The sequence below is a fragment of the Nuphar pumila genome, chromosome 11 (assembly GCF_984573655.1).
Source record: "Nuphar pumila chromosome 11, dmNupPumi1.hap1.1, whole genome shotgun sequence".
Lineage (NCBI taxonomy): Eukaryota > Viridiplantae > Streptophyta > Magnoliopsida > Nymphaeales > Nymphaeaceae > Nuphar > Nuphar pumila.
Genome location: NC_143259.1, coordinates 105,731,907 through 105,876,085, shown reverse-complemented (window position 1 = coordinate 105,876,085; position 144,179 = coordinate 105,731,907). Strand labels below are relative to the sequence as shown.

General features: G+C 36.2%; 3 protein-coding genes across 3 annotated transcripts; 1 reads left to right on the top strand and 2 right to left on the bottom strand.

Moving 5' to 3' along the window:
• Nucleotides 1–24,599: 24,599 nt before the first annotated feature.
• LOC149822689 (nitrobindin heme-binding domain protein) lies at nt 24,600–88,093 on the bottom strand. The gene is made up of 4 exons (XM_089979990.1): nt 87,888–88,093; nt 80,191–80,331; nt 69,370–69,438; nt 24,600–24,822 (listed from the first exon to the last, which is right to left on the bottom strand). The coding sequence occupies exons 1-4, from the start codon at nt 88,032–88,034 to the stop codon at nt 24,703–24,705; spliced, it is 477 nt and encodes a 158-aa protein (XP_089836116.1). The 5' UTR covers nt 88,035–88,093; the 3' UTR covers nt 24,600–24,702.
• A 1,598-nt stretch (nt 88,094–89,691) lies between these two features.
• On the bottom strand, nt 89,692–92,050 carry CYTC6A (Cytochrome c). Its single transcript, XM_089981218.1, has 6 exons — nt 91,944–92,050; nt 91,674–91,800; nt 90,360–90,457; nt 90,216–90,247; nt 90,052–90,115; nt 89,692–89,965 (listed from the first exon to the last, which is right to left on the bottom strand). The coding sequence occupies exons 1-6, from the start codon at nt 92,004–92,006 to the stop codon at nt 89,825–89,827; spliced, it is 525 nt and encodes a 174-aa protein (XP_089837344.1). The 5' UTR covers nt 92,007–92,050; the 3' UTR covers nt 89,692–89,824.
• Nucleotides 92,051–112,630: 20,580 nt separating this feature from the next.
• LOC149822687 (putative protein phosphatase 2C 43) lies at nt 112,631–135,117 on the top strand. The gene is made up of 5 exons (XM_089980341.1): nt 112,631–112,924; nt 130,014–130,245; nt 132,486–132,853; nt 134,526–134,768; nt 134,857–135,117. The coding sequence occupies exons 1-5, from the start codon at nt 112,631–112,633 to the stop codon at nt 135,115–135,117; spliced, it is 1,398 nt and encodes a 465-aa protein (XP_089836467.1).
• The last annotated feature ends 9,062 nt before the right edge of the window (nt 135,118–144,179 follow it).

The window sequence follows — 144,179 nt, the reverse complement described above, 5'->3', positions numbered from 1 at the left end:
CGAACAGGAGCCATGTCCCCCACATCTCTTCATGATAGTTAAGGGTGCCATGCTCACACAGGCAACACGATTTGGACCCCATTTTTTAATATGATCTAGAGTATTGGCATGGCCAGGTAGAAAGGTCCAAGACAAAAATTGTGCTCAAGGTGAGGGACCCATTCCCCAAATTGATCACTTAGGCAGCCAATCCAAGCTTGGGTCTAAACATGAAGCAACCAAGAATTCACCACTAGAAAGAGAAACTCCTAGTCCATCACCCGAGGCAACTAAGAAAGAGGAGAAAGTTCGAAAGGATTTGGAGATTGCTTTCTAAATGGGGGAGCTTCTTTTCCAAGAATAATGCTCAATCCATTCTAGTGGGTTTTCACCCAATTTATATTTTTGCTTAAGAGGCTTGGGGATTTGTAAGGGGTGGGCTTCGGTTCTTGTCGACTTTTGTCAAGAGATTCAAGTGATTGTCAGGAATGGCTGAGCCAAACTCTTTTGGCAAGATAGGTGGTGGGGCAAGATTCACCTTTGAGATACTTTTCCTTGCCTCTACGACATGACTAGGGGAAAATTTTCAAAGGTTAACGACGTTTGGTCATCTTTCATAGGTGCTTGGGACAATGCTATATCCAAACTCATCGAATTTGGTTTTTCAACAATGGTCGGCTCTCATTAATCAACTCTCCCATTTTTCACTTTCACAACGCAAGGATTGGTCCGGGTGGAAGCTTCCTAGCGATGGCCCTTTTGTTGTTTCTTCTTGCTATAAAGCCTTGGGAGCCTCGCTTCAACAATGACTTTCCAAAAAAGGCATTGTGGGGGGGAGGGAAGAGGGACTTCTACTTAAAGGTTTCCTCATGGGTTGACAAATTCTTAATGGGAAACTCAATATAGAAATCAAATAGAAGAGGTTAAGGTTCTCTCTTGCTAGTTGCTGCAACTTATGCCATCACGCTGAGGAGTTAATTTTCCGCCTGTTTTGGGAGCGCGATTATATGAGACACCTGCTGGACCGTGCTTGGAGCAATCTTCATCTTGATTGGGAAGGTGTTTCCTTTCCTAAGGACATCCTCATTGTATCACATCTTGTTGAACGAGAGAGGAAAGCACTGAAAATGCATTTGGTGTGTCTGGTCAATCACGGCGTGGAAGCTTTTATAGACCGAGCACAATCACATCTTTAGAAACAACCACTTTGGATAAGATTGTGGGGGCTAATCCAACGATCTTATGATAGCTTTGAGGTTAGGGATGGCAGTGGACCGGGACGAGGAAGGGGGACAAGGTCTCCACCCCCACCCCATTTCAAAATCTGAACCTTCATCCTTGCCTCCATCCCTGCACGGGGATGGATTTTAACCTCCACCCCCGCCTCCATCCCCGTTTCATGTCCTCCATCCCCGGTCTAAACAGGGGTGAGGTGGGGTGGGGCCCCGTTTTCCCTCGGTGTATAGTCATTCCTTAAAGGATTGGGGATGGGGTGTGGTGGGGAAAGGTGGGGATTGAGACGGGGATTGGATGGGGTGGGGCGGGGGAAAGAGTAAGTCCATTCCTGCCTCCATCCTCGTTTCACGCCCTTTATCCCCAGTTCAAACGGGGCAAGGCGGGGCGGGGCCCGTTGTCCCCTGGTCACTGCCACCCTTATTTTCTGATTTTCTTGCTACCCGTTTTTACCCAATTTGTTTGGTCGTGGTTGCTTGGGTCTCTTTTGTTATTCTGGTTTTCAGTATTCATGCCAAGTTGGGTGCACACCTCATCGCACCCCGACCATGCACGTATTACGTATTGGCAACCATGGTTCAGAGAGGAAGAAAGAAAATGAATCTTGGTCTCACATCTTAGCGGGTCCCACGGGAGGTAACACGCTACAGGCGTGTGACCGACAATGCTCTCGTCAGTCGTTGGCGTCAGACCAATCCGCTTTCAGAAACGTGGGGACACACCTCCGCAAATAAATCTTTGATGTGCCGGTCCCTTTCTCTTGAAGACCTGCTGCTCGTGGGCCCCCACGCTAACTCTCTCCCCCCCCCCCCCCCCTTTTCTCTCTCATTCTTTCCTCCCGTCCGTACAGAAGAAGATGATGCCCTTGGACGTGCCCGCCTCGCCCCGTGTGCAAGAAAAGTCAGATCGGCGTCTCGCGCGCAGATGTAGTGGTACCCACCGACCTGAGCTTATCTCTCCTCACCCGGTGCCCACCAATCCATGCACAGAGAGAGAGGCAATGGGCCCCACCCCCGTGGGGCCCACATTATAATGGATGCTCAAAAAATCGATAGGTGGGTGAAAGCACGTCTCATCATCAGATCTTTCACAACATACCATCATCATCATCATCATGATTATATACTTAATCCATGATGATATTGATGATGAGCATGGCACGATCCACGTCATATATATATATATATATATATATATATATATATATATATATATATATATATATATATATATATATATATATATATAGTTTTAAGTGTTTTATGATAGATCTGAACGGTTAGATGTGTTTAACATGCTCAATTTAGTGAGAATTCGCTTTTGAATCATGCTTTTTTGACGAAATTACATGTTTTTATTAGCCCGAAAAAATTGAAAGCTTCATCGCTATTGATTTTAGATCACCCAAAAAAAATGTATACAGGTCAGATTCCCGTGACGGAAAAGCCAGTTCTCACTAAAAAAACCTTATATAGATCATATCTAAGGTGTTAGACCTGCAAAAAATAATTAAAGCTACGATTTATGAAAAAAACTAATGAGACCTAATGAAAAAAAAGACCTAAGGAATGCATTTCTCTCTCTCTCTATATATATATATATATATTTATTTATTTATTATGTATACATAAGAGATCAGTGTTAAATGAAACATGTTACTGAAATTTTTGGGGTTTTTTAAAATTTTAATCATACTTATGTGATCTATATGTATGTTTTCATAATAATCAGTTCTTTGAGTTTATAGGTTTTTACAAAGGTTTAAAAAATAACGGCCTGATTCAAGGGTGGGTTTTTAGTAAATCAATCATACTGAACACATCCTTATGTTCAATTTTTTTGAAAAAAATCATTGAAATCAAATAAAATGATTCATTTAGCATCACTCCTTATTTAGCAGGAATGTATTACTCTCTCCCAGCCCTTCTCTTTCTATACCTGGATCATGCATACTCAAGTTAATGCTTCATTTAGAAACTTGCATTCGAATGGAAGTTATGCATTTGAAAAAGTGCCGACTGTCTAAGAGGTGGCAGCTAGCAATTTCATTCTTTAATGTACCGGAAGTGCCCCCATAGATGAGAAGTGTGCAGAAAGTGCCACACGTGTAACTGTTGAAGAATCATACGGAAAACTAGCTTCTCATTTATATTGGAAATGTGCTTACTATTTGTTTTTCTCCAGCTTATCTTATGTGTTTTTCACTTCTCCCTCTTTTTTTTTTTTTTTCATGTCAATATTTTTTTGTTATTTTTTTCTCGCTTTTCTAATGATTTTCCCTCTCTTCTCTCTTATTTTTTGTATTTTTTTGGCTTTTCCTCGCTTCTCCATGCTTCCCACTTGTTTCTGTCATTATCTTTTTAGTTTTTTACATGCTTCAAAAATGAATTTTGCTTCTCGCTTCAATTTACTTTTTAACACTCGCTTCCCTGCTTCTCATATATATTTCACTTCCTGTTAACTATGGTAAATACAAAGAAGAAAAGCTTTACTTTCCATCCCAAATCTATATACACTTGCCCCCAGCTACAAGTCTTCAAATCTCTTTTTTTATGAGGAGAAACCTTCCTGGAAGCAAGAAAAAACTTAGGTGGGGCCTTACGACCACCCCATGTTATGTGGCTTACCTTTGAAAGCTACGAACACACTCATGTACTGTGAGGTTTGAACGGGCCCCTTCATCTCAACACTCTCACAACCGCGAGCAAGAAACAATCAAAGAAAACAATGAATAAGAATGATCAAACAAAATACAGAAAGAACACACAGATTTACATGAAAAAACTTCTTAAATCCGAGAGAGTAAAAAACCACAGCCGCTCAGAAAGAAATCTTATTGCTTTTTTTTTTACTGTTACAAGAGGAAAAAAAAGAGAGAATTTATACAAGGCAAGGACGACAACCCTAACCTTAACCAAATTGGGTTTGATCCATAAGAAACCAGATCTCAAACATAAGCCCAAGAAAAAAAAATTCTTCACGCGTCGAGGGGGAACCCCCTTCTGAAAGGGCAAAAACTATGAATCAGGCTCCACAACTCATCAACAAATGCATATTAAAAAGAACAAATAATTACTAATAAACTATACTCAATAGGGATGGCAGTGGACTGAGGGAAAACGACACCCCACCCAGCCTCGCCCCGTTTGAATTGGGGATGGAGGACATGAAACGGGGATGGAGGCTGGGATGAAGGTTAAAATCAAAACCCGTGCGGAGATGAACTTACTCTTTTCCCACCCCACCCCGTTCTTGATCCCGGTTAGTAAAATAAATAAAATATCTTTAGAGATGGCAGTGTACCGAGGAGAAATGGGGCTGGGCCTTGCCCCACCCGCCCCATTTGAACTGAAGATGGAGGACATGAAACGATCGAGGATAGAGGCGAGAATGGAGGTTAAAATCAAAACTCATGCGAGGATGGAGGGTAGTATTTTGAGACGGGGTAGGGGTGAAGACCATGTCCTTAGTAAAATCAAATGTCTAGATTGCAAAGACATTGAATGGTCAAGCTACCTCTATAAAAGTATATCTACATGAAAGACTAAAATAAATCACAAAAAAAAAAAAACTTAAAATCCTATTAGAAAACAACATGATTATTAATTGAAAAAGAAAATAGACAACCCTTAAAACCCTAATTAAACATTCATATCATTTGAACAACTTAAATCAAAAACCTAAATCCTAACAAAAATCTTATTGATAAAAAAATTGTTAATATTCTAAACAAAATCAAGCTTTTATTATTCATGAATGTCTCGTGTTAATTGAAAACACATAGAAAACCTCATATTTGTGATCAAGGATCAGTTCCGGCATGGGATCCATGTCAAATTCCCTCCTTTGCAAACAAAGGATATCAGACCCGAAGAGCTGAGACCCTTGAAATCTATGAAATGTATGGATCTCTGACCCGATGAAGGGTTGGCTGACCAGAGATCCATGCATATTAGAGAACAAAGAACCTCATATAGCCTCACATATGAGACCAAAAGCATTCAAAATAAGCTCGTGTTATGGATTAAATGCTGCAAGTGGGGTATTCAACGGCTGGGTATGACTATTATTCCGAACCAAACCATAGTGACAAACATTTTTATTGGCAGTTTTTTGTTTTTCAAAAACTTACGAGAAATTGTAAAATTTCATGAATCGTGCATTTTTTTCGAAAAAAATGTTGGCTATAAAAAAAATAAATTAAAAAATATAAAATTTATTTTTTATAAGAAAATATTAATAAAATTTATTTCAAAATTAAAATACATGTTTTTTTTTTGCAATAAATAGCCATTTAAAATGTAAATATCGCGTTTAAATCATGAATCCTAGCCCGTCCATAGAGTAACTTAGGTCTGATTATTTAACCATTTTGGACCCGGAGGATCTAAATACCATAAAGATCCTTGTCTGATTTCTTGCGTTTTTCTTATCTGACTAAGGTTAGGCCTCATACCCACATGAGAGAAAGAGAGAGAGAGAGAGAGAGAGAGAGAGAGAGAGAGAGAGAGAGAGGTTCTCGGTGGGGGCCATGATGGTTTCTTTCCGGTTCCCACGAAGCCAGATCATGTGGGGCCGACGAGGGCACGTGGACAGACCAATGGTAGGAAGACACGCAATCGCCTCCTCCTCCAGAGTCGGCGTCGATGACCCGTCCCCATCACTTTTCCCCGCAATATCCCCGCCCCGCCTCATCCCCGTTTGAATCGAGGACGGAGGACATGAAACGGGGATGAAGGCAGGGGTGGAGGTTAAAATCCATCCCCGCCGGGGATGGAGGTTCTAATCTTGAGGCGGGGGTGGAGACCTTGTCCCCCGCCCCGCCCCACTGCCATCCCTACTTCCAGGTTCACACTTGTGTCACAGCGGGGACATGACGAACGAGAGATGTGTGAAAAAGAGAATTTAATATTATTTTCATATTTTGCTAATGCTTAATTATATTATTTCAATAAAAAACTGTATTTTTAACATTAAAAAAAATCAAATATTAGTTTCTTAGTGATTGAAAGTTAGAAATTCCCGTGTCCTTGTGTCCTATTTCTAAAAAAAAAAAGAACATCTACTTCGTAAACCAAACCGCTATCACACGTCCTCGTGTCCGCGTCTTTGTGACATAAGTTCACACACATCTCTCTCCCTCCGTTGTCTTTGTAACATAGGTCCTTTCCATCCTGGTATCCACGTGTCTTCCTACATGTGTTTGAAAGGTTGACCACACACGTCATGAATGGAGGGGCAGTTGCACGTCCTATATTTTTCACATTTGCATTATTTTGAATCCACATAAGTACACGTTAGGTACGACTGTACAAATAGTTGGTCAGCTTAATTCGCATCTTCCAAGACCATTGAGATCCGGGTGCAACGTGATTGCACAGTTGCACCTGATCTCCCACCGTCTGCGGTTAGGCCCCCACAGCTGACAGCTTGTATCATCAAGATGGTGGGTGATTGGGTGCAGCAGCACACTAAAAGCGTGCAATGACATTGCACCTTATCCTCCCTCCTAAAGCCATTCATGTCTGTCCCAAACAAAGAAAGACCATATCATATATATGGAAAACCAGTCGCCTCTCTGCTTCTCACACGTGAACGGCAAAGTAAAAAATTAAAAACAGTAGCTGAAGCCATTCAAGAATATATATATATATATATATATATATATATATATATATATATATATATATATATATATATATATATATATATAAAGAGAGAGAGAGAGAACCGAAAGTAATTCGGCATTACCACTCATGAAGATCAACAAAATGTTGAACCCATGAACTGAACAAGAACAAAAGCCAAAACAAATAAAGAAAGCACAAGAGAAAAGAACATTAGACAGATAAAATGGGCTCACACTAGAGCCGCTTGCCGAGATTGCGACAAAGGATAGGTAGCATCAGCAGGAGGGAGTGGAAGATCACTAAGATGCATACACGAGAGAGAGAGAGAGAGAGAGAGAGAGAGAGAGAGAGAGAGAGAGAGAGAGAGAGAGAGAGAGAGATTTTACATTTTAAGGGCTTGGGTACCTTGCTAGGTACTGAGCCTGATCACTCCATCATGTCTCCATTTTACATGAAGCATGCCTGAGAATGTGGCCTCTTTATTTTTTTCGGAGAGGAAACCTTGGTTCAGGTGGTGGGGTATGGGAGAAATTGACGCTCTGTCATATGGCCCACCTCCTAGCAGTTAACAGGCTCAACTGCCTTGTTTGCCTACCAGAGAGCCTACTGCTTTTGGCCTTAAGGCAAGGAATGCGCACTCCGAATATCGAACTCTTGGAGTCCTTTTAACTAGACGAGCTTAAGCCAACCCACCTAGCCATGTGCCCCTTGTTGGCGCAATATCGACTGTTTTTTTAAGTACAAAAACAAAACAAAAATGTGATGTGGTCTTCTCCTTATATGCCATGCAACTGCATTTTCCCTATTTTGAGAGGAAATAGGATAATATCTTGATTAGTGAATCCCACATGGAAAGCAAACAAGCAATGGTGTCATTGTTTTTGGCGGTTACAAATTGAAGAATATGAGTTGGAATTCGGTGAAATTACTCTGGAAATTGTTGTTTTGGAGACAGGATTTGAAAAGGCAGTTGATGCATTTATTCCTTGGTATTTTCACCTCAAATAAGAATTGGCAAATGATATTTCTGAAGATAGCATTTGCTAATTCAAATAAATTAGGACTTTCATGTTTTCGATCCAAGAAGAGCATGCATGGGAAGGTGAAAAGATCAGGTGCAATATGATTGCACAAAAAATTGTGCATTAAGCACCTGAGCACCCTCCATCCTGGGGATAGGGCTTGTCAGGTGTGGGGCCCAAGACCTAATGGAGGGCGATCAGGTGCTTAATGCACAAATTTTGTGCAATCATATTGCACCCAATCCAGACTCCATGGGAAGTAGCAATCCTTAAGAAGCATGAGGGAATTATAATGGTTATGAAGAATTAAGGTTTCCAATTCTTACATTGAGTTGTTTGGGACAAAAAGAAAGAATTGGTAGAATTGTAAAAATAAGAAGGGAATTGGCATCTTTCGATCCTTTTCAGGAAAAGAATACCAATGTTAGCTGTAATGACCCCAACTCATACCCCTTAAAAATGCGAGATTTTTTTTTAAATCATTGTGAAAATATTTTCAGAGACCCAAGGCCTTTACAGTTTCACTCACCATTGGATAACTCAACCAACCACAAGTGATCTTACACTTATCATCCAAACCATAACAAACCAAATTTTATTAATTAAGAAATAATAGTCATCAGACAATTGCATTAGAAATCAGAGTGCATAAACAATTAAATATAAGAAAAAAGTAAAGAAAAGCAGAGTCACGCAACCCTTCTGTGAAGCTGTCTAAGAAATATATAACACTCGTAACTCTCTTAGAAGTGAGTTGTTTTACTGATCCCTTGTAGCTGCAAAAATCACAAAAGTAGGGGTGTCAAAAATTTGAAGAATTCAGTGTACGAATCTCTCTAATGAAATAAATGAGTATAAAGAATAAAGATAAAAATTCATGCAATAATTTAGAAGAAATGCATTTATGACTGATCCATAATTTAGGCAAACATATAATTAATATGAAGCAATTGCTAAACAAGAGAAAACATCTTATATTAACAAAGAACATTAACCAAGCATTAAAGACATGCTATTCTGCGAAAAAAACACATATCATGCATTCCTCCTTATATCATAAGTAAATATGCATGATCTAGTGCATAACAGAAATATGCATGACTTTCGTGTAATGCATGAGTAAATTATTATTTTTTATTAAAATTTTCTTTTCATATGCATGTCCCTATTAAATGCATACAATTTAAGTTTTTCTTTTTAATTATCGTTGCCCATGGATAAACCAAACTGTTAAAATTTTTGAAATCAAGTTAGGTTTCCAGGGTAGCTTAGCACATAATTGTACTTTATTATTGGGTTCCAAACTTAGCCCTCAACCAAAACAACCTTCAAAACATTAGACCACCCATCTAATGTCGGAGACACCAGATACCACCCATCCATAAGTGTCATTTTTCTTGGTATACCAAAACAACTGTTGTGTCTACACACACCCCAGGCAAAGTGACAGATTTTTTCTAAAACTTTGGCCAGGAGAAAGAACCTCAATCTCGTGTTCAGGGGTAAACAATAATGCACACAGTATTTTTGTATCATCGTAGTCCCCCAAAACCAAAACTCTAAGATTCTCATTCTAACCATGAGAGATCTCAGAACGTATATTACACTATTTTTTAATTTTTATTTGATTATTATTATCTTATTTTTTTAATTTATAATTCAGCATGCAAACAAAGGCAATAGCTCGTATATTTTCCTACAAGAACCATCACGGGACCACTGCTTGCAGAAAAGTATAGAACAATGCAATATATTGCAACAACATTAATGTGATTTTTGTTATGCATTTAAAATAAGTAAAAGAGAAGCAAGACCAAAGCTCAATGCTCACCAGGCTTACGATGATCCATTTTGATCATCGATGCATCATATGCAAAAATCATAACAATGTGTTATTTATAATGTCACACACTTTCCAATGCACATACATATATGTCAAATTAACCATGTGCATGTGCTGCAACATTCATGTGTATGTGGTCACCATTCATGTGCATGTGCTTTTATGTAACTATTCACATATATATTTTCATTCATGAGAGTCCAATTTAAAATTATGAACATTCATTCACTTGCAAAATATACATCATTTCAAGTATGCACATCTACTTAAAACAAGTTGCATTAGGCATAATCCTTAAGGATGTCATATCAATTTGAGCACATGAACATTTTCATGAATAACATGTACTAAAATCAACATACATGTACATACCCAAAATCTGGAAATTTAACATGCATGCTAAAAATTGAATTCCAGATTTACATAACACCAAGGGTTAAAAATACATATCATTTCTTTTTTTGAAGTTGGCTTATCAAGACTAGTCTACCCTGTCGACTAAGGTTCAGCCCCGACCCAGCTGAACCCAACAAACAGGCCACCTGTCTGTTCAAAACCAAGTATTTATTTTTAAACTTTTTGTTTCAAATATATATATATATATATATATATATATATATATATATATATATATATATATATATATATATATATATATATATATATATATATATATATATTTGAACAGTTGCCCCAACCGACCCTGTCGACTGGGGTTCAAGTCAAGCCCAACCTACAACTTTGTTCCCACTAAAACCCTAACCAGAAGACTAAGTTTAATCTTGTCCTTATTAGTTTAAGTTCAGATTATTTCAGTCAGATTTGAGGTACCAAGTATATGTGTAAGGTCATAGGTGGCTTTGTATGATCAATCTGACCCACCATGTATTTAGCATGGTTTGTTTAATATAAATTGTACTTTGGATGAAACACTTTCAAAATATAATAACATGTTTTGTTTTCAATTAAAATTTCAATGCATTTTTTACAGTGATCTTAAGATTCTTAAAAACCTGCATACACCATGATCTTATGCAAACAAAACAAAAACATGTAGATGATACATATACAGGCCCTAAAACGTATTTTAGTTTCAATTATAAAAAATTTTAGTAAAGTTGCTATCTCATACTTTAAACTCTTTAAAACCTGCATACACCATCATCAGTCAGTTAACATGATCTTATATAAAAAGAAAAAAACATGTAGATGATATATATATATATATATATATATATATATATATATATATATATATATATATATATATATATATATATATATATATATATATATATATATATATATATATTTGAAAGATACCAGTCCACTCGGTCGGCTGGGCTCGGCTCTAGCCCAACTGAGCTCAGTCGGCTGGGCCTGGCAGCCCACCACACAAGCCTAGTCCGAGCCCTTGCAGTCAGCCCAAAAAATTAAATTTTTTTAAAGAAACAAACATTTAGAAAATCTTTTTTTTAAGGGGGGTCCACACCCAGCCGACCTAGTCGCACTACAAGAAAAACTCTAATTAGCGACAGAATTTTTTCGTCGTAAATTTGTGATGGATTAGCTCGAGAAAACTATTTGTCGCTAACATTCGAATTATTTACAGAATTAGCAACGGAAAAAATTCTGTCAGTAATCCATCGCGACTTAGCGACGGATTCGCGAAGGAATAATTCAGTCTCAAACTCCGTCGTAACATCGCGACAAGTTAACAACAAAAATTTCCTGTTACTACTCTGTCGCACATTTGCGATGGCATTTGCGACAGAATATTGTCATCTCTAATCCATCGCTAAATTTCTCATAAATCTCTAATGTGAGCCCCTTTCCCTTTTTATTTCATCAGTTTCCCACCCGTCGCTCGCCCGCTGCCCAACGACCTCCCGACCGCCGCCTGTCTACCTTCCGTCGCCCGCCCTACGACCTCCTCTCTCTTTTCCCTCCCGTCCTCTCTCTTGTTGCTCCCCCTCTGTGTTTTTTGGTGAGCCCCCTTCCAGGTACACCCTCCATCTCCTGGGTCTTCTTCCTCTCTAAGACTAACAGACTCCCCAACGACCCCCCTTCCATCGTGTTCAGCAGCCCCTTCATCACCTTCCTTTTTCTTTTTCGGCAACCCCTATCGCTCGTGTTCCTCTTATAGAGGGTTGGTAGGGGAAAGACCCTACTGTCGGCTGGCTCGAGCGGGCCGACAGGGGCCAAGCCTCTGTCGCCCCCTCTCCTTTTCAGCAGGCGGCAGGGGCTGCTCGTGCCTCAGTCGGCAGGGTGGCTGGGCCCCCTACCTGCCTCTTGTTCAGGCAGGTTGGCAGGGGTTGAGCCCCTACCACCTCCGTTTTTCTCGGTAGGTTGGCAGGGGTCGAGCCCCTGCCACCTCCCTTTTTCTCAGTAGGTTGGCAGGGGTCGAGCCCCTGCCACCTCCTTGTGTTTGTGAGCAATGGCAGGGGTCAAGCCATGTGGCTGTTTCCCTCTATTTTTTCTCTTTTGGTGGGCAGGAATCGAACCCTTATACCTCCTTGGGTTTTCCCGGTGAGTCGGCAAGACGCAACCAAGCCATGTCGCCTCCCTGTTTGCCTAGGTAGGTTAGTAGGAGTCAAGCTCTGCCAACTTTGACCATTTTTTTTGGCAGGTTGGCTGGGGTAAGGCCCTTGCCGCCTATAGTTTTGGGTCTCATTTCCGACAGGGGGCATCACCCTCGTTGTCATCGGGTAATAAACTTTATTTTAATATAGTGTCTCTTGCAGATTTCTCAACGGATCCCGCTTTTGCCCCGCCACCCGTGGTAAGTAAGTGACAAAAGCAATGCAAATTGGGTAAATACCCGTGGTGAGTAAGTGATGCATGTGCATCATAGGTTATTTAATTTCTTGGATGCAACATTTTTCTGTTCACACACTCACTTACTTGTGGATATCTAGAACTGCTTTAATTGAGTTCAGAGATCATGTTGAGTATGATTTTAATGTATGAAAATAGAAGTGTTCTTATTTTTGGAGTTCGAATTTCATGCTAGTCATGGTAGTAGTTAGCAGGATATTGGAGTGTGTTTGTTGCAGGTACATGTTTGACATTATTTTGATATGAATGATCTGAATGTATTACAATGTTTGATGTGATTGTATCCATGCTTGCATGAAGTTACTTTCAATTTGATTATGACTTTCATGTAAAATTGTATCATGAAAGCATGCTTCAAATGAATGTATCGTGTTATAAATGAGTTTGCACTTGAAAATGAATGATAAGTTATCAGTGCTTCAAATTGAATGGTTTTGCACATGAAACTATTAAGTTATCAATACATGCATCATAGTTTTTGTGATTATATGACATTATATATATATATATATATATATATATATATATATATATATAAATGTGTGTGTGTGTATGTGTGTGTGTGTGATATATATATATCAAATCATTACATCTACCACGAATGCATGATAAATTTGATATTTTCTTCATCATAGCATTCTGATGATTCTCTTTTAATTGGTTAGGATAATATCCGTAACATCATACAACAAAATGACTGCAAATCATAAATGGATGTACCGTAGGATAGTTGACAATGAGATATCTCTTAAATATATGGATGATGTTGACAGTTTTATTAAATTTACAATGGCAAATGTCAGTACAGTGGATCCCATAGGTCGAATTAGGTGTCCTTGTAAGATTTGTAAGAACAATCGATTTGTAGAACCTCATGGTGTTAGACATCACCTATACATGAAGGGTTTTGTGAGTGATTATCAGAATTGGACGTTTCATGGTGAAGAATTTAGGAACAACAATTTTGACACACAGGTAGATATGGTGCACGATAATCCATATATGGATTTGATATTTGAAGCCGCAGGACCAGAACTGAGTTCTGCTATGGGTCCTAGTAATGTAACAACTGGGGGTAGAGGAAGAAACACCAAACGATGTAGCTAGTAGATTTTATGATTTACTTAGAGATGCTGATGAGCCACTTTGGAATGGTTGCAAGAGTCACACTATCTTGCTTACAGTTCTTCAACTACTGAATTTGAAGTCTGGGTTTAATTTGAGTCAATCATGTTTTGATCGTTTATGCTCTATTGTGAAGAGTATGTTGCCCAAAGATGAGAAATTGCCACAAAATTTCTATCGTGCGAAGGTTATGGTCAACGCTCTAGATATGGGGTATCAAAAGATAGATGCTTGTCCAAATCACTGCATATTGTATTTCAAAGATCAGAAAAATAGCACATCATGCCTGTCATGTGTGCATCCTCAGTTCAAGCCAAAGACAAGAGGCAATAGTAGCACGAGATCAAAAGAAGTGTCATACAAGTCGCTTCGCTACTTCCATCTCACCCCTAGATTACAACGACTGTATATCTTCGAGGACAACTAAACATATGAGATGGCATGCAAATAAAGTTCGACATGATGAAGACAAAATCACACATCCTATTGACGCGGAAGCTTGGAAGCACTTTGATTGTACTCATCAGACCTTCGCAATGGAAGTGAGAAATGTTAGGCTCGGTTTATGTACATATGAATTTAATCCATTTGGAGGTATATCAACTCTATACTCGTGTTGGCCAGTATTTGTAACCCCATACAACCTTCCTCCAAGCTTGTGTATGAAGCATCAAAATCTTTTCTTATCTCTATTGATCCTTGGTCCGACCTCCCTGGGCTAAAATCTTGATGTATATTTAAGGTCATTGATTGATGAACCGAAAGTACTGTGGGATGACGGTGTTCTCATGTACGATGCCCATAAAAAATAAAATTTCAATATGAAGGTTGTTGTTCTAGGGACAATCAGTGACTTCCCTGCATATGGTATGTTATCTGGTTAGAGCACACATGAGAGGTTGGCATGTCCGTATTGCATGGAGGATACAAAATATTTTAGATTAACACATGGAAGGAAGCCGTGATGGTTTGATTGTCACCGTCGATTTCTACACAATGAACATCCGTTCCAACGACAAAGGAATGTATTTCAAGTAGGCACAACTGAAGTGAAAGGTCCACCCATAAGATTGTCTGGCATAAAGATTTTAAGAAGATTGTGATACTTTTCATATGGACTGACATATGCCCGTAGTCTGACGCCCTTCCTTGAATTTGGAAAGGATCACAATTGGATAAAAAATCTATATTTTGGGAACTACCATATTGGCCGATCTTATTGATACGACATAATTTTGATGTGATGTATGTGAAGAAAAATGTGTTTGATAATGTGTTCAATACAGTAATGAATGTGAAAAAACAAATGAAGGATAATCTGAAGACCCGTATGGATTTAAAAGTAATATGTAAAAGACCAGATTTGGAACTCAAACAGTACAATGGCAAAGTATTGAAACCAAAAGCAAGGTACGTGCTTGGATCAGATCAAGTAAAACAGGTATGTCAATGGTTGAGACAGTTGAGATTTTCAGATGGATACGTCTCTAACATTGTTCAGGCTGTGAAGATAGACGAGAGACAATTATATGGGTTGAAGAGCCATGATTGCCATGTCTTTATGCAATGGTTGATACCCCTAGCATTCCATGATATGTTAGACAAACCTATATGGGGGTATTATCCGAGTTGAGTAGATTTTTTAGAACATTATGCGCATCGAAAGTCATAGTATCTGAGGTAAAGAATCTTGAGGATTCTGTTGTCACTACTATTTGTCAGCTAGAGAAGATATTTCTGTCAGCATTTTTAGATGTTATGAAACATTTGATTATACACTTGCCATATGAACTAAGGGTTGGTGGTCCTGTGCAATATCGATGGATGTACCCATTTGAAAGGTATATGTTTTCTTATATTTTTCTCTTCAATGTTATTAAGAAATTTATTGTAATCTGAGATGTATATTGTTGACAGATGCATGTTTGACCTCAAAAAAAAGGTTCGTAATAAAGCAAGAGTATAAGGCTCTATTTGTGAGTCATACACTTTAGAAGAGATTTCAAATTTCTCATCTATGTACTTTGAACCTCACATTACACATGCCCACCTAGTAATGATGATGGAGAACAATTTACTGTAGCTGACAAACTATCGATATTTCAACCACTTGGGCATGCCTTTGGCAGTTACCGGTCAAGACTCTTCGAAGATCGAGAGCAAGATGCAGCACAAATCTATATCCTTTTTAATTGCTCAGCGATCGACCCATACATCGAGTAAGTATATGTAGACGCAACACAAATCTATATCCTTTTATGTTCTATACGTGCATATATGGTTCAGTAATATAAGTATTTGTTAAGTGCAGACGATTTGATTTGAAGTTGTGAAGAGAACTTTCACATTTCACTAATGAAGAAGTATAAAAATAACATGAAAATAAGTTTATGGCATGGTTGAAAGAGTTGGTAAGGACGATGACACACATTGTCTCCGTGTAAATAACAATAAGTTACTTAATTGGTCGTGATCACAATCATTGTTTATGCTTGTAGGTCCGCCATGGTGATGTTAAAGATCAAGGAATATGTGATTTACAAAATGGTCTGACCAAAGTTATGCAATGTTACAACAGATACATCATAAATGGTTATCGATTCTATACAAAAGACTACAGTGTAAACAAATCAATGATGAATAGTGGCGTGTGTATCAAGGGTAGCAGCTACGATGAAAATGAACATGACTACTGCAATGTTATAGAAGAAATAATGGAGTTGACTTACTTAGGAATAAATAATAGGGTAACTTTATTCAAGTGTCATTGGTTTGATCCGACTGCAATAAGAGTCGACAAAGCCTCAGGCATTGTGGAGGTGAATCATAAATCAAGGTTTTGAACATATGAACCATTCATATTAGCCTCGCAAGCTCAACAAGTTTACTATACTTCATATCTGAGTATAAAGAAGTAAGATAGAAATTAATGGTGGCAGTTTGCAAGGTAGAGTCCAAACTATACCCCGAGTATGATCAGTTACAGAAAGACAAGTTAATTGAAGAGAGTGATTACTATCAATCAGATGATATGTATGGCTTCTCTTATGGTCATGATGTTATGCATGGTATGCATGTCATATCTCTATTTGTCGATGAAACATTCATGGAAGAATGGGATCTAAATGATATACCAAGTGGATGGGCGGCCAATAAAGAAGATGAAGAAGAGAAGGAGGAAGAAAAAGAATATGAAAGTCAAAAAAGTGATGAGGAAGAATTCTTGAGCTAGTTAAATAAATCGTGTAATACATACCTCTATTTGATTTGAATGTATTGAAATGTATTGCAATGACTTGAATGATTTGAATGCATTGCATGAAGTTATTTTTTATTTGATTTGAATATCTTATATTTTAATGTATTGCAATAATTGATGTGAATGATTTGAATTATTTGAATGTATTGCAATAATTGATGTGAATGATTTGAATTATTTGAATGTATTGCAATGGTTTGAATGATTTGAAGGTATTGCAATGTTTGAATGTATTGCATGATATTTTTTATTATTTGATTATGTATCTTCAATACGTATAGAGTTATGATTTGAATGTATTGTAACGTATTTGAATAATTTGAACGTATTACAATATTTGATGTGAATGATTTGAATTATTTGAATATATTGAAATGTATTGTAATGATTTGAATGATTTGAAGGTATTGCAATGTTTGAATGTATTGCATGGGTCTTTTTATTTGTTAGAATATGGTTTGTGAAGGTTATAGTGGTCGATCACCTAGTGGTAATAAGGCTCAACCTTCATCTTCACGGGTTGCTTCGATAGGTATATCATTTAACTAATTATATACTTGATTAGTTTAAATACGCATTTTATGAATTTCTAACTCATTTTTCTACGGATGATGTTTCGCCTGCACATGACCCACCTACACCAGATGTTCATACAAGTCACGAGACAATGCTGGATGCAGGGTCTTCTCAGTCTGACACAAGAAGACTCATTCAAATAGTGTATATCAATAATCAATCGTAAGTATTTCATTTTCACTTATCCTATACTTATCTTATAAATATTATATATTGATAGTTAATATGTACCAATTCATGTGCAGCACGATGTTCGAGCCACAAGAAGTAATATGAGAGATTAGGCATTCACTAGTTCAACATCTACCAGGATCGGTCGCTCAATGGAAAGAGTACCTGAAGAAGGTGTTGGACAGATTGTGGTCCTCGTTCATGATATATAATCGTTTCTCATAGTTAATGTGTTTAATATTTAATTTTTTGTTATAGTCATGTCTACTAACTTTATGAAAGTATTTGTAGGCTTTGAATCGCTTCGCGACTACGATGAAAAAGTAGGATGCGAGAAAGGTGTGACAGAAGGTGGCTGTCAGTCGATTTGCAGACATGTTGCACAATATAAAGACTACAACAAGAAAAGCATTTGAAGGGATAGATGATCTACTGTAGTGAAAGGGCCATAGACCTCTTACTATCAGGTCAGTGTTTGGGATGCAATGTGCAATAAGTGGGTAGAGCATGAATTTTGAAACCGCTCAGCGAAGACTGTACAAAATCGAGCGAAGATGCCCGATGCCCATCTACACACAGGTGGATCTAAGACTTTTGAGAGTCACCTGAAGAAAATGGTAACTCATCAATATATATATTATCAATTTTATAAGTATTGTTGCATACCTGTTAAATAATTTTTTTATCATTTAACTTCGCAGGAAGCAGAAAAATGAAGCATTATGTCATACAAGGATGTGTTTATTGAAACACATAAACGTAAGACCACGGGAGAGTTCGTATCAGAGAAGGCGAGAACGACAACGGTATGCATTTATTGTATTAATAAACATTATAATATACAAATTATCATAAACATTGTAATTCTTAATTATTAATTCATACTATAATCATTACTTTGTAGGAGTCATATGAGCATCAGATGACAGAGCGATATGACGATGACTCCACTCAGCATCCACCTTTTGATCCTACAGCATGGGTGACTGCAACAGGTGAACCCAAAAAGGGTCGTGTGTTCGAGTTTGGGAGTAATATGAACACCTCACCATTCGTTGTCTCCTCCAGTCATGGCTCACAGAGTTCTCCTGCGAGCATTAGTTTCAAGCATCCGACTGACCCTCCTAATTTTTGGGATGGTGTCTGCTAGCTTGTTAAGGACACAATGCATGACTATTTACATGAAGTAATTTCTGACATTGTCTGTAATGAGTTGTGCAACTTTTTTCGGGACAGGGGAACTTCGTCTGCAGGTGCCTCTCAGGTATGAAAGTTTTATGTCGTTAGATTTCAAGCTAGTATATGCATGATTAGAACACATATTTGCATGATTGAATCATTATGAATTTTTTATGTCAGCTTTAGAACACATCTGAATTCTATTAATATCCTTCACTTTATTGCTAGCTAGATTATGTATAATTCACTCATGTTACTTTGATTGCCTTAACTTAGGTGCATTGCATATAATTTATTTTATTATATTTTGTTTATCAATACTAATCTTTATTTTCTCTTGTAGGATGTTGGAGATAATCAACGTAGAGGAGCTGAAGGGGCAGATCGAGACAATGAAGAAGATGACACACAGAATCTTGACGATGATTAGATTCATGTGTTGAATTTGTTTTACCTTGTTGTTTCAAAAGAAAATCTTTGTAAATATTCACTTGTAAATAATTAAAACTTGGCGAGGATTATAGTGGATAGATAAATTGTTTTAGTTGCTTTTTATATGTATTTTTTATGTGTACTTTGTTTTTTATACACGGGAAATATAAATTGTAGAGGAAATATAAATTGTATCACGAGAATTTTTTCTCGATATTTATGTTTTAAATAATTTTTTTTTATTGTTTGCGACGGATTAGAGATGGATATTATCCGTCGTTATTTACTATCGACGTCCAATTTAGCAACGAATTAGGGACGAATATTAATTCGTCGCAAAAGTGAATCGGCCAACGTTTTTGTGATGAATTTTAATTCATCGCTAATTATGTCGCTATAATAGCGATGAATTTTAATCCGTCGTCGAACCAAATCTCTGCATATTAACGATGGCCTTGCAACAAATCATGGCATTCACTAATTCATCACAAATTAGCGACGAAACTTGCGATAGATAGTTTTCATCACTAATTAGCAACTAGAATTTTGCGATGGAAGTTATTCATCGCTAAGCCGATGCTAATCCGTCGCTAAACTGTTTAGCGATGGATTGAGGTCGTCACTAATCCATAGATTTCTTATAGTGTTGACTGGGGTCCAGATCAGGCCCAACCGACCCTGGTCGACTGGGTTTGATTTCGACAGACTCTGCCCAGACCTGGCAGCGGACTGTCAGGCATGGGCCAGTCCCGCCCATGGCTGGACTGGGCCTGGCAAGTCCCTGTCAGCCCTAGGCTAGCCGAGACTATCGGTTGGGTCTGACAGCATGCATAGGCCCAGCCCGGGTCTATATGTGCTATCGCGGCCTGGCAGACAACCCCAACCCTAAAAAAAAACCTTTTATTTTGTTTTAAATCGCTTACTGTTTTTTTTTTAAGGCCCACAAGGCTGCCCAACTGAGCCACTCGGCTGGGCTCCAAGAGCGTAACAGGTCAAGCCAGCTGAATGGTTTCAGCTGGGCCTACGACCTATCAAAGTGTGACCAGACCAGGCCATGCCTGCAGCCCCAAGTCACTAGCGGACTGCCCATTCGAGCCCACTCAGTTGGGCCCTACGACACAGTTCAAGCATGCTAAAAAAAGCATACCAACATAGGGTCCATAAAAAATTTATTTTTCATAAGTAAAAAAATGCATGCTATTAAACTTGTATTATGCATGCACATTCAGATCTAAGGAGTGCATACATGTCTTCAAGTGTATGCATTATGCATGATTAACACTAATATGCAAGTATAAGTATACAAACAACTTCAACAAATATTCAGATTCACCAATCTACGATTTTTTTCTTTTGATGAATGCGTGCATATGAATCATTTAATCACCATAGTACATGCACATGACAACCCACTATATCAGTCATGGGAACCAATATCTATCACAAGAAACATTGAAAAAAATACTTTTACCATTAATAAAAATTATGTTTTAGTATGTACAAAAATTTACTCTTTTGAAAATATGAAAAGAATAAAAAACATACATATGACAGAGAAACCATGGACCTTCATCCATGTATTCTAAAGTGAACATATGGATTCACTCTTTAATCATGGATTTAAACCAAATATTGCATGAAAAATCAAATCGGCATTCGATTTCTCACTTGATCCAAAAGAGAGAACCCATACTTTTGCAAAAATTGAAGAAAAAAAATAAGAAATAATGGTGAAAAAGGACTGGATTGACTGAAGAAGAAGGTCCTCCTTCCTCTTTTTTTCTGTCCTCCTTTCTCTCTTTCTCTTTTCTTTTCTCTTTTTTTTCTCTTAAATAGAGAGAGAAGGAGGTGACCCCCCCCCCTCCCAGCCCTCTCTAAATGGGCTGGAGATGGAGAGTTTTCAAATATTGGAACTCTCTTCTCAAGTTTCTAATTTTTTCAAAATTTCTCTTTGTTGACATTTTTTCAAAGTTTTTAAATTTTTCAAAATCCTTTCTTAAGTCTTCTTAGGTAAGTACGAGGACTCTTTTAAGAAGTCCTAATCAGCCCTAAATCAAAATTTTGAAATTAATAAAATTTAATTAAATAATTATTAAATATTAATTACTTAATAATTATCTAAAGGCTTCCAAAAATAGGCAAATTAATTTAGGAGACTTCTTAACCTTATTTAACTCTAATTTAAATCTAGAAAAATGTTGTGCATGGATTTTGATCTAGATTCAAGATCCAAATCCAACTTCAAAAACCCAAATAAATTTTGGACTGGACTAAATCCAGATTAATATGGGTCTTGGTTAGAGTCCAAATCCATATTAATTTGGATCAAATCTATTAGGTCCAATTCGATCCAAATCCAAATTCAGTTTGATAAACTGCTCTCTTTTTGAAAAAATATTATTTTCGGGCCAACCAGAACTCAAATTCTAAAAAGTAAAATATTGTTGTGCTCAGAATTCTGAGACGCATCCAACGACATATTACACAAATATCTAATTCCAAATTTTGCTTGAATTTAAAGGTAAAAAATAAAATTCTTTCTTACGCTTCGATTGGCTCGTCTCTACCTTGTCGATGAGACCTGAGTCAAGCCCATACTCAAAAGCATTGATAAAAAATCGAGGTTTAGACGATTTTTCTCCTAGACTTACACAATTTTTTGGTAAAAACAAAAAATGATTAAGTACAAAAATACGCGATATTACATTATCTTAGACAAGTGATCCAACTGGTTGCATTGTTGGTGATGCAAAAGGGGTTTGGATCAAAGTGGATCAAGTTTAACTTCATCTGCTCTATCCCAAACTCGTGAGTCAAAATTGACACTCGTTTCCCTAAATGAAAGATATTGTCTCAAAGCTGGAAATAATATTATTTGAACTGTAGACCTATTCAGTGGAGCTCGAGCAACTTTGTTTACAGAGAAAATACATTGTTCCAGAGCTGGAAGCAATAAGGTTTTAACTCTAAGCCTATTGCCTTGCAAACCAAACACTTCAGCTATTTACTGTACACTACATTATATGACTGTATTTTTTTTTTTTGAAAGGCAAGCTAGGGTTAGGCGGACCCCCTACCAGAACAACAGCCCCCCCATGTGACAGAGGGATTCGATCCTAGGCCTTCAGCTTGACACAGGGCCCCGCTTACCACATAGGATACCACCTATTTATTACTACTTAAAAAGCTTATACAAAATGAGCTGAGTTGAGAGCCTGTTTTTGTTGGGCATGTTGAACTTATGAGTTTGAACGAGCTCCTTATGATCCAAGCATGAGCAGTTCATCTTGTTTCCCAGCCCTTTTCTTAGCTGTCAATACTATGAATTGCAGCTGGGTAACAGCAAAAACCACTCCAAACTTTGTCCAGCACTTCTCTTTTCGTGCTGCATGTCCAAATTATAAGAAATGCCTGACAAGAAAGAAAGCTATCATATTGGAGGGAATATCTCACACACCAAACAGAAAAATCTGGAGTCTTCGTGAAAGAAAGCTACTGGCATTGTCTTTTGTTAAGATTGGTCTATGGAACTAAATGCAGCCATTTTTCAATGACTCTTTTGCTATTAACTGGAAGGACATTGATGAGAAGTCGTATCAATGCTAAGATGGTTCATTTTCTCGAAATTATAACTTCAGACTGCTTACAAATATAAGATTATTTCCGAGTAGGCAAAAGACTCGAGTCATGTCATACAGCCATAGATCACAAATTTCAATTCATTTGATAAACTTGAGTTCAGAATAGTGCCGCATATCAACCAAGGGTAGCCCAATAGACTCAGCTGCCAGCCTAGGATGGACTGGTCCAGGGTAAAATTTTCAGACTGAAAGACCCAAGTATATTAGTAGTGAAACTACAGCTATTTCTCCAGCTTTGAAGGGAACAGACCTCAGCCACATCTCAAGCAATGAAGTTAAAAATCCTAAACAGCCAATAGTCTTCCAATATTGGATGCAAAAGCTAGGACCAAAAAAATCTCATGGTTGAATCACAATAGCAGCAAATCTAAGGACAGAATGCCAAAACTTTAGTATATTTCCTCGGCTTGTGGGAATAGGATTTTCATTTACTCTATGTAACACAGACTCTTCTAACAGGGCGTCACACCCGCATCGCACCTGCATCCAGGCGGGTGCGATACTTGAACACAACTTTCTTTGTGTTAGGTGAAGTTGACCACATTGAAGTCCATTTCTATCCAAAAAGTAGATTCAGTTAACCCTAATCAAGTCTATTTTTATCTAATATTATATGTATAAATACATAAATGCACACACACACATACATGTATGTATACCCTCCCCACACCCTTGCACCCAAGTTTTTTAAAGTGCCGCATTGCCACACCCACACCTATGTGACATAGCATTTACTAAGGCCCCAAAAATTTTCATGGTTGAAACACAATAACAGTAAATCTATGGACATAAAACCAACAAAATTACTAATATGAACTTAACCTCTGCAAAAGGATTTCCATGACCAGAGAACATGGGAAGAATAAATGAGGGAGAGATGAGTAGGATCTAGAGGAATCCCAACTATCAAAGAACAAATTATAAAATGTTAAACATGAATTCCCATTACCAAGCTCCTACTCATCATCGATTAGATCTTATAGTAGTTCCAACCTTAAAATATATAAATGAATATAAACAAATAACATGACAAAGGAGTAATCATCCTTGCATCAACTGGGAGGTAGCAATACTAAACAGCTCTTTCTCAGTTTCGTGATGAGGGCTTTCCAGTAGTTATGGTTGTGTAAGTTCTGTCTTCATTGTGATGCCTCACTTCTGCTCATTGCTATATTTTAGCTATTTGTTGAACTTAATATCAATAACTTTAAAATGTTTTCTAAAATTTCCATGTTTCTGTTACTTCACAGTTCACAAAGAAAGAGCAGCAGATGATTTGGGAGCCTTGCATCATGGGTCTGTTTTGTTACGCACAAGGAGCTAGTATAGCTTTTTATTCATAGAATCCAAGAAAACAATATTTTAGAAATTTATGTGAAATCTAATTGGGACAAGATTGCAGTTTCAGACTCTAAGAGTTCTCACCTTTTCCCTCTTTAAATCAGTCTCAGCCTACAATGGAGTACAACACAGGTACATATCAAGAGGATATAATAAAAAACTTCTCAAGACGTTTTTAAAGCTATCATGCTTGTTAGATAGTTTCAATGAAACAACTGAAGCATCAAACCACATGAAAACAAGTGTTACATCTTTGCATAACCATGGAAGACAAATGCAAGTGCTAAAATTAAGTGCAAGCCAACTTCAGCGTTTCAGACTTTGCTCAGCTTTTGCTATTTAGAATGATGTGAAAATGATTAACTGATGAAAGGGTACAAAAGATGTTATTGTAGGAAATATAACAAGGAATAAGGTTTCTCCTCTTTTGGAATCAGATTTTCTTAAGCAAGGCCCGAAGATGTGGTTGAAGACTGTTCAAATTTGTAGCCATCTGGACGACATAAGACAGCTCACCATTGATCAGCTCAAAAACCCGTGCTATCTCTTTTACCTATAGACAATCATTTGTGACATTAATGTAATGCTACAGAACATCTAAAGGCAATATATATTGAAACATGATTAGTTTCTAAAGCTGGCGAGCATCATATGGCCACATATATGAAGTAAAATATGAAAATCTTTTATCATAATATACTAAAAATATTCATGTAGTGCAGAATAGTAGACTGGGGGATAGAAATGCACATGAACAGGTATTAACTCTGCAAGGAACCCGATAAAAGCATAAACATATCAAGCTTTCAATGAAAAATTAAGCACCTAAAGAATAGAACTCGTAATCACCACAGAGAGATTCCATCTGTTGATCTTGGATTTTTTTTTGGATAGCTATGAACCTTCCAAATTAGAATTTCTGGGATAAATTTCCAGGGCCTTTACCAGTCACCTAGTTTTCTAAGGCCTTTCAGAAATAACTCTACCAGGTAATGCCCTTGTAGATCTCAGCCATCCGTACAAGGACAGAAACCATGTGAATAGATACAAGAACTCAAAAGATTAACAAAAGCTTATTGATATGGTTCCAACTGTTGGAATAGCATTTACAGGTACAAGCAATACATAGATATCTAAAAGACAAAATGTTTCAACATGATGCCATTGGTTCTTCTGGTCTCTATTGTTGTTACACCCCATACAAGAGGAAAAAAGTGCTTAGATATGGCAATAAGACAAAATAACAAAAGGTTTCAGGTGATTCCACCGAACAGAACACCTATAACCCATAACAAAAAGAGGATAAGGATCTCAAGGAAGATCCATCAGTCAAAGGGAGATGCAAACAATATATATATATATATATGCTTGTAACAAGCAATACTCATTAGGGGTATTTTGATCTTTTTCCCCATGTAATAGGCAGTGCTCATTAGGGGCACATTTGTAAACAACATTTATTTTTCCTTTTTGTATTTTAGGATTTGGATTGAGGGTATTTTGTACAAATTCCACAGAGTCGTTGGGAGCTCCCCAATGGCTCTATTTCTAACCCAACAGATCTTTGAGCCTTCTAACCAGAGTTACCGGAAGCGCCTAGGTAAGTGGGGAAGCGCAAAACGTCACACTTCCGAAATGCGCAGGGAAGCGTGCTTCCCTTTTATGGGAAGCACGCTTCCCATCACGCTTCCCCGCGCTTCCCCCATTTTTTTCAATTTTTTTTATTTGTTTTCACTTCCCCCTCGCTTCCTAGGTCGCTTTCGAGACGATTCCTTATTCACTCCTAAGTGGTCCCACGCTTTCCGCTTCCTAAAATTTTGAAAGTGTCTCGCTTCCTGCTCCTGCTTTCCGTATCGCTCCCGCTTCCTCAACTGACAACCATGCTTCTAACCCCTATATAAAGGGGTTCTTTCCCTTTGTAATGCTTTCTCAAGCATTTTAGCTATAATAAATTCTTATATATTTTTACATTTTTTTAGCCCCCAAGTGGCGTATGTGCTCATATTTGTGTATTGTCCCTTAAGTGGTCTTGATTGTGCTCTTGTATGCCCATAAGAGGCACCTACTTGTATTCTTTTTCTATTTCATTACATGATATCAGAGCCTTGGTGCTCTCTTGTTGTAAAGTGTATTTGAAGATTGCGTGGTGGACCGTGAAGATCGGAGGAGCGTTGGTTCGTTGCTTCGGGAAATGTGTCATCAACATTGAACTTTTCTTCATTTTCTTATCTTCTCTCTCTTGTATTCTCTCTTTCTCTTTGCATCCATGGCTGACAAAGAAGTTGTAATTGTTGTTCCCATTAAATTTGATGAGACCAAATACAACATGTGGGCCACCGCAGTAAAGAGAATCCTATTTGAAAAAGAGCTATAGCACATGGTTGATAGTTCTACTCCAGAGTGTCAACCCATTCTTACCAAAGATGTGAGAGAAGTGAAAGAATGAAACCCTAATCTACGATGAGAGAAGAGAAGAGAGGGAGAGAGAAATTTCCAGCTGAAAGGAGGGTTCAGTCCATCGTGACTGCCCTCTCATTCTATTTAACATAAAGTGTAAACATTAGGGTACGAAAATACCCTTTTACAAAATAATAATTTACAATACATGAACTGGATCTGGACCTGATCCATTATACAAATGGATCGGGTCAGACATACAATGAAGATAATAATGTCTTCTTTTCAGCCTCCCTCAAGTTGTGCATGGTGTTGGACCATGAACAACTTGTTCTTCAAAAACCAAAATCTATCCTTTGTTAACCCTTTAGTGAGGATATCAGCAACTTGTTCTTTTGTTGACACATACATGGGCTCAATCTCTTTGTCTTCAACCTTTTTCCTGATAAAATGTTGATCTATTTCAATGTGCTTTGCTCGACTATGGTGAATGGGATTGAATGACATGTTGATGGCACTTTGATTGTCACATAGCAACAGTGATCGAACAATCGGCTCTCCCATTTCAGTCAGAAGATGTCTTATCCATGTACCCTCGGCCGTGGCAGTGGCCATTGATCTGTATTCGGCCTCAGTGCTCGATCTAGCAACCGCCTTTTGTTTTCTACTGCTCCAGGATACCAAGTTTGGCCCAATGAAGCTGCAATAACCAGATACTGATCGTCGTTCGTCTGGATCCCCCGCCCAATCAGCATCAGCATAAGTAATAATCTCATGGCCCCCACCTGGATCTAATTCTTCCTTGCCTTTGTATACCAGCCCATCACCCACTGTACCCTTTAGGTAGCGAAGTATACGTTTGACTGCCTCCATATGTGACACACGAGGTTCATGCATAAACTGGGATACCTGATTAACCGAATATACTATGTCAGGTCTAGTAAAAGTCAGGTATTGCAACATGCCAACTAAACTGCGATACTTAGTGGGATCTCCATATATATCCCCTTCTTGCGAACTCAATTTCTGATGAATGACACTTGGAGTTGTTAACGGCTTACAATCTGTCATGCCTGCTCTGCCAAGAATGTCCAGCGTATATTTGTGTTGAGTAAGGGTAAGTGTATCATTCTTGTTATCAACTTCTACCCCAAGAAAATATCGCAGCTCTCCCAAATCTTTCATCTTAAATCTCTGATTTAATAACTTCTTCACCTGCTCAATGTGGCTTTTACAATTCCCTGTGATGATGATATCATCTACATATATCAACAGAAGAGTAGTAACTCCTTGTTCATTGTGAATGAATAATGAGTGATCCAGAAGAGACCTAGAAAAGCCATGCCGTTGTATTTCTAGAGAAAAACTGTCGAACCAGGAACGAGAAGCTTGTTTCAAACCATAGAGTGCTCTCTTTAATTTGCATACATATTTTTTGGCGTCTCGTTCTGCATATCCAGTGGGTTGTTCCATGTAGACCTCTTCTTTTAAATCCCCGTGCAGAAAAGCATTTTTCACATCCAGCTGGCTCAATGTCCATCCATGTTTAATGGCTAGACTCAACACAATACGAATAGTCCCCATCTTGACAACAGGACTAAAAGTTTCATCAAAGTCTTGGCCTTCCTCTTGTGTGAATCCCTTGGCTACCAGTCGAGCCTTGTACCTTTCGATGCTCCCATCTGGTTTATATTTTATCTTGTACACCCATTTTGACCCAACTACATTTCTGTTCAGTGGTCTAGGCACAATCTCCCATGTGCCACATTCATGTAAGGCCTCCATTTCTTCATTCATTGCTTCTACCCATCTTCTAGAGCTCGCAGCTTGATAGAACATAAGAGGCTCATCCTCTTTACTTATGGATGTCAAGAATAACTGAAAATCCATTGAAAATTTTTTATAACTTACCCACCTGTCAAGTGGATGTCGAATCCGTGAAGATCTTCTGATATCCGTGTTCGAATAAGAAGTGAATGAGGGCTCTTTCTCTCGCCGAGTGTACACAATTCCCTTATACCTTGTTGGCTCCAAGTCATATGTGACAGTTTCCTCCGTTTGAGTCTCATTGGCTGAATCCTCATGTGGCTCATTCTGACTGCAATTTTCTGGACATTCTACTGTACCATTGGAGAAGAGTTCTGAATTTAACCATGGGTAGTATACCTCAATGCTGGAGCTTGAGTTATCAGTATCCACCATAGTTGAATTATTATCCTGATCAGCAAAGTTCATTTCATCGAAAATAACATTCCTTGATATTTTGACACGCTTACTCAGGGGATCATAACACCTGTACCCTTTGTAATCTTCGGCATATCCTATAAACCTGCATTTCAAAGCTTTATCTTGGAACTTGTGCCTGAGTGAGCTATCAATGTGCACATAACAAACAGACCCAAACACACGTAATTCATGATAATCAGGTTGTATGCCAAAAAGAGAGAAGTATGGTGACTTATTTTCTAAGATATTCATGGGCAAGCGATTTATCACATGAACTGTGGAGTGGAAGGCCTCAGTCCATAATGATGTAGGGAGATTGCTCCCGTGCATCATGCTCATTGCAGTCTCAACAATATGTCGATGCTTCCTCTCAGCAATCCCATTTTGTTGAGGTGTATGAGGGCAAGACACTCTTCTCTTTATCCCATTATGTTGAAGAAAATTAACAAAGTCACTCGAGGAGAATTCACCTCCTCCATCACACTGGAAATTAAGAATGTTGGTAGAGAAATGATTTTGAACGAAAGAGTGGAATTTCTGGAACAATCCAAAAACTTCTGATTTGTGCTTCATAAAGAATATCCAAGTATAACGTGAATAACTATCAACGAAAATAAGATAGTATTTACTACCAGAAAAAGAAGTAATTGGAGCAGGACCCCAGACATCTGAACAAATGACCTCAAATGGCCTTGAAGCTCTTTTATTAATGGAAGCAAAAGGTAAGACATGACTCTTACATAGATGACAGCTAGAACATTTTGTATCAACGACTTCTGAACTCAGACTGGACTTAGGAATAAGATTATTCATGACAAGTTTTTCAATAAAATGGCGACCACAATGGCCAAGACGACTATGCCAAAGTCTTGGCTTATTACTTTCAGAAACATTAAATAAAAAATCAGAATCAAAGACTTGGTGAGGCTTCAAGGATGAATAGTTGGGATGAATGAAGGAAGGATCTTCTTGGAAGATGTACATGTTGCCCCATCGTTTTCCTTCAGCGAATGTCCTCCTCGTGCGAAGATCCTTGACATAAACAGAAGAGGGAGTAAATTCAACTGAAGCATTTGCATCATCAACAAGCTTTGAGACAGAAACAATGTTCTTTTGAATATTAGGAGCATGGATGACACTTGGAAGTTTAAGAGAGGACTTTGACATGTGTATAATGGCATTTCCAGTATGTGAGATGGCATGATGTGATCCATCTCCTGTGACAATGCTATTCTTTCCAACATAAGGTGTAAGAGTCAAGAGTTTACCTACATCACCTGTAACATGAGTAGCTGCTCCAGAGTCGACATACCAAGTTCCTTTGTCATTTTGTTTCATATTCAATCCTGCCAAGGCTGCCAACAACAACTCTTTTACTTCTCCATCCTTTCTAGCCTCTGCTTGTGGAGCTTTCCCTTTGTTTTGAGGATTAAACCAACAGTTCGCTTTAATGTGCCCTTTCTTGTTGCATAGGAAACAGGTGGGAATGGGTCTTTGTCCCTGAACATTGGGTGTTGGAAGTATGCCACGACCTCCATAGTTATTTCTCCCTTGTCCTCCTTTTCCTCGAAAAGAACTTCCTCTACCTCGACCATAACTCATTCCCATAGCCAGCACATCTTGTGTTCCGGAATTCCCATGAAAGGCTTCAGAGGAACCTTTCAGATTCATCTCATATTGCAACAGTTTTGCACGAAGATCTTCAAACTTTGGAAGTTCTGGTAAGCATAGTAAGGTTGTCGTCATAACATGATAATCTGGCCCCAATCCACTCAAGGTTTGTTGTACTTTATCTTTTTCACTGACAAGACACCCAATAACCGCCAACTGATCTGTGATGCCTTTCATTTTATTCAGGTATTCCATAATAGACATGGAATCTTTCTTCAGCATTTGAAATTCTCGCTTAAGAAACATAATTCTTGCCTCAGAAATTTGTGAATATGTTTGAACTAACATATCCCACAGTTCTTTTGCCGAACAATCATCAGGAAGAGCAATAAGGACCTCCTGTGAAAGAGTTGAAGTGATATATGCCACTAGCGATTGATCTCTCTTCATCCAAGCAACATATTCTGGATTCCTGTGAAGAACAACAGATTGTTCGCCTTTATCGTCCACTTTTTCTTGCGAGAGAAATTCTGGAGGCGGTGGGACCGATCCATCCAGATGACCAGAAAGGTCCTGACTTTTTATAAACGGAATAATCTGTCTTTTCCAGGTCAAGAAATTACAGTTATTCAATTTTTCAGAGACTAGTTGACCAAGAAAACTTGAGGACAGGCATGATTGCCCGTGAGTAAATTCCATTTGATGAATATGCTTGAACTGACACTTAGGTATGAAGAACAAAGAACTCGGCTAACAGAAAAAGACAGATAAGATATGACAGATGGCTAACAATGATTAGCAGGAAAAACAGCAGAAAGGAAAAGGAAATCACAGATCAAGAGATTAACAATGGTTAGCAGGGATTAAACCACAGATCAAGAGATTAAATGTAGGAAAAACAGCAGGAAAACAGCAGGGATTAAACCTGATGAACCTGATTTCACAAAGAAGCAATCACGACTGAAAAGAAAACACAGATTGATGCTGTAACACACGGCTGAAAGAAATCACAGATTTTCTTCACAAAGATTTTCTTCACACAGATTCACGCTAGGTATTTGAGGGCCACAATACCACACAGATTCACAGAGATTTACCACACAGATTCAAATCACGGCACACAGATTCACGCTGGGATTCACGGCTGATAAGTTCACTCTGCTGACGCTGGTGGATTCACGCTGGGATTTGCTCACGCAAACTCAGGCTGGGTTTTCTTCATGCAGACGCAGATTCACGCAGATGGACTTTCTTCACGCAGGCTGGGCTTTCTTTCTTCACGCAGGCTGAAATCACGATGATTCACGACCAGACATTCTTCACTGGGTATTCTTCACGCTGATTCACGCAGATGGCTGATGCAGATCCACGTTGATGCAGACAGATTCACGCAGATGGACTTTCTTCACGCAGGCTGGGCTTTCTTTCTTCACGCAGGCTGAAATCACGATGATTCATGACCAGACATTCTTCACTGGGTATTCTTCACGCTGATTCACGCAGATGGCTGATGCAGATCCACGTTGATGCAGATCCACGCTGATGCACACGCTGTGCTTTCTTCACGCAGATTCACGCAGATCCACGCCTTGCTTTCTTCACGCAGATCCACGCCCTGCTCTGATACCATGAAAGAATGAAACCCTAATCTACGATGAGAGAAGAGAAGAGAGGGAGAGAGAAATTTCCAGCTGAAAGGAGGGTTCAGTCCATCGTGACTGCCCTCTCATTCTATTTAACATAAAGTGTAAACATTAGGGTACGAAAATACCCTTTTACAAAATAATAATTTACAATACATGAACTGGATCTGGACCTGATCCATTATACAAATGGATCGGGTCAGACATACAATGAAGATAATAATGTCTTCTTTTCAAGAAGATGGTGGAACTAAAAAGAAGACTCTTAAAGGGAAAGAGAGATAAAGTTCTCTTGGACAAGAAAAATGCCTATAAAGCATGGGAAGTAGGTCATACTAAAGTGCTTTCTCTTTTCATGAGAAACATGTGTGAGGAACCATGTAAGAATATTTTAGAGTTTGAGAGAGCGAATAAGGCTTGGACTTTTATCAAGCAAACATATACTCAAAGAGATACCGCTCACAAATGGGAGTTGCGTAATAAGATTCATAATTGTAAACAAGGTGATAAAAGTGTTAAGAGTATTATGGAACTCTCAAAAGACTTTGAAACTAAATGGCTAAATTGGAACCTATTTGAGACATACCAATGATATTCGTCTAAGAAAAAATTAAATCTTAAAAGAGCAATTTTATCAATTCATGAAGGGTCTTAGACCCAAATTTGAACAAGTACGGGTCACTATTTTCCATTGTAATAAAGATGAGTCTTTTTATATATATATAAACATTTTGTATTTATTTTATATTGTCTAATAGGGGCATTTCGATCTTTTTATTGTACTTAAAATTGTTTATTAGAAACAACTTTTTTCCTCTTTTTATTTTTTTATTCTCTTCTTTTTAGTGTCTTGGGGCCCCACCCTTGGAGTTGTTGGTGCCCCCAACGGCCATAAATATGACCGTTGGGAGCTCCCCAACGACTCTAAGAGTGGGGAGCTCCCAAGGGCCTCCACTCTCTCTTATTGTATATAAATAGGGGTGTTCCCCCTTCATTTTGTGACATTCCTTTCTTTCATATTCTCAATAATATTTACTTTTTATTTGCCTTTTGACATTATCCCTTTGTGGATTTGTGTATGCACTTAAAGTGCTTGTTTACTCTCTTTATTTTTGTCCATTATTGGACTTGTAAGTGATCTCTACTTTGTTATTTGTGATTCCGCTTACTTCATTACATGGTATACGAGCCATTTGGGTTCTCTTGATCTTAAAAACATTTATTGTGGTGTTTAAAGATCATGACAAAGGTGTTATTTCTTTTCTATCATCATGGAGCATGAATCAAGAGTGAAACTCTTCTTCAAGCTTAATGAATCAAACTACTTGATGTGGGCATTGGCCATGAAAAATCATCTTAGAGGAAAGAAACTTTGGGGTTTTATGATGGGAACCTCTCTTGAACTATCACTAAAGCTCACCAAAGTTGAAGGAGGTGTCAAAAAAGCTCTCATTACTGATGATCGTTTTAAAGCCATCAATGATCATCAAATAAAGGTAGAGGATTGTGAAAGTATCCATGCCAAAATTTTGGCATGGTTTATAAACAATGTTGACATAAAAATATGTGCCAACATTGCTAAATTTAGAAGAGCCAACAAAGCTTGGCTCTTTCTTAAGGGTATGTATACCCAAAATGATCTTGCTAGACAATTTTTGTCAAGATAAAATTAGATCCACCAAGCAAGGGGACATGTGTGTCCATGACTACTTTAGTATTTTGTCTCAACTTTGGAATAAATTAGCGCTTCCCGGCCCTAAATGGGTGGCTCCAGAAGATAGTGAATTAAGACGAGAGAAAATTGAGAAAGAACACTTTTTTTAATTTCTTCATGGTCTAAAACCGCAATTTGAACAAGGGCTTCTCTTCTTCATAGGACCAGAACTATGCCTATTGAAGATGCTTTTGCCGAGGTATGCCAAGAAGAAATCTATCTTAACATGACACTTAAGAATGATGATGTTTTGGTCGTTACTAGGTTGAGTTCTAATGTAAAAACTTATAAGCCACCCCACTTTATAAAACCTAATAACTATGGTAATAAGCCTAACTATAATAATGGATATAGGAAGGGTGTCACTTGTCATCATTATAATGAACCGGGATACATTAGACTTAAGAATGATGATGTTCCATTACTAGGCCGAGTTCCAATGTAAAAACTTATAAGACACCCCACTTTGTAAAACCTAATAACTATGGTAATGAACCTAACTATAATAATGGATATAGAAAGGGTGTCACTTGTCATCATTGTAATGAACCGGGTCACATTAGACCGGTATGCCCTAAGCTTAAAGGTAAAGTTGCTTCTGTTGGTGAAATCACACCTAAAAAAGAAGAAACAAGTAAAGATGGAGAAGATATTAAAAACATGCTCAATCAAATATCGAAGACACTTTAACTACTTTTCAAATCATCCTCCACTACGGGTGCCGCCATTGCATCATCCTCATCACCTCCAGGTATATAAATTCTTGATTCGGGTGCTTCCTTTCATATGACACTGCATAAGAATATTCTTTCCAAAGTTTATTCTAATCTTTTTCATCTTATGTTTCAACAACCGATGAAACTTCTTTAAAAATAGAAAGTATTGGAACACTTGATTTAAAACATTTTTAAAAAATTTTGGTTCAAAAAGTAAGGGTGGTTCCAAAATTAAGTTTAAATCTTTTTTCAATTTTTCAAAATTTCGATCATGATTGCAAATTTTCTCTCACCTAAAGATTGCACCGTGTAGGATCTTCAGTCAGGGAAGCTGATTGGCAAGGCCATAGGAGGGACGATTTTTATTTTATGGACTTTTTGTCTTTTCCACCAAGTCATTTTGTAATCTTGTAAATGTCAAAAGTATTGATATATGGCATAAAAGACTTGGTCACCCTAGCTTCTCAAAGATGTCTCTTTTGTTCTTTTTGGGAAATGCATGTAATGAAAAAGACTGCTTGTAAAGATTTCATTTTTGAAAAAATAAAAGCAATTATCTTTCCTCAAAGAAATTTTGTTTCTGCACGGCCCTTTGAATTAGTGTATTCAAATGTGTGGGGTCCCTCGTCAATCATATCAAAAGGAGGTTGGTTACTCATATTATATTATTTTTGTTTATGATTTTACTAGATACACATGAATTTATTTTCTAAATCATAAATCCGATGTGTTCTTTTTTAAAGAATTTTATATAATAATTAAAAATCAATTCCTAAGCAACCTTTTTATTCTTAGATCAGATTCGAGAGAAGAATACATGTCTAATGATTTTCAAAATTACTTGAAACAAAATGAAATTTGTCATCAAAGGTCTTGTCCTAGAACTCCGCAACAAAATGGATTAGCGGAAAGAAAATATAGATATATAATACAAACCACTAGGACTCTTTTAATTTCCAAGAATGTTCCAAAAAAATTTTGGGCCGAAGCCATTATAACCTCAACTTAATTAATAGAACTCCTTTGTCCTCATTAAACAATGTTTCTCCATTTGAAAAGCTTTTTAAAATGACTCAATTTAAAAAGATTAAGAATCTTTGGTTGTAGGTGTCATGTTCTTAATAAAAAATGATAAACTATCTCCAAAAGCTATTTAGTGTTTTTTTATGCTATAGAGAAAATAAAAAAAGATACCAATGTTTTGATCCAATAAATAACAAATTTTATATTTCAAAAGATGTTACTTTTCTTGAAAATGAAAATGGGTTTGATATTAAAGAACCAAGATAAAACATTGATTATTCATTTCTATTTGATTTATTACCACGAAATGATGAGTCTAACCAGAGTTGCCATACGGGAAGCGATACAGGAAGCGGAAGCGGGAAGCGAGGCACTTCTAAAATTTTAGGAAACGGGAAGCGCGGGACGACTTAGGAGCGAACTAGGAAGCGTCTCGAAAGCGACCTAAGAAGCGAAGAAGGAAGCGACATAGGATTCAAGTGAGAAGCGAAAGGGAAGCGAATAAGAATCGAAAGGGAAGTGAAAATGTAATTATATATTTTTATTTTATCAAAAACTAAGATTTATGTCATCATTGACAAAATAAAACATATATATAAACAATAAATAATATAAGTTGTAATTATCTAACAAATGCATCATATTGCAACTGTCAAGCATTTAAAAAATTATACATCAAGAGAAGATCATATATCACATTCTTGTTGCAACCATTTAACAAATGCATGCAAACACTAAATAATGCATTAAGAAAACAAATAAATTTGATTAAAAAGCGTACATTTTTCAACGAAAGAATCAAATGACTTGTTATTTGATGTTGTAAATCTTGTCATCTCTGCAACATAGAAAAGGAGAAATCAATAAACTCAAAGATTACATAGAGATATGATTAAATTTTTAAGCTATAAATTTCTAAATTGTAAATTATAAGCTACAAAGTTCTAAACTCTAAACTTAAAATTAACATAATCCACTACTTCACTTCATTATGCAAGATTCAAAATAAAAGTATACCAAAAAAAAATTACAAGACCATGACAAAAAAGTAACATAAAAGTTTTTATTTTGGACTACTCTAACTACATCATAAAAAAATAATAATAATTCAAGAGTTCATTAATCTGTCATCTTTCTCTTCCCCTTTAAGTCAGCAATAGATCGCGAATTTTCTGCATCATCACGTGCTTCTTGTCCTCCATGACCATGTCTTCTGCTCCTTCCTTTATTTCCTATAATGAATACGTTAAAAAATTAAAATGTTCAAAAATCATAATTTAAAATGTAAAAAACACAATATCAACATACCTTGCCTAGGTCTCCAGCTAAAGAAAGGATCAATCCAACTATGAGGAACTGATGGTCGCTCTTGTATATATGCAGTTCTACTAGCTCTGATGGATTGATTTGTATCATCTTCAACTTCATTTCTACGTATAATTATTGGAGGTAATGGAGCTCTTGGTTGCGCATCTTTATGTTTGGATTTGGAAATAGTGCTTGATTGTTGTGCACTATCATCCAAATCTCTCCATCACATATCCTCTAATCTCAACGTATTTTCTTCTACAATAGGAAGTTCTGGATTGATATCCCATTTTCGACTAGGCCCTTCTTTGTAGCGATTGTTGCACCTTTTATAACAAGAATATAAAATATGAATGCTAATAAACAATCAATGATAGAAAAAGAGAAAAAAAAATACCAAAACAAAAGTACAACACAGTTTAATTATACCTGTTAATCAATCGAATATTGAAATGAATATACACTAAGGTATCAGCACGATCTTCATTGAGCCTATTTCTTTTAACATTGTGAATATAACTATAGGTGCTCCACACTCTTTCTACAGAAGATGTGCTAATAGGTTGAGATAAAACCTTAATGGCTAATGCTCTCAACTCAGATGTATCACCACCATAAAAACGCCACCAATTAAGCACTGCATTGTAGGATTCAGTGCATCCATTCTTGCTGCATTTAGGCTAAATCTTCCACTTCTTGATGCAAAAGCCACAAATTGTGACCTATTAAGTGTAGATAACTCTTCATTTCCAGAAGATATGACTTCAAGCGCGAGCATTGCACTGTTTAAGATATCATTATCCTTTTTTGCAAAAAAAAAAAATGTTTAGTAACTATAACAAGAAAATGCAAATGAAATAATAAAATAATTAAATCATTAAACTTTAAACTTTATTAAATAGATAGAATAAAATTTTTACCAGGAGAAACTCGTTTGACCCCTCCTGCTGTTGGGATTTTGAGATACTCCGACTCGTAATATTTTGAAGTAAGCATGTGGGCTAGACTATAGAGAGGCACATTCATTCTATCCCATCTATTTGAGACAATCTTATGAATCTTTTCATATAAATCTGGTTGTCTTTTTAGATTGTCTTTGATTTCCCCCAACATGTTGTCCATGCCTTCATACACTTCACCAATTATAGGGCCTTCCTGATCACAAAATTTAATCATCTTATAGATGGGTTTTGTAATCAATAATGCTAAACGTACAGAATCCCAATATTCTTCATCAAGAACAGTTGTTTCTGTTGTAACAACCATTTTTTTCATAGTTTCATCCGTGTATGATTGCTTTCAATCGCTCCATCTATCTGAAGTTATTGTGAGCCTTAAGCTCTCCCTCACATCAAGCAAGCGTTTCAAAGTAGTATAATGTGAAGCAAACCTTGTTTTTGCAATCTTTATTAATTCTAATTTTTCATTGCTTCTAAAGATTGCTAGTGCTTTTGAATGATTTGTGACATACTTCACAATTTCTTTACTCTGCAAATATGTTTCTCCCAACCAATGAAACTCATGTGTCAAATCCTTGAAGATCAAATTAAGTGTGTGCACAACACAAGGTGATCAAAAAATATACTTGTACGTTTGTTTTATTTCTTCACCTGCTAACTTGCAATTTGCTGCATTGTCTGTAATCACTTGCACTACATTAGAAGGCCCCACAAGTTTAAATCTCGTCTTCAAAAACTCGGCAATGTTTGCAGCTGACTGTTGTACATTAGAAAAATCGCTTGCATATAAGAACATCGAGCCAAAACAGTTTGAGGCAAGTATATTTATCAAGTGTTTGTTCTTGATATTTGTCCAACCGTCTGAGACAATGAAAACTCCAAACTCCTCAAACTTTTCTCGAAATTCATTTAACTCCCCGTGAACACACTCTTTCTCACTGTCAAGCAACGTTGTTCGCGCTTTTTCATATGATGGGGTTTTATATCCGGGCACTTTACTAACTGCATATATCATCTCTTCCCAATATGGTGATCGAAGCACATTGAAAGGTATGTCATTTGCACACAAAAATCTGATAATTTTGTGATCTACATCATCTCTTTCTACCTTTTTAAAGGTATCACGAATATCAACTGTTTTTCGGCTTCCACTAGATGATGTAGTCATACTAATAGGCTTCTTCGGAGTATCAATTCTTGATCTCCTCAACTCAAATGCATTTGATGAAACCTCCACTCGACGAACTTGCCTCTTAATTTTTTTTGTCAATTCTGCATTTTTTGCAACTACAGGGCAAAAGGCAATCCCAACACTTTGTCCCTTTGGAGATCCCATGAGATGTGCAAAAACTCGAGTATATGACCCATGATAAATATTTTTGCAGTGCCTGCACATAAAAACTTGGGGATTAGGTGGTTCATCATCTTGATCATCTTCAAAATAGTAGTCATCCAAGTCATATTCTTCTTCATCTTCCTCATCAAAACAATTTTCGTTTTTGTCCTCAAACTGATATGGACAAGCAGAAGACCTCTTCTTGCCCTTCCCAACACCACTAGATGATTCATGCTCCAAATTGTACGAAGAATCGTCATCGTCATCAGAATTATCATGATCATAGCTCGAGATGGTCATTAATGAAGCAAAGAACATGCAAATATATATGCATCATAAAAGTATAAGAATCAACCTCAAACACTTTAAAAAAGCTATTATTAACAGTAAATGATGGAGAGTGAAGAACACAAATCATTATCCATAATTTATCAATTACTAAAACAAATAAATAAACATCATTTAAGGAGGTGAAAGATCTATGATTCTATAATATACTATGATAAAGCAGACAAAATTTTAAAAAAAAGGAAGTTCTTTCAAAAGTTTGCATTTATGAAAAAATGCTAAAGAAAGATAACATAATAACGAAGAAAAACAAAATTCATATTGGCCGACTGTTACTAGCAATAATGATATTTATTTAAAATTTTAAACAACTAGCTACAACATACTAGTTGCCCCACTCTTCTGATAGAGTAAATGAGTCGAGCCTGGGTGTGCCCAGGCTCGGTATATCAAAGAATCCATACTTAATAGGGATGATAAGCTCAATCATGCTTTGTATACATTTTATATAATATGTTTTTATAATATGAATTTAAGAATTTTCCTATAATATATTTTTTATATATTATAGGATACTTATAAGTATGTCTTTTGTTTTGTTTCTTTTATCATGCTTGGTTCACTTGATCAACATGTAAGTTCAGAATTCATATAAAACAAAGTCACTTCAAGAGATCAAGGAGAGAATAGAAGTCTGCAAGATCAAACACCATAATGAAACCATAAGACAACTTGTGGAGGCAGAACATGTTTTTCATTGACTTTGAAATTGAAAACAATAAATCAATAATCCATATATATCCAACAGTAAAAGAATAATAAAAGTGATCCAGTCAATCTGATCAGGAATCAGGATTCAAGCAATTGTCAAAATGACTTAAAGTTAAAACCTACAAGAATGATAAAAAAATACTACATTTAACCCTTATTCCTAAAAAAGACGACCAAATAAACTCAGTTAAACCACAAAATGTGAAATGTTTCTCAACCAATATATTGTTTATTCATGAGACTCAAATAAGAATATAAATAATCATCATATTGATAACACAAAAGATAAAGACCATCATGTTATTGTGAAGAATCCTTGCAAACAATCAAGTTTTCAAATAACTTGCTACTTCAAATACTCAATACACAAAATAAATGCACAGTGTTTATAAGTTTTACACCACAAAAGAAGTGCAATAAATGCACAGTGTTTATAAGCTTTACACCAAAGAAAGTGCAATAAATGCAGTGTGTTTACAAGCTTAAGGAGACAACTCCTTACTCTAATCATGCATACAATGGGCTCACGTAACCTTATTTATAAGCAAACTTAAGAGACGTTGGGCTATTCCCAACAGCTCTTATTAGAGACGTCGGGAATCAGCCCAACGTCTATATTTTTAAAACTGTGTACACAGTCAATGGCTGACGGTTGTACACTGTACACAGTCAGCTACAAAAACATTATATAAAAAAAAAAATAAGAAATGAAAAAAAAACTACAAAAATAAAAAAATAAAAAGAGGAATTACAATCATATTCAAAAACATGAATATGCGTAAAATGTAGAAATGACTAAAATACCCCTACAACCAATACAATAAAGAAATATATATTTTATATATACAAGTAGATGAATACATATACATATATGAAATATATATATGTATATGTATCTTCTTTTATATATATAAATTATATATAGAAAATACATTGTCTTATAAATTACAATTTAACACCCCCCCTCAAACTTAGGGCAAGATGACTGAAAGTTTGCCAAGGAGGAAATTGAACCGCGGAGCACACAAAGCTTTGGTGAAGAAATCTGTTAACTGATATTCTGAAGTTACATATGGAAGATCTATAACTCCTTTCAGATACGCTTCCCGAACATAGTGACAGTCCATCTCAATGTGTTTAGTCCGCTCATGAAAAGTATGATTTTTGGCAATGTATATTGCACTTTTGTTATCACAGCATAGCTTGGTGGACCCTGCTATTGAGATCCCCATGTCTTCTAATAGCTGATGAATCCATACAATTTCCATGGCAGTAGTCGTCATGGCACGATATTCAGCTTCTGTTGAGGATAGAGACACTTTTTGTTGCTTCTTACATCTCCATGAAATCAGCGAGTCTCCTAAAAACACACAAAAACCAGTGGTGGAGTGACAGTTATTTGGGTCACCTCCCCAGTCAGAGTCAGTATAAGCAATTAATTTTAATTCAAAATAAAATGATAAGAATACTCCCTTATTTAGTGTGCCTTTTATGTATCTTACGACTCGCAAGATGGCACTCATGTGAACTGATGTAGGCGCATGCTGAAACTGACTTGCAGTATGAACTGCATGGGATATATCTGATCTGGTAATACTCAGATACATCAATGATCCTACAAGTTGTCTGTAGGGTGTAGGATCCGAAAGGGAAATCCCATCATCAATTTTCATTTTTGCCCCTACTACTGCAGGAGTTTCACAAAGCTTCTCATCTGTAATACCTGACCTGTCAATGATCTCAGAAGCAAGCTTAGTTTGAGATAAAAAATATCCTCTAAGGAGTATGCTAGTTCAATCCCCAAAAAATAAGTTAGAAAACCCAAATCAGACATTTCAAATTTATCTTTCAAGGTAGATTTTATACTCTTAACCCCGTTAGAATCACTCCCGGTGATGAGCATGTCATCAACATATAATAATAAAATCACAATCCCTGCATTCGATTTTCTAACAAATAGAGCAGTGTCAGTAAAGCAAGAGGAAAATCCATTTTCAATCATTACAAAGTTAAACCTATCATACCAAGCCTTGGGGCTTGTTTTAGACCATAAAGTGTTTTTTGAAGACGAAGCACTTTTCCCTTAGGAGTCTCCATTCCAGGTGGAGCATCCATATAAACTTCTTCGTTTAAATCGTCATTTAAAAAAACATTTTTAACATCCATTTGATAGATGTTTCACTTGCTGATAGAAGCAACGGTTATAAGACATCGGACAGTGACTATACGAGCTACAGAAGCAAAAGTTTCTTCGTACTCAATACCATACTCTTGACTATATCCTTTTGCAACCAAACGAGTTTTATATCTTTCAAGGGATCCATCACTTTTAGTCTTTACCTTGAAAACCCATCTGCACCATATTGTTTTCTTACCTTTAGGAAGATTTTGAAACTCCCAAGTTTTGGCTTTTCTCAGAGCCTCAAGTTCATTGTCCATTGCACTAATCCATTCAGGGCACTTTCGTGCTTCTTCAAAATTTCTAGGTTCTATATAAGAGTGAATGGTACTAAGGCAGGCCCTATATTTAGGTGAAAAAGAGTCGTAGGAAATGAACCTAGAAGGAGTCTTTCTACTTCTTTCGGTTCTACGAGGGATCACTTCGCTCTGAGGAGTACTTGGACTAGCATCATCATATCTTTCAAGAGCACTTCTAAAGTTGTTTCGATCTCTATGAGTATAGGTGATAGAGTCTCTAGGTAATCCTTCATCAATATATTGATGTGATGAAGGGAGCAAGGGGATGTTTTCCTCAGTTTCAAATTCATTTGAGTTACTTTGATCTGACTCATCATCACTAGTATCATCGTCTTTATTCATTAAATCAAATAGAAAAGAATAATCCACGTTTTCATTATGAGATTCACAACGTCTGAATCCACTAAGATTTTCCAAAAAACTCACATTTCTGGAAACATACAGTTTATCACTTTTGACATCATAACAACGAAAACCCTTTTGGGTTTCAGAATAGCCAAGAAAGGCACAAGGAATGGCCTTAGGAGAAAGTTTGTCATTCTTATCATTACACCCAAAGACCCTTAACCTGTTATAATCAGGTTCTTTTTCGTATAATTTTTCAAAAGGAGAAATTTTGCTTAAATTTTTCGATGGAAGTCTGTTTATGAGATAGATAGAGGTAAGGGTTGCCTCAGCCCAGAGATTCTTTGGAATGTTTTGTGAAATGAGTAAAGTCCTAGTTGTTTCAATGATGTGCCTATGCTTTCGTTCAGCTAGCCCATTTTGTTGGGGGGTTTTCGGACAAGATTTTTGGTGAAGAATACCAAAATTTTCATGATAACTTTTGAATTCATTTGAGAGGTATTCTCTTCCAGAGTCGGACCTAAGGATTTTTAGGCATCCATTGAATTGATTTGAAATCATCATATGAAAACTTTTAAAAGTTGAAAAAACTTCATGTTTATGTTTAAGAAAATAAATCCAACAAAACCTAGTGTAGTCATCCACAAAAATCACATAGTATGAAAATCCTCCCTTTGACATCACAGGAGCCGGACCCCATACATCGGAATGGACAATTTCAAATGGTTTTGTCGTAAACATGAATCTTTGAGGAAAAGGCAAACATTTCATCTTCCCAAGAATACATTCATTACATAGAAAATCATTTTTCCAAAGATGTTTAATAAAAGGCAGATAGGAGATTTTAACATTGGGATGACCCAATCTCTTATGCCATACATGAATATTTTTGTTTTGAACAACAACAACTACGCCTTCATCCCAAAACAATTGGGGTCAGCGATATGAACCAAAAAAGAAATTCATTTTGGGTCTTCCACATGAATCCTTTTCCTCCAATCATTTCTATCCAATGCCATGTCCTCGGTGAGGTTCAAAGCATTCATATCCTTTCCTATCATCTCCATCCAAGTCTTCCTAGGCCTACCCCGACCTCTTTTAACTAATATATTTTCCCATTTCTCCAACCTTCTAACTGGAGCATCATTAGGCCTTCGCCGAATATGTCCAAACCACCGTAAACGATTCTCTCGCATCTTATTTTCAATGGGTGCAACACCTACCTTCTTACGTATCTCCTCGTTCCGAATCTTATCTTTTATTGTATTTCCGCACATCCATCTAAGCATCCGCATCTCAGCTACACTCATTTTTTGAATATGATGTCTCTTGGCAGCCCAACATTCCGTACCATATAGTAAAACGGGTCTAATAGTCGTCCTATAAAACTTTCCCTTCAACCGCAATGGCATTCTACGATCGCACAGCACTCCAGTTGCACTTTTCCATTTCATCCACCCAACCTTTATCCTATGATTTACATCTCCATCAATTTCTCCATACTTTTGAATGATGGATCCCAAATATTTGAAATAATCATTCACCGGTATTTCTTGCTCACCAAGCTTAACTACACTCCCATCACTACTTCGTTGCTTACTAAACCGACATTCCATATATTCAGTCTTACTCTTACTCAACTTAAAACCTCTAGCTTCCAATGTATGTCTCCATAATTCTAACTTAGCATTAACCCCAGCTCTAGACTCATCAATCAAAACAATATCATCAGGCACATTGTCTTGAATTGATCTCGTAAGCTGATCCATCACTATAGCAAATAGGAAAGGGCTTAAAGCAGATCCTTGATGTAACCCAACCGTTATCGGAAAATTGGTTGTCACCCCTCCACAAGTGCGGACATTGGTTACTACTCCTTCATACATATCTTTAATTATACTAATGTACTTGAGAGAAACACCTTTCTTCATCATTGTCCACCAGAGAACGTCCCTAGGTACTCTATCGTAAGCCTTCTCTAAATCAATAAAAACCATATGCAAATCTTTGTTCCTCTCTCTATATCTTTCAATAAGTTGTCTAAGAAGATGTATAGCTTCCATAGTTGATCTTCCAGGCATAAAACCAAACTGATTCTCCGATATCATGACAACCTTCCTCAATCTAGACTCAATCACCCTCTCCCAAAGTTTCATAGTATGACTCATGAGTTTTATACCACGATAGTTTGTGCAATCTTGTATATCACCCTTATTCTTATATAAAGGCACCAAAGTACTCTTCCTCCACTCATTAGGCATCTTATTTGTTCGCCAAATCAAGTTAAAAAGATTTGTCAACCATTCTAAACCTTTCTCTCCCAAGCATTTCCAAGCCTCGATAGGTATACCATTCTAAAAAGATTTGTTTTGAACAACATTACAAAATTGACTCTTGGGAACTTGAAGAAAATCAACGTAGTAGAGGTCTCCTCTTCTAGAGCCTTCCCCAATCAATCTCTCGGACTGGCGATCCTGTATCCAACATTTATTAGAAGAGAATTTTATATCGCAACCATGGTCCGAGAGTTGGGAGACGGAAAGAAGATTTAAATTAAGTTTTGAGATAAGACGAATTTTTGGAACAAAGAAGTCTTGTCTTTCAAAATTGCCTATTCCTTTAATCTCAAGAGGTGTTCCATCCGCGGTTGAGACAAAGGATGGAAAAGAATTTTTAGAAAAATTTGAAAAAGAGCAAGTACTAGGGGTCATGTGAAAGGATGCCCTGGAATCTAAAAGCCAAGATGTCTTACAGGGGGAAGAAGATGACATGGCGGCTCCGGAAATGCCTCCCTTGAGAAGAGGTTGCAATGCCTCTACGATTTGTTGAAGGGAAAGAGACTCACTTGATGATGAAGGTTGTTCTTCTGCTTGGGATGCCATAGCCGTTGCAATTAATTTCTTTCATTTAGGACACATAGGTTTGATATGTCCTGGTTCTTTACAAAAGTGGCAATTCAATTTGCTATAGTCTCTTTTGCCATACCGATCATTTCCTCCTTGACCTTGGTTCTTGAAATGAGGAGGTCTATAGGTCTTCACGTTATTCCTCGGTCTTGACACGGCATTAACCATTTCACTATCTTCTTGAGTAGAAGAGGTAACAAGAATGCTAGGATTATTCTTGCTAATCCCCATACGGGTTTCTTCACCACTTAGCTTGGTGATTACATCTTCAAGTGAGAGAGATGTGAAAGCGGAGAGAAGAGAGGACCGAACTTGTTCAAATTCGGGTCTAAGTCCATTTAGAAAATTGAAGAACCGGTCTTCCTCAAGTTGTTTGTGCCTTAATTCGATTGCTTCTCCACTCCATTTTGGTTCAAGGATGGCAAGCTCGTCCCAAATAGAGGATAATTCGGCAAAGTACTCCCGAATGGTCATTTCATTTTGTTGGAGGGTCGAAGCCCTCTTTTGGATAAAGTACTTGTGAGATAAGTCTCTTGAAGTGTACATTTTCTCAAGATACAACCAAGCTTCGAAAGCTTTTTTAAATTTGATGATATTGGCGTTTATCTTGGTCTCAACGGATGAAAAAATCCAAGATAAGATCTTGAAGTTCTTCATTTCCCAATCATCATGCTTTTTAGAATATTGCTCAAGAGCTTTTTGTCTTTCATCCCCTTCAAGGATCTTAATATCCCCTTCTTCAATGATGGTGATTTTGGGTTCCGGTTCCGCTATTGATCTCTGAATGTAACCCCAAAGCCCCTTTCCTTTAATATGGGCTTCCATATTACCGGCCCAAACATGATAGTTTGAGCCATTAAGCTTAAACCCAAGAGAGAAATGGGAGTCTTTTTCGCCCACTAGAGAGGAAAGAAGACAAGAAATAATACGTACCTCAAGTATTTTTCGCGTCTTTCTTGATAAAAGAGGCTTCTAAAATATTGCTCGAAGAAGATGATTCACTTCGATCTCGAAAAGCTTGAAGGCACACTTTTCGAGGTATTCAAATGGAGGAGAATCGCAATTCTTATTCTTCAACGAGGCTGTGATACCATGTGAAGAATCCTTGCAAACAATCAAGTTTTCAAATAACTTGCTACTTCAAATACTCAATACACAAAATAAATGCACAGTGTTTATAAGCTTTACACCACAAAAGAAGTGCAATAAATGCACAGTGTTTATAAGCTTTACACCAAAGAAAGTGCAATAAATGCACAGTGTTTACAAGCTTAAGAAGACAACTCCTTATTCTAATCATGCATACAATGGGCTCACGTAGCCTTATTTATAAGCAAACTTAAGAGACGTTGGGCTATTCCCAACAACTCTTATTAGAGATGTTGGGAATCAACCCAACGTCTATATTTTTAAAACTGTGTACACAGTCAATGGCTGACTGTTGTATGTAATGAAATATGCGGAAAAGAAAAGAGTGCACTAAGCACTTACAACATCCACTAATGAACAAACGAAAGAGGGCTAATACCCAAACCTACAAGAGACAACACAACATAAAAATATAAATGTCTCTTATTGAAAGAGAGAGAGCTCTCAAGAGTGAAGAATACAAGAGGGGTTCACCCCTATTTATACACAAAAGAAAGAGAGGGGGAATGGCCAAGAGGCCTTAAAAGGAGAGCCACCTAGGGGGCTCCCCATGTAGTCGTTGGGAGCCCCCAACAGTCACAAATGTGACCGTTGGGGGCCCCATCGACTACACGGTGGGGCCCCTTTTGTGTGAGCAAAAAAACAAAAAAGGAAAAAATATAGTTTACAAAAATAAAGAGAAAAATAAAATAAGAAAAACAAGTACCCCTATCGGGTACTTGTGAAATGACTAAAATACCCCTATTGGGTATTACATATATATATATGTATTTTAACACCCTCCCTCAAGCTTTACGAGGATATAACCGAAAGCTTGTTAAGGAGAAACAAAAAACGAGGAGCCGCAAGAGCCTTAGTGAAGAAGACCGCCAACTGGTATTCTGATGTGACGTAAGGTAGTGCTATGGTTCCTCTTAGGTATTCATCACGAACGTAATGGCAGTCCATCTCAATATGCTTAGTACGTTCATGGAAGGTGTGATTGCTTGCAATATAGATTGCGCTTTTGTTGTCGCAACACATCTTCGAAGGAGTAGAGATGACAATGCCCATATCACTGAGAAGGCTTCTTAGCCACACAAGTTTCATGGTTGTAGTGGCCATAGCACGATATTCTGCTTCCGTCGAGGACAAGGATACTTTGTGTTGCTTCTTGCATCTCCAAGAAATCATAGAATCACCTAAGAAAACACAAAATCCGGTAGTTGAGACTCGGTCATTGGGATTTCCTCCCCAGTCTGCATCAGTATACGCAATCAAATCAAGTGACGAGGCAGAGGAAAGAAAAACTCCCTTAGTTATGGTATTTTTGATATATCTGACGATCCTTAAGACTGCACTCATGTGCACGGTTGTAAGTGCATGTTGAAACTGACTGACAGAGTGGACGGCATGAGCAATGTCTGGCCGTGTGATGGATAAGTAGGTTAAAGACCCAACAAGTTGCCGGTAGGGAGTAGGATCCTCGAGAGGTGTTCCATCTTCCAACCTTAATTTTGCATTGATGACTTCTGGGGTTTATGTCTTCTTATCATCGGAGATACCAGATTTGGAACAGATGTCAGCAGCAAGTTTCATCTGAGAGAGAATATACCCTCGAGGAGAGTACGCCACTTCAATTCCTAAAAAATATCTTAAGAAACCAAGGTCAGACATATCAAAATTTTCTTTCAAAACCTTTTTAATATCATTAATGCCTTGCTCATCACTTCCTGTGATGATCATATCATCAACATAAAGTAGTAAAATAACTACTGAAGACCCTGCACTTTTCACAAACAAAGCAGTGTCAGTATAACATGAACGAAAATTCAAACTTGTCATTATATTACTAAATCTATCATGCCAAGCCTTTGGGGCTTGTTTTAAATAATATAATGCCTTTTTAAGTTTAAGAATCTTATTTTTACCAATAATACTCCTGGTGGGGGATCCATGTAAACTTCTTCATTTAATTCGCCATTTATAAATGCATTCTTAACATCGAGTTGATAGATAGGCCATTTTTTTCACTGACGCAATAGCAATAAGAGTCCTAACACTAGTCATTCTAGCAACAGGTGCGAAGGTTTCTTCATAATCTATACCATATTCCTGAGCATATCCTTTAGCTACTAACCGTGCTTTATAACGTTCTAATGAACCATCACTCTTGGTTTTAATTTTGAAGACCCATCTACATCCTATTGATTTCTTTCCAGTGGGTAACGAAGTTATTTCCCAAGTTTTTGCTTTTTCAAGGGCACTAAGCTCTAAGTTCATGGCTTCAACCCATTGGGGAATATCTCTAGCCTCATTATAGTGTGAAGATTCATGAAATGAATGCAACGCAATTAGACATGCTCTATATCTAGGTGTTAGGGACTCATAGGAAACAAACCTATTAGGAGGATTGGAGATCCGACTGGATCTCCTTAAAGAGGTTTCTTCTATGTTGGATCCTTGAGAGTATTTTTCTAAGGCGCTCATCTGAGTTTGTTGACCACGCCTAACATATGTTTGGATTGGTCTATTATTCTCATCTATAACATTATCAAGAGGAATTTCCTCTAGGTCATTCAAAGACTCATTAGAGATTTCCTCTTCTTGAGGAGTCTCATCTTCTTGAGATAGAAGATCAAATAAAAAAGTATATTCACTTTCGTCAATATCTTTAGTTTTCACAAAACCATTTTCATTTTCCAAAAAAGTAACATCTTTGGATACATAGAGTTTGTTATTTTTCACGTCAAAACATCTAAAACCCTTTTGATTTTCTCCATAACCCAAGAAAACACATTCAATAGCTTTAGGAGATAATTTGTCACGTTTATGAGTAAGGACAAAACATTTACATCCAAAAACTCTTAATCTATTGAAGTTGGGTGTTCTTTCAAATAGTTTTTCGTATGGAGATGTATTTTGTAAGGATGAAGATATCATTCTATTTGTTAAGTTGAGGTTAAGGCGGCTTCGGCCCAAAAATTCTTTGGAATTTCTTTGGAAATAAGGAGTGTCCTAGTAGTTTTCATGATGTGTCTATGCTTTCTTTCGGCCAAGCCGTTTTGTTGGGGAGTCCTAGGACACGATCTTTGATGACAAATTCCATTTACTTCTAAATAGTTTTGAAATTCATTTGATAAATATTCTCCACCCGAATCGGATCTAAGAGTAGAGATATTACTTGAAAATTGATTTTTAACTATCATATGAAATTTTTTGAAAAAATCAAAGACTTCGGATTTTAAATTGAGAAAGTAGATCCATACATACCTAGTGTAGTCATCAATAAAAGTGACGTAATAGGAGTACCCTCCTTTAGACATGACGGGGGAAGGACCCCAAACATCCGAATGGACTAACTCAAAAGGTCTTTTGGACACAAAAGTTCGGTTTGGAAAAGGGGTAGATTTCATTTTGCCAAAAATACAATTCTTGCAAACAAAATGTTTCTCATTACATAATTTCTTTCCAAATGGAAAGTACATTTTTGAGAAACTTGGATGTCCAAGTCTTTGATGCCAAATATCAATATTTTTATCTTGGACATGGTTACAAAAAGAGTTAGTGGGGAGTTTCAAGTTGCTCATGTAATAGAGATCTCCCCTTCTATGGCCTTGCACAATCAGCTTCCCGGACCGGAGATCCTGTATAGAGCAATCCTTAGTTGAGAAGGAGATTTTACATCCATGATCACATATTTGAGCAACAGAGAGGAGATTTAAATTAAGTTGAGGTACAACTCTCACGTTTGGCACAAAGAAATCTTTTGAAAAGTTTAAGGTTCCAAAACTTTTAACTTTTAACTTGTAAAGATGTACCATCGGCAGTTGAAACATAGGAGTTTTTATAATTATTACATAAATCAGAAAGCTCATTTTCAAGGGGGGTCATATGAAAGGAAGCTCCAGAGTCAAGGATCCAAGATGACATACCTGGAGGAGAGGAGGAGGCTACGGCGGCACCCGAAGTTGATGGAATCTTGAGTAGAGTTTGTAGTGCTTCCGATAGTTGAGCAAGAGAAAAAGAGTCCTTTCCTTTGTTTGCTTCCTCTTTCTTTTGAGTAGCTTCTTCAACGGAAGCAACCTTATTTCTTGGTGCTTCATTCAACTTAGGGCAATTAGGTCTTATATGACCCGGTTCTTGACAGTGATGGCAAATGGCTTTTCTATAGTTGCCATTATAGTTATTTTGCCTTCCAAAATGTGGAGGTTTGTAGGTTGTCATATGGTTGTCGAGTTTTGATACGGCCAAGACATCATCTCCTCCTTTAATCATGCCAAGACGGGTTTTTTCTTGGCATATTTCGGCTATGGCATCTTCCAAGGGAAGAGGCTTTGATCTATGTAGGAGGGAGGATCTAACTTGTTCATATTCGGGCTTAAGCCCATGTAAAAATTAGAAAAAGTGTTCTTTTTCCATTTGTTCTCTCCTTAATTCCACATCTATACTAGAAACCCATTTTGGTTCTAGTAAGGATAGCTCATCCCATAGAGGGCCAAGAGTGCTAAAGTAGTCTCTAACACTCATTTCTCCTTGCTTGATAGTCCGGATTTTTTCTTGAAGATAGAATTGACGAGCAAGGTCTTTTTGGGTAAACATACCTTTCATGAAGAACCATGCTTCATTTGCAATCCGGAATTTGGCAATGTTGGCGCAAATCTTGAGCTCCACATTGTTCATGAACCAAGCAAGAATCTTGGCATGCTTACTTTCCCAATCTTCTATTTTAGATTGGTGATCTTGAATGGCCTTCATGCGGGCATCTCCTTCAAGAGCTTTTTCTTGATCACCTTCCATCTTAGTTAGTTGGAGTTGTGGTTCCGGAATGGTGCCCATAACGTATACCCAAAGCTTTTTCCCTTTGAGGTTGTTTTTCATGGCGGCGGCCCACATCATGTAGTTGGAACCATTGAGCTTGAAGGAGAGATCAATCTTTTGTTCTCCTTCCATAATAATCACTCACAAGAGGATAAAAGAAGAGAGAAACAACAAGAAACAAATATAGCTATACAACTAGCTATATTAAGAAAAAGAGCATACACAAGGCTCTGATACCATGTAATGAAATATGCGGAAAAGAAAAGAGTGCACTAAGCACTTACAACATCCACTAATGAACAAACGAAAGAGGGCTAATACCCAAACCTACAAGAGACAACACAACATAAAAATATAAATGTCTCTTATTGAAAGAGAGAGAGCTCTCAAGAGTGAAGAATACAAGAGGGGTTCACCCCTATTTATACACAAAAGAAAGAGAGGGGGAATGGCCAAGAGGCCTTAAAAGGAGAGCCACCTAGGGGGCTCCCCATGTAGTCGTTGGGAGCCCCCAACGGTCACAAATGTGACCGTTGGGGGCCCCATCGACTACATGGTGGGGCCCCTTTTGTGTGAGCAAAAAATCAAAAAGGAAAAAAATATAGTTTACAAAAATAAAGAGAAAAATAAAATAAGAAAAACAAGTACCCCTATCGGGTACTTGTGAAATGACTAAAATACCCCTATCGGGTATTACATATATATATATAAATATATATATATATATGTATTACATGTATTTTAACATTGTACACTGTACTGTGTACAAAAACATTATATAAAAAAAACAAAAATAAGAAATGAAAAAAAAACTACAAAAATAAAAAAATAAAAAGGAGGAATTACAATCATATTCAAAAACATGAATATGCGTAAAATATAGAAATGACTAAAATACCCCTACAGCCAATACAATAAAGAAATATATATTTTATATATACAAGTAGATGAATACATATACATATATGAAATATATATGTATATGTATCTTCTTTTATATATATAAAATATATATAGAAAATACATTGTCTTATAAATTACAATTTAACAGTTATTGCAACAGGAAAATGAAACAAATAGTCTCTAACAATCCCTTGTTCCCTAAATGTACTTTCTAGAGAGAATGAAGGAATCAAACCTCTACTCACGAGCTGAACCTCACACCACACAGGTCAGACACCAGCCCTATATCACTCGAAAACTCTTCATCAAAATAAAATATGGGCCTCCCGGTCCAGTTAAAAAAAAAAATTAAAAGCTCAGTCCTAGCCCAGCTCCGATTCCATATAAAATAGATTTTTATCCATTTTTGTAGCCCAGCCCTGACTGCAGCAAATAGTTTGATTTGTCCATATGAAATAGATTTTTATTAATAATTGTAGCCATTTTTTATTTTATCTCAAAAAAAAAAATGGGGACGCTGCCCCCGAACCCCTATCACACCAATTTTTTTTTCTTGCTACACCCCTATTTGCCCCCCCCCCCCTCACATGAATCCTAGCTACGCCACCGTCGGTGGTGCTCCGTGTTGGAGCCTCCTCCCCCAACCTTCTCCCTCTTTGTGTGTCTCTATCGAGCCACCCCCCCCCCCCATGCCCAAGCCACTTGCCATGCACAGGTGGTCAGACAGAGGTCCTCCTCTCCCTAGGGCTCGCAGCTGGCAGAACCCAACCGCCATCAACTCCTCACGAGCCCTTTGCATCTTCGTGGCCGGAGGTCACCCTACGCTCAGTGTGCCCTTGCTTCGTGTTGGGACTGGTCGAGCCCTCCAACCCAAGTTACAAACCCTTGCTTCTTGTCGTCCCCTTTTCACCAAGGATCCGGTAGATCCAGATTCGAGATAGAGAGAGTGACAGAGCATGAGAGAGGGGTAAGAGAAGATAGCGTATCTGAAGGTCCTGAACATCTTCATCGTCGGAAGTTGGTGGAGGCCACCAAAATTTTTTGAGGTCGCCGGAACTCGGAGCTCGCCGAAAACTCAAGAGAGAGAGAGGGAGGAGTCGGAAGATACGCGTGAAAAAACAAAACCCTAAGCCCCTTTCGATTTTATTTTTTCACGAGTTTTGTAAAATACCCATTTTATCCTCAGTAAAAAATATATTCATGTGTAAAAAAAAATTAAGGGCAAATTCGACCTTTCCACAATAGCGTCCCCCTTTAAAGGGGTACGCGTACCCCTTTAAAGAGGTATGCGTCTCCCATTAAAGAGGTACACGTCTCCCTTTATCGGGGTACGTGTCCCCCTTTAAAGGGGTACGCATACCCCTTTAAAGAGGTACGCGCTTCCCTTTAAAGGGGGACGCGCTTCCTCAATTGAACCTATGCTTCCCCTCGCATTTCGGAAGCGTTGCATTTCGCGCTTCCAAAGCGCGTCCCGGGGAAGCGCGCTTCCCCTATTCTATAGGCGTTTCCGGTAACTCTGAGTCTAACTCTAATGAGGTATTTGAATATTTTGATAATGACTCTAATAATGAGCATTTTCTTAATGATAAGAATGTTGCTCAATATGAAAGTTTGAATGAACATATATCAAATAATACACATGTTTATACTAGACGGAGTGAAGGCAATCATTCATATGCTCTTGACAAGTTCTCCCAAAACATACCTTTAGAAGAATCCCAACCTACAAAATCAAATCGTATCTCTAGTGCACCAAGTAGATTTGCATCACATGACTCATTATTTCCAAACTTTAGAGCATGTTTAATAGCACTTCACATCTAATTATAGTGATGCCAAACAATACCCTCATTGGAATAAAGCTATAGAATTTAAACTTAATACTCTTAAGAAAGAACACTTGGAAAATAGTTGATCCTCCCCTAAGCAAGAAACCTATAAGATGTAGATGGGTGTTCAAAGTAAAAACCAAAAGTGATGGGTCGTTAGAAAGATATAAAGTCAGGTTAGTTGCCAAAGGGTATACTCAAGAATATGACATAGATTATGAGGAAACCTTGGCCCCTGTAGCACAAATGACAAGTGTTCAAGCTCTCATTGCCATTGCGTCTATTAAAAAATGGCCTATTTTCCAATTAGATGTCAAAAATGCTTTTTTGAATGGAGAACTTGGTGAGAAAGTTTACATGAAACCTCCTCCAGGGGTAAATTTAAATAAAAAGTTTTAAAAATAAAAAAGACCTTGTATAGTCTTAAACAAGCTCTTAATGATATGACAAATTCAGTAATGTTTTGATTAATTTGTGATTTATTTCTTGTTATACTGACACTGCTCACTTTGTCAAGAAAACATGTACTAGTATTGTGATTCTTCTATATGTTGATAATATGAACATCACAGGAAATGATAAAGGAGTTATTGAAATTAAATCAATCTTAAAGAAAACTTTTGATATGTTTGGCTTGGATTTCTTTAGATATTTTTAAGGCATTGAAGTGACCTACTCCCCTAGAGGATATATTCTCTCTCAAATGAAATTAGCTACTGACATATGTGCTAAATCGGGAATTAAGAAGGTGGAGACCCCAGAAGTCATAAATGTTAAATTAAGACTCGAAGATGGTATTCTTCTAAAAGATCCTACTCCATATCGTCAATTAATTGGATCTCTCAATTATCTCTCCATCACCCGACCTGATATTGCTCATGTTCATGCGGCTAACCAATTTCAGCATGCTCCTACTACAGTGCACATGACAGCAGTAATGAGCATTGTGCGATATATTAAAAGCACCATTTTAAAAAGGCGCTTTTTATCCTCTTTCTCATCTCTTGATTTAACTGCTTATACCGATGCTGATTAAGGAGGTAATCCAAATGATAGAATCACAACTACTGATTTTTGTATTTTTTTTATGAGATTCGTTGATTTCTTAGAGGTGCAAGAAACAACAAAAAGTATCTCTATCCTCAACTGAAGCTGAATGTCGAGTAATTACTATAACAATAATGGAGATTGTGTAGCTTACAAGTCTTCTCAGTGATATGGGTATCATCATTGAAGATGTGCTATGACAATAAAAGTGTAATTTATATTAAGAGCAATCATACCTTCCATGAGTGCACCAAGCATATTGAGATGGATTGTCATTATGTTCGTGATCAATATTTAAGAGAAACTATTACATTGCCATGTCACCTCGGAGTATCAGCTGACCGACTTCTTCACCAAAGCTCTTCTTACTCGTTTTCTCTTTCTCAGCAAACTTTTGATTCTTTCCCTGTAAAGTTTGAGGGAGAGTGTTAATATATATATATATATATATATATATATATAAATTTGTATTTCTTTTGTATTGCCCGATAGGGGCATTTTGGTCTTTTTATTGTACTTAAAGTTGTTTATTAGAAACAACTTTTTCCCTCTTTTTCCATTTTTCTTTTTTTATTCTCTTCTTTTTAGTGTCTTGGGGCCCCACTCTTGGAGTCATTGGGAGCTCCCCAACGACTCTAAGAGTGGGGAGCTCCCAAGGGCATCCACTCTCTCTTGTATATAATAGGGGTGTTCCCCCTTTATTTTGTAACATTCCTTTCACTAATATTCTCAATAATATTTACTTTTTATTTTCCTTTTGGCATTATCCTTTTGTGGATTTGTGTATGCACTTGAAGTGCTTGTTTACTCTCTTTGTTTTTGTCCATTATTGGAGGCTTGGACTTTTATCAGGCAAACATATACTCAAAGAGATACCGGTCACAAATGGGAGTTGTGTAATAAAATTCATAATTGTAAACAAGGATATAAAAGTGTTAGAGTATTATACAACCCTCAAAAGACTTTGAAACTAAATGGCCAAATGACACACCCAATGATGTTTGTTTAAGGAAAAATTAAATCCTAAAAGAGCAATTTTTTCAATTCATGAAGGGTCTTAGACCCAAATTTGAACAAGTATGGGTTACTAACTTTCATTGTAACAAAGATGAGTCTTCACCCCTACATGAGGTCATGGACGAAGTTTGTATGAAAGAAACAAGATTGAAGAACATGTTTAAACCTAAAAAATCCAAAGACAATGTGTTGGTCATTTTAAGACCCGATACCAACACTAACACTTACAAGCCTCCTCACTTCACCAAATTCAATTACGGGAGACAACATAATGATGATGGGAGGAAGAAAATTGTATGCCATAATTGTGGAAAACTAAGGCACATTAAGCCTTATTGCCCTGAATTTAAAAGAAGGGATGAGTGAAGAACGACGAATATAGATGCATTACATGAGAATAAGAGTGGAACCAATGGAGATTTCAAATCCATTGGAAGCATGTCGGTGTTCCAACTAGTGGAGGTGTTACAACCGCTTCTCAAAGGTTTATCTTCTTCCATCACCAGTGTCGCAGTTTCCTCTTCTTTTCCTCTAGGTAAAATTTTTTGGCTCTTGGACTCTGGTGCATCTTTCCATACTCTCATTAATTATTTATTTTCCGAATGTAGAAGTAATTCAAGTAGATCTAATGTTTTTACCATCGATGAAACCTCTTTTGACATAAAAGGGATTGGTGATTTTAAAAAATCTTCAAATTTTTCTATACCTAAAATTAGATTTGTTTTAAACTTAATCAAAATCTTCTTTTTGTTTCTCAAATAGTTGATCATGATCGTAGAATCTCCTTTTCATTAGACCAACGTTTGATGCAGGATCTCTAGTCCAAGGTGGATATTGCCATAGAGAAGGAGATCTCTACTAGATGGATTGATTAATTATTCCTAAAAATATTTTTGTTACAATATACAAGATTTGGATATTGTTTTGTGGCAACAAAGACTAGGTCATCCTAGCATATCGAAATTATCCAATGTACCTCATTTGAGAATTTTGTAATCAAAATTTTGATTGCACTGATTGTGTTCTTGAAAAAAATGAAGGTCATTCCCTATAAAGAGCGAACATTTTTTTTCTATTAAACCATTTGAATTAATACATTCAAATGTACGAAGACCAACACCAATCGTATCTAAGAGAGGTTTTGCTTATTGTGTGATCTTTGTTGATGACTATTCTTGGTACACAGATTTATTTTCTTAGGCACAAAAATGAAGTATTTGAAAATTTCAAATCTTTTTATAATTTAATAAAAAAATTATTTCAGTCTAATATAGCTATTTTTTGCTCTAATTCAGAAAAAGAATTTACGTCAAATGTTTTCAAAAAATATTTGAAACTAAATGGAATTTTTTATCAAAGATCTTGTTCTTATACTCTTCAAAAAAAATGGTTTGATAGAAAGAAAACATAGGTATATTATAGAAACTGCTAAAACTTATTTAAAAAAATGCTCCAAAGAAATTTTAGGCCGAAACTGCACTTACCATTGTTTAGCTCATAAATAGAATTCCTTCTATCAAACTTCAAAACATTACACCTCTTGAAAAACTTTATAAAATTTTCCCTGATTACTCTAGATTGAGAACCTTTAGATGCAAATGTTTTATTCTTACCAACAAAAAAGTTTAACTGTTTCATTGGACTATGCCGTGTGTTTTTCTTGGGTATAGAGAAACTCAAAAAGGTTTTAGATGTTATGATCTCAAAATTGATAAACTTTATATTTCTAGAAATGTAACCTTTTTTGGAAAAAGAAAGTTCATTTGATCAAAGTGTGCCTAAGAACCTGATGATTATTCCTTTTTATTTGAGTTGCTTTCTAAGGGAAACTCTTTGAGTATTGATATTATGAATAAAGAAATTGTTCCAAACACTTTTGGTGATAAGAACATTATATAGATGGAAGTGAACCCCCAATTCTTCAATATAGAAGAATTGGCAATGATAGTAAGTCTAGTGCCTTAAAAAAATATTTTAACCTTGAGTCACAAGAATCTAGTAGTCTTAGGAGATCCACTAGGGAACCTAGACCCTCATATAGGTTTCTATCCTCAATATAGAGCATATCTAGCAAAAAATTTCTTATTTCGAACCCAATACCTATAAACAAGTAAAAAGTGAAAAAGGTGCAGGATCCGACCCAATCCATGTCACCGTCCATGTATGTAAACCACGTATTTAGTTATCGGGTCTGGATATACCAGACCCGACCCATATTGTAATGTAACATTAAATACATGTTTAGGTCACGATTTCTTTAACAGAAATCGTGACAAGCCGCAGTCGATATCTTTCCTTCTCTCCCTCTCTCTTTCTCTTCTCTTTCTCAATACAGGAACAAAGAGAAAAACTTACATGGTATCAGAGCTAAGATCCAGCTAAGGGTTGAAGTGGATTCCGAAGGTGCGGCAAATCAAGATTTGAGGTCTATTCCTTCCTTCATTTCCTTCAGTTTTTTTTTCATGATTCCTTCATTCTCTTCAGTTTTTTTTTTCACGATTTCAATCTCCACCTTCCACGATTTCAATCTCCACCTTCTTTTTCTACCACGATTCCTTTACCGTTTTCCATTTTTTTTTCCCAAATCTTCCTTTAGTGGATTCACATCTCACGTGAATCCCTAATCTGCCCATTTTTCAAATCTTCTCTTAGTGGATTCACATCTCACGTGAATTCCTAATCTATTCACGCAGGATTCACGTCACGTGAATCCCTATTTTGTTCACGCAGGATTCACGTGAACGCTGTTCATCCAAGGTCGTGATTTCCACGTGAATCTACTTCACGTGCATATTCTTTCTCATTCAGATCTCTTTTCCTGCATAACCCCAGTTGACATATAATCTGGGATTCCAAAAAAAAAAAAAAATCTTTTACTGTCCAGGCTGCTGTGCGACAGTTCATTTCTTTGCTCTCTTTTGACTTTTCTCGTATCATTTGAGTTACGAGTGGTGAAAACACAGTTTTTCTTCTGACAGTTCTGACAGCTCCTGGTCGTTTATCTTTGAGTTACTCAGCGCAAAAAAAAAAAAAGGAAGAAGGCGATCAGCAAACCTCTCTGACTGCAGACTGAGCACTCTGTGAATACTCCAAAAAAAAAAAGGGGTTTCCTTTCTTATTACAACTCCTTTTTCATGGATCTTCATTCCTCTTCATCCAATCTTTCCTCAAGTTTTCTCACTCAACTCGTTTCTGAAAAGTTAACTACCTCAAACATCTTGATTTGGAAAATACAAATCATTCCCTTTATAAGGAGTCAAGGTCTCTTAGGTCACCTTGATGGAACCACTCCCGTCCCACTCGAATTTGTTACGAGAGAAGAAAAAGACGACAAAGGAGTAAGTTCAATTGTGTATGTCAAGAATGTTGAGTACCTCAACTGGGAAAGGAAAGACCAATCAGTGGTTGCATACATAACTTCCACCTTGTCCCAAGAGGTTCTTGTTGCCATTCCCGACAATTGTACTGCTCTACAACTTTGGGAAAAATTGGTTCAAACATATTCACAAGTTTCGCAGGCGAGAATGGTTTTTCTCAAAAGGGAATTCCAGATGTTGAGAAAAGATTCCATGACCATCATGGAATATCTGAACAAGATGAAGACTATCACAGACCAACTTACAGTTATAGGATGCGCGGTGAGTGACAGCGATATGGTACAACAGACTCTGAGTGGATTGGGATCTGACTACAACATGATCGTCACTTCCCTATTGTGTCTTCCTGCCCTTCTTACCTTTGATGAGTTGCGAGCAAAATTAATTCAGTATGAGATGACTTTGAAAGGGTTCTCTGAGGAATCTCACGTTCACACAAATTCTCAGGAAGTTTTCGCCACAGGGGTAACTTATGGCAGAGGACGCGGATGAGGAGGACAAGGGCGAAGTGGACACGGAGGGCGTGGTTTACTTCCTATTCCAAATATGTTAGCTCATGCGCACGGGTCAAGATCCATTCCTACCTGCTTCCTTTGTAACAAAAAGGGACATATCAAGGCGAATTGTTGGCATAATCCAGAGAATAAAGGAAAGGGTCCACAGACAAAAAACAAAAGGAAGTTCTCAAGCAGTGGAGAGATTAAATATTTGCTGATATCTGCCTTGTCAAAGTTGAAATTGAAGCAGAGCGATGAAGGCACCTGGTTTGTCGACTCAGGGGCAGCGACTCATGTAACAGGTGATGCAGGTAAGATTTTTAATCTCATTCCTTATTTTGGAAAAAGTAAGATTGTCACTGGAGATGGATCCCACCACCCTGTTTCTCATGTTGGAAAAACTGTCATTCCCATGTCAAATTCCACTCTTACTCTTTCTGACGTTCTTCATGCTCCTGACATTAAGAAAAATATTGTCTCTGTTTCCAAACTTATTGATGATAATAATGCTTCAGTTGAATTCACTCCCTTCTCTGTGCAGGTCAAGGACCTTCGCACGAGGGAAACATTTGCTGAAGGAAAGAGACGAGGCAATATGTATGTCTTTGAAGAAGCTCCTTGTCATGAAGTCCACTCTGTCCACCTGAATTCAGAGTCTTCATTAGAGTCGTGTTCATCCTCTTCTGCTAATGTTTTTAGTATTTCTGAATGTAATAAGCCATTCTTATGGCATAGTCGATTAGGACATTGTGGGGGTCATTTCATTGAGAAACTTGTATCTAATAATCTCATTCCAAAAGAAAGTCTAAATAGGGATGAGAACAGTCACAAATGTTCCAGTTGTCTTTCCTGCAAGAGTCATGTATTGCCTTTTCATTCCATTAATAAGAGAGCTTCAAGACCTTTTGAGATAATCTATTCTGATGTATGGGGACCCGCCCCAGTTGCCTCTGGATCTGGGAGCAAATACTATCTAATCTTTGTTGATAGCTATACTCGATACACTTGGATATATTTCATAAAAAATAAGTCGGAAGTCTTCTTTTTGTTTCAAAATTTTCTTTCCCTTGTCAAAAATCAATTTTCTGAGTCCATTCAATTTTTCCAATGTGATGGAGGTGGGGAATTCTCATCCCGTGAATTTATCTCTTTTCTTCAAAATAACGGAATAGGAAGAAGGGTGTCTTGTCCTCACACCCCTCAACAAAATGGAATTGCCGAACGAAAACATAGGCATATCGTTGAAAGTGCCATGAGTATGCTTCATGACAGCAATCTTCCCATCAACTTATGGACAGAAGCTTTCCATTTTGCCGTGCATGTGATAAACAGACTGCCTATGGTTATTCTGGAAAATAAGTCTCCTTATCACTGTCTTTTTGGAACTTATCCTAGTTATTATGATCTGTGTGTTTTTTGATGTGTTTGCTATGTGCATATCGATCAGTCCCTGAGAAACAAGTTTCAAGACAAAGCCCAAAAGTGCAGATTTGTGGGATATGCAGATGACTACAAAGGATATAGGTGTTATGATCCCACCAACAAACGTATCAGAACCTCAAGAAATGTTGTCTTTGATGAACAAAATTTTGATCACGGAGCTGACACAACAAATATGCCACCTGAAATTTACTATCCTTGGCTAAGCTCAGAACTTTTTGCTGGCTCCAATGAAACATGTTCCTCAGATTGCGTGCAACAAGAAGAAGAGGTCTTTGAGGACACTGGGACGTCGGGGTTACAGAATGTCGAGGAGGTACCGGGCAGATACAAAGGCATTGTCTATTCCAGACAGAAACCGACAACATCAAGCCTTTTAGATCATGTCTCAGTCGCCAATCTTACTCCTAATACCCTCGCAGTCAGAAAATCAAATCGCATACGGCATCCTATTGACAGGTGGGTTAGTTATAACAACTTCTCCTTGGATTTTCAACTGTTTTTAACTGCCATCAATAAGGATGAAGAGCCCATCATGTATTATCAGGCAGCAACTTCTATGAAATGGGTAGAAGCCATGAATGATGAAATGCAAGCCTTGCATGAATGTGGAACATGGGAAGTTGTTCCCAGACCACCTGACAAAAATGTTGTCGGATGCAAATGGGTCTACAAAATCAAGTACAAGCCAGATGGAACCATTGAACGATATAAAGCAAGGCTTGTAGCAAAAGGATTCACTCAAGAAGCAGAGCAAGACTATGATGAGACCTTTAGTCCGGTTGTAAGAATGGGAACGATTCGAATTATCATTTCCTTGGTTGTTGAACATGGATGGAAGTTGAGTCAGTTTGATGTAAAAAATGCATTCTTATATGGGGATTTGAAGGAGGAGGTATACATGGAACAACCCCCTGGATATCAAGAACAAAATTGTAAAACCCATGTATGCACGTTAAAAAGAGTCATCTACGGCCTGAAGCAAGCATCTCGCTCTTGGTTTGATAGCTTCTCATCAGAGATTCAGAAACATGGATTTTCACGTTCCATGCTGGACCACTCATTATTTATTTTTAAAAGTCAGTCTGTGACTACTCTATTATTAATTTATGTCGATGATATTATCATCACAGGAAACTCTGCGGACCACAACCAAAAAATAAAAGACTTATTAGGTCAAAGGTTCAAAATAAAAGACCTTGGAGTTCTACGCTATTTCCTTGATGTAGAAGTTGACAACCAGGCTCATGGATTGACACTCACTCAACACAAGTACACCGTAGATGTTCTCAGCAAGGCAGGCATGAAAGACTGCAAACCTCTAGGAACTCCGAGTGTACTTCATCAAAAACTTAGCACTCATGATGGAGATCTGTGTGATGACCCCACCAGGTATCGCAGCATAATAGGAATGTTACAATACCTCACATTCACTAGACCTGATATTGTCTATTCAGTCAATCAAGTGTCTCAATTTATGCATGCGCCACGTAATGGACATATGGAAGCGGTCAAGAGGATCATTAGATATCTGAAAGGGACTATTGGGGATGGATTGATATATTTACCACAGTCCCATGGCCAAAACAAGCACGAAATTACTGTATATTGTGATGCAGATTGGGCAGGAGATCCCGACGAAAGAAGATCTACATCAGGATATTGTGTCTTCATTGGAAGAAATTTAGTCTCTTGGAGCAGCAGAAAACAAAAAGCTATAGCTAGATCCAGCACTGAGGCTGAATATAGATCCATGGTTGCTACCACTGCCGAAGTCACATGGATCAGGCATCTTCTAACTGAAGTAGGAGAAAAGATCTCTCACACTACCTTGCTCTGTGACAATCAAAGTGCTATCAATATGTCATTCAATTCAGTACATCACAGTCGTGCCAAACACATTGAGATCGACCAACACTTTGTGAGGCAGAAGGTTGAAGAAAAAGAGATTGAACCTGAGTTTGTCAGTACTGAAAGACAGGTTGCAGACATATTTACCAAAGGGTTAACCAAGGATCGCTTTTGGATGCTTAAAAGCAAGTTGTTCATGGTCCAAAACCATGATCAACTTGAGGGAGGGTGAAAAAAATGCAGGATCCGACCCGATCCATGTCACCGTCCATGTATGTAAACCATGTATTTAGTTATCGGGTTTGGATATACCAGACCCGACCCATATTGTAATGTAACATTAAATACATGTTTAGGTCACGATTTCTTTAACAGAAATCGTGACAAGCCGCAGTCGATATCTTTCCTTCTCTCCCTCTCTCTTTCTCTTCTCTTTCTCAATACAGGAACAAAGAGAAAAACTTAAAAAAAGTATCCCAAATGAATAGAAGCCATGGACCTTGAGCTTGAAGCTTTAGAAAATCTAATGTGTGGCAAATAGAAGATCTACCAAAAGTAAAAAAGGTCCATAGGTTGTAGGTGGGTTTACAAGGTTAAAACAAAGAATGATCGTTCCTTAGAACAATATAAGGCTAGGTTAGTAGCTAAGGTAACAATATAGTAACAAAAGGCAGGGTTTACATCTTCAAGTAGCATTATTGTCTACCTTTTCTTTAGAAGTAATCAAGTTTGGCATATTGGATTCCCAGTTGCTTTAAGCAAAACACCACTAGAGCAGCTAAGTAGGACTTTGCAAGAAAAGAAATGATTTTTTTCGTAAAGAACATAGAGGACATATGGATACTCGTGGTCACACAGCTTAGTCCATGAGGGACAAGAACCAAGTCTTGCTAGCATCAACTCATGAAACTAGATTACTGAAACCTGTACTGGATATCAGTGCATGTAACGACCCCAACTCCTACCTTTGAAAAATGCGGAATATTTTTTTTTTTTCTAAGAGTCGCGGAAAACTTCCCAGAGACCTGGGGTCCCTACAGTTCCAATTTCAGTTGGATAACCACTCACCACAAAGCAACTTACATTTATCAATCATAACCAATCCACTGAACTCTTTTATTAATGAATCAAAAGAGTAATATGTTCCATGTCAAAAGTGAAATATCAAATTGCAGGAAAATCAGAAGAACTAAAAGAAAATAACAGTAGAGTCACTCTGTCCGTAAGTAAAGCCGTCTGAAACAATTGTGACCCTCGTATCCCTTATAAACTAGTCGACTTCACTGCTCACCTGTGCCTGGGAAAAACCCATAAAATAAGAGGGTCAGAAATCCGAAGAATTCTGCGTACAGGTTTCCCTAATGAATCAAATAAGAAAAAGAGCATAAATAAGATCCATGTAATATTTTGAGGAATACGATTAAAATCAATTACTAAGTCAATTAACCATTCATGCAAAATTAAACATTTAACAAGAGGGAACACGAAATATGCAACATTGATCACAACTAAATCAATAAGGCAATTAAATGTAAAATAGATCAACATAAACAACTAAGTGAACAGGTAAACATGCATGAACTAATGCAGAGCAAGAATATGCATGGTTTATGTACAATGCATGAACCATTTATTATCTTCCATTTAAGTTTTCCTTTTTCCATATGCATGTCCTATTAAATGCACACATCCTTAAGTTCCTCTTTTAATTACAGTGGCCCACGGATACATCAAACGGGTACAAACCCCGAGGTCAAGGAGGGTTCCCGGGGTAGCTTCACACACAATTTATATTTTATTACCGGGTTCCAAACTTAGCCCTCGACCGATATCAGGAAACAGCACCATCCATCGGAACCTTGAAAAACAGCATCCAAAGTCGGGGACACCAGGGAAAACAGCATCCACTGGCGCCACTTTCTTGGTATACCAAAACAAGCTCACAGCTGTGACTAACACACCACTCCCGGGTAAAGTGGCGGATTCTCCCTAAAACCATGGCCAGGAGAAGAACCTCAATATCGGGTTCAGGGGCAACAAAACGCACACGGAGTTTTTGTATCCTCACGGTTTCCCCTAAACCGCAATATCCAAGATTCTCACGCTAAAGCAGGGACATCAAAGAGAAAGTAAATTACACTGTTCTTTATTTTCTTTTATCTGGTTATTACTTCATTCCTTTTACATTTGCAAATTTACATGCAGAATTAATAACATAAGCTTGCACATCAGCATGCTAAGCTTTTCACGGGACCACCGCCCATGACAACATAGAACAGTGAAATTAAAACCACAACGTCAAATATGACTTTTACAATGCATATACAAGTAAAGCAATGAGCACACCGACTCAAGGCATCTCACAGCCCATGATGATCCACCTTGATCATCTATTCATTCATATGCAAAAAGCTTAAAAACATGCCAATGCATTCTATTCATATCACATGCCTTTCGATGCACAATCTTCAATGCCCATTTAGAGATGTGCATGAAATAATAATATTCATATACATGTATTCCTTACTACAATGCATGCTTCCATATAATCATGCCCAAATGCACGCTTCCATTCATAAATCACTCTACTTAGAACACACAAGTACTTATGCTAATACACATAAGCATAGCAATAGAAATTAAAGATTTGCACATGCCCACAAGATGTGTAACATTGCATTTGAATATTGATCATGCATAGTTATTCAAGGCGAATTCCAATTCCAACGTACACGTAACCGAAGCATTCATAACAGGAAAAATAGGGGAATTTAGTGCACTAAACTGAATTTTCATCAACCTATGATCACATATTTAAGGTATACAAATCTTAAGATTACATCCACATAATCCGGTACATTATCAAAAATTCCTTTGAAATGTGTAACAAGTATGAATCTTCATTCAACACATGCGAAAAATTCGATTTTCTAATTCAACAAAAACCCTCAAGTGTTTCATTACTTGACATTTTTTTTTCTTTTTTTTTTCAAATCTGTCCAAACCGATCCCAGCCGACCCAGTAGGCTGGGCTCTGCCAATCATATGGCTGCCCAAACAAACACCAACAGTGCCCATTTGTTTATTTATTTATTTATTTATTTTTCTGCAACGTCCCTACACAAGGTAACGGTGCACTAGCTGATCTTACCAGACAATAAAATAAGAGGTCAAATTCCCAGTTTTACACTATGATCAAATCATGCTTAACCACAATAAGGTATGGTAGCAAAAACAACTTTGGTACAGAAATTTCTGAACATAAACCCATAATAATTGTATTTGTTCAGTTAGGTAAAAAAAATTCAAGACGATATACACTTTGTATATATTCAAAACAATGGTACCCACCGATCTATGATGGGCCAAATAAATCGAATCCTACTCAAACAGATTCTGATTTTTGCCCAAAGTGAGACCTAGTTCAAGAACAGTAATGTGGCCCAACATGCCTGTATGCCCTGTTTACATCCTAATCAAAATCGATCTCAGCAAAAGAAGAATGATTCTTGTAGATTCACAAACACTAGACTAAGTCCTTTGCCTATAGAATCTCATGAGAAAGAAAAACATACAACATGCTCATTATGAAAATAATATAAATATATAATAAGACTCTTATTACAGCAAGTTCTAGCTTACACAAATAAGAAACACGGTTCTTGAATCGGATACATATTTGTATCAGATTAAGCATGCTGGACACAGGTTTAAATCCTATCAAAGATTTACAAACTGGATTGCATAATAAAAACCCAGATTTATTATCAAACACAGTTTTGCAACAGATTTGTCATATATATAGAGAGAGAGAGAATACGTGTGTGTGTGTATCGATCATACAAGCATGTTTTTTCCAGGAGAAAAGGGGTTTTAAAAATTCTGAAATACACCTGTCCAGCATATACCAATATTACATAGGTTGATTATGTGAATCTAAATCAGATTCATGGTTTCCTTCGAAAGTATTATATAAATCAGATTTAGGCACTTTTCAATATTCGAATCAAAAGGAAAAACCCGTACCTATATAAGAAATTTTCCGGCGATTTCCGGCGATCGGAGGCTGGAGGCATGTATGCACAGTCGGCTGTGGCCGCTCCTTGCTGCTGCCGTGACGGGGAGATCGCTGGAGGTCGGCAATGGAGGACGTGGGCTGCCGCAGCTCGCCGGCAATCTCCTCTCACCCAACTCGACAGAGAGAGCGATAGAGGGAGAGAGAGATCGAGGGAGAGAGAGAGACGAGGGAGACGAGGGAAGAGGGTGAGACCCCCCTCTTCCACTTCCCATATATCGCCGACCCCCCCCCCCCCCCTTTTTCTTGCCGAGATGGGTGGGGGTTTCGGTTACGCCTGCGTAACCCCCCCCCCCCCCCCTCTTTCCCCTTTTCTTTGTTTCTTCAAACATATCGGGCAACCCTTATCAGGTTTCCCTTTACGTTCTTTAAAAGGGCGCTACAGGGTCACGGGGTGGGACTCAGGTCCGGACCCGAGACCCGTGACCCGACTCCAATCTGTATGGATCCACAAGTTGGATCCGAATGGATCCAACTGTGGATCCTCAGATAAGTTTTAAAATTTAAAATTTTATTTAATTTGCATTTCATAAAATTTTAACCCCCATCAATATGGATCCGCAAGTTGGATCCAACTGTGGATCCTCGAGTTCGCTTAATATATATATATATATATATATATATATATATTTCTATTTTATTACTAATATTAATATTATTTTAGTATAACACAAACATTTAAGCGTAAATACCCCTTTATGGGTCCTAGATCCGAAATATGGATCTAGGCCCAATTTGAATAAATTTGAAATATTTTCTAATAAAAATCTCGGGTTTTACAGTGCATGTTGAACATTGCAAGAGATTTCCATCATATTTATTTATATACATTCAATAACATAGCCCACAATAGCTCCACTCATCTGGTAGGGGCAACTTATGAATGATACCAAGCTAAACCCACGGGTGTGTGTTCCATGCTGCAAGACTGAAACTGAGTGTGCCAAGGGGGACAGGGATTTTTGGTGATCCCAAAAAACAAAAGACCGATAACTTGTTTCATAAGCAAAACAATTAACATTGGAGGAGTTTATTAATAGAATGAAAGAGTTCAAAAGACAGGTATTTTTCCAAAATCCTCATAAAAAATATATTAGTCCAAAGACTCAAAACAAGTAGATTCCAGACTTCAGGATAAACGGAGTTCATCAATTCTGACAAATGATGATCTAGGGCATCAATCAGCTTATGTATATCATTCTCCCAATGCTCCCAAACACGAAGCAAATGCAGTTCATAGAACTATAAAGATCAAAAAATTCATTTAGAACAAAAGGAACAGGTGTTCGGCTACATATTATTAAATCAATGCTTTCATGACAATGTAATCTAATTTTCAGATCCACAAGATTATCAATGGAGAAAAGCTTTTTATGGCATATGATCTACAATACCTTTGTTGCATTGCCCACAAGTTCACTCCTAAGCTTCACAATTTTACTATCAGCATCATAACTTCCCTTCTACAAATAAACAAAACATTGTCCAAGAAAAAATATTAGAATAACAAGATCTAAAAATTTCTTTAGCATAGAAGAAGTTAATGATATCCTGCATAATCATATCAGAGGTAATGAGTATATCATGAGTTATTGGCATAAGTACCATGCCTATACTTGTAAAAGAAAGCATTCAGCTTTCCCTTCTCATTATTGTAAAATAAGCACATAGTAATTTCAACACCAAATTGTTGGCATTAAGTTGTACATGTATATATATATATATATATATATATATATATATATATATATATATATATATATTATTTATAATGATGTAATAGGTAAAAACCCATTAGGGGCATTTTAGTCATTTCAATCATTGTAATAGGATGTTCCCATTAGGGGCACATTAGTACTTTTACTTTGTTCTTTTCATTTTGTCTTTTTGTGTTTTTATAGTAACTATTTGGTCAAATACCAAATAAAGTTGTTGGGTTCTTTTTTTGACTAGTCAACATAGAGTTGACTAGTTAATATAGCTGTTAGAACAGTCCAACAGCTCTATTGAGGTCTCCCTCTATCTTGTATGTGTATAAATAGGAGCTTTTATCCCCTTTCATTTTCGAATGCCTCTCTTAAACATTCATGCTCAATAAGATGAATATTTTTTATGTTTTGTGTTCTCTTTAGTTCTTCGGACGAAAATCTGGCTGGGAACAACGAAATCCGACAAACGTTGGACGCAGCGGATGGCATTCTGCACGCCCGCCGCGTCCATAAATGTCTGGAATTTTCGATCCACCTCCCCCCTGTTACAAAAAGAACAGAAGCGGAGGGGACGAAAAAAAATGCATCGACGGGCGCGTCGCACCCATCGATGCGTCTCTCTCTCTCTCTCTCTCTCTCTCTCTCTCTCTCTCTCTCTCTCTCTCTCTCTCTCTCTCTCTCTCTCTCTCTCTCTGTGTGTGTGTGTGTGTGCAAGGGCTCCGGTGGAGCGGCGGCACCACCGCCTCCGGTGCCAAGAGGGGGCATCCCTTCAGCAGCACAACGGGTGGCTCTCAACAACGGAACCCTAGCGGTTGGCAGTGAGGTTTTCCGGTGAGGCATCGGAAGATGGTAGCGGTGCGGTAACTGACCGGTAAGTCCCAACACACACACTCTCTCTCTCTTAAGTAGGGGACGAGGTGAATAAGTGGGAAAGCATTCATCTTTTGGGTGGTTGATTTTGCATTTTTTCTCGTTTTTTCTCTACAATGGGGATTATGTGGTCAAATGATAAAATAGATGAAAAACAAAGTCGCTTTGCAGAACCGAGCTTGAGTATTACTAGAAAAGATGAATTTCAATAACCAAAATATAATGCAATGATATGGGCGATCACGAAAGTTCTACACATAATGGCAGAAGTCAATTCTCTGATTTGGGTTCCTTCTGGGTATTACGTTTGTGTTGGCTATCTCTTGATATCTTGAATGGCGATATTAGTTTGTGTTGCCTGAAACTCTTGAGGCGTTTTGGACTACCATAACTATCCAATAGAGAAATTTTGGTCGGATCTTCTTTCCCATGTTGAACTTCTGTACGTTCCAGTAGATGTAGTGAGCATCTCATTTTAATATAGTTTTGGACTTGTATAGTTATGAGAATTTATCTATCATATAGATTTCACTGAGACATATATGATGTATATGTATTCTGAAAGGCCCAAATTTAGTTGGGATTCAGGACCAGTGAAATGTTTTTGTGATTAAATGTTTCTTTTTAAGGGAGCGGAAATGAACCGAGATTTTCACATGCAAATATTTGGAATTTATTGCATTACAATAAATTTCATCTAGTAAGTTGGATGAGCAGTGCTTACTAGAAGTCCCACTAAGTTCTGGTCTTACTAGATATTGGAAAGTGATCAAACTTTAGTTGAGAATCCAAGTTTCTAAGGGATACTTTTGCTTATGTAATGTGAAAACCTGTCCAAATTTTTCCATGAAAAACTTGGATGAATAATGTTTGGAGTTTCTGTAAGATGATTTCAGCTTTACCATTTTCTTTTCTTCCGAAAAGAAAAAAAATCAGCTTTACCATAAAATAGAAATCCAGCTAATAAGTTGGATACATATTTTGATAATGTTAGTCTAAAGGAATTAACTTTAGATGTGTGTTGTCCTTCGAACCTTATGAATGTTGATAAACTTTTCAAATATTAAAGTCTTTATATTTGTAATATATTTTGGCAGGTTGCTTTTAAGTTTGAACAACATATATGACTCTGGCAAGATAAGACCTTAGTAAACTGATGCCACTTCTTTGGTGAATCAGGTATTTGAGTTTTAATCATCTGATATGTTTTAGTTCTTCCTGCTGTATGGTGTTGCTAATGTATTCTTTGATGACAGACAATATATTATCATCCTACTTTTTGCTTGCAAAATGTGTCTAATAATCTTATTTCCAACTGGATTTAACCAAAACATATTTAAACTTTTCCTGAACCGTCTAAAAGGTGCCAGGATCATGGTCTTGCTTATGGCCACATCTACGATCTGGATTGCCTTACTGAAATCATCAATTGTCTCAGGCAGCTATACATGCTTGGTGGGTGTCATATTCTTGATTGATTTGAACTGCATTATTTATCCTCATATATCTTGTTTGAAGAAACTGTGACATGATATTTTATAAATTCCATTTATTTTTTTAGTTGCCATTCTATTTTTTGATATCATTGGGTTGCTATGGCCTTTTAATGATGGGAATCGGTCTAATAGTGTTTCCTACATGTCCACAGGAAGCTATTTTGTTGCAGAAGGTTTGTTGATGCCTTTATGGTTGTGGTATTTGACCAAAGATGATGCTTTTTATGCATATTCACATCTTTTATTTAAGCACAAAGTAAAGTTGTGTAATATTTTTTGTGATGAAGTATAATAATATCATGAGATCTTCCATCTGTAATACTGAATTTTGATCCAGCATACTGGGAGGGATATTGGGAAATCAGTAGAGTGCATTGCTTAAAAGGGTGTTATGCCAAAAACTGAAAGTAGACCAGAACTATGCCCTTTTCTGATGAGACATAGGGTTCCCTCTTAAACTTGTGGCTTCTTGATATCTCTGTGAATCAAACTGTGGCAAAGGAATTGGATACTCCAAGACTACAACATTGTCCAATGTTCCTGCATAATTCAATCAAACACGCCTAAATGAAATGATCTTCATGTGAAATCATAGTGACGAATACTGGCATTGGGAATTTGTGTAGAAAATTAAGAATAACAATTTTATTGGAAATTTTTTGGGGGAGATAACACTAGTAGAATGGGAAAAAATTTGAAAGCATGATGTTCTGCAATGGTTGCTGCAAACGGTGGACTAAGTTTTTATTCCCACACAATATTGATGATTTCAAAATACATGAAGAACGATTGTGATGACAGCAGATATATTCCATACTTGACGCAAAAATATATATTCAAGGCAAATATCCAATTCGAGATCCATATTCGAGGCAAAAATTCATATTTGGGCCAAAAATCCAATTCGAGATCCATATTCGGGGCAAATATCTAATTTGAGATCCTTATTTGGAGCAAAATTCATATTAAGGGCAAAAATGCCATTCAAGGTCTATATTCGGGGCAAAAATCCAATTCCAAATCCATATTCAGTTCAAAAAATCATGATTTTAGATATAATTCCGTAATTGGATCCATATCCGGGCAAAAAAACATAATAAATTTGTTAAAACATGTAAAATGGTGGACGGATCGGGTTATAAGATCCAAAACAAAGTAATTTGACCCATTATCCTTGACTGTCCAAGTTGTCCATGTAATGAAATGGTGGTCTTCAACAAATGCACAAATAACTCACAAACAAGTGTCTATTGGAGACACTACAAGCATGACCCTTGAAAGGGTATAAAAGGAAGAACACTTGAAAAATAAATAATACTTTATTCATGAACAAAATGCTTAAGAAGCATGGTTATTTACATTGAAGGGGTTCACCCCTATATATACAAAAAAGTGGAAAAGAGAGGAGAGCTCATTTTGAGCTCTCCAAAAGAGACGTTGGATTCCAACGTCTCTTAATATAGCTGTTGGACTACAGTCCAACAGCATTTATTATTATAGCTGTTGGACTATAGTCCAACAATATTTATTATAGTTGTTGGACTACAGTCCAACAGCTATTTGCACAGTCAAGTTCCAACAGGAACTTGACTGGATCAAATATCTAGTTTCTATTGAACTAGATGCTAAAAAAGAAAATAAAGAAAAATAGAAAAAGAAAATAATAAAAGAAAATATAATAATATTAAATAATATATATATATTACAGTTTACATTTTAACACTCTCCCTCAAACTTACGGTACAATGAGCGAAAGTTTGTCTAAGAGGAAGTGAAATCTGGGAGCAGCGAGAGGCTTGGTGAAGAAGTCTGCTAATTGATATTCTGATGTAACATATGGCAGATCAATGGTTCCATGTAAGTATTACTCTTTGACATAGTGACAGTCCATCTCAATGTGTTTAGTGCGCTCATGGAATGTCTGGTTGCTTGCAATGTAGATCGCACTTTTGTTGTCACAGCACATCTTTGAAGTTTGCGTTGCTTTAGCTCCCATATCCGCTAGCAATCGTCTGAGCCAAACAACCTCCATAGTGGTGGTTGTCATGGCTCTGTATTCAGCTTCCGTGGAGAAAAGAGAGACTTTCTGTTGCTTCTTGCACCTCCACGAAATTAAGGTTTCACTTAGGAACACACAAAAACCAGTAGTTGAGTGTCTATTATTGGGATCACCTCCCCAGTCAGCATCAGTATATGCAATTAAATTTAATGAAGATGAAGCAGACAAGAAGAGTCCTCGTGAAAGAGAGGATTTTAAGTATCTAATAATACGCAAAATCGCTCCCATGTGCATGGAGGTGGGAGCATGCTGAAACTGACTGATTGTATGAACCACATGAGTTATATCTGGCCTAGTAATGGAAAGATAAGAAAGAGCTCCAACAAGCTGTCTATAAGGAGTAGGATCATCAAGAAGTTCTCCATCATCAATTTTCATTTTAACATTGACAACTTCTAGAGTGTCTACTTTCTTATCATCTGTAATTTCAGACCTGGAAACGATATCAAGAGCAAATTTAGATTGAGATATCAAATACCCCCGAGGGGAATAAGCAACTTCAATGCCTAAAAAATATCTTAATAAACCTAAGTCAGTCATTTCAAAGTGAGTTTTAAGAAGAGATTTGATATTTGCAACTCCCTGTTTGTCGCCTCTGGTGATGATCATATCGTCCACATAGAGAAGAAGAATAATGATGTCTGCATCAGATTTCTTAACAAACAAAGCAGTGTCAGTTAAATAAGGTTGAAAACCAATATCAAGCATAACATGACTAAATCGGTCATACCAGGCTTTTGGAGCCTGTTTAAGACCATAAAGAGCTTTTTCTAGACGAAGAGCTTTACCCTTAGGAATACTAATACCAGGTGGGGCTTCCATGTATACTTCTTCAACGAGATTCCCATTCAGGAAAGAATTTTTGACATCTAATTGAAAGATAGGCCATGTTCTAATGGAAGCCAGGGCTATTAAAGTTCTAACAGTGGTCATACGGGCCACAGGAGCAAATGTTTCTACATAATCGATGCCATACTCTTGGGCATATCATTTTGCTACTAAACGAGCCTTATATCTTTCCAGGGTCCCATCACTTTTGGTTTTGACTTTGTATACCCACCACAACCTATAGGTTTCTTACCCGGAGGAATATCTTGTATCGTCCAAGTATTGGCATTTTCGGTGCATCCAATTCTATTTTCATGGCTTCTATCCATTCTATATGATTTTTTGCTTGAGAATAGAATGATGGTTCAACATATGATTGTCTTAATGTAATGGCGGCCCTATACGTGGGTGAAAAAGATTCATAAGACACAAATTTTTCTGGAGGTTTAGAGATTCTAGACGTTCTTCTAGGTGAGACTTCAGAGTATTTTTGTAATGCAAATGGAAGATTTTGCTCTCTACGTCTTGAATATTGTAAACTAACATCCCTATGGATTTGCTCTTCATTATCATCATTTTCAACAACAATAGGACTTTGATCATTGTCAAGGTCACATCCAACATCACATTCATTGGATTTTGAAGTTAGATCAATTAAAAACGAGTATTCAATGACATCCTTGGATTTTTCAAATTCAAAGAAACTTTCTTTTTCCAAAAAAGATACATTTCTTGACACATAATTTGTCATTTTGAAAATAGAAACACCTGTAGCTTTTTTTATTATCAGCATATCCTAAAAAGGCACATGGGATTGCACGAGGAGAGAGTTTATCATTTCTGTTGGTGAAAACAAAACATTTGCATCCAAAGACTCTTAATCTAGAATAATCTGGAGTTAAATTAACAAGCTTTTCTATTGGAGTTGTATTCTTTAATGAGGAAGATGGCATCCTATTAATGAGGTAGGTGGCAGTTAGGACCGCAGCAGCCCAAAAACTTTTTGGAACTTGATTTGCAATTAGCAATATCCTAATAGTTTCCATAATATGCCGATGTTTGCGTTCGGCTAGGCCATTCTGTTGTGGAGTGTGTGGACATGATCTTTGATGTGTAATACCATGTAAATTGAGATAGTCTTTGAATTCGTTGGACATAAATTCTCCCCCTGAATCAATGCGAAAAACAGAAATATCATTTTGAAACTTATTTTTAACCATTTTATGAAATATTTGGAAGTTAGCAAAGACATCAGATTTATGTTTAAGAAAATAAATCCAAGTATGTCTAGAAAAGTCATCAACAAAAATGACATAATATGTATAACCACCTTTGGAAATAACTGGTGCGGGCCCCAAACATCCGAATGTATTAACTCAAGTGGTCGTGAGGAAACAAAAGTTCTACTAAGAAATGGTAACCTTTTCATTTTACCAAGAATGCAGTCTTTACAAGAAAAAATTTCAAAATTACAAAATTTTTTCAAACTTGGAAAATATTGAATTTTAGACATATGAGGATGGGCAAGCCTTTTGTGCCATAAATCCAAGCTCTCCTCATTCTCTATGGCCTTCCCCAATCAGCTTCCCTGACTGGTGATCCTGTACCCAACAACCATGAGAAGAGAAGGAGATATTACATCCATAATCAGATATTTGCGAGACAGATAAGAGATTCAAATTAAGTTTAGGGATATATCTAACTTCTGGGATAAAAAATCTTTTGGATTTTTGAAGATTTTCAAAACATCTTATTCCTTTTACTTCAAGAGATGTGCCATCGGCTGTAAAAACCTTTGACACACTTGAGTTATTTTTAAGACATTCGGATAGATTATTAACATTTGGGGTCATATGAAAAGAAGCACCAGAATCTAAAAGCCAAGGAAAGTTACCTGAACCGGAGAAAGATGCAACTGCCGCTTCAGTTGAGGCTTCGGTTGAGGAGGATACCCCTTTGAGAAAAGGTTGAAGGATTTCCATCAGTTGAGCCATAGACACAGATGCATCTTGATCTTTTGACTCAGATTCAACAGATGCAACTCTTTTTTCTTCTCTTCTTTTTAACTTTGGACATTGAGGCCTATAGTGCCCCGGTTCATGACAATGATGACAAATAACTTTTCTTTTATCAAAGTCGTCGTTTTGCCTTCCAAAATGAGGCGGCTTGTAAGTACGAGTATGATTCTCCGGTCTAGATACAGCTAAAACGGAGTCATCATCAACTTTTGGAGTACTTTTTCTAAGTCTATTTTCCTCCATAGTGAGCTCTTCTATAGTATCAACAATAGAAGGAATTTTTCCACGATGTAAAAGGGCCGATTTGGTGGATTCAAACTCCGGCCTTAGACCATTCATAAATTGATAGAAATGTTCCATATCGAGTTGCTTTTGGCGAAGCTCGATGTTTTCGGCACAATGCCATTTGGGCTCAAGAAGAGCCAACTCTTCCCAAAGTTCGGACAACTCATTATAATATTCTCGAATAGTTTTATCTTTTTGAGTCATTGTCTGAACTTTATCTTGTAAATTGCATACATGTGCAATATCTTTAAGGGAATACATGTTTTTGAGGTATTCCCAAGCCTTATCGGCATGCTCAAACTTAGCTAGACTAGAGCATTTTTTAATGTCTATGCTATTGATGAGCCATGACATAATTTTCGTATGCCCTATCCTCCATTCTTTCCATTTCTTTTCATAAGTGGCTAACGCCTTACTCTTCTCTTCTTCCGTTAGAGGAACCTCTTTATCACCCTCTTTCTTGGTAAGAGATAGTTTAGGTTCCAAATCGGAACCATCCACTATACCCCATAAACCTTTTCCTCAAATGTGGTGCTTCATAATCGAAGCCCACATTACATAGTTAATATCATTTAGCTTCATAGGAATGATGGTGATCTTATCATTGTCATCCATCTTTTACAAGGGTAAGAGAGGAATAAATAGGAGGAGAGAGAGAAAAAAATAAAAAGAAAAGAAAAAGAGTAGACAAAGGAATAAGAGAGGATACAAAACCAAAATTTTTTGTAGCACAAGTTCGCCTTTCTTCAAACAAATCTTCTTGAGCCAAGAACAAGGTGATGAAACACCTTTTGTAAATGTGGCACGAAAATCGAGGCAAAAGCACTTCAAGATCTAAGGATTTCGTAGCTCTGATACCATGTAATGAAATGGTGGTCTTCAACAAATGCACAAATAATTCACAAACAAGTGTCTATTGGAGACACTACAAGCATGACCCTTGAAAGGGTATAAAAGGAAGAACACTTGAAAAATAAATAATACTTTATTCATGAACAAAATGCTTAAGAAGCATGGTTATTTACATTGAAGGGGTTCACCCCTATATATACAAAAAAGTGAAAGAGAGAGGAGAGCTCATTTTGAGCTCTCCAAAAGAGACGTTGGATTCCAACGTCTCTTAATATAGCGGTTGGACTACAGTCCAATAGCATTTATTATTATAGTTGTTGGACTATAGTCCAACAACATTTATTATAGTTGTTGGACTACAGTCCAACAGCTATTTGCACAGTCAAGTTCCATCAAATATCTAGTTTCTATTGAACTAGATGCTAAAAAAGAAAATAAAGAAAAATAGAAAAAGAAAATAATAAAAGAAAATATAATAATATTAAATAATATATATATATATATTACAGTTTACATTTTAACAGTCCGCACATCATCATCAAACAACGGACATTTGGGACATAGTATTTGAGTACGGTCCAAACAAACATTAGACTTGGAACAGTTGTTACAAAACGAACAGAACCAATGTTTTGTTCCGTTCTTTTTGTTCATTTTGTCCAACCCTGGACAAGCCATCAAGTATACCCTTAATGTTTTGAATGCACTTAGTGCTAGTGTTGTGCTCTTGTATTGTTCTTTAGTTGGATCTATGTATGTGCGTGTTTACTTTGTGTTTATGATCTTGTAAGCCCATAGAGGCCCTCATTTTGTATTTCCGCATATTTCATTAAAGTTGGGACATTTTGAAAAGGAAAAGGGTAATAACACATTTGAGAGGAAACCAATGCATCTATCACTCCACAACCTCATTCTATGTGAACCAGAACACCCTCAATCTCTCTTTTTTATTTTCTTCTACTCTTTACCCCACCCTTGATTCATTGGGTGACACTGTGCACCCATCTTTTTTAATTCTTTTTTATTTGTAGTCTTTAAGAAAGGGATATAGGTAGGTGTAATAACCACCAACCATGTTACTTTAATCAATAAACACAGTTGTCATATATGAAATAATGTGGCCATGAATTGCCATATGACAAATAACACTTAGGTGCACTAGACCTATCTGGTTCCTGAGGAGTCTATCAGCATGATAGTCTCTTTTGGCAAATAAATACCTGCTACTCAACATGTATAAAACTTGATTGTTGTTCTAAGTCTTGAAATAACTGGACAGGCTGATATTCTGATATGGTCCGTATAACTAACAGGCAAAAGGAAATGTGGGATGAAAATCATGTGACAAATACAGGAAAATGAGATAGTTGAATAAACTGTGATGATATGTAGGCTCTCTCCTCTGTTTTCACATTAGAGTCACTATACAACTGTGCAGGACACATTTTAAAAAGTAACAGCATATCCACCATACTCGACATTCAATGCTAACAATAATCACCTAGATCTTTTCTGGATCTCCAGACTTGAAAACCCACATGGTAAATGGAAATAATGGCAAACATCTTTGAAATAAAGTTATCAAGAGAGACTAAGGGTGTGTTTCCAGGTCCTTTGACACATGTTCACTTGTCGCACAGATCAGAGCCCATGTTCCGACAAGTTCCCCAGAAAGGACACATCTAGGCCTTTTATTAGGAAGCCTTCAATGAACCCCCATGAATACCTGTCTAAATGGCAACAGGGATTCCAACTTTAGTGGGATCCACCTTCAATATGCAACCCTCCAACATACTTCCCATGAAATGAGAGAGATTTCTTTAGTTCCAATAAAGTATGCAATACTGTGATGAGAATGATGTCAAGGAAGACTGCATAAGTGCATAGCACTGATGAATACTTTCCGTGAATGGAGGATGATAGATCTCAGTGCAATAAAATATATATTTGAAATAACAACATAATTTTATGACATTTTAGTATGATAATTTCCATTGGCATCTGCTAAAAGGTTACTTAAGATCTCAATTGTAATTTATTTTTTAATGACTTTTCTAATCAATTAGAAAAAATCCTGCCAAAAAGGAAAAAATGTTACCTGGACCTCTACAAGACCTGTGCTTTGTGCAATAACAACTTCAATTGAACCATCTGGCTTCGGACGCCAGTAACCACTTTCTGCATGCATGGGCTCCCCAGACCCCAATTTCCATGTTTTTTGAGAATAGGATATTGCAGGCTGTTCAAAATTGAAAAGAAGAACAAAACTAAGAAAAAGAAATGAAAGTGAATGTAGTTTTAAGTGCAAGTCAGAAAATTGTGGAATAGAAATTTTTTGTGTTTAACAAGATGGTGGGTGACATACTCAAAAACATCATATAAAGCATTCATACAAGAATGTGATACTTGATCATTGCTAAAGATATAATATTAAAAGTTTCTACGATTAAAGGTTAAGCCAAGCTTTTAAGAAATAGTAGCAGGATTTCCTTGTGTTACTTGTGTCAACTACATATGAACATTATTCTTGTACTTGTCTATGTTGATCAACGACTGCCCCAATTTTTTTCCTTTAATCCTTTTGTAAAATTATTTTGAGAAAGACCAAGATATCTTTCCCAACTCTCCATGTTTCACCTTTCTTCTACTTTCTCTTCCTTGCTTTCTCCTACTCATCTTAGGGATTAAGCTGTTCATTTTCTTCTTTCTCCATAAAGTATTGATAACAATTTAATCTTCGACATTTAAGATGGTATCAGAGATATCAACTCTCAAAGTCAGTCTCATCTTTGTATAAGAATGCATTTGAACATGCTTCAACCAGTGTTATTAAAAGCGCGCCTTAAGGCACAAAAGGCGCGCCTCGCCTCAAGGCAAGGGGCTTTGTGCCTTGAGGCGCAGGCATAAGGCGCAAAAGCCTTGAGGCACACGCCTCAAGGCGAGGCGCGCCTCAAGGTGAGGCGCACGCGCCTCACTGCAAGCTTCATATTTTTTCACCAGTTCTTTATTACAACCAGCAGAGAACATTTGTTGAACTTATGCCATGATATATTGTCATTCATCAGATGGACAATGTCTGCCTTATCATTTAAGTTTAAATGCATGTGCTCAAGAACTCTATTTGACAGTAGTTTCCTATATATATATATATATATATATGTGTGTGTGTGTGTGTGTGTGTGTGCACAATTATCTTATATTTTATAAAATGCTCTAGATATGAAGTTAGATTATCAATTACAAGCTAAAATTCTGAAGCATGTCAAATGTATAGAGTTAACTAACAAATATCAACAAGTATATAGTTACACTGCTATTGCCAAGCATAGACCATACAACGATCGGATCATAAGATGGATAAATTTGGTCGAATTACATAAAAACCTGGTTGAGCACATGCATTTTGGTCCATTTTTGGATTTTTTTTTTTAAATTTGCCCCATTGAAATGGGCTGCTGAATTTTTTAAAAAAAACTTAGGGGGGCGCTGCCCCCCTATAACCCCCCGCCAGGGGCGCCCTCCCCTGGACCCCCGCCCACTGACCGCGCAGCGGGACCCGCGCCGGGGGGAACCCCCGGACCCCCCTTCTGTAAGGGAAAAAACTATGAATCGGGCTCTACAACTCATCAGTTTCTTAATATATTTTAACTTTTATTGGTTAATCTCATATATTTTCCAGTTATGTAATCAGTTTTTTAGTTACTTTTATATGTTAATCGCATATTTTTTAGAATAATCTCATAGATTTTAACTTTTGTAGGTTAATCTCATATATTTTCCAGTTATTTCAGTTATGTAATCAGTTTATTAGTATATTTTAACATTTTTTTGTTACAACAACAAACAACAACAACTACGCCTTCATCCCAAAACAATTGGGGTCGGCGATATGAACCAACAAAGAAAATCATTCTGGGTCTTCCACATGAATCCTTCTCCTCCATTCATTTCTATCCAATGCCATGTCCTCGATGAGGTTCAAAGCATTCATATCATTTCCTATCACCTCCATCCATGTCTTTCTAGGCCTACCCCGACCTCTTTTAACTAATATATTTTCCCATTTCTCCATCCTTCTAACTGGAGCATCATTAGGCCTTCGTTGAATATGTCCAAACCACCGTAAACGATTCTCTCTCATCTTATTTTCAATGGGTGCAACGTCTACCTTCTTACGTATCTCCTTGTTTCAAATCTTATCTTTTATTGTATTTCCACACATCCATCTCAGCATATGCATCTCAGCTACACTCATTTTTTGAATATGATGTCTCTTGGCAGCCCAACATTCCGTACCATATAGTAAAGCGGGCCTAATAGTCGTCCTATAAAACTTTCCCTTCAACCGCAATGGCATTCTACGATCGCACAACACTCCAGTTGCACTCTTCCATTTCATCCACCCAACCTTTATCCTATGATTTACATCTCCATCAATTTCTCCATACTTTTGAATGATAGATCCCAAATATTTGAAAAAATCATCCACCGGTATTTCTTGCTCACCAAGCTTTACTACACTCTCATCATTACTTCGTTGCTTACTAAACCGACATTCCATATATTCTGTCTTACTCTTACTCAACTTAAAACCTCTTGCTTCCAATGTCTGTCTCCATAATTCTAACTTAGCATTAACCCCAGCTCTAGACTCATCAATCAAAACAATATCATCAGCAAACAACATACACCACGACACATTTTCTTGAATTGATCTCGTAAGCTCATCCATCACTATAGCAAATAGGAAAGGGCTTAAAGCAGATCCTTGATGTAACCCAACCGTTATAGGAAAATTGGTTGTCACCCCTCCACAAGTGCGGACATTTTTTGGTTAATCTCATATATTTTGGAGTTATGTAATCAGTTTTTTAGTTACTTTTATATGTTAATCTCATATTTTTTAGTACTTATTTGAGATTTTCTATTTTTTATTGATTGTTATTTAATCAATAAAGCATTTCTTTATTTATTTGTATTTTTAGATATTTTTTTATAATATTTTTTAAGTTTTCAAAAAAAAAATTAAGGCTTACGCTTTACGCCTCGCCTCGGTTTTTGGTGGAGCGCCTCGCTATGCCTCAACGCTTTTCACAACACTGGCTTCAACCAAGTCTTCGAGCTACTATGCTCATATAAGCTTGCTCCTTACATTCAATGCTTCACAATAGGAAATTTCTATTCACACCAAAAGTTAGTAACCTTGACCTAGTACTCCCAAGTAGGGGTGTCAATGGGTCGGGTTTGACCTGAACTCGACCCGTACCGAACCCTATAGGGTCAAGATTTGGTAATAAAGGTCAGATTAGAATTTGGGTCTGACCTAAGGGATCCAATTAGTATATGGAGCTGGGTATGTTAGTGAAATTTCATACCAGACCCGGGTCCGACCAGACTTCCGATTGAGAACTGTGATTTTTCAATGTAAAAAGAAAAAATATATTATTTTACAAGGTACGGACCAGATACTATTCATGTAATCCTTATAGGACCCGGGTATCATTTTTCTTATTGCAGACCCAATCAGACCAGGGTCCAGACCTGGTAGCAGAACCTCAAAGTCAAATCCGGGTTTGGACCCACCTAGGTCTGTAACACCTGACAACTTTCAATATTCCTGATCAGTTATAATATCTAATAGATATTTTGATGACTTATTCTATGATTTTTTTAATGCATGGTTGCGCTCACATCGAAAATTCGAAGAGAACGGAAGTGATTTCATCGAAATTGAAATTTGTATGAGCTCAAGGCATGCCCAATAACACCTAGGGAAAATCATATTTTGAAGGTCTATTTTATGAGTTTTGAACCCATGATTGCATTCGTATAGAAATTTCAAGAAGAACAATTTTGATTTCGTCAAAATCGAAGTTAAAATGCATTCGGAATATGCTCGGAAAGTTTCAAAGGGTAAAATAGTAATTTCTAACAAATTTTGGGGTTCGTAGCAATGTTAGGATCATAATCGTCAACGTTGACCAAGCTCAGTAAACTGTCTAATCATTTTTTTATCAAATTTTTACTTTTAAAGAAAACATCATTTGTAATTTAAGTTTTTCATGTTATGTTAAATGGAATTAAGAAAAGACATAGGATCTAGTTAGTAAAATAAAACTAGATTCTAACTAAACTATACCCCTGGTTGGATCATGTGGGCTGAAACTTACCCAAGATCTAGATTCATCTTCTCTCCCCACCCCCCAACACCAAAACAGTATATGTTTTCTTTCCCATAGTTTTGACACACTTTAACAAGTGTTAAATAAATTAACACTTATTAAAATGGAACCACCCACCTGAGTGGCTTGGTGTTGCCATTCTTCCCCTAATTAAGGCCTCACCCCTCTTATTTTTCACTCATCCTCGGCCCTCACGACCTCCACCCAACTCTCTCCCCTCTCCTCTCTTACCTCAGTCTCTCTCCCTTCCATCAGCCCTCTCACCGATGGCTGCACTACCAGCACCCATCCTCCTTCAGCTCTAGGGGGTGGGCCACACCACCTTCGAGCTCGCTGCACCCAGCTACTTGACCACCCAACTAGCCCAGCGGAACCTGATGCCCACCTGTGTTCGGTCCAGACCACCTAGCCTAGTTCAGTCCCCCTTGATGCGGTTTTCCCCCTTCAAATCAGTTCTCCTTTTTACCGGTTCACATAGGCCGACTCCGCCACGGTCCGGTTCAATCCTCAACTCCGCGGATGCGTCTCTCACTCACCACATCGCATTCGCATATTATTTTGGAGGAAAATTCCCCCGAGATATTTTGGGAATTTTTCGTCTCTTATTGATACGTTCTATGGGTAGGTTCCTATACCAAATGCTCGTAGTTCAATGTTCAAATTCATATTCTTGTTGCACTTGTACTTGCGTACGATTTGTTTATATTTCAATAACCTCACGTGTTTGATATGAACTATAAAATAATATACATTTTTGCATATAAAATACATAATATATATATATATATACAACAACAACAACTACGCCTTCATCCAAAAACAATTGTGGTCGGCGATATGAACCAAAAAAGAAAATCATTCTGGGTCTTCCAGATGAATCCTTCTCCTCCAATCATTTCTATCCAATGCCATGTCCTTGGTGAGGTTCAAAGCATTCATATCCTTTCTTATCATCTCCATCCAAGTCTTCTTAGGCCTACCCCGATATCTTTTAACTAATATATTTTCTCATTTCTCCATCTTTCTAACTGGAGCATCACTAGGCCTTCGCCGAATATGTCCAAACCACCATATATATATATATATATATATATATATATATATATATATATATATATATATATATATATATATATATATATATATATATATATCAAGAAAATACGTATATATATTTATGAAATTCATTAAAAATACCTCGTATACATGCATTTCCCAAGAAAATATGCTATTATTTGTTTCTGGAAAAATATATTGGACGTGTGCCCATGTACTTTCGCTATGTATAAAATAATAAGTTTATTTGTGTGCCTTAGTTTACGTGTATTACGCAAGCTTCTGATTTGTATTACGAGCTTTCAAACATGTATTATAAGATTTCAACCTATATTATGAGCTTTCAACCCGTATTACTAGCTTTCAACCTTTATTATGTGCTTCAACCTATATTATATGCTTCAACCTGCATTATGAGCTTTCAACCTATATTACATAATTTTAACATATATTACAAGCTTTCAAACTGTATTACAAGCTTTCAACCTATATTATGAACTTTCAACTTGTATTAAGAGCTTTCAACCTATATAGGCTTTTAACTTGTATTACGAGTTTTCAACCTGTATTACAAGCTCTTAACCTGTAGTATAAACTTTTAACATATATTGCGAGCTTTCAACATGTATTATGAGATTTTAATATATATTATAAGCTTTTGACATGTATTACGTACTTTCAATATATATTACGAGTTTTTAACATATATTATGAGTTTTTACACATGTGTACGAGTTTTTTTACGTATGCTTACGAGCTTTCTGACAATACATGTATGAATTACTCCAAATGTGTAGAAATTATGAATGCTCAAGGTTTAGATGCTTCACATCTTGGAATATGTATGTTGTGAATTATGTGATAATTATGCTTTTCTGTTAAAATGATGCATCATATAACTGATATATGCAATGAGTGATTTCGCTCAATAGAGTGATGGGTCATGACACCCTAGTGACTTTGTTAGGATATTGAAATGCCTATGTTCGAGAAAAATACTTGAAGGGGATGATTATTTTACCATAATGTTCAGTCTGAGTTTCAAATTATGAACTTTTTCACCAAAACACTTCCTCTACCATGTTTTTTGTTTCTTAACAAACTTTTAGTGATCTCACCGTAAATTTGAGAGAGAGTGTTAAAATGCCTTGTGTGTGTGTGTGTGTATATATATATATACGTATATCAGGGGCATTTTGGTATTTTCATGTCTTGTAATAAATACAGTCCAATAGGGACTTTATCTTTCATGGAAGCTGAATATAAGGTAATGGCTACAACAACAACCGAGGTCATGTGGATGAAGTCCTTACTTTCAGATATGGGTGTTGATATTTCAAAACTTTCAAAGTTGTATTGTGATAACAAGAGTACCATGTATATAGTCAACAATCATATATATCATGAAAAAACGAAGCATATCGAGATGGATTGCCACTATGTTCGAGAAGAATACTTGAAGGAGATGTTTACCATATGTTTAGTTCGAGTTTCAGATTATGGACTTCTTTCACCAAAGCTCTCCTTTACCACGTTTTTTGTTTCTCAAACAAACTTTCAGTGATCTCACCGTAAATTTGAGGGAGAGTGTTAATATATATATATATATATATATATATATATATATATATATATATATATATATATATATATATATATATATATATATATATCGAGGGCATTTTGGTCTTTTCATGTCTTGTAATAAATACAGTCCAATAGGGACTGTATAGTCTTCTTTTGTTTTTATCTATTTTTCTGCTTTTTTTATATTTTAGTCAAAGTGACCGATTGGAGGCAGTCTGCCTCAGTCTATTGTATGTAAATAGAGCCACACTACCTCATGTAAGGTTATGCTTTTTACAATCATAATTGTGGCGCTGTAGAAAAATATTCATTTTCCATTGTGTTCTTGTGAGATTTCTTTTGTGAAATTGTATTTGACCCAATAGTGGTCTTTGTGTGTTTGCTATCTCTTGTAGTCCCTAGGTGACGTTTCATCGTGATTGTTATTCACTTCATTTCAGTATTTATAGGGGAACACAGAAAACCCTAAGTCTATTTTGGATCAGAATATAAGATTCAATTATAAATAGAACACAAATAAAAGAAATTACAATAGAACTAGATCCAAATGGATCTCTTGGGCCCCCAATTGCATGATGCTCCTTCCTGCATCAACATCCATCCAAGGGATGTTATGGGAAAGCCATCCTTGTCACATGGGGAGATGATATGGCCACCCGTTGCATCCATTCAACAACACAAGAATCTAACAACCATTCTTGCAAATGGTCATAACCACCTAATTGGTTTTAATAGCTACTCAAAACCCAAAATTCCACTCATGATCCTGACACTTTGGACACGCTATGTGTGTGTGTGTGATTCTCGTAACAAATAGTAGAGGAGATAAACCATTACAAAATATAAAAAAATAATAATGGGAATACTGGATTAGCATTTTACAAGTAAGCTCGTTGCCTGATTACAAAACAGATATAATGTGAATACGGGAAAACGAATGCAGAGGGAGACGGTGAAATGAGGATTGGACCTTTCCGGAGTGCCAGAATTTGATTTCTTCGCCGTACTTGAAGGAATTGATGGTGGGAAAACCACCTTCTCCTTCACCTCTCCATGTGCCCAGCAAGTAAGCCAGCGGCGAAATGGCCGGATGGATTGGAAGGCCACCCCCTTCCATCTCCCTCTCTCTCTCTAGAAAAATAATCCTCCCCACATCACAGTCTCCCCTCCCCGGTCCCAAGAGTCAAAGGCTCAACTTATCTCCCATACTCCCACGTCTCTTTAATTCCAACGTCAATGCTTGCGTCAACTTATGGTGGGGTGATGGCTTGAAGGGACCCAGTCTGGGTCAGGGTAGTTGGTTCCATTGCAACTCGCATGGGCTAGGACCGCTCGTAATTAGAAAATATGAATACATCGTGTGTTTAACCTGATCTTAATGTGATAAAAACACCTTATACAAGTTTTTATAGTATTCGTGTTTTCATATTTTTTAGTTTCTTATATTTTTATATATACCAATATTTTCCCAAGGTTTTCCTGCGAAAAGACTAGATTTTTCAAAATATCACGAGTTTTCCTCCCCGATATTTTCTGGAGAACAAGATTTGTAACTATGGTATGGATCCCGTGTTGTCTGTGTGATACCAGGATCCTAGGAAGGTTAGGCATGAGACATTGTGTGTATAAGGACGATTACACGTGAATTCAACTGAGAAACCAAACCAGTTAGACTCAATCCTATCTGATTCCACTAAACACAGTACAAAAACTGAAACCTCTTAACAGGCAACTCAGATCTTGGGTACCTATCCATATTATCATGTGATATATATGCCAACTACTCCATAAGTGTCGTTCATTATTGACAACTTTCAAGAAAAGGCATTCTATGCAAGTCCCTTTTTAAGGAATTCCCGAAAGGAATGCCCTAAAAAGAAACCTTGCACCTGTTTGGGGAATTCCCGAAAGGAATTACCCAAAAAAGACCCTACCCGGGTCTCATTCCACTATCGACTAGTATGGAGAATTGGATTGAAAGGAATTGTAGATGAAAAAGGTAGTTGGATGCCTATCAGCTACTTGTTGATTTGGAAAGCAGCACTGAAAAAATAAGCATGATATTAATTGCAGTTGCTTCCTTACACCATTTTCATTGGTCAAACTATGATAAAAAAGACATTTTAAAAAGTTGTGTATTATTTTTGTTACACGAGAGAGAGAGAGAGAGAGAGAGAGAGATGCCCATGCTAACAGCATGCGCACAAGAAAGATTTGGTGTGTTTGTGCGTGGTTATAATTTTATTGGATGCCTCCAAGAGTCTTGGAATTGGATGTGTGTGTGAGAGAGAGTGTGTGCCCGGGCCAGTTTGTTAATGTAGCTTTCCTACTGTAGTTTTCATAGTTTTGCCTCCTTCAGAAAACTTCATCCAGAATATGACAGAACACTTCTCTTTGTTTTGCTTTTGTTAATAACTAAGTGATACTAGTGTTGAATGGGGTTAAGTAATGACTTGTTTGAGACAATGACAATTTCCTATGAAGTAGGATTCTCATGGAAGGGAAGGTAAACTAATTGAGCTCAGCTGATCAGCTGCACAGGCACCATCTGTTACATCACACTGCCAGGCTCAAGCGGAAATAATGCATTAAACAACTAGAATATATTTCATACAATTTGCAGATCTTAGTGAGCAGTAGCTTCGCATGTCATGCTTAGCTAGTTAAATAATCGGAAAACAGACTTATGCTTAGCTTGTCCGTCTTATTTTCTGAGCCTCAGGCAGTTGAAAAGACAGATTAACCCAATCTGTTTAGACTCTAAACCAGAAATGTGAAACAAAGATTCAACTTGTATTTGATCTGCCCACATACAAAGTACATGTTTAGTATCTGATTCATTCTTTGAAGCATTCATCCTGCCACTTTTGCTTCTCATACAGATCTGCATATCCATGTCTGCAGTAGTCAATCTTTATAAATTTCGATATTCGGCCAGCCTTTGTTGGCCTGTTCCTTAACAAACATTGCTAGGAGCTTGATCTCATCATCCTGCAGCCGAGCTCCGAATGTACACTGACCTCTTGGGGTGCATTTCTCACCAAACCCCTGCAAAGAAAGACAGCAGTTATCAACCTGAGTGAACTTCACATGTAGCAGAGAAACTGTAAAGTACAACTGATTAGTAAAGTCACCGGCATTCTTCCTTTTCCATAATATGTGATGCTGTATATGCTCTCTTGGGTCGATACCCCGTTCCTGCATCACTCAAAAGGCATTTCTTTGGTTGGTATTTGTGCTTTTTATTAGTAAGTTGCAAATGAGAAGGTTGGGTGCAAATGTAACCAGTGTTGCTTACCTCTCTAGATCATTGCTGAAGAGTGTTGCACCCTGCATACAGAACAGGGGATAAAAGCACGAGAACTTAAGAATCGAAAGGCCGAAACTATGTATCAGAAAGTATTCATGTATAGGCAGAGTTGGGTATTTGGGAATCACTTACAGGCTGCAGTATGTTTCCACCACCATCATGGCATCCAATGCAGGCACTTCGAAAGAGAGCTGCTCCTTTTTGAGCATCAGTAATTTGTCCCAGTGAAGCTGCCACTCACCCAAAAATTCTCAGTAAGAAATTATGCTAAGATAAATATTGCAGAAGAGGAAGATTCAGACTACAAGAATTCAAATCTAATTTCTTTTTTATGAGGAACCCTCACCGAGAACCGGCTAACTTCTCTCTCATTGTTTCAGCTAGACTTCATTGACACTTACATCAAGGTCAATGCTAGCAAGCTCATAGGGAGTAGGACTTCACTTGGGCAATAGAATAACTTCTATACTGGTATTTGTCCAAATTTTGGCAAATAATTAGCAATTTGGTAAGCATAGTCCATGCCAAACATGCTATTGAGAGAAAATTTTCCTTTGAAGAGGAAGCTAGCCAAATATCTGTTAGAGCCTAGAGGTTGTTGTAAGGAACCAAGGTGCAATCTCATTACCTGGTTATCAATATAGGCTAAGTAGCCAGAGAAAGGATCAGGTCAGAGGCACCATGGATGCCATTCATCTTAAAAATGAACGGCATCCAACAAACAGTGAAGAAGAATTGTGAGCCGTTCATTTGAAATATTCTGATGTCGTCAATCCTAAGCAGGAAAGGCATCAGGGAAAAGAGTAGGGCCCATCCAAGTAATGGACATCTCATTTGTACCGGTCTGGATGCCGTTCATCTTAAGATCAACAGCATCTAAGGGAGCGCACTGTGACCTGATCACGTCTCAAGTAGCCAGTATTTTCTAAATATCACCTTGTCATCACATTATTAACTCGTTTTTCCCAAGTTTTTCAAAAATATCTTGAGATATTCCTCGCCGATACTTTCCCGAGATCGAGATTTGTGACTATGAACCAGAGTACCCATTGATTTCATGGCATTTTCATTAACCGCTAGAAAGGCATTGACACTTTCATGAATATCCAAAAAATTCCCGGAATTTCAAGAAGGAAAGAAAGCATTCTATTCCTTGGAGTCCAAAGTATAAGTGGGTTTCTGCATCCACCCACTTATCAGTACAACCGGAACAAGGCTTGTCCCAGTAGTGGGGTGTGCATCCGCACCCACTCATCCAGAAAAAACGGGATAAGTTGGGAAACTGTGTTTTTGATACTCAATTCTGCTTCCCAGCTTATCCCACCTTTCAGGATAAGTAGGTGCACCAAAAAACTCCACTCAACAGCATCAAATTTCTAGCTATGACATTTATCAAATCAATTTGCTAATGGGATTGGATAGAAAGAGGGGTATTGCTAGTGATACCTGGGGCGCAGTAGAGAGGTGAGAAGGCAAGAATTGCTGCCATAAGAGGAGTGGCCAAGGCTTTGAGGAGTGTGGCTTTCCGATGTTGTTGGGTACCTGAGATTTTGGGTTCCCTCTTCACCATTCCCTGAAAAAAAAAACTGAATAAGAAACAGAAAACACACAATATTCACTCTTGGAGTCTTGGCTAACAAAATTTTCAGATAACCATATTCTCCCAACTTCTGCTCCCTTACTGATTCATGGGGAAGCTCTTGGAATATTGCTCACCTTCCTAGAAGGGGAGATGATTGGGGGAGCCTTACATGCTGACAGCATATAACAAGAATGCATCCTTGTTTTCCCTTTCTTCTTCCTCCTCTTGAATTGGGATTGGGGGCCAAACAAATGCTTCATTATAAAAAGAACAAGCAAGACCACTAAAACATGAAAGGCAATTTTGTCATTTTCAATATAGATTGATCAGGTGTCAATGGATCGGATATGGTCAGATATCCAATCTGAGTCTAAATGTTGTTTTCGCATTTGGATCTTTAAGTAAAATCCAATTTTGTCAGTACCGGCCGATAGGCATCGTACCAGCAGAAAATTGATACGCATAACCCTTGAATCGGCTATTTTTTAATAAATGTAAAAAATATTAAAAATTATTTTAAATTTTTTAATATTATTTTAATGGTTTTAACATGTGTCACGTTCTGATTGACACATATTTTTGGCCGGTACAGAACAACTCACTTGAATATCGGTATTGGGCCGATATAGCTGAATCCGTTAGCCAAACGATTCAAGGCTGATACTGATACTGACAACATTGGTAAAATCTGAATGTGCATTAGGGTGGGATTCAGATTAGTTCAAACGGATTACTTTTGGATTCGGGTCGTATTCAGATCAGTATTTTGTTTTGGATCTGCAATTAATCTGAATCAAAATCGGATCCATTTGCATTGTTTACATGTAAATAGCTTGTTTTTCTTTTATTTTATTTTTTGGATCCAGTATTATCACTTGTATTTCAGATTCTGATCCAACCCAACCTCATCAGATCTAATTCAGATCTACTGTTTGCATATCGGATTCAGATTTAGACCTAGCAAGATCTGTCCCGAATCTGACTTATTTGCCACCCTAGTCAAGTGGTGCTACTGCCGCTAGGCCTAACTTGATAAGCAGTGTTTGGGGGTACGTGGAAAAGGAATTCCATGAATTTTGGAATCAGGAAACTTTGGTTTTGGCTGTTATGAGCTGCCAACTTATAAATTGTAAGTTTATAGTCAGGCTACAAACAAGTTCCTGATAATCCAAACATGATTCATGCTTAAGTTGAGTTGGACTGCTTGATCCAAGGATGGATCCAAACATGATTCATATCTAGGCTTTATTGAATCTGATCTAGCTTAATCAGATTTGGATCCAGAAAAAGTTCATGCTGAATATGGATCTGATCAGCTAATTGGAGATGTTTTATTATGTAATTGGTTTGATTATCCATCGAATTTGAATTTGGATTTAAGAGCAAATCTGCATACAAAATAGTGAATCCAACTATTGATCCGATACCACATGCTTTACCAAATTTGGTTTATAGGATTTGGATTTCATTACATACCTGACAAAATCCAGATCCATTGGCATACTTGGATTGCAACCACTTATCCCGAGGAATGAGTGTGATGGGTTGGGTTATACCCTGTTTCTGTATGGGACGTGATCGCAGCATCTCATTACATATGCCAATTTTTTTATCAAATATTGCATCTAAAGTTGGGGTGCAAACAGGTTGGATTCTGGCTGAATCTTTCTAGATCCAAATGTGGATCTGGATCTGAATAAGATCCAATGAGGTAAAGTTGAATTCCAATCCAAAATACATGTGATAATACTCGGTCCAGAAAAATAGAACAAAAACAAGGTATTTTACATATAAAAAAAATGCAATTTGAATGAATTTTGATCAGAACAATTCCAGATCCGACTTTAAATGCTACTCTGAATCCAATGGAATCTAAGAGTAATCTGATTGAATGGACCTGAATCTGATATGAATGCACATTCCGATTTTACTTAAAGGATCCAAATCTCAAAATAACATATCAAGACTAGGATCAAATATCCAACCAAATATTTGGATGCACCTATATAAAACATAGTTAGCATAAGCTTCTTAAAAAATTGGAATCTCGATTCTCAAGAAGTCCACTTCAAAAGCATGAAATTACATGCTTCCTTCACCTTTTCCAAACTCTATGAGAAGCTTGCTTCCAAAAAATAGAATGTTTGCTTCGCCCACATGAAAATGAACTTTCTTGATATTGTAAATGCATTTCTCTTGTTAAAAAGGTTGTTTTCTCTCTAAAGTTTATGATCTTATTTTATAAAATCTAAATACGACGACTTTTTATAAAGTACCTAAAAAAAATCATTTAAGGTAAAGAAACCCAAGTCTTAACTGCATATACTTTTATAACCTGTTTGTTTCTATTCTTATTTCTTGCTTCCTGATATGCTTTTTCACACATCCAGTATTCTCTCTTGTTTCTTATACTTTTTTTTTAATATAGTAACTATAATCTTAAAAAGGTGAGATAGAAAGGATTGTGGTTGCATTTGTCTCGTAGCTTGTTACATTGTTCAAAAAAGTTGTATGACAAAACACATAATTCAGATTTTATACTATGCAAGATAGATTAGTACTACTATGATTGCATGTACTCCATATTAAACACATCATTTTAGCTATTGATCTTGTTTTTAGAGCCAGTTTGTTTCATTCTTACTCAAGGGAAGAGTCTAAAGATTAATAAAATATTTTTTTTCTTAATACGCAAAAGTTTATTAGGCAAGACTTTGTTATTGAGTTTAAACTTCTAAACAAATAACACTATACCCCGCTTCTATAAAAGGTATTCCACATGATTTGAATCTAAAGAATTAACTTTGTTGCATAATTCTATATATTTTCAATGAATTTAATAATTCAAAACACCATCAATGCATGTAAGAATAGTGTAATACCTATGATTTTTTATAATTGATAAATAAATAAAATATAAAATTTATATTTAATTTGGGTAAAATTTAGAAATTTAATTAGTGCCAACTTAAAATTTAATCGACACGTTAAAATGAATCACAATTGAATTAGGGTTTAAAATTGAATTTAAATTCAAAGCTAATTTGGATTTAATTTAATTCAAGTGCAATTTTATGTGAATTTGGATTTTTATTTGGATTTTAGTAAATTGGTATGGATATGAGTGAGATGTGCATCTACCTAATTGGAATTGGATTTGAAATTCAGGATAAAAATCCATAAAAAAATCTAAATAGGCAACTTAGTAGAATAAAAATTTGGATCTTAACTACAATTTATGAAATTATAGGAGTCCAATAGGGTTGGACGTTCTCCCTATGTGGGCCCATCCTATGTGTCACCTTTCTACATTGAAAATTTCTAGAATTTTGAGAAACTACCTACCTTGAAACTAAAGTCAATAGAAATCCTAAAAGTTTCCTAAATTAAAAATTAGCTACTTAGCAATAGTATTAAACTTAGATTTTTTTCTAAGTTTTATTTATTTGAAAAGAGGCATCCCTAGGGTCGGACGTCCCCCCTAGTAGACCCCGCTTGATGTGCCTGGAACCTCTACATGATATAAGGCTAATACTAATCTAAAGTATACTAAAAGAATTTTTATGAGACCTAAGACTAAAGCTTTCAAAATTTTCTAAACTCATAAAGTATGAATAGACTTAGGATTCTTTTTGGGAAATGAGAATTAGGAAACAAGGGGTTGAAAATAGGGTGAGAAAAAGGTAAACAAAGAGTGGTTTAATGGGATTTGAAAATCCCAAGAAATATATAAAAAGAAGGCTACACCCCCCTTATTCTCTCTCTAGAATTTTTTTTCTTTCTCTCTATCTTCTTTCTCAATCCCAAAATTCTTTTTTCTCTCCCTCTTGTTCTTCTTCCTTCTTCCTCTAAGGAGGTCGACCTCCATTGAAGTGGAAGTATTGTTGTGAATAAGAAAGACCAGCCATAAGATCTGGCCAGCCCGTTCGAACTACGTACCCTCACATTTCAAAGTTTGATTTCAATTTTAATGATTTGAGGTGGAGGATTTTAATGCTCATACGTGTAGGCTTAGGATCAAAATGCATGAGTATACTAAATGTAACACCTCAAACATTTAGAGACTTAAAATTTTCATTAGAAATTTTTTCTTTTCAAAACACAATGAAAGTTATTTTAAAATATAAACTTGCTCTCATTTTCGGGCATGTCAGAGGTTGAAAAGTAAAAACCAATCTTGTGGGTTTTCAGTATTTACTGTGAGGGTGTTATATCTAAGAGCGAGTACTTCAATGAAAAAACTGTTATTCATATGCATATGGTCTTGGGAGCATATAAACTCAAAGACCAGGTAGTCTTGATTTTTTCAATAGTCTCTATGAGGGATGATTCCGAACACCAGGTAGTTTGAACATTGAAAGGTTTAAAAAGACCTTGTCTCTCAACCATGGGTAATTAGGAGGACGAACTCAGCTGGCAGAGCAGAATAGTTCAGCCATGTACATGTATGTTAACATTGCACTGTAATATTCCAGTGGAATGATTCATTGGCAAAAGAATTGTGGACGCTTGGTGTAGGCATTAGAGCAAACATAAAGAAAATAAAATGCTTTATGAATGATGTAACATTTATATCCTTTGAGAAGTGGAAGTTGATTGCATAAAATCTTTTAAACACATTTGATTTTCATAATTGATTTTTACGAATAATGTAACATTTATATCTATATAATTTAACTTATCATATTATGCACTTTTAATCATTCAATCACGAATGGATCTCTAAGCAATCCTAGAGTCCTAGGTTAGCATTCATAGCTTAACCAAATCATGCAACATAAAAGTTTATTTTCAAAATAAAATTTATTCTTTTAAATTCAATTTTGAATTTTTTAAGCTCAAATAAGAGAGAATTTCTTATTTTGTTTCACCATTTATGATTTCAAAAATTTAGGAATAATTCATATCAATCATTCTCAGAATTCTTTTCACTATTTTGGGATTTTCTGAAACGACAAGTGGCACCCACTTTCAAAACCATCAAATTTGATGATTTTTTTTTATTATTATTATTTATTAATTTTATAAATAGCCTTGGTTTGATTCCACATAACCAAGTTGCCACTTGGGTTATAAAATTTACCTTTTTGTCCTTCAATATTTTAAATATTTACTTGAATATACCTTTAGGGTGGTAAATTACTATTTTTCTCCTATAGAATTTTGTTATTTATCTAAATATACCCTAAGTTGTGAAATTATTATTTTATCCTTAGATAATTTAAATATTTATAAATATGCCATTGAAATATGAATCCAGATAAATATTCAAATCTACTAAAAATATCCATTTGTATAGTATTCAAATTTATTAAAAGATTTATTTTTATTTTTGGATATGGTTGTGGATCGACAGTAGATTTAGTAAGAGATCCATATCTGAATATTTTTTTTTATTGAGCTTCTGGACTACAGATCATCTCCATGTCCAATTTAAGATCCATATATAATGAATTTATTTAACATTTAAAATTTGTAGTTATTATACTAAAGGTTCAATATTGAGATTTCAAATTTCATATCAGTCATAACTCTCATTAAGACATACAAATTTTGAAAATACAATGACTTGAAACCATTTTGAGTAAAATACGAAAGTTATGTAAAAATGCAAGGTTTCTCATAAATGAAATTGGAGAGACTGATTCACATGTGTATCAGTCGTAGGACCCTCTCAAAACTGAATTTTATCAGTCCTTAACAAAGTTTGGACTGATTAGTTAGAGTTTTTTTTTTAAAAGAGAGACATTTGGGAGAAAAAACCCAGATTTTTATTAAATTGTAACTTTCTTTTCAAAAACGATTTTTGGGAAATCCACAAGTGGATCGGAGTTGGTCCATATCAGCCCTAACAGAGTCAGGGTTGATCAATGCTTTTTAAAAAATGCCTATAAGAAATTATTATGTTCTTTGAGTTCCTTCCTTTTAATTTTTGATATCAGTATGTTGTTTGTACTATATGTTGATCGTAGAAGGCATAAATAAATCTGAAAATATGTTTAGTTATTGATTAACATGCTTTTGTAAATAAAAACTTGATTTTCATGGTTAATTATGTGAACCACGACTTAAGCAGGTAACACAAGGATAAATGGCTTGTATTCTTATTTGCAGCATGATCATCTAATATTAATTTGTAGCTTAATCATAATTAGATCATGTTTGATTATGTAAATTTGCATGCATCATTTTTTTTGTTTGTTTAGCATGCATTTTGCATTTTGAACTAAGTGTTCGAAATTGGATTTGTGTTTGGGACTTAGTTGATTTTTATGTTGGACTCATAACTTCCAAACCGTGAACCCGCAGGCTGCCAATTTTTTGGGAGTCTTCTACATATGTAGAAGGTGTCTCAGAACCAAACAGGGCCCAAAGGTAGTATGGTTTAAAAGCTATGACCACCGCATATCGAGACCACAAATATGCTTAGGTTTGAGGGACTATTTAGGACACGTCTCAATGTCAATTTTTTAATTCACAAAATATGAGAAATCTAGGGACAAAATTTTTACAAGTATCATACCACACATTGTATGACATATGGTAAAAATTCTTGATTTTTTCTCCTTACCTATAATTCCTAGAATTCCATGCAAGTTCTGAAATTTTTAGAATTTTGCAGAAAATAGTTTCTATCAATTTTTTTGAGTAGGGTCTGTTCTGATATTTTTTTTAAATTATTGACATCAAATTTTGATACAAGGTTTACAAAATCTGAAAGTTAACACATGTAAAAAAAAATTATAATTAAAATTATGGATTTTATTACTGTCTGATGCATAGGGACCAAACCTTTTCGACAGTTTGGTGCCGAGAACAGGTTCTGTTCTGTGTAGTTTGGAACCTAACGACCTTCGGTAAATTGTTCATAACTCTCAAACTATGAAAAGTTTTGATGAATGATTAAATTTTAATGAATTGTGCTTCATATGCTTGGCATGTATATTATGAAGATATTGAAATCATGCATAGTATGACCAAAATGAAGGCATATAATCTTGAAATAAGTTAAATATGTTGGTGCATGAATGATAATAAAATTAATGTAATAAAAGATCTAATGTTCACATTAATTCTATTATTGCTTACAATAAGAGGGTAAGCGGTACTTTTGGCTTTGTGAGAGTTTGTTTAAAGCACAAAAAATTGCTTCTCCTCCTACCATAAAGATAGAGAAAACCACCACCATAGTCGCGGGGTGGTGGGTATATAACTCATGAGTGAAGTCTGATATATCAGGATAGAGGTGTTGAGAGCTCTCTCTCGAGAAGGTCATCCTTCACCCAAAACTGGTGATTGGTGTATAGTTAGGGTTAAGTAATAACTTGTTTGAATATACCTTCTCCTGAGTCATTGCCCTGATTCAAGTAAAGTTTATGTTAATACCTATAGAGTAAGGATACCAAAACAATAATTGAATGTGCATTAGTTTAGACATTGCATGCATTACTTAAGAAATAAAAAACAAATAAAAGAAGTTAAAGTCACTCATGCATGATGGAGATACAAATTTACATAGGTAAGTATATACATGATTTAACTGCTTATGTATAATTCTAATAGTGGCTTCTAAATTAATTGGGTGGTATGTATTGATACTTGAAATCATGCTTTGAATGAATATTTGCTTAATTGATTATTCGTAATTGAATGAAAGTATATATCATGAATACTTGGTTCTGTTTACATGTATTGTGTTTTAGCATTATCTACTAAGACTCAATGAGTCTGACCCCAATTATCACATATAGGTACTGGATGAGGAGCCTTGTGACGATGGGATGTTGCATCAGTGTCGAGAGCTAGTCTTTTTCTTTCCTAGAAACTCTTTTGGATAGACTCTATTTTGTTATGATGGATAATGAGAGACTCTGATATTATTTTTAATTTGATGAGACTGAATTAAATTTTTATAAATGTTATTTGCATTTTTAATTCAGTTATAATGATTGATCAGTCTGTAACTTGCCCAATTTATTTAACCATTTTTAACAAATAATATTCACTGTGATTATTTAAAAATTTCATGATTTTTGGGTTAAAATTAAGGCGTTACAAATAGTGTTGACAGAATGAGAATTAACAAAAACTTAATATGTATGCTTGACTAACTTAATATGCAATGACAAAATGGTACACTATAAAATTGATTGTTTTAGGCATCATTACTGAGACCACACCCATAATTGAATATGTTGAGAGTTTTTTGTGATTTTTTTTAAAGTTTTAATAAATTTAAAAAATGTGAATAATGTGAAAACAAAAGATGTCATTTAAATACAACTATATACTAAAACATGTAGAAGTTATATTAGGATGTGACATTTTACAAAACTAAATATCAAAATACTGTACTAATTTCAAATATTAAGTTTTTATGATAAGGCTTGGTTGATAATTTAATCATTGTCAATTTATTGATTGATTGAGTCATGACAACATGAGTTTGAATTGCTTTAAGACCATCTAGATTAATAATTTGGTTAATGTTGCAAAATATCACATGGTGAGATAATCATTAATATAATATTAAGCGCATTTATTAGATATACTATACCTCAATCTTATGCAAAAATTTGTAATTGTTGAACTTTATCATGTCATATTCACTAGCCGAAATAAAAAAAAAATTAATTTACATTTATTTTATTAAAATTTTCAATTAAATCATCCCACTAAAAAAAATTTAATTTACATTTATTTTATTAAAATTTTCAATTAAATCATCCCACTCTTAGTGACAATGTCCATAATCATTCTTATTGTTATTGCTCATATCTTTTTATTAAAATAAAATGGTTCGTGTACATATGAGTTTCACACATGATAACGATTAATCTTTTAAAAGATTAATAATAACATTTTAAAAAAATTAATAGCTATTGATTAAATTATTTTGAAATTATCTAAAATATCATTCTAACCCTTAAGAATTATTCATCCTACAAAACTTGGCTCATTTTTACTTTCTATCTTGCATAATCCCAAAAGTATGATCACATTTAGTATCAACATAATTTTATCTTGTAAACTTTCTAGACAATAAAGTTTGGCCTAGTATGCATCTAATTATCCTTGGCAACTCACATTTATATTTTTTATAAGTGTCATTTTTTACTTGTTCTAATAATCACAATGTACATCTTCCTTCACACTTATTATGACAATGATTTTTAAAATATTGATTCATCAAAGTTATATAACATGAAGAATTAATGATTTGTCATCCTTAATTTAGAAAAATGTTAATGTATCATTTCTAATATGAGGAATATTGACATGATCTTATCTTATTACTTGATTCAATATGATCATTATTTATTTTGTTTTATTAGTGTTTCTTTTTTCTTCCCAATCTCTCTCCCCAAAAATTATTTACCATTTTCTTATCGAAATTGTGTAACTAGAGGTACATTTTTGTATGTTCTCTATAGCCATATAAATTTCATAAAACATGAGAACATTTAATTTTAGGTATAAAATTAATATTATATTTTGTGATATTTGGCTAGTGATAATTGTTTTCTATTACTACCAAAATTATAGGAAAACTAAATGAATATCATACTCCTAGGGTTTTTTCTACAATATGGGATTTTTTTTTTTGAAAACCAATAGCTCCCAAGGCTGCTAACTCGAGAACCTTCAGGTATGATAGTGCAACCTAACCATTGAGGATCATATGCAACCCGAAGTGGTGTTTTCATTTGGAAGATAAGTTGAATTGTTAGGATTTGACCCCATTTAATGAATGCGACAAGTAAATGCAAGATTTCATTAATGTAGTTGATTTCATATGATTTGAAGCTGATATAAAAATGGAATTCCTTTGAGTTTTCATTTTGTAAGTGCACTCCTCATGTGGAGTGTTTCACACAATAGCTTGGCCTCTGATCTACATAGACCAAGGGCAAATAATCATCATTTATGGCATGCGCTACTAGGGTATCTAATCACATTTGTTCTCATTGTTCATTCCAACAAATTAAAAAAAAACTACCCTAGGAAAGGCATCCCATCATTGGAAGGCCATCCCATGTGAAAAAAACCATACCTAAATCCATTTGCTCAAAAGGGGAGCTGGGGGTGCAAATGGAGTTACGTATTAAATGCATGGTCAACGCCGAAAGAAAAACTTGTTGATGGTGGGCCTCATAGGAAAATGAAGTTGGCATGTTTGTTTCACTTGCATACGAAAATGGGGGATTTCTTATGTAAAACACTCATTTTCATGTATAAAATGGGTGAAACAAATGCAGCCTTACAATTGGATGTAACACTTGACATTAGCAAATATAGTAAAATGCATCATATTCGCATCCATATAGTTAGTAAATTAAATTCTGAAAATTAATGATAATAAAACTTTCCTTTTACAATACTTCGATATCCTATTCAATTTAGTGTGGGGGTCGATTTAGACCTTCGACAAAATGAACCGATTTATGCTCATTTCAATTGAATCAATGATTCAACCTGAATATGCTAATAAATAAACTTTTTGAATTTTTTTGAACTTTAAAAAATGATTTTAGTAAACCTATTTGATTTTATTCAGATCAATTCAATTTAAAAAAAAATATATTCGATTCAAAAACCAATTTCAACAACATTAGACTAGATCCTTGCACGTAACATACCACACTCAATGCAACTATCTTTTCTATCAAGAAAATATGAGAGAAAACCAAAAAAATATAAGTATATCTATCTCCAATTATTCATATTTCATACTACTACAAGAGGCCAGTTCGGCCATGGTCCATTCCTAAGTGCATCCAAGTATGACTCCTACCTTTGTGGAGCCTTCCTAACCTCAATCTAGGTCAATATTTTTGCACTATTAAGTACTGCAGTTTATAGACTAAATTTTACATATATATAATTCTCAAACCTAGATTCAACCTGAGCCTAGGTTCAAGTCCATGTAGGACTCCAAAATTAGGGATCGAAACTAGATAAGTTCATATGCCTACTACTGCAAGGACCGACCTCAAGGGTTTTACCAACTGGAGCTCAGCCAAAGTATGGTCGGCGATGGAGGATTTTTCTTTGTCCTAACAAAAAATAAATAAATAAATAAATAATTGTAAGAGATGGCAAACTTGTAAATAACGATAGTACTAGGTGCAATTGCATAATTGCACCCCCTCGCGTGCCCCCTCCTATTTAAATTTTCAAAAGGCAGCCGTCTCCTTCCTCCTACATCTCTCTATCTCACTACGTCAAAAAATACCTATAGTGACAACTCCAATTAGCCACTATAACTAGAAAAAACCACCACTATAAGTTATAGTGACGACTTAGTGTCTGACACTATAAGTCCCGTTGCTATTAGTTATAGCGACTACTGGGAGCCGCCCTATATATAGGCCTCCATAAGTATTGGTGATGGCTCAGCCATCACGAATATGACTTATTAGTGACAGCTTGAGCCGTCACTAGTTCTCCAAGGGACATTAAAAAAATGAGTATTGGTGGCAACCTTAGCTATCACCAATACTCGTTAAAGTAAAGAAAAAAACTAGAATATATTTTTATAATTTATAACACATTACAACAGGATTGATTTCAATGGTGGAGGCAGTACTTTAATCAGTAACAACTCTCTCCACACCCTTTCCGTAGAGATATCATGGTTTTACTATTGCATTAAGAAAGCAATAAAAATTGGAGAAAAAAAGCTTCAAACAATAAATGAACTGAGTCAATTGTTCAGATAAAAGAAAAATCAATCATTGAAATGAGTGTATGAGTTTTCTATAAGCTATCATTAGTCATCATACTACATTACAACAACTATTTAAATAAAAGTTGCCTAAGTATTTACAAGTATGATAAGCTCAAGCATAGTTACACAAGTGCCCAAATTGCCCACAAATCATGGACTTTACAAGAAAACAAATATACCTGCCAATACCACAATCAATATTCTGGATGAGCTTCTCTATAGGTTTTTTTACCTAAAGCAAAAAATTCAACCCTTTTGTGAGAGTCCTTGCTCTCAATGCGTTTACTTTGGAAATTGCTCATAGATGCACTTTTGCAGAAATCCAAACTTATATGTCCACAGAATTGTAAAAAATGCAAAAGATAATTTGCATCTTCGAAATGTCACAAAAAGAGTTTAGTATTAGTAAAAAGCTAGTCATATTTCATCCAAACCTGCTGGTGCATCTCCTAAACTGAGAGCAATACCAATTGGCAGACAAACTTGCTGAAGTTCAGCTTCTGTTAGAGACACACCACCCTCAACTTGGATCATTATCACCATTATTTATCCTGTAAAATAGCAATTTTCTTAGGGTATTAATAAAAATTTAATAGAAATTACAGACAAAAGAAATATTGTATCTATATAAATTATCAGACCTAGTGCAGTGTTATCTCTCAAGGAATTAAAATGATTCAACTTGAAGGGGGGGAGGCTTAAAAAGGAAATCCTTGTCAGGAGAGAGAGAGAGAGAGAGAGAGAGAGAGAGAGAGAGAGAGTTTTCTTTCTTCAGATTAAAGCCATCAATAAGAGTTCATCATCCAAGTAAATGGACCAATGGCCAATAAACACACAAATCAAATAAATAACAAAACTTACCAGGCTAACCTTTTTCGAAGCATGTAAAGCAGATATATGTCTACCGTAAGGGCTGATTCCCACGTATCTACACACGTTTACTAACCTTTGTCTGACACAAAAATGTAACAAAAATAAAAAAGGTGGTGTAATGGTAAAAAGTAGCAACAGAAGCAAATCATAGCTACTACGGTAATGAACACAACCATCAAATCCAAGCATTCACTTTGTTTAAAAATTTCAAGATTTCCTCATTGGAACCTATACAGCTCCAACATTCACCTTGTTTAAAAATTCATCAAGATCTTCTTCAGTCTTTTTAATTTCTCCACTGGGATATCTGAACTTTCGTTGCCATCTCTTTACCTGAGACCTGCAAGAACTGAAATATGAAAAAAATAATCTCATATAAATCTCTTACAAGACAATTCCAATTTCTTACGTTACAAGACAATTCAACCAATAAAAATACATAATTTCAAAAAAGTCAAATGGTACCAAAAAAATTTAGAACATGACAAGAAGCAAAAATTCAAAAACTCCAAAGTATAAGCGTGTAACATTCCAATGTGAATCACGATTTTTTCACCAAAAACGCAGAAATAAACAGAACTTTTAATGATGATCCAACATGAACAAAGAAGACTACAAGTACAACATCAACAAAAAGAAAAAGGATTTTCTAAGAGTACGTATTGCCACATACAAATAAGTTTGTAAGACCAACATAACTCTTGCAGTACCAGAGGTGCTAACCTGTCTGAAGTCACATATTTGGCATCTGATCATAAAAGGACTGCAATCAAACCATTGTAAAAACCTCAGACATTCCATGCAAGAGATACTGAGATAATAGCCACCATCAGGGGGTGTAGCTAGGATTCATGTGAGGGGGGGGGGGGGGGGGCGGAAACCGGGGTGTAGCAAAAAAAAAATTGGTGTGATAGTCTGGGGTTCGTGGGCAGCGCCCCCCCCCCCCAATTTTTTTTTTTGAGATAAAATAAAAAATGGCTACAATTATTAATAAAAATTTATTTCATATGGACAAATCAAACTATTTGATGCAATCTTTCTCAACCTCAACGGAAAGTTTTTAAACATTATCTAATGCCAATATATAACATTGGTACGATAATTAGAAGTTCATAACAATGCATAAATTTTATTTATGACAAAATAAATCAAAATACAAAAGTACCAACTAAAATGGACCCCGACGGTTACTCGCAGCATAAAATTCATCTATAAGAGAATCTATAACTAAAGTCATATAGTATATTCTCGTTTGATGTACAATGTCATACAGTCAGCAAGAAAACTATCATCCATTTTGTTACGATTTTTTGTCTTCACATGCTTCATCACTAAAAATGCTCGTTCTGTAGTGGCCGTAGAAATTGGTAATGTCAATACAAGATGAAATAATCTAGTTAGCATAACATAACTTTCTGACCTTCCACTTGCAACCAACTTTTGATACAAATCAAGTAGAGTAGGTACTTGAAATCGAGGATCAGAAACCACATCAATCTGATAATGTTGTAACTCTGCTTTCAAGTAAAATATATCTTGTGGTGTAAAATCTTGAGGATAGAACTTCTCTGCAAGCTTGCAAATATCAGCTATATTAAAGGATTCAAATGAATTTCTAGAATCTAATGTCGCACTGAGAGAAAGAAGTTCGACTGACGTGTCATTAAATCTAGTATTTAACTCCACCAACAAGAAATCTATAGCTTTATTAAAAATATCAAAATGATAGTGATGCTTAACTGAGGGATACTCACGACCACGGGATCGACCAACCATATATGAACCACTGAAGTCAGGTAGGCAAATATCATTTGTTGAACAAGATGATGTTACCTCTTGAAGGAATTCTTCTCAACCATCTTCTCTCAAAGCTTGAAGCACGGTCTTTGTAGTGTAGACAAATCTCATAGCAGTCAAGATATCTTGATTTTTCTTCTAAAGGGTCTGACATAGAGTATCAGTAACTGCAAATATTCGATTCATTAAATGTGAGATAAATACAAATTCGAAGCTTGTAATGCAAGTGTATGCACTATCAACTTCAGCCTGAGATCTAGCACTTGGAGAATTTTTAATCAGGCACTCAAATACTTTATATATTGCAATGTATATATCCATCAAGCTCTTTACAGATTCATAATAAGAACTCCAACGAGTAGCTCTAGCTCTATGTAAGTTCCCAATCTGATTACTTTGATTGTTTCAACTTACAGAAGTATTACTTTAACTGTTCAACATAATAATTATACATAAGTACACCGAATCAGATACAATTACTGATTGGTGATAAATAATAATAAAAAATTAAATAACATCATGTTAAGGTAGTGAAAAAGACTAGAGAAAAGAAAGTATAAAATTTTCACCGAATCAGATACAATTACTGATTGATGATAAAATTATTAATCAAACACATAAACTATCAATAATCTACATAATTAATTATTACAATTCTACACAAGTACACTGAATCAGATACAATTACTGATTGATGATAAAATTATTAATCAAACACATAAACTATCAATAATCTACATAATTAATCATTACAATTCTACACGAGTACACCGAATCAGATACAATTACTGATTGGTGACAAAATTATTAATTAAATACTTAAACTATCAATAATCTACACAATTAATCATTACAATTTTACACAAGTACATCGAATCAAATACAATTATTGATTGGTGATAAATGATAAAAAAATACCAATATAACACTATAAGTCTATATCAATTAAAAAATTAACACTATAACAATTAACACTTAAAAACTATAAAAAACTAATAATCATGCATAGGGTATAGATGATGACAAATAACAATAATAAATTTGTAAATTGCAACTAGATAAGAGTTAAACATATACTCACAAGTCACTAAGAGAGTAACTAGATAAGAGTTAGCACCGCTGAAATGATATTCACTCATTCACAACCTTCAAATATATCTTCTTGTCCTTCAAATAAATTCACTGAATCACAACCTTCTTCTACTGTCCAAAGATAATCAATTTAGATACAAGAATATTAAAACACAAGTTAGAAGTCAGGATTTTTCTATAATTCTATATAATTTGAGTAGATAAAGTAGATAATTGATTCTATAATTCAGAAATCAGGACTTATTCTAAAATTTAGAAGTCACTGGGTCGGGCTATGGAACTTATGGAACTCTTTGAGGGAGCTTATGGAACTCCCCCTCTTATTTTTCTCATATTTTCATTCTATTTTTTTATTCTACACAAACAAGTAAAAAAAATTATTTAGAAAAGTTATTTCAAAACTTCTCATAGGCAATTTTTTTATGCAAGATTTTTTAGAATTTTAGTGGTTTCAAACACACCCTTATATTCACTTATAAGGCCATTATAAAAAATTGAATCCAAAATCTAATTCCACAACTTCTTGTATGGTTCGGACATGAACATGGATCCAAACTTACTGTTTTATGTTTAATCCAAACTTAAATAAAGAAATTGACTAAAGATGGCAGTGGACTGGGGCGGGGAAGGGGCCAAGATCTCCCCCCTTGCCCCATCTCAAAATTTTGCCCTTCATTCCATATCAATCATAATGGTGGAGGGACTTTGTCCTGTCTCAAAATAATTGTCCCATCCCCATGTGTTTTAAAAAAATAGATGCCGGTAAAGGTTCAATTGTTGCAAATACAATGCTCTCAATTGGCATAAAAGAGTAAAAATTATAAATTTTATTATTATTAAATTAACATAAATATGAAAAAATAAGTCCCCAAACCCCAAATCAATAACATAAATATAAGAAAAATGAACCTCAAATGCTATCAGATTCTATAATTAGACCCAAAATCAATATGGCCTATGCGAATACAACAATTCTCAGGTATAAAGGCAGGGTGGGGAAAAAGGTAAGTCCATCCCCCACGGGTTTTAATTTTAACTTTCATCCTCCACCCATACTCATTTCATATCCATCACGGTGCGAGGTCCGGTCCACTACCATATTAAGCTTGACCAACTCTCTCTATTCTATGAAAGCAGATCAGGTCAAGCTGAAAATGAGCGTTTTTGCTCATGTGAACATCGTGGTTGTCTGTTTGCATTTTGGATGAATGACACATGGTTTTGTTGACTTTTGAGCTTTTTAAAATGCAAATCGTATGGCCACGATGTCAGCATGAGCAAAAACGCTCATTTTCAGCATGACCTGATCTGCTTCCCTTTTCTATAGCCACAAGGATACTCTAGTTGTAGCAATATAAAAAAAGTATAAGGATAATTCTGAACAAGAGGTAAAAGATACTCCGATGAAAAACTAAAATACCCTTCGTGCATGAAGGATCGTTGGAGAGAGAGAATGTCGCCGAGGAGGCCAAGATGGCACCAACACCATGGGCACCCACCGCCACTGAGCCTCAGAATTCTCCATCTACCGCGAAGGTTCCTGAAAACTAGGCACCAGAGACCGCTTACCTTCATTAGGTTCACCGAAAAACCATTCCCTAATGACGACGAGTCTGTGGAGGAGAAAGAGGTTTCGTGGGGGACGCTTGGGACCCTCTTCGATCGAGAACGCATCGTCGAGGAATCAGGGCTGGGGTAGGACTGGCCGTCTAATTTTTTTTTTTAACTGGGCCGGGAGGTTACAGCCCAGTCCTGCTCCCCCCCCCCAAGTCTGCTAAACCTGAATTTCTTGTGCAATCCTTGTGAAGGGACTTCCTCCTGGAGTTGACTTGAATCGGTGCATAAATGTTTCAACCAAAAAACTGCATGTGATAATGCCATTGACAAAATGTGAGACCATATTCAAGCCTCAAAACGTATTGCAAGAACCATGAATTGTGCATGCTATCAGGAAAAGACGAATATCTAAAGTTTAGGTTTACAGGCTGTATAGCCCTTTCCTTTTTGCTATAGTAATAGATGAACTTACGATATCAGTTCAAGAAAATGTGTCATGGTGTATGTTGTTTGCTGATGATATTGCTTCGATGGATGTGTGAAAATACACTAAAAGATAAGATTTGGAACGAGAAAATACGTAAGAAGGTAGGCGTTGCATTCATTGAAAATAAGATGAGTGAGAATCGTTTACGATGGTTTGGGCATATTCGGTGAAGGACTAATGATGCTCCGGTTAGAAGGATGGAGAAATGGGAAAATATATTAGCTAAAAGAGGTCGAGGTAGGCCTAAGAAGACTTGGATGGAGATGATAAGAAAGGATATGAATGCTTTGACCCTCACCGAGGACATGACATTGGATAGAAATGATTGAAGGAGAAGGATTCATGTGGAGGACCCAAAATGATTTGCTTTTTGGTTTGTATCGCCGACCCCAATTGTTTGGGATGAAGGCGTTGTTGTTGTTGTTGTTGTAGGTTTACAGAATGTAGAAACATACATTTCAGTGTCATGGAGCTAGGTTTAAAACTAATCATATGAAAGTGATAATCTTAATATCCAGGCTTTTTATAGTGTAAAAAGAGTTCAGCGGCACACAAACAAGTAATGAGTCACAGGTCTGAATATAGGAATAGCATGAAAATGAAACGAACACCATGTCTAATAGCAGCATGAGACAACAAAAAGGGAACACTTAAAGTCGACAATCAGAAAATATGTAAAAACCCCATGATGAAGGACTACCTGTTGTGGGGATACAAGAACAACAAATCCATAGATCAAGTAATGGTAACTGTAGAGCTTCTGATAACTCTCTCCCCTGAAAGTCCTCTTCAAGAGTGAATCTTTGTACTGAATTAGATAAGAACCGTAATGCGGATGAAAGTGCAAGCGTAATGTAAATGAAAATCGTCTTCATTTGATGTATACAATTGAGCTTCGTGCCTAAGCTGATGAAAGTGCAAGCATGGTACTTTAGACTAACACTCTGTTATCAAGTAGCATGCAATTTTTTCCTTTCTGTTTCGTGGCAAAACAAAGAAATAATAGTGGTCTACTCTAGCCACAAATGCAGCACCATATAATACCATAACATCTCCATGTCTTAACTGTTAGCTGCAATAGGGTAGTTATATAAACCTTACTGCATAACCCATTCAATGAATACAGATTAGAATTCTAAATAAAAATATCTTTATAAAATGAAATCAGTGCTTGTGTATAGACACGTTACCAGAAACATGCTTGATGCTCGTTTACAATGTAATAGAAACATGTTTTTTCGTAGGATACTACACATTTCTCAATTTCTCAAGTAATTTAGACGAGTTTCTTAAACATTCAATGCTTTTGATTATAGTACAAGGCAAGTTTTGTATCAATATCTGATAATGGTGGTGTATCAAGTACCAATTCAGCAACTATGGTAACAATCATATAAGGCACTGTTGGAAACTAGGAGCTGGGATAGGAGTTAATGCATTTGGCAAAAACTTGGTTAAACTACCTTGTGATGGTCGTTTGGAAACTGGTAGCTGGGATGGGTGTTTATGCATTTGGGATGGGAAGTAGGTCTACTCACCTTTGTATTTACACTGAAGAATGGAATCCACAGAGATGGTAGCTGCCAAATCCAGGATTTGGCAGTTCTCACTTCCTCAAATGTATCCCAGCTACTCCACGAGGTGATTTGACCAAGTTTTTGCCTATTGCATGAACTCCTATCTGGGCCCCTAGTCTAGGAACAGGGCCTTATAGATGTATTTGACAGCCTAGGGCTTCACTAGTCTGTAGAAGCAACTTGTCAACATCATCGAGTTGAAAGTATGTCATGAGTTTGACTAAACGCACAATGCATGTCCCTTGCTGCAACGGCAAAACTGATGTTACTCCCTAGTGATACCAACCAGCTCATGAGGACAAAAAGTCATGAGCTAGTCAGGCAGTTTTTGCTGATTATTTAAGAGAAAAAAAAAGGTCTTTTTGTGAGAGGAGTGTTATAAAAAATGCTCCTTGAGGTGCAAAAGGCGCGCCTCACCTTGAGGCGCGACCCTCTCTACCTCAAGGCGCAAGCTTGAGGCACAAATTATTTTTTTTTACAACAAGACTTCTGAGACATAATCAAAAAGATTTTTGTAGGTTAATCTCATATATTTTCAAGTTATTTCAGTTATGCAACAAGTTTCTTAGTATATTACTATATTTTAACTTTTGTTGGTTAATCTTGTATATTTTTCAATTATTTCAGTCATGTAATTAGTTTCTTAATATATTTTAACTTTTGTTGGTTAATTTCATATATTTTTCAGTTATGTAATCAGTTTTTTAGTTACTTTTATATGTTAATCTCATATTTTTTATAATAATCTCATATATTTTAAATTTTGTAGGTTAATCTCATATATTTTTCAGTTATGTAATCAGTTTCTTAGTATATTTTAACTTTTGTTGGTTAATCACATATATTTTCCAGTTATGTAATCAGTTTTTAGTTACTTTTATATGTTAATCTCATATTTTTTAAAATAATCTCATATATTTTCTAGTTATTTCAGTTATGTAATCAGTTTCTTAGTATATTTTACTTTTGTTGATTAATCTTATATATTTTTCAATTATGTAATAAGTTTTTTAGTTACTTTTAAATGTTAATCTCATATTTTTTAGAATAATTTCATATATTTTAACTTTTGTTAGTTAATCTCATATATTTTCTAGTTATGTAAACGGTTTCTTAATATATTTTTTCTTTTATTGGTTAATCTCATATATTTTTCAGTTATGTAATCATTTTTTTAGTTACTTTTATATGTTAATCTCATATTTTTTAGAATAATCTCATATATTTTAACTTTTGTAGGTTAATTTCATATATTTTCCAGTTATTTCAGTTATGTAATAAGTTTCTTAGTATATTTTAACTTTTTGGGGTTAATCTCATATTTTTTTTAATTATATAATCAGTTTTTAGTTACTTTTATATGTTAATCTCATATTTTTTTTAGTAGTTATTTGAAATATTTTATTTTTTATTGGTTTTTATTTTATCAATAAAGCATTTTTTTATTTATTTATATTTTTAGATATTTTTTAAAATTTTTTAAAAGTTTTCAAAAAAAAATTAAGGCTTTACTCTTTAAGCCTCAAAGCTTATGCCTCGCCTTAGTTTTTGGTGGAGCACCTCGCTACTCCTCGATCCTTTTAGCAACACAACACTGTGTGAAAGTATTCGACTAACCCTAGCTCATTGCTTGTTCCTTGTTTCTTCCCTCGAGGCTCAAGCTCGAGTTATGCCTCTTTAAGCCCGATGGTGGCCTCCTACGTAGCGATGAGGTATGTGTGCTCCCTCGATTGGAAGGGAGGCGTGCCGCTCCTCACGATTCAGGAAGACACGTCTGGCGACATCGTCTTCCAAGACCATTGGCGTCTAGGGCGAAAGCTTCTGCCTGGAGAGGAGGAGGAAGAAGAAGAAGAAGAAGGGAGGGGACTGCCGGAGGGGCTTTGGAAGGGTTGTTTGCCTGAGCACTTGGCGATCATCATGGACGGGAACTCGTGGTGGACAGGGGAGAGTGGGTTGCCCATGGCGGCAGGCCACGTGGTTGGAGTCAGGGCGCTCAGGGAGGTGATCAGTCTCTCCGGGAATCCGTGTCCTCACCGTCTTCGCCTTCTCTCTCGATTTCTGGATCTGGCCCAAAGTGAGTCAGCTCTGTCATTCCCACTCCTTCTCACCCACTCTTCTGCTCTATTACCCAATTCCATTCAACACACCAATTTCTGTGTATTCTAGGAGCCTTCTGATCTATTGATCCTGCGTTTGTTTGTTCTTACCAGAGACTAAAAGGACTTGATTTCATGTGGCAGTTGTCCCATCGATTTGAACTGACATATGCGTTCGTGTACTTCCCGAATCTAACATAAATTTGCTTATGTTTGTGCAGCCACAAACTCGAACAAACCCCTCTGTCAAGACCTTCTAAATCAATCAAAATCTCATACCAAATCTTAATCGGTCAATTTTAAGGTTTTTTTATATATTTTGCCACACTCAAGCATGATGCATCATGCGCCTGTATCGTTTAGTCTCAGTCAGTTGGCAGATTGGGTGCTCTTTTATAGATTCATGCTGCTGAACCACATGTTCCAGACATCACAACGGGTGACCAAAATTAGGATTTAACATAATAGAGATCTCAAGTTTTAGAGGCATGTTCTTAAGATTGTTATCTTTAAAACTTCAATTGACCTATTTCAAATTACAACTGAGTCAGGATACAACTAGGTTTTTACTTAAAGAAAGTTATTGCTTCACAAGGGGAGCTCTCTCACTCTTCAACTTGTCTAGCCAAATAGAGAACAAAATAATAATAAAAAAAGGTTGAAAATCAAAAAAATCTGATGATCCAAAGGACGAAAATAAAAAAATTAATTTATAAACTTTAGAAAAGTCAAGATATTTTTGTGATAAATAAAATTAAAGGTCATAAATTCATTAATTTAAAAATTAAACAAAAATGATCCTAAACATTCACCCACCTTAAACTAATGATCAAGGGCCTCCAAAGCCGTCTGACAATCATAATGCCCCATAAACGATACCTCATACATGCCTCACACCATTGCAAGTGTTGCACTTCTCATAAGTACAGAATGCACCATCAAAACGCCATATTATGTCTTAAGCACCCTTGTGCATAAATGCATTCATTCATGCACAAAGCACAACAACGTCCACAAGTCACTCTAACACACAAGGTTTACCAAAGTAAAAAATAATGAACAAACACTCAATTTAAACCACCAGGAAAAAAAAATTCCTCTTACATATAGGACTAAACATTTTCAAAACACTTTTGGTGAGAAAAAATAAAACACTAAAATTTTATAAAATATGCTATATTTTGAAACTTTTTTCAACAATCTCTCACTAGTTTCAAAATATACTTGGCTTGCATAGAAAACTTATGTATTAATGAAAATGCTTGTAAGACTTAAACCCCTACTTAGTGAAAGAAAATCTAAATTAACTAAGGTGCTATGTAGACTTACCTTGAACTTAGCTCCTTACATTGTTAACCTAGTTTTCAATCACATAGGTTTTCAAAAGTTTAATTATGTGGATTTTAAGTTGACACATTTAGAGCTTTATTCTTGCCTGAATTCATGAATACTCTAGAGAATTGTTAATTCTCATAAGAAGCGGCTTACACATCTACACTTACATAAGTGAGTTTGTCTAGGTGTTCTCTAATACACACCCTAGCCTTAAGGCCTACAAACTCATTAAGAGTTATTAGCTCAATCTTCACATTAGTTATAGCTCATGAGCACACATCAAGAATGTGTTTACATAAATATGCTTGATACAATCATTCATCAATTTGTTTCTTATTAAACATAAGCATGTGGGATCTACAACGCCCTAAGTTGGGTATCCTTAAATGATGACTTAATTGGCTTAATTTTCATTCTCTGTGATGTTTTACTGATGACATCTCTCAAAAGGCCTTTCGTAAATGGGTCTGCCAAGTTTTGGCATTTCATATATTTCAAAGATATAATGTTGTCATCAATCATTTGAATTATAAAACTGTCTTAGACTAATATATGTAGACTTACTATTATATTTCATATTACCACTTTACATATAGTTGATTGACTATCTATCACAAAGCATTAAAATAGTAAGTATGGTTTTCTCACCTAGTGGAATATCCATTAACATATTCTTAAGCCATTCAGTTTCTCTATAAGCAGATGTTAAAGCAAAAAACTTAGATTCTGTTATAGAATGAGTTATACATGTTTGTTTCTTAGATTCTCATGCAACTGCTCCTCAATCAAGGGTACAAATACAATCACTCATAGATTTATAATCTTCATATTCAGTATTCTAACTTGCATAATTATACCATTCAATAATAGTAGAAAACTCTGTATAATTGATTTTATAGTCTAAAGTATGCTTAAGATATCTAAGAATCCTGTTCACAACATTTCAATGTTGATGTCTAGGATTATTAGTATGTCTACGTACCTTGCTCATTATATAGGCTATATAAGGCCTTGTGCAATTCATTGCATACATAAGACTACCTACAACATTGATATATTTTAATTCTTGAACACTGACACTATAATTAAGAGTCAATTTCACATTTGGATCATATGGAGTACATACAGGTAAACAATCAGTACATTCATACTTTGTAAGAATTTTCTTAATATAATGTGATTCACATAATGCAATGCCATAATTATTTATCATAATTTTTATTTTTAAAATAACATTTGTAATGCCCAAATCTTTTATACAAAATATGAAAGATATAAATCTTTTTATTTGATTTATGCTTTTATTAATAGAACCCAAAATAAGTATATCATTAACATATAAACAAATAGTAATAAGTATGCTTAAGATATCTAAAAATCTTGTTCACAACAGTCCTATGTTGATGTTTAGGATTATTAGTATATCTACACACCTTTCTCATTGCATAGGTTGTATCAAGCCTCGTGCAATTCATTGCATACATAAGACTATCTACAACACTAACATATTTTAATTGTTGAATACTTACGCCATCCTTAAGAGTCAATTTCACGTTTGGATCATATAGAGTATTTTTTAAGAATTTCACTACAAGAAAAATGTCAATTAGCAACGGAAATTTATGACGAAAATAATCCGTCGTAATTTTGTGATGGGAAAATGAGTTGTCCCTAAAGTTTGATTTTGTTGCGGGATTTGCAACGGAACAATTCCATCACCAAATCCATCTCTAAGTAGTGACGGATTTGCGATAGACTTACATCCATCGCGAACTATGTCGCAACTTAGTGACGAAGTAGCGATGGTAAAAAGTCGTCGCTAAGTTGTGACAGTGTTTGTGATAGAATGTTTCTGTCTCAAATCCATTGCTAAGTAGCATCGGTGTTGGCGACAGAATTGTTCTATCGCGAATCCGTCGCTAATTTTCGACGTAAAATGTCCATCTAGGGCACAAAATTAACTTTGCTCTCTCTCTCTCTCTCTCTCTCTCTCTCTCTCTCTGCTCGCCCCGACCACCTACCTCTCTCCGACGATTGCCCTGGCCACCTACCGCCCTCTAGCGATCGTCCCACCCACCTTCTGCTCTCTAGCAACCGCCCCGACCACCTCCTACTCCCTATGTCTGGCAGACACCCCGACAACCCCGACAACCCCCCCTCTCTGTGTCGCCTCTCGCTTTCCCTACGACAACCGACGACCCGCACCAGAACTTTGGTGAGCCACCCCCTCCCTGACACCGTCTCTTTCCGACCTCGTTCATCGGCATCCTCACCGTCGTCGCTCCCCTCTTTGTGTCCATCGGCATCCGCCTGAGTCACTGCCCTTCTCCTTCTCCCCCGCGTTCTCTCTACTAGGCATCAACGACATCGCCAGCCGTCGATCGGCGTTCGCAGGTATTGACCCTCCTTCCCTTCTTTTTTTTCCCCTTCCTATCACCTGTCGGTCAGCGTTCGTAGTTGTGCTTTTTTCGTCGGGGAGGGGCCGAATCCTCTCCCTGTTGGTGTAAGATAATAATGGTTGCACTGGAGGAGCTGAGCCCCCTCGTAGGTGTGATTTTTTTGCCATGTGTATGGGTTGCGCTGGAGGGGCTCGACCCCTCCCCTTCTTTTTTTTTTCGCCAAGGAGGGGCCGAGCCCTCTCCCTATCTCCCTGTCTTACGGGATGCGCAGGAGGGGCTCGACCCCCTCATCTATTTTTTTTTTTGCCAGGGAGGGGCCGAGCCCCCTCCCTTTTTTTTCATCAGGGAGGGGCCGAGCCCTCTCCCTGTCTCTCTATCTTACAGGATGCGAGGGAGTGGATCGGCCCCCTCTCGTGTTTTTTTTTTTTTGCCAGGGAAGGGCTGAGCCCCCTCCCTGTTATTTTTTTTGCCAGAGAGGGGTTGTGCCCCCTCCCCGTCTCCCTGTCTTACGAGATGTGAGGGAGAGACTCCGACCCCTCCTTGTTTTCTTTTTCGCCAGGGAGGGGTCGAGCCTCCTCCCTGTATTATTTTGTATATTTGTGCTTTGCATGTACGTTGTTGAGCTAATAGCGCGATGCTTAGTGCTAAGCATCGCATGCGGCTAAAAATGCAATGCAAAAATAAATAAGAAAAAAATGAGAAGGCAAAAGCAATTCAAATTAGGTAAATACCTGTAGTGAGCAAGTGACGCAAGTGTATCACATGTTATTTAATTTCTTGGATGTAATACTTTTCTGTTCACACACTCACTTAGTTGTGGATATCTAGGACTGCTTTGATGGAGTTTGGAGATCATGCTGAGCATGAATTTAATGTATAAAAATAGAAGTATTCTTGTTTTTGGAGTACGGATTTCATGCTAGGCATGGTAGTAGTTAGCGAGATATTGGAGTGTGTTTGCTGCAGATACATGTTTGACATTGTTTTGATATGAATGATTTGAATGTATTGCAATGTTTGATGTGTCTGTATCCATGCTTGCATGAAGTTATTTTCTATTTGATTGTGTCTTCCGTGTGAATTTGTATCATAAAAACATGTTCCAAATGAATGTATCATTTTATGGAATGTGATTTTATATTTCTAAATATCCTCGTGATGTGTATAAATATGATGTGATGGCGTTACACACGAAAATATTGAGTTTGTAAATGCATGCATAAAAATTCATGGAATTGCATTTTATGTTAATCATGTTTGTGGTATAGAGTGGAAGAAAATTTATGTATTAATTGAAACAAAAAATTGCTCACAAATAATTACCAAACAAGAATTAATAGATAAATTAGATATTTTTTTCATCATAGCATTATTAAGATTCTCTTTCAACTGGTGATGATAATATCTGTAACATTATAGGACAAAATGACTGCAAACCGTGAATGGACGTACTGTTGGATAGTTAATAATGAGGTGTCGCATGAATATATGAATGGTGTTGATAGTTTTATTGAATTCACAAAGACAAGTGTTAGTACAGTGGATCCCACCGGTCAGATCAGATGCCCCTGCACGATGTGTAAGAACAATCGATTTGTAGAACCTCATGGCGTTAGACATCACCTATACAGAAAGAGTTTTGTTAGTGGTTATCAGAATTAGATGCTTCATGGTGAAGAATTTTAGAATAATTTTGACGCACAGGTGGATGTAGTGCACGATAATCCATATATGGATTTGATATTTAATACCACAGAACCAGAAATGGGTTTTACTATAGGACATAGTGATGCACCAACTGAGGTAGAGGAAGAAGCAACAAACGATGCAACTAGTAGATTTTATGACTTACTTCGAGATGTTAATGAGCCACTATGGAATTGTTGCGAGAGTCACGCTATCTTGTCTGCAGTAATTCAACTACTGAATTTGAAGTCAGAGTATAATTTAAGTCAATCATGTTTTGACCATGTGTGCTCTATTGTGAAGAGTATGTTGCCCAAAGATGAGAAATTGCCAGAAAATCTCTACCGTGTGAAGGTTATGGTCAATGCTTTAGGTATGGGGTATCAAAAGATAAATGCTTGTCCAAATCACTGCATGTTGTATTTTAAAAATCAAGAAAATAGCAGATCATATCCATCATGTAGACATCCTCAGTTCAAGCCAAAGACAAAGGAAAATGGTAGCACGAGGTCAAAAGAAGTGTCATACAAGTCACTCTGCTACTTCCCTCTTACTCCTATATTGCAACGATTGTATATATCGTCGAAGACAGCTAAACAAATGATATGGCATGCAAATAAAGTTCGACATGATGAAGACAAGATCACACATCTTGTTGACGCAGAAACTTAGAGGCACTTTGATCGTACTCATCAAAACTTCGCAATGGAAGTGAGAAATGTTATGTTAGGTTTATATACAGATGGATTTAATCCATTTGGGGGTAGATCAACCCCATACTCGTATTGACCGGTATTCGTCACCCTATATAACCTTCCTCCAAGCTTGTGTATGAAGCGTCAAAATCTTTTCTTGTCTCTATAGATCCATGGTTTGACTTCTCTAGGCCAAAATCTTGATGTATATTTAAGGTCATTGATTGATAAACTGAAAATACTGTGGGATGACAGTGTTCAAACATACGATGATCACAAAAAATAAAACTTCAATATGAAGGCTGATGTTCTATGGACAATCAGTGACTTCCCTATATATGGTATGTTATCTGGTTGGAGCACACATGGGAGGTTGACATGTCCGTACTGCATGGAGGATACAAAATCTTTTAGATTGACACATGGAAAGAAGCCATACTGGTTTGATTGTCACCGTCGATTTCTACCCAACGACCATCCGTTCTAACGATAAAGGAATGTGTTTCGAGCAGGCATAACTGAAATGGAAGGTCCACCCACAAGGTTGTCTGGCATAGAGATTTTAAGAAGATTGCGATACTTTTCATGTGGACTGACAGATGCTCGTAGCCCGACACCCTTCTTTGGATTTGGGAAGGATCATAATTAGACAAAAAATATATATATTTTGGAAACTACCATATTGGCTTACCTTATTGATACGACATAATTTGGATGTGATGCATGTAGAGAAAAATGTGTTTGATAATGCATTCAATACGGTAATGAATGTGAAAGGGAAAATGAAGGATAATCCGAAGGCCCGTATGAATTTAAAAGTAATATGTAAAAGACCAGAATTGAAACTCAAAGAGTACAATGGAAAAATACTGAAACTAAAGGCAATGTACGTCCTTGGACCAGATCAAGTAAAGTAGGTATGTCAATGGTTGAGATAGTTGAGATTTTCAGATAAATACGTCTCTAACATTGCTCGGGTTATGAAGATAGACGAGAGACAATTATCCATTTGTCATATGAACTAAGGGTTGGTGGTCCTGTGCAATATCGTTGGATGTACCCATTTAAAAGATATATGTTTTTTTATATTTTTCTCTTCAATGTTATTGAGAAATTTATTGTAATCTGAGATGTATATTATTGACAGATGCATGTTTGACCTAAAAAACAAGGTTCGAAATAAAGCAATAGTAGAGGGCTCTATTTGTGAGGCATACACTTTAGAAGTGATTTCAAATTTCTCATCTATGTACTTTGAACCTCATATTCCAACATGTTACACATGTCCACCTCGTAATAATGATGAAGAACATTTTACTGTGGCTGACAAATTATCGATATTTCAACCACTTGGGCATGCATTTGGCAGTTGCCGGTCAAGACTCTTAGAAAATCGAGAGCAAGACGCAACACAAATCTATATCATTTGTAATTGCTTAATAATCGACCCATATATCGAGTAAGTATACTGAATATGTAACACTAAGTTCTATACGTGCGTACATGGTTCGGTAATATAAGTATTTATTAAGTACAACCAATTTGATCTGGAGTTGCGAAGAAAACTTTCACATCTCACTGATGCAGAAGTACAGAAAGAGCGTAAAAATAAGTTTGTGGCATGGTTGAAAGAGTTGGTAAGGACGATGGCATACATTCTTTTTATGTAAACAACAATAAGTTACTTAATTGGTCATGATCACAGTCATTGTTTATGCTTGCAGATCCGCCATGGTGATGTTAAAGATCAAAGAATATGTGATTTACAAAGTGGTCCGACCAAAGTTGTATAATGTTACAATGGGTACATCGTAAATGGTTATTGATTCAACACAAAAGACTATGGTGTCAACAAGTCAACAATGAATAGTGGCGTGTGCGTCAAGGGTAGTAGCTACGATGAAAATGAACATGACTACTACGGTGTTCTAGAAGAAATAATGGAGTTGACTTATTTAGGTATAAATAATAGTGTAACTTTATTCAAGTGTCATTGGTTTGATCCCACAACAACAAGAGTTGACAAAGCCTTTGGCATTATGGAGGTGAATCATAAATCAAGGTTTGGAACATATGAACCATTCATATTAGCCTCGCAAGCTCAACAAGTTTACTATACTTCATATCCGAGTACAAGAAAGTCATATAGAAATGAATGGTGGGCAGTTTGTAAGGTGAAGTCTAAACTATACCCCGATTATGATTAGTTACAGGAAGACAAGTTAACTAAAGAGAGTGATTACTATCAATCAGATGATATGTATGACTTCTCTTATGGTCACGATGTCACACATGGTCTGCATGTCACATCTCCATTATCCGATGACACATGTATGGAAGAATGTGATCCAAATGATATACCAAGTGAATGGTCACCCAATGTAGAAGAAGATGAAGAGGACGAAGAGGAGGAGGAAAAAGAAGAATATGAAAGTGAAACAAGTGATGAGGAAACATACTCGATCTAGTGAAATACATGTTTGAGTGCTATGAAGGATTTAAATGTATTATCATGTTTGATGAGGTAGTAGTTAGCGGAATATTGAAGTGTGTTTGTTGCAGGTACATGTTTGACATTGATATGCTATGAATGATTTAAATGTATTGTCATATTTGATGTATCCATGAAACAAGTTATTTTCAATTTGAATATGTATCCATGAAATTGCATATCATGTAATTGATCTAAATAACATTTTTATTTGTTAGAATATGGTTTGTGGAGGTCACAGTGGTCGAGGACCAAGTGGAGGCTGTGGGACATCATTAGGTAAATGTCTTTGTGTTATATTTAAATATAGGCATTCATTATATTTTTGCTTACTTGTTAATCGTCTTTATAAGATCCCAACTCAGTGATAGGCAGACTCAGCCTTCGTCTTCACGCAATACTTCAATAGTTATATCATTTAAATAATTGTATACTTGATTAGTTTAAATATGCATTGTGTGAATTTCTAACTCATTGTTCTGTAGGTGATGTTTCGCCTACGCATGACCCACCTACACCAGCTACTCATACACATCACGAGACAACATTAGATGCCGTGTCTTATCAGTGTGACACACGATGACTCATTCAAATAGTGTATATCGATAGTCGACTGTAAGTATTTCATTGTTACTTGTCCAATATTTATCTTAGTATATCGATAGTCTATTGTTAATGTATATCAATTCATGTGCAGTGCGAGGTTCGAGCAACAAGAAGTAATATGAAAAATTAGGAAATCACTACTGCAACATCTTCCAAGACCGGTTGTGCAATGGAAAGAGCACCCGACGGAGGTGTTGAATAGATTAATGTCCTTATTCATGATATGCAATCGTTTATCATAACTAATGTGTGTTATATTTAATTTTTTTTATACTCATATGTGCTAACTTTCTAAAAGTATTTGTAGGTTTCTCATCGCTTCGCGATTGCGAACGAGGAGAAAGACGCGAGGGTAGTGTGGCAGAAGGTGACTGTCAATCGATTTGCCGACATGCTACGCAATATGAAGACTGCAACAAAAAAAGTAGCTGGTAGGATAGATGATCCACTGTAATGGAAGGACCATGGACCTTCTACTATCAGGAGAGATTATTGGGAGGGCATGTGCAACAAGTGGATGAGCAATGAATTTTGAAATCGCTCAGGAAAGGCTGCACAAAACTGAGTGAATATGCCCGATGCCCATCTACACATAGGTGGATCTAGGACTTTTTGAAGCCACCAGAAGAAAATGGTAACTCATCAATATATATATATATATATATATAGTCAAATTTATAAGTATTTTTCATACTTATTAATTGATTTTTTTATCATTTAACATTGCAGGAAGTAGAAAAATGAGACATTGTGTCTTACAAGGATGTGTTTGTTGAAACACATAAACGTAAGAGCATGAGAGATTTTGTATCAGAGAAGGTGAGAGCGACATTGATATGTATTTATTGTATTAATAAACATTATAATATACAAATTACTATGAATTACGTTATCATAAACATTATAATTATTAATTATTAATTCATATTGTAATCATTACTATGATTTTCTTTTCTAGTTCATATCGCCGACCCCAATTATTTTGGGATGAAGGCGTAGTTGTTGTTCTAATCATTACTTTGTAGGAGTCATACAAGTAGCAAATGGTACAGCGATATGGCGATGACTCCACTCAGCATCCGCCTTTTGATCTTACAGCATGGGTGACTACAACCGGTGAACCCAAAAAGAGTCATATGTTCGGGTTTGGGAGTAACATGAACACTACAACAGTCATTGCCTCCTGCAGCCATGAATCTTAGAGTTCTCCCGTCAGTTTCAACTCTCAACATCCGATTGACCCTGCTATATCTTGGGATGGTGTTTGTCAGTGTCTTGTGGATAAAATGCAGTACTTTTTAAATGAAGTCATTCCTAACATTGTTCGTAATGAGTTGTGCAACTTTTTTTAGGGCAAGGGAACTTCGTATGCATTCAACATAAGCTCTGGTGCCCGTTAGGTATAAAGATTCATGTCATTTATTTTATGTCGTTAGATTTCAAGCTAGTATATGCATGATTGAATACATATATGCATGATTGTCTCACTATGATTTTTTTTGACACCTTATAACACATATATACATGATTGATTCACTATACAATTTTTATGACACCCTTATAACATATATAGGCATGATTGAATCACTATGCAAGCTTTTTTACAACCTTATAACACATATATACATGATTTCATCACTATAAAATTTTCTTAGTGCCTTATAACACATATATGCATGATTGAATCACTATGAAAGTTTTTTGACAACCTTAGAACACATACAAGCATGCTTTCGTTACTATGACAACCTTAAAACACATATGAGCTTGATATTAGCATATATAAAAGTTTTTTAATGCCTTATAACACATATATGCATGATTGAATCACTATAAATTTTTTTGACTGCCTTAGAACATGATATGCATGATTGAATCACATATAAAGTTTTTTGACTACCTTAGAACACATATGAGCATGATTGAATCACTATGAAAGTTTTTTTACTGCCTTATAACACATATGAGCATGATATTGTCATATATGAAAGTTTTTTGACTGCCTTATAACACATATATGCATGATTGAATCAATATGAAAGTTGTTTGACAACCTTAGAACAAATATATGTATGATTGAATCAATATGAAAGTTTTTTGACAACCTTAGAACACATACAAGCATGCTTTCATCATTATGAAATTGTTTTACTGCCTTAGAGCACACATATGCATGATTAAATTACTATAGAATTTTTCTTAGAACATATTTATGCATGATTGAATCAATATGAAAGTTTTTGACTGCTTTAGAACTCATATGAGCATGATTGAATCACTATGAAAGTTTTTTGACAACATTAGAACACATATAAGCATGATTTCATCACTATGAAAGTTTTTTGATTGCCTTGTAATACATATATGCATGATTGTGATGCATAACACATTTATTTGACAACCTTATAAACCATATATGCATGTGTGAATCACTGTGACATTCTTTGACAACCTTAGAACACATATCTGCATGATTGAATCACTATAAAAAAAATTCAGTCTTAGAACACATCTGAATTTTGTTAATGTCCTTCAGTTTATTGCTAGTTTATGTGTCATTCAGCCATTTACTTTGTTTCATTAGATTAGGTGCATTGCATATAATTTATTTCATTATATTTTGTTTATAAATACTAACATTTTGGTTCCTTTGTAGGATGCTAGAGGTGATCAGCGTAGAGGAGCTGATGGAGGCATGGAGGGAGGGGCAGATCGAGAAAATGAAGAGGATGATGGTGAGAATCTTGGCGAGAATTAGATTCATTTGTTTAATTTGTTTGACGTACTTGTAACTAATTATAACTTGGCAAGGACTGTATTTGGTTGTTAAAGTTTGTTTAACTTAGAACTTGTGTTAAATTTATTTCACCTGTATATGTATTTTTTATGTGTACTTTGTTTTTTTATAAGCAGGTTATATGAATTGTATAACGAGAATTTTTTTTCAAGTTTCAAAATATTTATTTTTTTTTAAAATTAGCGACGGATATTATCTATTGCTACTCTGTCACCAATTTAAAGCAGTTGTTGGTTTGTGACAAAATTTAAGCTATCGCTAATGGTCGTCACCAAATTGGCGACGAACATTAGCGACAGATACATATCCCTCGTTAAAGAGTAGCGATGGATTAAATTTCATCGCATAACCAAATCAGTCTCTATTTAGTGATGGACATGATTCACCGCTAATCTATCGCTACTTAGCGACGGATTGGCGGCAGATAAATTCCGCCGCAGTTTAGCGACTAGGGTTATGCGATGGACGCTATCCGTCACTAATTCATCGCAACATTCATCGCAAACGTGTTTAGCAACGGATAGCGTCTATCGCTAATATGCATTTTACTTGTAGTGTTTTTTCAATATAATGTGATTGACATAATACAATGCCATTATTATTTATCACAATTTTGATTTCTAAAATAACATCTGCAATACCCAAATCTTTTATACAAAATATTAAAGATAAAAATCTTTTTGTTTGATTTATGCTTTTATTATTAAAACCCAAAATAAGCATGTCATTAACATATAAACAAATAATAATAACAAAATTACAATATACTTTACTGTAGATACATTTATCAACATCATGTATTTTGAAACCATTATTTACCAGGGAACTATCAAAATTTTCATGTCATTGCTTAGGGGATTGCTTTAATCCGTATAAGGATTTCTCAAGTTTGCAAACTTTGCGTTCTTGCCTTGACACTACAAAACCTTCAGGTTGCTCTCTCTCTCTCTATATATATATATATATCTTTATCTAATTTTCCATTCAATTTTTTTTTCATGTTCATTTGATGGATTTCAAACTTATATATGGCATCCATGACAATCAAGAATTCTAATAGTAGATATTCTGGTTACAAGAGCAAAAATATCAAAATAATCAATATATTCTTTTTATTTAAATCTTTTTACAACAAAATGAGCTTTAAATTTATCAATTATACTATCATCTTTTAACTTTTTTTTGATAATCCATTTGCAGCTAATAGTTTTGCAACCAATAGATAAATTCAATAATTTTCAAATATTATTATACATAATTGAGTTAATTTCATCATTTATAGCTTCTTTCTTAAAGGCAACATCTTGAGAAGACATAACCTCTTGAAAAGACACAAGATCATTCTCAATTAAAAATATATAAAAGTCAAAACCAAAATCAATTGGTTTTCTAATGTGTTTATTGTGCCTAACTTCAGTTTCAAGTTTAATATCACAATCATTAGAATATTCAATCATGTTATTAGCCGGATGTTCATCAACTATAGTACAGCTACCATCAAGAAGAGAATCAAATAGATGTTTATGTTCTATGAAAAATGTATCTCTAGATTCAATAATAACATTATTAGCAATATCCAAAAATCTATATGTTTTACTATATTTAGCATATCCAACAAATGCACATTTGAATGCTTTAGGTCCAACCTTATTTCTTTTATTTTCTGAAATTTTAACATATGTTAAACAACCACAAACACAAAAATAGCTAAGATTATGTTTCTTACCAAACATAATTCATAAAATGATTTATCATATTTAAAATAAGAAACACAATTTAAAATATAACAAGCAGTAAGTAGAGACTATCCCCACAAGTTGGGATATAAACCCATATTAAGAAGCATAACATTTATCATTTTTACAAGTGCTTTATTTTTTCTTTCTACTACACCATGTTGTTCAAGAGTTTTAGGGGCAGAGGTTTGATGAATAATACTATTATCTTTATAGAATTTATCAAAATTTTCACCTAAGTATTCACCTCCTCTATATGTTCTTAAATATATTCTTGGTTTTAAATCTATTTTGCACTTCAACACGATAAAAAAGAAATTTGAAAATTGTTTCAAATTTATGTTTTATCAAATAAACATAACAAAATTTTAAATAATCATTTATAAAGGTAATGAAATACCCATTGCCACCATGACTTAGAACATTAACCATTGTCCACACAACTGAATACACTAATTAAAGTCATTCATAATTCTTTTATACACTAGAAAATGAGAGTCTAGTTAGCTTAGTTTGAATGTATGTCACATACTTATAATTATGTTTTATTTTGACATGGCAAGGAAGTAGACCAAAATTATTCATATTATGAATACAAAAAGAATTAATATGTCATAATCATAAATGCCAAAGAAAATAAGAGTCAATCATATAAACAGAAGTAACAGATTCATTTATGCTCATCTTGAACATACCACTAGTGTCAAACCCTTTTTCTATAAAGATTTTTCCTTTGGTCAAAATTACAATCCCAAACTTAATAACAATTTTGAAACCATTTAGTGACAATAAATATGCATAAATTAATTTTTTATGAATTTCTGGAGCATAGTGGACATTTTCAAGTGTTAGGACTTTTTCCAGCACTTCAGTTGAGGAAAAGTTTCTCATAAAGATATTGCATCCCTCTCCCACTATTTTGACTTGAACAAGTTCCTATCATTTGCCATATGAAAAATGCTTTCAATATCCAGGTATCAGTTCCTATTTACAATTACCATGAAGGTTTCAGAGATTAGAGCAACAAGCTTCTCCTCTAACTCATTTGGCTTGAGACCAGTCATCTTTCGTTCTTTGCATTCTCTAGCAAAATGAACCAACTTGCCACAAACATAACAACTGATTTTCTTTTTATCAGTTAGTTTTTTTTCTTTCACGAAATTCTTTTTGTTTTTCTAGGTTATCATGATTTTGCTACCCGTGTTACTAATAATATTCACTTTAGGATAACCCTCTTTGGGACTCAAATTTTTTTTGTCACGAAGATGAGACTCCTTAATTCAAATGTCCTTAAGAAGATCATCTAAAATAATTTTCTTATTTTTATGTTTTAGATGATTCCTATATTCTTTTGAAGAATCAGGTAGTTTCCCAATGATTGACTGCAACTTGGAAGTCATCATCAAGACATACATTCTCCTTTGATCTTATAAACTAATATTTGTATCTTATAAATTTGAGCAAGTATAGGCTTATCATCAATGATAGAAAAATTAACATATTGGTCTATGATAAACCTTTTATTTTCAGTGTCTTCTGTATTGTACTTGTTCTTCAGAGCATTCCACAATTCTCTAGCAAACTCCAAAGGAGAATACATGTCAAATACAAAATCAGCTAAAGTATTGTGCCATTTCTCTCACTTTTTCCTTTGTTATTATGTTTCAACTTTTCCAGCAACAATAGTGGAACAAGACTTTTTTAGGACGTAGTCGATGTGCAGCTCAAACAATAGGAAGGAGACATTTGATTGCTACTGCTTGAAGTTTGACTCATCAAATCGATCGAGTTTCTTAAGGTCACGGCTTAACAAATTGATGGAGTTGGATGTCAAACCAGATATCATATTGAAGTTCTAAAATTGTTGCATCAACTAGTGACCAAAAATAGGATTCAGGAGAATAGAGATCCCAAGCCTAGAGGCACATTCTTAAGATCGCTATCTTTAAAACTTTAATCGCCCCACTTCAAGATTTTTGAAGATACGAAAAGGGTTTGTTCACGACTGAGTTCCCAGGATATAACTAAGCTTGGACCTCAAAAGCATTATTGTTTCGCAAGATCAGGTGACTTCTCATACACTTGAACTTAGCAAGCCAAATCGTGAACAAAAGAATAGAAAGAGAAAAAGCTTGAGAATCAGAAAAATATGATGATCTAAAAGACAAAAATAAAGAAATTTATAGACTTAGGAAGGCTAAGACATTTTTGTGATAAATAAAATTAAAGGCCATAAATCCAATGGTTTAAAAATTGGATGAAAATGTCTCAGAATGATTACCCGCCTTAGACTAATGATCAAGGACCTCTAAAATCATCCAACAGTCACAATACCCCATAAATGCTATATAAATGCATTTTTTAAAGTCTTTCAAACAGTCAAATCATTTCAAAAATGAAAAGTCAAAGACAACTTGGTCAAAGCAAACCTCGACACCTTACACATGGCTCACGCCACTGCGTGCAAAGTGTTCTATCAAAACGACACATTGTGTCTCAAGCGTCCTTACACACTCACGTGCTTGTACGTGAACAACATGTTGGCTCCTACGCGAAACACAACAACGTCCGCAAGTCACCTAACAAACAAGGATTGTCAAAGTAAAAAATAGAGAACAAACAATATATTTAAATCAACAAAAAATTTGTCCTTTCTAGATAAGGGACTAAATATTTTCAAAGCATTTTTGGTTGGTAACAATAAATCACCAATTTTACAAAATATTTTATATTTCAAAACCTTTTCCAACAATACTATGGTTCTAAGGTTGCATTATGATTATTTTTTTAAGCTTTTATAATGATGATGGTGATTCATTTGATATGCGCTTGATTTTTTAGGTGGACATTTTAGTGAGATTATTTGTAAGCCTACTCAGGAGTGAGCTTGATACCTTTAAAACGTATGCTTATGCTGGCTCCTTATATTCATTGAATGGGTTATGCCGTAAGGTTTCTATAACTACCCTATTTCTTTCCCTTACTGTGTTCCAGTTTATATTTTGAGATCTCTCTTTCTAACCAATCGTCCGTCCCTCCAAAACCACCAATTCCTCTCCCTACCATCTCCCTCTTCCTTCTCACAAACCACAGAACGCGCCCTTCCTTTGCCAGAAACCCTCCCATCCATCGCCGGAAAACCAAATAAGAACTCCTTCCACGATAAACCAAACAAGAATTCAAGAAACCGAATAATTCTGTGAATTGGCCATGAGTTCGTGGCTAAAGAAGTGCTGCATTCCGTTGCAGAGGGCCGGCGACGACGACGACGGCGAGGACGACCCGTTTCTGTGGTCCAAGAACCTCCGCCCTCACTCCATCGGAGAATTCTCCGTCGCCGTCGTTCAGGCTAATGCTGTCGTCGAGGACCATCTGCAGGTCGAGACGTTCCGGAAAGGGACGTTCGTCGGCGTCTACGACGGCCACTGCAACGACGTCGCCTCGCTGTTCGCCTCCGAGAACTTGTTCCCAAATTTCTTACGTACGTAAGATCGATCCGGCTTCGATTCCCTGAACGTGTTGCTCGGTTTTTCTCGATCCGTTCTCGATGAATTTTTCATCCAAACGAAGTGTCAAATGGGTGTTTGATCATGATTTCGGGGTTCTTTTGATGAATTTCATTGAATTGGAGTGATTTTCTTGATGGGTTTTAGCTTTGATCTTGTTTCTTTAAATTTTTTTTCGGGGGGAATTTGGGTGTTTGGTTTTCGAGGTTTCTCAAGTGTTTTGGATAGTTTGCTCCCTACGATAGCTAGAGTTTAGCATCGGATTTTTGAAAGAATTAGTTCAAGACTGCTCGTCGTGCATAGTCGCGAAATTGTGCGGTCGAGAGAGTTTTTTGGATGGGACCCAAGAACTTTCTGGAACCATCTTTCTTGTTGGTTTGGTTTTTCTTCTTGCCTTTCATGGTGCATGGGTTTCGCGGGAATCAGTTTGCGTTTGTTGGTGTTTGATTTCTCTAGTTTCTTGAGAACCTTCATTTTCTTTGATTTTTTTTCTTGGTGTTTGATTTTTAAAGATTTTCTTGAGAATTTTAGGTAATGGAAATCACTCTATAAGTGGAGACGGCAATAGATCTCGGATGGGGCCCACCAAGCTGTTGGACCATATTGATCAGTTTTAGTAGAGGCTTGATTGGGGTTTATTGCTTTGATGATGCACGCATGGATCGATTGTTGGTTGATTTCATCTTTGAGGTGTTTGGTTTCTGCGGTTTCTTGGGAATCGGGATTGTCATGTAGGGTGTTTGATCCCTAGATTTTTTATGATGGTGAATTCTTTTTTTTTTTTCTTTTTTTGCTTTAATATTTTTAGTGGAGAAGTATCTCAATTTGTCGGAGTTGGGGATTCTAGTCTTGGTTGCTGTGCTTCTTTCTGTTTTCCTGAATTTGCGGGTTTTTAGTTTACCCAGGATTTGTTAAGGGTTTGATTTTTTTTTTTTTTGAGATTTCTTGGTATCTTGGGTCTTGTTATTAGAAGTTGATAGGCATTCTGGTTGATGGTGCATGGCCTCATGGTCCGGTTTGGTAGTTTTGGAATTCCTCATCAATTCTATGTATTTTTCTTTTAAATGGTGTTTGAATTTCGCGATTTCTTGAAAACCTGTAATTTCTTTCCTTGGGATTTGGTGCTGTGATTTTCTTGATAATCTGGGTAGGGTGTCAATGGAATTCTCTATAATGTTATAAGTTGAATGGGTATGGCTTGATGGTAATTTGGTAAATTTGAAATTAGTACCGATTTTTTATTTTTACTTGCTGCTTGATTTGTTGGTTTTCTTGAGAAATTGTGTAGTTTTTTTTTTTGGTGGATGGTTTCTACAGTGATTTTCTTGGGAAGCCCGGTTTTTGTTCATGGAAATTCCATTTAGTGTCTCACCTTTGGGTCGACATTTATAAGGCAATTTTAGTACCCAACTTTCCACTAAGAAACTTGAAGTTAATTTCATAGTTAAGATTCATATAAATAAATATCATTTTTAACTAGGGATGGCAGGGGCCCGTCCCACCTCGCCCCGTTTGGACCGGGGATGGAGGCAGGGACGAAGGTTAAAATCCATCCTCGTTCGGGGATGAAGGCGGGGATGGACTTACATTTTTTTCTGCCCCATCCCCACCATGATCCCCGTCCCGTTCCACCCCGCCCCGCCCCATCCCCAGTCCTTCTAAAGGATGACAATAGACTACGGGGAAATGGGGCCCTGCCCTGCCTCATCTCCGTTCGGGGATGGAGGACATGAAACAGGGATGAAGGCGAGGTTGAGGTTAAAATCTATCCCCGTGCAAGGATGAAGGTTCTAATCTTGAGAGGGGGCAGGTCCATTGCCATCCCTATTTTTAACCATTGGTTTGAAAGAGGTATGTTTTGCTTGTTTTGTTGTGTGATAGGTGGCTTAGTAATTTTAGTATGGTTAACTGAGTTACTCCAAGCCTTTTATTTGACAAGTGTTTTTCTGAAATACCCAGAAAAAAGTGGGTTCACAAATGAAATTTTCACTTTCTTTTATTACGGAAAACCTGTTTGGGTTTTAGATGCTGGGGCCATCACCGAGCCCATTGGTGGGCCCAGCCCAAACCAGTGCGGTTTAAACCCACGAGCCTAGCAGGCAGGCTGTGGGGACCTGTGCATGATGAATTAAATTGACAGATTTGATCAAAACAGTTTTTTGGTAAGTTGCCATTGCAAATCTCACTCTCTTTCATGGTTCAACTCGACGAACAGGGATTGGTAAGGACAGCTCCGACGGGACGTTGGGAGATGCCCTTCGGAACGCCTTCTTATCGACGGACGAGGAGTTCTTGGGGCTGGTGGGGAGGACAAGGGAAGAGCAGCCACTGATGGCTGCAACGGGGACATGTTGTCTGGCGGGAATCATCTGGGATGGCAAGGTGTACGTTGCAAACGCCGGCGACTCTAGGGCGGTTCTCGGACGCGTGGACGGCTCCAACAAGATCGTGGCGCAGCAGCTGAGCGAGGATCACAACGTGTCCAACGACCGCGTCAGGAACACTCTGGTTTCCCAACACCCTGATGATCCCAACGTCGCCATCCTTAAGAGTGGCGTCTGGCGCGTCAAAGGCATCATTCAGGTACATGCTGTTATGTTATTGTCCTAGCTTGTCATCCATAACATTTAACAAAAGTAAATGAAGATGAACTCGTGATATAGAAAAAAAATCCGACGTCCATCCTTTGGCGTAGGATACAAAAGATCCTACGTCCATCCTACCCACCTAGCTGATCGATGCACCTGGATCAGTCCACATACAGGTATGAATGCTGACCAATCCTAGCGGTTGATTGGATGGCTAGGATTGGATGCAAGTTGGAACCCATCCTATGTCAAGCTGATGCTAGAAAGAGAAGATCGCTGATGAGTTTGTGATGTGACAGATATGAGTTTCATGTACCATTTTACTATTTTGCCTTTGTTTATATGGTAGTCCGACTCTATGTATAGAGAGTATAATGATGGCTTTAAACGATACGATACGGTGGTACTGGTACCCACTCTTATGTTTGTATAGATCTTGCCACCACGTTACACCTAACCATGTAAATGTGTTTAACGAGTTTCATATATTGTGTGAAGGTTTTATTATGTTTAATGTGCTATAAGATTCAGTTGTTGAGATAGTAAAAAATCAACCGCTCACAATTCATAAAGATAAGGATAGTTAAAAAGTGCCAAAGAATATCATGTCGAAGTCAGCTTTAACACATGAAAATAGTAAAAAAATATATGTTAAACATCATCCGAAGGTGTTGCTTTTGAATATTAGATATAAATTATGGCAGTTAAGTTAGAACAATAAGTGCGAATATATATATATATATATATATATATATAGTCACTAAAATATGAGAATTAGAAATATGAGCATTTCCAACGCAAATCAAACCATGTGGATGTGCTTGGCATGCTGAATTTGCTAAGAATCAACTATTGGATCGTGTATTTTTATTGAAAAATGTAATTTTTAAATGCTTGAATATTATGAGCCATTGATTTTAAAGCCTTAAAAAATCTACTTTATACATCAAAATCTGATGATTCAAGAGCAGGTTGTTATAAAACCAAGCATGTAGATCACATCCCTATGGTTAGATTCAAGAGAAAAGAACAAAAAATCTATGAAAATTTCAGTTCACACATTAGTTCTCATATTTACAGTTCTCATATCCTAATCATTATATATATATGTGTGTGTGTGTGTGTGGATAATAATCTGGACTACATGTTCAGCCTTATTAATTCAATTGAGCACGAAGGGAAAATAAGAAACTAAATAAAATAAGGAAACTTTTGGGATGATGAAGTGAGATTGTCACGTGAAGACACTTAGATACTAGGGGATGATGAAGTGCAGTAGGCCCATTCCATGTGTCCATGCATTGTTTGCCAGTAAAGGTCATGCTCCAATCTATCCATCTGTGTAACATCCCTGGTCCACATTGATAATTGATTGCTTTCCATGTTTTGCCAACAATATTAAAATTGTTGAGGTTGCAGATGAGTCCTACAAAATTAATGATAAGATATTCGCCTGATGAAAGTTGTAATCTTGCCATCTCATGCACCTGGCCTTCTTCTCCAGCTTAATATACAGTTGAGCCATGGTTTCTGCATTAAAGCTTGGAAATAAGTTTAGTATATGGCTTCCAATGTAAATTGCATGCTTGCCAACGCCCAATTGTGTTTTTTTGGTAAGATTCACAGTGAAATGTTCATTTTTAAAAATTTTAACTGCTGGTTTTCAGATAACTAGAGGCATTGGAGATGCATATTTGAAGAGGCCAGAGTTCGCTCTCCCTCCGGCTGCGGAATACACACGTTATCATCTCCCAGAGCCACTCAGACGACCTGTCTTAACAGCAGAACCAACAATACAGGAACATGCCATTCAACCCGCAGACAGGTTCTTGATATTTGCATCTGATGGACTGTGGGAGCACCTCACTAATCAGCAAGCTGCTGAAATCGTTTTCCAGTACCCTCGTGCAGTATGCATTTATTTTGTCTCTTTTTCTTCATAGAAAAGTAGCTTGATTTCCATATGTTCAATAGCTCTTATATGCTTTTGTTGATCAGGGAATAGCCAAGAAGCTCATCAGCACTGCGATTCAAGTGGCTGCGGGTAAAATTGGAGCAAGTTACAGCCTCATCAAGAGGTCCAAGGAGGGAGAGCGGCGTGTGTGCCATGATGATATCGCTGTTGTGGTCATTTTCATGGACCATGAGATGCTGCATAAGGCCCCAAGTACCTCAACTTTCCCAAGTGTGTCCTACAGGGGATTCACTGATGCTGAGGCGCCATCAGATTTCTTATTGTTGGATGACCTTGATAGGTGATGGCCCTTTTGGAGGAGCTTTGGTCTTTTACATTTTGACGCACTTTCCTGATGAAACTCCGTCAGATTCAATACAGTTTTTTGAGCAGTTATATAGGTTTGAATTTTGTGGGCGTCACTAGTATGGTGATTTCATTGGTGTCACAGCACTTGGGTGAGATTGGATACTACTTTTTCTTCTTATTGGTGATGGATTTCTTATCTGATTCTTTGTCAAGTGTACAGTTACCTGTTTGAACTTTATGGGTATCGGTAATTCATGATGAGCTTGTTTTCACAGCAACTGGGTGAGGTTGAAATTTATATTTCTTCTTCTGGATGATGAATTTTGTACGATAATTTTTTTTTTTTAGCTTGCATTTCTGATAAAATTAGTTGACGAGCGATTTACTACACCTTCTCTCCAAAGACAAGATGGAAAGGAATTTGGTAATCTCGTTCTAAAACTAGATAGAGGTCAGCAGGCTGATGACCCATACATTGATTATTCAATCAAAATGAACAGACCATTATTAGTCTTTGATTTTATGAAACGGTAATCATTCAGTTCTCTTATTGGAATTACCTGCGTAACAGGACAAGAACTAATGATGTCTTTGATTTTTTGGCAATGGGTTGAGATTGAATTTCCCATTTCCTTTTCACACTGCCTTTTCTCTTAACTTGAGCTGTGATTCTGACATGAGATATTCGTTCAACATATAGAGTTATCAGCAGTATTCTCCTGATTATATTTGAGTTGTGGTGATCTTCTACCAAAGAGACTCTTGTTAAGACTTGTCACAAGAGTTTTACTTTCAATTTTGGTTGACAAGCTGGGAAAAGCATTTGCCCCGAGTAACCTATTTTGAGGAAATGGACCACAAACTTCCAAAAATAGGATGGAAAGGAAATGGGTGGGTGATAGTGCCCACCCCAGGTTGCCCAAGTGTTTAGGGACGTTCTTGAGAAGGTGGTGGAAACCCATCTTGCTTAGGATCAATTCTCTTCAGAGCATACCACTGTTGAAATTTGGCTCAAATCTGTCTATGTATTTTTTTTTTACCAAGTTTGTAGGTAATAGGTTCTCTACAAAAAGTTTAGCCCTACATTAAAGGTTTTTGAGAAAACACTTATCCTTATATAAAGGGGTGGTACCCTAAAAGGCAAGGCCAGGGCATTAGATCTTAGCCTTGTGAATCACTTTATTTTTGGATCTTGGATTTTGATCTTAACTCTTTACTTTGACTCTTGACTTTAAACATTGGACTTGGATATTGAGCTTTGGGTTTGAGACTTATCTTTTTAGTTGCTTGAGACGAATTTAATCCCCAAGTCTAAAATCAATTTTGACCAGCCCATTAATTAACTTTGACCCAACATTAAATGTCTTCGGATCTTCCTGGATTTGACTCAGATCCATTTGAACCTTGACCTAACATTTTGCATGGGGCTTTAATAGTTTAAATAGTTTAGTAGCCGCCTAATTAATTGACTGTTGACTTCGTCAAGGTCTATCTTAACCCAGTCTTGGTCATATTTGACCTTGTTAGGGTTATTTTTGCCCTTATATGGGCCCTCGTTAGACAATCATTTGGGCTTTTATGGTTGTTGTTTTAGTCAGTCATAACCCATTTATAGTTGACCGTTTTGACATCTTAAAGGGATGGCATTAGACTGGGGCCTATATAAACCCCAACCCTCTTTCATTTCTCTCATCCTTCACTGCTCTCTCCTCTATATCTCGAGCTTTGATCTCTTCTCTCTCTCTAGTCTTTGGTGCTTCTCTCTCACCTAGGTTAGACCCAAATTCAAGTAGAGATCTGATCTTCTTAAAGAGATTCATATCTGGTTCCAGATCTAGTTATAGTTTGAATCCAAATTTGGTTCTAGATTAGATCTAACCCTAAGATCCAAGTCCGAATATAGTTATTCCTATCCAGGATCTAGATTCGATTGCTTATCAGACCCATATCTAGTTATTGTTTGGATTGCGACCTAGTTATTGTTAGAATCCAAATCTAAATCAAGTACCCATACTCAATTCAACTCTAGCCAAAAGGGTGTTCAAGGTGGTCCGTATCGAGGTTGTTGGGCTCACCTAGCTAGTGCAAGGTGTTGTCTGATCATTCACGAGAAGGTGAAAGCTTGATTGTATCTTGGGAGCGTAGTTATACGATTACCAATAGTATTGAGGACTTGATCCTAGGTGGGACAACTATCGCTTAAAAGACAATGCATTTATGCGTGCCTTCGAACTCACTGGTTCAATCTCTGTTGCCTGACCTACTAAGTAAGGTAATTTTTTCAACAAATTTCAAGTGATAGCGTTGCAAAATGGCGACTATGAAGGTTGAAAACCAAGAGCTGCCCAAGTTGTCTCAATTCTACAACACCAATTTTAAACTATGGCAACACAAGATGCTCATCTTCCTCACGATTACAAAAGTGGTGTACATGCTTAGGGAGGACTATCCAAAAAAATGAAAGGACAAAACCCTTGTTGAAAATCACAAGAAATTAAAGTGAAAATAGGATCACTTTGTGTGTCACAGACACATACTGAATACACTTTTCGTCACCTTGTTCGATATCTGCTCAGAAGTAAATACTATAAAGAAGTTGTAGGAATCCCTTGAAAGCAAATACAAAACGAAGGATGCATGAAATCATAAGTTTTTAGTTAACAAGTATACGAATTTTAATTTTTTTGATGATAAGTCATTGCTACCTCAAGTCCATGAGATGTAAATCGTGACTAATCAGATCAAGTCTGAGGGTATAAACATTGATGAATCATTCCCAGTAGTTGCAATCATTAATTGAAAGATTGCCCCCATCTTATAAAGATTATCAAATTGAATTAAAACTTAAGAATGAGGAGTTTACCTTTGAACAACTTCTTCAACATCTTAGAATGGAGAGAGAATCTCAATCTCAATTAGATAACAAAGATGAATTGAAAGAAGTTCATGTTAAGGTAAACATGGTTGAATGCAAACTTATGTTCAAACATAGACTTAAGAACAAGAATAAGAAATCCAAATTTGATGCTAAAAAGAGAATAACTATTTCCTAATATACTTGTGGAAAATTGGGTCACTGTGCGAGAGAATGCAAACACGAAAAGAAATTTTCCAGGCAATAATGCTAGTAAACCCGATAATGAACTAGTGGTTGTAGTTAATGAGATATTTATGATTAATTCATATAAAGGGTGTATGTGGATTCTAGATCAATGATTTATTCGTGCAATGATAGAAGTATGTTTAAAACATATAAAAGTGTGGGGAAAGACCATATGATTTATATGGGAGATAAACGTGAAGCTAAAGTTTATGAAAAAGAGAGTGTGAAACTTTAGTTCACCTTCAAAAAATGTGTATTACGTACCTACCATCATGAAAAATCTTTTATCTATCTATCTGCTTACAACTCATGATTTCAAAGTTGTAATGGAATCCAATAATATTATATTATCGAAGAACCACAAGTTTATAGGCAAAAGTTACGTCACCAATAAGCAGTTCAAAATCAATTTGAGTAAGAAAGTTTATTCTTCTTCTCTTTATATGCTTGACTCATGATTTATAGCATGTTAGATTAGGATATATTAATTATAAGTCTTTTGAGAAGCATGGGTAACAAGATATATTCCTAAATGCAAATTTAAATATGTTAGAAAATGTGATGTCTAAATTATTAGATTTGATACACAGTGATATATGTGATTTGAAAAAATACTCTAATTCGTGGGGATAACAATTATTTTATAACCTTTATTAATGATTTAACAAAATATGCTTATGTCTATCACATGAAAACAAAAGATGAATTATTTAAAAAAAATTAATTTTTCAAAGCTAAGGTTAAACACATTTATAATTGCAAAATAAAGTCTTTTAGATCTGATAGATGTGGTGAATGTTTTTCAAATAAGTTCATTGAATTTTATTAAATTTATCGAATATATAGACAAAATACTAGTTAAAAAAAAGTTTGAAAATTGTTAAAGTCATTATATTGTTTAAAATAATCACCTAAAAAATGACATAAAATTTTTGATGAAGTAATCATTTTATATGATTTTAGAATTTATGACTTTGATAAATACATATATGGCAAAATAGAAAATAGTTATATTATAATTATTTGTCTTTATGTCGATGATATAAGTAATAATGTAGAATACATAAATAATACCAAAAGTTTTCCTTCATCTAAATTTGATATGAAAGACATGGATTTAGTTGATGGCATACTTGTTATTAAACTAATTAGACATGAGAATGATTATTCATTGACTCAATCCCACTATATTGAGAAAATATAATCATTATAACTGTAAGATAGTTTCCACTTCGATTGATTCTAGTGTTAAGTTGTTGACTAATACTATGAGAAACATATCCCAATTAGAGTATGCAAGTATTATTAGTAGTCTCATATATGCTATGAATGAAACTAGACCAAACATAGCCTTTAATATAAGCAAGTTGAGCATATGTACTAGTAATCTAGGAGAAGAGCATTGAGATGCAATATATCGAATCCTGAAGTACTTGAGAGGAACTCTAGAATATGAAATATTCTATAAAAGAAAACCCATTATACTTGAAAGGTATAATGATGCAAACTTGAATAATGATTTCAATGAGTCATTATCCATAAGTGGTTAAATATTTACCCTTGGATTTGGAGCAATTGCTTGTGTATTCAAGAAGCAAACTATGCTAACTCATTCTATAATGAAAGCAGAGTTGATAGCACTAGCATCAGCTAGTAAGAAAGCTGAGTGGCTAAATAATCTCTTAATAAAGATACTATTAGGAGACAAGTCAATACCCCGATAGCCATGCGTTGTGATAGTCAAGTAACTATATACAAAGCAAAAAGTAATATTTATGGTGAAAAATCGAGACATGTCAGTCTAAATCATAATTATGTGAATAGTTAGTAAAAAAATGAATTATCTTAATTGAATATGTGAAATATTGTCAAAACTTAGCATATATGTTGACAAAGAAACTTTCTCAAGATATCATATTTAAGACATCGAGGAGAATGGGGTAAAAGTCTATAAAAGTAATCACCATTGGTGGAAACCCAACTACATGATAAGGGTCAAACCATTTTGAGTGGTTCAATAGGAAGAACACGTACTTGAGTGATTGGATTGAGCACTTAATATTTTCTCATTCTCGATGTCAAGTGCTTAAAACTTGTGTATGAAGGTTGAGTTCAAATTAAACTCTTAATAAGATCTATAGGCCTTATGACTGGGGTATTTCGAACGGGTTTACACTCTTGATGAACTTACCTATGTGAGTATGAAGGTGAGAGTCACCTTCTATTAGATTTGAACTTTTGTCTCTAGAGCATCCATGAAACTAGGATACAATACAAGACCCTTAACATGCAACTTGTATATATTAGTAGACATACTATGACCACGTGAAGTGAAAGTATGCATTACAATGTTTGGAAAGTCAATTAGGATTTTCAATTTAAAGCAAATGCTATTAAGATCTCAAACTCACTAAGACTAAGTATTACTAATGTGGAGGTTCAAACTCAAAAGGTACCTTCACTTATACACCGAATATTTGTGAATAGCCTCTGTAATCATCTTCTATAGTTTTGATCCAGATGGAGAATTATTGAAATTTGGCTCAAACTATGTATTTCCTCAATTTTTCATTTTCCCCTAAGTTCATGAGTAATGAGTTCTCTACAAAAGTTTAGTCACACATTGAATGTTTTAGAAAAACTTGTCTTTTTACAGAGGGGTAGTGCCTTTAAGGGCATTAGATATTAGGCCTATACATCACTTTATTCTTGGATCTTGAATATTTGATCTTGGATATTAGATCTTGGATATTGGATCTTGAATCTTAGATCTTGGATCTTGACTTTGACCTTGATCTTGACTCTTGACCCTTAACTTTTGATCTTTGACTTTGAACTTTGGATATTGGACTTTAATTTGGATTTGGATCTTGAACCTTGGGCTTTAGTTTTGGACTTATCTTTTTAGTATTTGGGACAGATTTAATCCCCAAGTCTAAAATTATCTTTGACCAACCCATTAATTGACTTTGACCCAGCATTAAACCTCTTCAGATCTTCCTGGATCTAACCAAGATTCGTTTAGACCTTGCCCTAATGTTTTTTATGGGGCTTTAATAGTCTAAATGGTCCAGTAGCCGCCCAATTGATTGACGATTGACATGTTGACTTGCTCAAGGTCTATCTTGACCTAGTCTTTGTTAGATTTGACCTTGCCAAGGTTATTTTTGTCTTTATATGAGTATGCTCCTTAACCAACCGTTTGGGCTCTTATGGCTGGCCATTTTCGCCAGAGATGACTCATTTATAGCCGATTATTTTGGCCTCTTAAAGGCTCTTTATAGCCATTATGAGTGGCCTTGGGTTGGGGCCTATATGGACCCCAAACATTTTCCATTTCTCTCATCCTTCTCTCATTTTTATCTCGAGCTCTACTCTCCTCTATCTATCTATCTCGAGTTAAGATTTTTCTCTCTCCCCCTCTCTCTTTCTAGTCTTTGGTGCTTTTCTCTCTCCTAGGTTAGACCCAAATTCAGGTAGTGATCTAATCCTCTTAGAGAGATCCAGAGATGGTTTAGCCCAGATTCAGTCCTGGTTACCAAGATCTAGTTGTAGTTTAGATCCAGATCTGGTTCTAGATCAGATCCAATCCTAAGATCTAAGTTCAAATATAGTTCAGATCCCTATCGGTTGTTGATCAGACCCTTATCCAGTTGTTTGGATCCTGGCTTAATTATTGTTAGAATCTAGATCCTAACCCAAGATCCATACCTGATTCAACCCTAGTCAAGAGGTTGTTCAATGTGGTTTGTGTGAAGGTTGTTGGGCTCACCCAATGCAGAGCATGGTCCGATTGTTTGTGAGAAGGTGAAAGCTCGATTGTATCCTGGGAGCATAGTTGCATAAATACCCATTGCACCGAGGACTTGATCCTAAGTGCGGCAACTATCACTTGAAGGACAACGCATTTACGCATGCCTCCGAGCTTACTGGTTCAATCTCAGTTGCCTAACCCACTAAGGTAAAATTTTCAACAACCAATGGCTTGCTCGGTGAGCTAGAGCACTCACCTAGGGTTTATCATCCAGGAGGGGGGGGGGGCTATTTTGTTTCCAGTTAGTTTCCTCATCATAAAAAGGAATGAGTGATAGTATTAGAATAGAGTTCTTCCCTTAATTTCAGATATGATCATTGCTCATAAAGAAAAACCCATTAGAAAGATGCATCAATAAGTGAGAAAAACAAAACGAAGAACAATGATTGAGTGAAAGGAGAATGAGTTAGTTTTTTTTTACAGAAAAGACATTCTAAAAGGAGAATGAATTAGTTGATCCACCAAAACACAAGGTTTCAGTACTATAGGCTTAAATAAAAGAAAGAAAGAAAGAATTATAATACAATTGATGACTGAAATAGTGTTGGAAAATATGCTTCACTTAGTGGGTCAGGCAACTGAGCTTGAACTAGGTATGATAGGAAACACACGTGTATACGTGCTAACTTTCAAGCGATAGTTGCCCCACTTAGGATAAGTTCTTGGTGCAATAGGTACTCATGCAACTATGCTCCCAAGATACAACCAAGTTTTTCCCTACTCGCAAAAATTGGTCAATGTCCTACACTACGTGAGACTGATAACCTCGACACAAACCACCTTGAACAACCTTTTGACTAGGATAAGATGATATAGGCTTGAATTGAATATGAATGTTAGGTTTGATTATACGTATGGATCCAAACAGTAATAGATCTAAATTTTAAGAATAGATCTGAACAACAACCAAATCTAGATCTTAGGAATAAATCCAAACTGTAATTGGATTTGGATCTCAAGAATGGATCAGAAATGCAACTAGATTTGGATTTCAGGAATGGATCTGAATTGCAACTAGATTTGGATCTTAGGAATGGATCTGAACTGCAACTGGATCAGAATATAATTGGAACCTAGGTCAAACGGATATGAATTTGGGTCACACTGGGTGTGGGTCTTAGCTTGAGTAGGACACTAGGCTTAGCCTTGACTTGAACTAGGCTCAACCTAGGAGAAAAAGAGCAGGTTTGTAAAAGAAGGAAGAGAGATCACTTCGTGAGAGAGAGAGAGAGGAGAGAATGAGATGAGAGAAATGGAACAAGGTTGGAATTTATATAGGCCTCAGCTCCTAGGTCACCATAAAGGCTATAAAGAGCCTTTAAGCAGCTCAAAACAACCAGGAATAAATGGGTACGGCTGGCAAAACGATGAGCCATCAATACCCAAATGACTTAGAAGATAGGTGCACCCATTTTGGACCAAAAGGAGATAGATAGGGTCCAAAATGACCCTATTAGGTTAAGAAAGTCCAAGATTGGGTCAATAGTCAATGAGGATGGGCAGTTATGGACTATTTTGGACCATAGATGTCCATATAAAGACGTTGGGCAGGGTCCAAACAAATTCGGATAAGATTTAAGAAGAACTGAATAGGAATCAATGCAAAGTCAAAATCCATTAATAAGTTGGTCAAAGGTTAGTTTTAGACTTGAGGATTAAATCTGTCTCAATTACTAAAAAGATAAGTCAAATACCAAACCTAAATCCAAACTCAAACCCAAGTCAAAGTTCAAGATCCAAGATTCAATGTTTAAGAATAAAGAGATGCACAAGCCCAAGATCTAATGCCCTTAAGGGCCTTGCCCTTTAAGGCACCACCCCTCTATATAAGGACAAAAAAAGTTCTTACAATTTTTAATATGGGACTAAAATTTTGTAGAGAGTAGAACACCTACAAACCTAGGAAAATTGAAAAAATATAGAAAAACCTTGGGAATAGTTTTGAGCCAAAATCCAACAACGCCTCACATGGATCAAAACTATTAAAAAAGGACTCAAGAGGTTGTTTGTGAATATTCAATGCATAAATGAAGGTACCTTTTGGGTTTGAACCCCCACGTTAGTGTTAGTCTTATTCAGTTCAGGACCTCAATAGCGTTAACTTTAAATTTAGAATACTAATTAACCTTTTAAACACCATA

Excerpts from the sequence above, each read along its gene's own strand:
- CYTC6A (XM_089981218.1), bottom strand. The coding sequence starts at position 92,006 with ATGCATTCTTGTTATATGCTGTCAGCATGTAAGGCTCCCCCAATCATC. Across the intron at positions 91,801-91,943 it reads TCATCTCCCCTTCTAGGAAG|GGAATGGTGAAGAGGGAACC; the intron begins GTGAGCAATATT and ends TTTTTTTTTCAG. Across the intron at positions 90,248-90,359 it reads GTGGAAACATACTGCAGCCT|GGTGCAACACTCTTCAGCAA; the intron begins GTAAGTGATTCC and ends TTCTGTATGCAG.
- LOC149822689 (XM_089979990.1), bottom strand. The coding sequence starts at position 88,034 with ATGGAAGGGGGTGGCCTTCCAATCCATCCGGCCATTTCGCCGCTGGCT. Across the intron at positions 80,332-87,887 it reads AATTCTGGCACTCCGGAAAG|CCTGCAATATCCTATTCTCA; the intron begins GTCCAATCCTCA and ends AATTTTGAACAG. Across the intron at positions 69,439-80,190 it reads CAGGTCTTGTAGAGGTCCAG|AAGGGAAGTTATGATGCTGA; the intron begins GTAACATTTTTT and ends GTTTATTTGTAG.
- LOC149822687 (XM_089980341.1), top strand. The coding sequence starts at position 112,631 with ATGAGGTATGTGTGCTCCCTCGATTGGAAGGGAGGCGTGCCGCTCCTC. Across the intron at positions 112,925-130,013 it reads GAGTCAGGGCGCTCAGGGAG|AGGGCCGGCGACGACGACGA; the intron begins GTGATCAGTCTC and ends ATTCCGTTGCAG. Across the intron at positions 130,246-132,485 it reads CTTGTTCCCAAATTTCTTAC|GGATTGGTAAGGACAGCTCC; the intron begins GTACGTAAGATC and ends CTCGACGAACAG.